Below are 101,003 nucleotides of genomic sequence, written 5' to 3' on the forward strand. Positions count from 1 at the left end.
GTGTCTACGAAGGACAACATTGGGACAATTGGGACAACTAGCAAAATTTGAATATGGATTATAAATTAGATAGTAGTGTAGAAATATTACGTTTCCTGATTTTGATTATCGCACTGTGGTTACGGGATTTTCCTGTTCTTAGGAGCAACGTGGTGAGGAATTCAGGGCTGCAGAGCCAGGGAAACGGGGAGAGGCCAAAGCCCGGGGTGCATCAGTACCCAGCGCACTAAGCTGGGCAGGGTAAGAGGCCTGCCTCGGCAACTGAGGCGGCGCGCCCTTAGGGGCAGGTACAGCAAACCGGGGGTCTGCGGTCACAGAGCCGGCGGAAGGGCATTCTTCTACGAGGGGGCAGAGCGAATGCAGAAAGGACCGGCTGCCGCGGAAGGCAACAGAGACAGAAACCTGGGGACTGCCACCGGGAAAGAGCAAGCAGGGGAGATGGACTGCAGCACAGGCGCACCCGGACCATCACCGCGGAGGGCGAAGAGCCTCCTCCCCGTCCCACACAGGATGCAGACCTCAGCCCCAATTAGACACGCGAGGCCACTCTAAATAACGGATCGCGAAGCAGTTTACGCCGGGCACGTCCACACACCAGTTTCCCAGTGGGAGGATCTCGCGAGAACACGCCTTTCCCTAGCCCCGCCCCAGCTCTTCTTTTGTTTCTCCCGTTCGGAGATCTCGCGACAGCTGGGAGCAAATATCGCGAGCACGGAGGCGGACGGGCGCTGCGGCTCTCGCGGTGTTTGCGCGAGACTGTTCCCTTCCTTCCTCCCGTCCCAGTCGGCCTCCTTCCTCCTCTTCCCCGACCAGTCTCTCCTCCTCCCTCGCGGCGTATCCCCGCGGGCTAATATGGTCTCCGGAGATGGACGAGCCAAGTGCAGGTCAGTGCCGTCTGCAGGATGGGGTCTGGCAGCTGCAGGCGCGCAGTCCGGCGCCGGCTCCCTATGTGTCGCTCCTGGAGTCACCCGGCCGGCGCGCGGGCCTCCGGCTAGGGTCGCTCTTGGGGCCTGGCTGCCTGGCCCGCTCCCCGCCCGGCCCGCCGCCGCCTGGGCCCCGCCGCTTCTGCCCGCTTGAGGGCCCGGGAGGCCCGCTGGTTAGACAGCAGGGCGGGGGCGGGTGTCCCCGCCTCCTCACCCCTAGAGCGGAGTGGGAGGCGAACGGGGCCGGGAACCTGGAGGACAGCCCCTGAGCACGTACCGCAGCGCCCGGCTGCCTCCGCGTCCTCGGCTCTGCCCAGTCCGAATGGAGCGTTAGGCGCTACGGACTCCGCTGTGGGCCTCTCCGCTTCGGGCCCACACAAAGGACGGAAGGTGCCTTCCTTCGAGGCCCCTCCGCCCCTCCCGAGCTGGTCCGGACCCCCGAGGTCCAAGACTAGGTGGTTCAGCCTCAGTTGGTGCGAAACATGGAAGATGCGTCTCATTTAGGGAGAATCTGGCCTTTTAGCCTATCAACATCCATTGAGGTGTTTACCTGTTAGGTGTTTGGCTGGGTTTGGTTGTCCACGTTTTTAAATGCTCTGTCAAATTCTCGTCTTCCGATTTTCTTAAAAATCAGTTCCTCTAACATAATTGTGTTCTCAAATTGTTGTGTCTGTTCTTATGAAATATTTAGGACACGTCTTCCGTGAATATGCCTGTACATTATTTAATTCATTGTCATTTCCAGATATGTTCTTTGTTAACTCGTTTCAGCAGTGATTCTGTTACCAGTTATTACTCGATAAGGGTCATGGTTGAAAACTGGATTGTACAATGCAGTGGACACTACCCACATGTGACTATTTAGATTAAAGATAATTTAAAGGAAGTAAAAATTCAGTTCCTCACGGTAGCACATTTCAAGAGCTCAATAATCCCATGTGGCTAGTTGGTCCGGGCAAATGTTAGAACATTTTTATCCTCACAGAAAATTCTGTTGGACATAGTTGATTTCCAGGTGTTTCTACTTTGGATAAGGTATTTTGTAACTATGTTTAATGACTGTAATTTTTCCCCCCCAGGATACACCTTTGAGTACCTTATTGAAACATTGAATGACAGTTCACGCAAGAAGTTCTTCAATGTACCTAAACTTGGAGGCACCAAGTATGGTAATGTTGCCTAAGTTTTCTTGGGTTTGTTTAGTTTCTGGTAATAGAAACGAAGTTGTCAGGCTGAGCTGAAGAAATTTTGAATCCGTTCGCTCAGTGTTGTAACAGGTACAATTACATTCATCTCTTGCATTTTAAAAACTCCTCTTGGGATGACTTCTGTTTGGGAGGGATGTGAGCCTGTGCCTTCTCATTCAAAAGTCTAAGTTAATTCAGCGGTGATTTTTCACCCAAAGAAACTACTAACACAATTTTAAAAAAATGGACTGATGACATTCTATAGCAATTAATCATACATTTTAATTTTTAAAGTGATAACACCCACAGTTCTTTATCTGCCATCCTTCCATTAGGAATCCTCAGCAGGGCCCGCTGGTTGGAGTTGTGCACCAGGGCTGGGCATGACAGGCCTGGCCTGGATGCCGGCACTTCTGGCAGGCCTTGTAGGCACCCGATCAGGTCCCGCCCTCTCACGGAGGTTTCCGAAGAGTGAACTTGGCTGGACCCAGGGTATTGGATGGGAGACCTGACTTTATTGACAGATGAGTGACTCTTTCAGCCAGGCCAGTAAAGGGAGGCGGGAAGAGTGGTTATTACCGCCGGACACTCTTTCTTTGAGTGTCTGCCATGACAGAGTGACCAACCGCTTGAGCTAAAGCCGACCCAAGTGTCAGACTTTTAAAAACTGCCTGAATAGATAGATGCCAGATATATTGCAGTCAGTTTGGGAGGGAGGTTTTGTGGTTTTTCTTTTCAGTAGATTTTGTTGGACTTGCAACAGTCCAGACTGCTCCACGCAGTATTTTCTCGCACACTGTGAGATGTAGATGTGCTGGAGCATCTTGAGAGAGCCTTGTCTTCGAATTCTGTTGCCATTCAGAAGTGAACAGTTCACCACCATGATCGTCTCCCTAGGGATCTGGAGCTGTCTGTCTGGCACTCCTATGTGCCTACTCCAGCCTTAGAGATTTCGAGTGATTCTTTTAAGAAGGTCTTTGAGTGTGAAAATATATCTCTTTCTAAGGAGGGGCGAAAATCCCTGTCACCTGGGAAGAGGAAGAAACTGGGGCCTTGAGTTGATGTCGCACAGAGGGCCATGAGGCAAGTCAGTAGCCGGGAAATGAAGTTGATGGGCATGACAGGAGCATAAGCGGCGGTGTCGAGTTAGAGGGACACAGTGCCGAGATGGCCTGGCTGTGGTGAAGCTTCGCATCCTAGCAGTTACCCGTGGGGGGCAGGGGTGGGCTCCAGCTGGCTTTATCTCAGCCCTCCGTCCGCTGGGGTCCTCTCTCCCTTGCCCTTCCTGTTTCTGTCCTTGCTGCCTGCTTTTTTAACCACCACCTGCTTCGTCCCCCAGTAGAGCCAGGACTTGGCTTTCCACATCTGAAGGATAACTTGTGCTTAGTTTTTAGGAGAGTTTTTATGGGTTACAAGAAGTCAGATTGGGGTTGAGAGTCACAGAAGGACCAGTGCAGACCCAGCTAGTTGTGCACGCATGTGCAGCCATGTGTGGGGGCTGGTGCGACAGAAGCGCAGTTGGCGTCATTGCAGCCTTTCTGCCTGACACCACGGACACCTCTCCGTGCCCCTGGACACAGGTGCCCCTTGGCTTCTGAGTCAGGGGGCGTGAGTTGTTAGAGATGGGACTGCCTCGCTTCTCGCTGCTGCGCAGGGTTGCCTGCGCGCTGCGTTGAGATAGCTGTTTCTGCAGGCTGGGACTATTACCTTCTTCCTGTTCATAGGCAGAACTGCTGTGCCTGGTGCTTCAGTTCCGATGCAGGCTCAGTGGGCACAGTCGTTGGATTGAGAGTGCGCTGTTCCTTCAGTGAATGCTAATTTTTTTATAGTCCTGCTCTGTGTATGTTGCCTGTTTCAGTCTTTACTCTTGAATATCAGGAACCAAAACTCACTTCACTCAGCACCCTGGTGAAGAAGATGTTGCTGGCAGCTTTCTGACATGCAAAGACAGGAAGAAGGCACAGTCAGGCCTCATGGGAACCAGAATTTCTAAGCCAGAGTCTGTTCCGCTTGTCACTGGAAGGCTGCCTGGTTTCTTTTTGAGTGTCAGCCCTGCACTTACTCTGGATAACCCCTCACAGCTGGTGCCTGCTGTTCCTGTACACTACGAAGGCACACTAGCCAGTGCAGACCGCACCTCTGCGTGACTCGTTCATCTGCTCTGTTGACCTAGGTGGGCTGGTGAGGTGTCCGTTGCCGGTCCTGTTGTCCTGCTGGAATGTGGACACAAGTCTGAGTTTCGCATCTGTCTCTTCCGTGGGCTCTGGCGAGGGCTGGGACCCAGGTGAGCAGTGAAGTGGTCTGTGGTGTTGACACACCATCGGTGACCTGGTCACACGCTGCTGCTCCGTGCAGTGCCATGCATCTGCCAGCCCTCTGTGTGTTGCACAGGGGTCAGCTGGTCAGGTCTCAGCTTTTGCTGACAATTTCTGTTCTAGATTGGGCCTTGTGGTAGGAAAGAAGAGACACCCACTAGGTCGAGTGAAGAGAGATCCATTGCATGGCACAGAGCTCCCAGGCCAGTGAGATGTGGCTCTGTCTTAGAACAGTGGGTCGTGGGCCTATTTTTGCTCTTGGGGCTTCAGACCCGCCCCCACCTCTNGGGCTCCGGCCCCCCCCCCCCCCCCCCCCCGCCTCTCCCCCACCTCTGTCCCTCTGCCTCACTGCACAGGAGCCTCTGCCTCCCAGCTTTATTCATAGCCCTGTGTTGCGGTAGCTCAGCCCCAGCCTGGCTCTAGCACTGTTTGGGTTCTGTCTGTGTGCTGATCGATTGCAGAGCCTGGGTGTCAGAGACTCTGGACACACACACACATGTGTGTGTATATAATTTTTTAAAAACACTTTTTAAAAAGATTTTATTTATTTAAGAGAGGTGAAGGGAGAGAGAAAGAGAGGGAGAGAAACATCAGTGTGTGGTTGCCTCTTCTTTGCCCCCTACTGGGGACCTGGCCTGCAACCCAGGCATGTGCCCTGACTGGGAATGGAACCGGCAGCCTTTTGGTTTGCAGGCCCATGCTCAATCCACTGAGCTGTGCCAGCCAGGACTGTATATATTTTTCTTAAAGGCTGGAGTTCCTAACTGGAACTCAGTGGCACTGGAGGTGGGTGTGCTCTGAGCTCGCCCTGCACCGGCCTTCCAGGACTGTGTGTGTCTGTTCTCCAGGCCCCCAGCCTAGAGTCTGGGTGTTCCCCAGCCCCCTCGGGTACAGTGCTCTATCTCATTCTGTTTATCTGAAGCCTGCCTGCCACCGTTAATGCTGATACTGCCTGTGGGTGATTTCTTCACCTCCTGGAATTTCCACAGATCTCTTGTCTTCACTGCATTGCTTTGTGATAGGCAGGGAAGATAGTCTTATCTTCACTTTGTACAGATGAGGAAAATGAGTCTAAGAATCTTAAGTAATTTCCATAAAGTCACATATCTTTTAAGTAAGGAATTTGGTCTTTTACTCCTCAGTCTTCTGACTGTAGGCCAGTACTGGTACCGTCTCTGTCCCAGATTGTGAAGGGCACTGGTAAGACTGCCTGCGCTTCCTGACCACTCACTGCTTCCATACTGTGGGATATGCTCTGCGGCCCTAGGCACCTTTGCCTCCTCAGTGCTGGGGGAAAGCCGTGAGCGAGACCCTGATTCTGGAGCCTCAGCCCGTAAAACCTGCTCCTGGGGGTTGCAGACCCATGCTGATGAAGACCGAGGGGGCGCACACACCAGGGGACGGCCCTGGTCGGGACTGTGGCCAAATGCAGGGGTGGCTGTTACTCATCGATGCAGAGATGTGAGGTCAGGGTTGTAGAATTCTCTGACACGGGAAAACCATCTTGTTTTTCACTGTTGGCAGTTAAAGGTTAAGGTGTTGTGCAAACGAAGAACATGTCACCAGGCCAGAATCTGTGAGCTCTGCCCTGGCAGCCCTGTCCCTGACCTCAGCAGCAGCCTTTTGTCTTGAAGGACAGGTCTTGGTCCTGAGTCCAGACCTGCCTTCCCGCCACCTCCCCACAAGTGCAGGGCCTCAGCCCTTTGCCGGTCTTGCTCACGGAGCCCTGCACCCAGGGTCCCGGCTGTGCTGTGATCAGCTGGGTTCAGAGTATGATAACACAAATATCAAACTTCTCCAGTTTTAAATTACCAGCTGGTCCTGGTTCCCAGATGCCTTTTTGATTATCTATTGTCAGGGGATTAGCTTTCTGGATTCTTGGAATTCTAGCAATTCCTGGTTGGGAGAGGCAGAATGAATCCAGCCCAGCCTTCTACCTGGTGCAGGGCCCTCCCCACTGTGCTGTGTTCCTCAGTTGCAGTGCCAATGCCTGCGCCCGAGTGGCTCTGGAGGATGGAAGAGGACCGAGGTGGCTCCTCTGTGCTGACAAAAGCACGCAGACTGGCGCAGGCGCAAGGGGAAGCTATATGAGCACGGCGCTGTGGTCGCAGGGCCTCCATTCCATTGCAGCAGGGGAACTTAATGTTAACGGTCACTCACTGACCAGAGTATGGCAGTCCCCCCCCTCTTGTGCGGTTTGTTACCTACATTCAGTTGCGGTTGAAAAACATAAAATGGGAAATTCCAGGCACAACAATTCCTGAGCTTCAGGCTGTGCACTGTTCTGTGCAGTGGGATGAGCATTTGCACTGTCTCGCTCCATGCCTCCTTGCACGTGGACCCTTCTTCTGGTCAGTGTCTCCACACCTGCGCTCCCCCCAGGTCATCACTGAGTAGTCATCATCCTGATCATCAGAGGATTGTCACCTCATTTCGTGTCAGTCTGCAAGCGCAGGTGTAGAGATAGCGGCAGTTCAGACATGACGAAGGGAAGTCCCGAAGTCATCCCTTTGTACGAAAGGTGAAAGTTTTCAACTCACGGAAAGAAACAGTCACATGTCGAGGTTGCTGGGATCTGTGCTAGGAGTGGGTCTTATGTCTGGAATTGCCTGATTTACAAATGAACTTTTGTTACAAGTATGTGTATATTGGGAAAACAGGGTTTGTCCAGGGTTCGGTGCTCTCCACGGTTGCAGGCGTCCACGGGGGTTGGGGACGTGACCCCATAGGTGAGGGGACTGTGGTCGTAGGGTGTGGGGACTTGACCTGGTTCGTGAGGCTGAGGACTGAGAATTCACCGAAGAACGAATCTGGGCAGGGCTCCAGCCTCAGCCGAAGGTGTGGCTCAGCCCACTGGGTGGTGGAGAAGGGGGCTGGTGTGGGTTGCTGGGCAGGCAGGGACAAGCCCTGCAGTGGGCTGGTGGGCACTGGAAGGACAGGTGTCGGGCTGCCCTCACCCAAAGGCCAGACTGAGTGGAAGGCCCTGCCTTGCAGGCGGCCTGGCCAGGTTGGCCAGGTGCTCTATGCTGGGCTGAGGCCTCCCCTCACTTTGTGGTGCTGGAGGGTCTTCCTGACAGGCTGCCAGCTCCTCCCAGTGAGGGTGCCTCTGCAGTCCAGCCTGGGCAGGCAGCCAGCCCCAGGGTCATCCTGGCCACCCTCCACTGGCTCGCAGGCTGCTGGCCTGTGGTGTGGAGTCACGTGTGGGGAGGAAGAAGTCAGTCCTTTTGTGTGCGTGGGGTTCCTACGGAGCTGCACCTTTGCTCGCGGGAGTTGTGAATTGATGAATTTGTTAGTGCTTCCAAAACAGAAAATTTTGGTAATGTGTGTGATTCACTTTTTTCTTAGAATTGCTTTTTAATTTAATAGTTAATTATTTTTCAGATGATAGAGTTAAAAGCCACTGATATTATAACGAAACAATAGTCTTGCCACCCCCTGATTTTTACTCTGCAGAGGACGCTGTTCTTAGTTCTGTTGGCTGTTTCTTTTGAGAATTTCCTGGATGTTACCACGCAGCGTAGTTTGTACAGCTGTTCCTTGAGCTTTCGGTTTTCGACCTGACTCTCTTCTGTGGAAAGCGGGGATGTGGCGCTTTTCTGTTCCTGTGCGCGTGCCCCAGGTGCCTCCTCCTGGTGCGGTTCCCGCAGTTTCAGTGCTCCTGCTGTGATGAGTTCATGGTCTCAGCCAGTCTGTGGGGTGGGTGATTGCATCTCATTTCTCTTACAACTTTGTATTTTTTCCTTGAATTAGTGACTATTTTTTTTATTTGCTTAGTTTTCTGTGTCCTTATCAATAATTCATCTCTGAAAGGAAGAAGCCCTCCCGGTGCAATCAGGCAATCTGTCAGTGCCAGTCTCCCTCCTCCTGGCAGCTCCCCATCTGGCCTGGGTGGCCGCCCCGCCCAGCCTGCCTGGACTCCGCGTCCTGGAGCAGCCCCGGCTCGGGCTGGGCTGGGGTCTGGTGGCCTGGGGTCCAGTCTCCATTCTCCTGCTCGTCTTACACAGCGTGTTCTGTGGTGGCTGCCTGGGATTAATTGACAGTTTGCTCGGTTACCAGTTTCCACGTTGGAAATATTTATACTTAGAATTTTGCAGGCATTGCTCCCTGGCTGTCTAGCTTTGCCCTCTCCTCTTTGGAAACCCCGGGCACCCTGGTTCCTGGTCTGTGTTTCTGGTTGCCTTTCTGTGTTCAGCTCACCCCTTACCAGTCATCCAGGTGCTGTTTCCTGAAGTGGTGTTTGTTCCGCTCGTCCCTGTCTGTCCATGTGGACTGGGCATGTGCACGTGTTCCCCTGCTGCTAGAGTGGGCTTCGGGGGGACAGAGAGAATTGGCCGTGTGCATGGCCCCGTGTTTGACCAGAAATCCCATGAATGCTTTTTATGAAGGTGCTCTTCACAAAACACATTCTTGAGTTGGTTTTCCAGAACAGTAAACCAGGTACAAAGTTAACCTTGTGTATTTGTTTCTCAGATAATTATTTTCCTTCTCATTATTTTCAAATGTCCTGTTAAAAGTTTTTGCCCCTACAATTCCTTTGGGTTTGAGGACTTCATTATGTTTCTGACTGAGGTAAGGGTGGACGTTACTGTTGAGGTGCCTGCTCCTTGTCATGCTGCGCCCGAGGGCTGTGGCGGGGAGACGGTTGGTGAGAGGAGGCGCTTGCACATTTCTGCGGGCGGGCTGCCATCGCCCCTGCACTGGGGAAAATGTGGCGTCTTGAGTCACTTTCCAAAGGCCACACCGTATAGTGAGTAAATAGCAAACACAGGCCTTGAGGCTGGTGTCTCTGATCAAGGTTTTCACTCTCCTTGCGCTCAGCTTCGTTCCCGGTCAGCCATGTGTCTGCATCTTCGAGCACAGAGGCAGAGAGGCAGCGGTGCCTGCCACGTGCCGCTGGTCTCTGGTGTTACCTGTCCGGTTGTACTTGTTATTTTTTCACCTGCAAATACATTGCTATGCACGTTTCCGGTATTTGAAAAACTTGGAAAAAAACCCATAACCTCAGTCCCTTTTTTATAGCTAACAAAATTAATGTTAATTTCTTGGTATGATACAAAACTCAGCTCATGTTCCTATTTCTCTGGCTGTCTCGCAGATGTGTGTCACAGAGGGCCCTGGCTGTTGTCTAGCAGCCTCGGGTTCCTAGACAGTCCGGTGTTGACCAGGCTGACGTCCCACTGTGGTCACTGAACTGACGTGGTCTAGGTTGGGAAAATGGGGCATCTGTGTCTGCAGCTTGTTGCTGTTACAGTCTGGATACCACGTCGTCCTGACCTTCCTTGTTAACGGTGAGACCTTCTCTTCACTCAGATGTCCTGCCTTACTCCATACGGGTCCTGCTGGAAGCTGCTGTGAGAAATTGTGACGGCTTTTTACTGAGGAGGGAGGATGTCATGAACATCCTGGACTGGAAGTGCAAGCAGAGCCACGTCGAAGTGCCCTTCTTCCCCGCCCGCGTCCTCCTCCAGGACTTCACGTGAGTGGGGCCACTTGCTTGCGGGCGCATTTTCAGAGCGTTCCCTTCTTTAAATCCCCTGGTGGTTGGCTCCATTGTGTTTCTTTCGTTTTGAAGATTAGTTTATACATTTAGAAAAAAGTTGCCCTTTCTAATGTGAAGCAGTTCTTTAAAATTAGGCCCTTGTTTCCTGTGCCTTTTATTTTTAACTACTTTTGTTTAACTGCATACTCATGTCCGCCTGGCTAACATGCTTTTTGGACTTGGACTCTAACTCGGCGGCCTGCCACCTCACCCTTTCCTCGCCAGGCCTCCTCTGTCACGGCGAATTGCGTTGTGGTCCCTGCTGATTGGAGGCAGAATCTAGCAGTGACTCCTGATGTCTTGTCATACGCAACCCAGCCCACCAGCATGCTCTGCAGGGCCTCCCTGTGCAGTGTGTCCCTGACACACACACCCCCCGCCTCCTGCCCCGATGGCTCCTCGTGCCCTTGTGCCCGCACGGCAGCCACTGGCCTGTCTTTACTGGCAGCCCTGCTCCCCCTCCCCCCCAATAGACCAGTTGACTTCCTCACCCTTAGAGTAAAATCCAAAGTCTTCTGAAGAGACTTGGCCTGACCTGGCTGTCGGGTGAGTCATGAGGAGAATTAAGCTGTAGCTGAGCTGAGGGGGGGGTGTGGGCGCCGGCCAGGCCGAGAGGAGCGTCTTCTCCACCCCCCCGACGGGGTCTGGTCTCTGTGCCCCTCCCCAAGTCTGCGTGCTGCATTCTGTAATCGCGGCTGCACCTCCCTGCACGGCCCCTGAGGGTGGCCCTGCCCATGCCCCCGGGTGTCCAGCGCAGGGGCGGCCTTTGGTGAACGCCTGTGATGGGGCTGGCTAGAGATGCTCATCCCTACAGTGGGTCACTCTGGAGTAGCCAGAAGGCACCAGATGAAAGGGGCTGGGGGCGGGATCGTGCGCCTGAAGGCAGGGGAAGGGCAGCCGCAGGCTGGTCCCCAGTTCTCTTCTGCCTCCGAGAGCCGCCTCCTGTGCTGCTTCTGGCACATCCGCTCCTGAGCACTCAAGTTCTCGGCTCATGTTCGCGTTTCCTTCTCGTTAAACCAGGTGCCCCTGACTGTGGGCTACAGGCACATTACCGAACATGGATGTAAAGTAAACAGATTCCTTTAAGTACAGGAATGGGTGGATGCCTCCTAGTGATTGTGAGCGTATGTAAAAGAACAGTGGGGCTGTGATTTGATCCTCTTCTCCTCCCCAGTGGGATACCAGCGATGGTGGATTTTGCTGCTATGAGGGAAGCGGTGAAGACTCTTGGAGGTGACCCTAAGACCGTCCACCCTGCCTGTCCGACAGACCTCCTGGTGGACCATTCTTTGCAGATCGACTTCAGTAAATGGTACTTTCACGTGTATTGTGACGCTGGTGATGCCTAGCCCACTGGCCGAGTGCGTGTGGGAAGGACGTGGGGGGAGTTCTGGCCAGGACCTTCCATTTACTGTGCACCGATAATGAAGAGGAAACTAGTAAAAGGTTTTGTATTGGTGTATTGTTTTTACTCAGTCTGAATTTGAAATTACATCACATTTGTGTATTTCTGCTGCCGTTGTTGATAGCCGCGTGCAGTGAGTCTAGAGCCTGCTCTTTGAGAGGGGCGCTCTGAGTGCCGTCCCTGTCCCCACTGCCCCAAAGAGTGTCGTGGCCCCCTCCGCCCCAGCCAGAGGGCCCTGAGCAGGTGGGGGCGACATCTCGTCAGTGGGCGGTGGAGCACTTGGAGCTCGTTGTCAGAGGCCCTGGGACCGTGGCTGGACCAGGGAGGACGCTGTGGGCGTCCTCCAGAGTCTGGGACCGAGGCTTCGTCAGCGTGTCACGAGTCGTCACGAGCCATGAGCTCCTTTGCTCTAGAGACTGGAACTGTGGGTTTCACCTGCTGTTCAGTTGTTCAGTGACATAGTCCGTTGTGGCACTTGCTCATGGTCTCTTGACTTCTTACAGAAGTGTGTGAAAATGACTTTTCTGGGCACTTAGAATTATATTTTCATCTCCGTAAGTTTAAAATCCCTGTTTGTTTTTTCAGGGGTGGGGGACCTGAGATTTGCTTTGAAACTGGAGTCACATGATGTGACAGCGTTCATTTGCCTGTAGAGAGCGCATTGCTGCTGTGCGGTTTTTGAAGAGTCCAGTTTCTGCCACATTTAACTGCTTTTGTCTCCTTTTTTCAAATGACAGTGCAATACAGAACGCTCCGAATCCTGGGGGCGGCGACCCGCAGCGAGCGGGGAAGCTCTCTCCCTTGAAAGCGCAGCCCAGGAAGCCGCCGTGCCGAGGCCAGGCCGCCTGCCGAGGCCCCTGCGACTCCGAGGAGCTGGGCTGCGGCTCGGGGAGGCCCTCTGCGCAGATCGAGAACACGCCCGCCCTGTGCCCTTTCCACCTGCAGCCAGTGCCTGAGTATGAGACCGTCTTTGTACTGCTCTGGTGTGCCTGGTGGCTTTCCAGTCGGGGAAGTGTGCCTGTTCCCTCCCCAACTCCTGTTGCTCCGCAGCCCTGCCGGATGTGCCGGGTGACGCACTGCCCTGTGTCTCCTTACATGTCACTCTGTGCCTCGGGACGAAAGCCGGAAGGTCTTCTGTGAACGATTGCGTTTTCATGGTGAATGTAGGCAGAAAAATGGTTTTGCATCTGGAACTGTGTGGATCTTTAGCTTAGTGAGCCCGTGCCACGCACGTGCTCCCTGCTCACTCGCCTTCTCGCGTGAAGCCCCTGTCGGTAGTTCTCTTGGTTTCCCTGCTCGGGGGCCGCCTCAGCGTCCACCCTGCACCGGAAGTCTGGGTTGGGAATACCCACCCCCCGAGGTTCTTGCCGTGCAGGGCCCTTCCGGGTGAGGGAGCCATGGGGAGCACAGCCTGCCTTGGAAAGCACCGGCCCCCAGGAGTCGGGGGCTGTCCTGACTGGGGGCTTTTCACCGCAGGAGGAAGGGTTCCTTGGGTTGAGCGTTTATGTGCTGTCTTGTCTCGTTCTGGAGGGTTACGTTGCTTATCGCAACGTATAGTTAAACACTAAACTTAGAGTGTTTAGACTGTCAGACTATTTTTTAAAAAGTTACTTAACCTTAGTGAAGTTGGAAGTGATCACACTGCAGATTCAGAAGAGCCGAGAACAACATCCACAGGCGCTCCACCCTGGGGGCTGGATGATAATACGAAATCATTTGGCCCCAACCTGGGTTTTCCCAGGTCTGTGTGGCTGTAGCATTTTTGCATGTTTCCATGGAGCCTGAGGTCGCGGTGACCTCGTGTTCCTCCCTCCTGGGAGTGAGGGTGCAGTGCCGTCTGCGGGCCCTTGGACGTCAAACCAGGGCGGTTTTACATGATCGCCGCTCCTCGCTGCGGCCGCGTCATCCTGACCGCCCCTGCGTGTTGGCGTCCGAGAAGACGATCCTGCCTTTTGATACAGACATCCATTTCCTGAGGAGGAGGATTTATTGATTCAAAACTCATTGGTTTATTTCAGTTGTCTTTTTCTGCCTGGCAGCGCGTGCAGGGCTAAGATGGTGTATCTTTGTTTCTAAAAACCTGAGTTGGTATAACACTGCGGTCAGTTCTGACGGCAGCAGCAGGTCACATGGCGTAGTGGCCCTTGGTGTGCTGTCCCACGTCCGCAAAGCGTTGGTTGCAGACCACCACAGGCCACGGGCAGAGGCGGAGGGTGTGCACGTGGCGCACAAACCCCTGCCTTGTCGGAAGCCAGGAGTGAGTGGGTGCAGGCTTGTCTGGCCGCAGGAACGAGGCCATAGGTGCTGCAGGCGCGTGGTGGGGCAGCCGGTCTTCCAAGAGCTATGTCCCCGAAGTCCTGAGAACCCCCGAGGTGTGCTGTGGCTGCAGGTGGCCGTTCAGCAATGATTTATTGATGTAATCTCAGCTTTAAAAAAACGTCAACAGTGGAAGCACTATAATTATCTGGACCCTGGAGGACATGTATAATTTAAGTTGTATTGACATTCAGTCAACACTTAATTGCCAGCTGAGCTGGCAGGTAAAATAAACAACTTAAAACTGTTAGTAATAATTGTTTAGAAACATTCATTAGATAAAAATAGCTCCCTGAAAGTGGGACTGTGTTTACAGTTGAGAGCTGTGGTGCTCTCTCATCTGCGTTAAGTAGTCCGTGTATTTACTTATAATCCATACAAAGCGCTACTTACAGGTAGAACAGGCCTTCCCTTTGGGGTGAGAGGAACACCAGATTTTGGCCGAAAGCTCTTTTTAAACTGTGAAGGGATGTCGCACATCTGTCGGTGCTCCCTGGTGACCCCAGCGTCCCAGGCACAAGGGCCACATGGGCGGTCGTGTTCGTCTGATGGTGGCGTCAACTTCCCTGCCCCTTTCTTGTAGTGGGAAGTCCAGCAGCGCTGACCATCTTAGTTTCAACACAGGTTAGCCAGGTCTCCGAGGCTCGCACGATGACACTCGGGGGTGACGAGCTCACAGCTGCACCTCCGTGTCCTGAGAAGTCCAGCGGTCACCGTCCCAGGGGTTGGAAGAGAGAGAGAGTGTGTGAGTGAGTGAGAGTGTGTGTGTGTAAGCGAAGACTCAGAAACAAGGCAGCCCTCTTCTGTAACGTATTTAATGAGCTCGTTCGTTCTCCTTTCAGACCCGAAACAGTGTTAAAAAATCAGGAGGTGGAATTTGGCAGAAATCGAGAGAGGCTTCAGTTTTTCAAGGTACAGATGGTTTGGGAGACATTTTCACGTTAACATTTTATAAAACATCGATAAATGTTTCACGGTGAACGTCAGGTATGGGGGGGGTCTGTATCTGAGACCAGTCGTTTCCGAGCACAGCAGGGCAGTGGACCCCTCTTGTTCTTCACAGACCCTTGTGGTGCCCCAGGGCACGAGAAAGCACAAGGACAGGCCCTGGTTCCAGGGAGCTGGGAGAGTTCCCCCTTCCCACCCCTGAATCCTGGGGACCCCATTGGAAACTACCATTTACCTGGATTCGTGGGACGTTCTGCTTTACTGACTTTGTTTTCACATAATGTACTAACACTTTGATTTGTTCGATTTATATAAAACCTAGTGGAGTTCCAGAGTGTTCCGGAACGTGGCCCTGATCCCTCCTGGCACTGGGATGCCTCACCAGGTCAACCTGGAGTCCTTGTCCCGAGTGGTTTCTGAGGAAGGCGGCCTCCTCTTCCCCGACAGCGTGGTGGGCACGGACTCCCACATGACCATGGTGAACGGCTTGGGGGTCCTGGGGTGGGGTAAGTACAGTGTGTGCATGTCCCTCCTGTGGGCAGGGGGTGTGAGGGACATTGTGACAGAAGAGACAGCAGGTCTCAGAGCCTGAGGCCTTTCCATCTGTAAGGCAGCGAAGGAAGTGACCTTAGCTCAGGTGTTTGTGGTCCGTGTGCTGTGGGCCTGAATGTGTGCGATTTACACAGTGCCTGTGCAGGTGACACGGTGACTCTCCATTGAAGTTCCTCCGTGGCCTCCCTAGCCAGCCCTTGTCATTAGTCCAGGCTCCTTTGTGTTTTACAGAGTGTCCTTCACGACCTGGCGCCTCTGGGACCGTCACAGACGGTCGTGTGCTTGTGCGCACGAGTGTTCTCAGTGTCGGCGCGGCCCAGGCTGCTGCGTGGGCAGGACGCGCTTCCTCCCTTCCAGGTGTTGTGGAGGCCGACTCTTTTCCTCTGTCTTCACCAGTGGGCTAAGCTTCCCGAGCTTGACCGGGACTGGGCTCTACTTCATTATCAGTGCCTGATGTAGCACAGCAGTGAACACTGGGTGTTCACTGAGCTTAACGTAAAGGCAAAGATCAGGGTGCTCAGCCATGAGAGTGGAGTCCATCTTCCGAGGAGACTCGGGGTCCTGTCTGCAGGAGTGGCAGTGAGGCAGCTGTGGGAGGAGGTCCTGGACAGCTGGACGTCTGCAGGCCGCCCTGGGCTGCTCTCGGGGGCCCCGTGCCAGTCACGCGCATCTGTCTTCCCGCAGGGGTCGGAGGCATTGAGACAGAAGCGGTCATGCTTGGGCTGCCTGTTTCTCTGACGCTGCCGGAGGTGGTTGGATGTGAGTTAACTGGCTCGTCAAACCCTTTTGTTACGTCCATAGATGTTGTCCTTGGCATTACAAAGGTACGTTCTGGTTGTGCCAGCCACGCAACTCAGTGCACATGTCTTTACGTGAGCAGGGGGCCCCTCCAAGCACCACGTAGTGATGATAGCGCACACCAGACGCTCACCCCCAGCAGACAGTTCTCGGCGTCACTGTCCCCTTGGCGTGCCAGCTCTTTGTTCCTCATCACAAGCCTAGAGGTTGGCACCGTTGTTGACGACCCGTTTCCCCGAGGTCTGAGAAACAGACCCAGGAAGGCTGAGGGAGGGACCAGAGAAAGGCCCAGGGGCTGAGCAGGAAGCAGTGCCCCGGTGCTAACCCAGGCAGCCGGGCGCTGCCCGCCTCCCACCTCTCCCACCTCAGTGGGCAGGTTCTGGGCTCCACGCACTGCAGGGAGAGTCTGGTCTCCTTTGTACCTGAGCGTGCCGCTTGCCCTTGGGGAGCCATTGTTCAGCGGGGGACGGCCGTCAGCAGCGGCCCTGTGGCAGCGGGATGGCGCCACACTGTTCCGCTGGTCGTTCAGCTCTGAGATGCTGGCCAGTGGGGACACATGCTCCAGGGATTCCCAGTTGGTGAGCGGCTGTCTGCAGCCCCCGCCTTCATTGCTGGTGCGCTCTGACTGCGCTTTCCTGACTGGGTCCCCGGCCCCTGGCGGGGTCGAGGGGGGTCCCACGGGGTCTGCATGTCGGGCTTTGTGGCGGACAGTGGTCTGAGGCCCTCAGGGTGCTCCGCGGGGAGAGGGGGTGGTGTTCTCCCTCTCAGCGTGGAATATTGATCCTCCCTCTCTGATCAGAGAAACATCTGACATCTTCCAGATGCGACTGATTGAGTGTGTGGGGCCAGAGATCAAGAAGTTAAATTGAGAATCAGAGTGCTTTTCCTAGAGGAAAAGGAGCGTCTCATTGTGTCTTTAGAGAAATCAATTCTTCCCTTCAGACATCCTGAAAATTAATGCTGCTTTTTAGACCCCTCAGGCTGCATTAAAAAAAAAGCTACATCTACTTTTGACATTTTGACATATTGATACAAAAATTAAATTTATTATACATGCTTATTGGAGATTCTATTTGCTTGAGGTCCTGCTCTATTCATGGTCCTTTGGGTTCATCACGTGTTTTTCCAAACGTGTGTTGTGGCACCTTGTTAATGTGAAAACAGCAGCTTGGCATATGTAATACGTTTCATGTTCATTTTAAAAGAAATAACCATGAACATAAAGAGACGGCCTTCTGGTAAAAAAAAAAGAGTGTGGGTTCAGTGGTCTACAGCTCCGCTTCCACTCGTAGGTGCCGGCTGTTCACTCTGGGCCCTGCCACGGGCCGGCCCTGCACTGCGAGCAAGGGGGGCGGCTGTTTCGGCCGCTTGGTGACTAAGAATGACTTTAGAAGGAGTTCAGTTTGAGGCCACATGTTAAATTGCGTCAACCTGTAATTTACCTGTAATTAGCACTGCTACAAATATTTGGACCAGTAGTTGGATTTGCAGAAGTTTCATAGCCGGTGTGCAGTTATTTATATATGTGGTTTGATCAGTGTGTTCACACTTCATTAAACCGTCCAAGGTGCGCTCCATGCTGGAAGCACCGTTACTGTGTGTTTGGCTGAGGGGAGGGGCTGTGGGTGAGCAGGCGCACCGTGGAGTCTGCTGGGCCCCACCTCAGCAAGCGCATCCTGTCCCGACTCCCAGCCGCTGCGGGCGTCCACGCCCCTCTGGGCGCTGACTGACCGTGGCACTGGGCCTCCCTCCTCACTGGCTGTGGCCCTGAAACACCTGCAGCCCCGAGGGAGCTGGCCGCTGGCCGCCGGCCCTCTGCTGCACTGTCGCAGCCCTGGGCGTGGCCCCCGGAGAGGCCCCTGCAGCGAGGTGCTAACCCTGTGTGTGCCTCTGTGTCCCCGTATGCAGCACCTTCGGCAGGCGGGCGTGGCCGGCAAGTTTGTGGAGTTCTTTGGAAGTGGCGTTTCCCAGCTCTCTGTGGTGGACCGGACAACGATAGCAAACATGTGTCCAGAGTACGGTGCTCTCCTCAGCTTTTTCCCTGTCGACAATGTGACATTGAAGCATTTAGAACATGCAGGTGAGCAGATAAATCGTAGGGATAGGTACGTTCTGTTTCCAGTGTGCTGTCTGGTGTTCATGAAATTCTCTTATTTTGGAGCAGCGGCTTTCAGATGTACTGTCGCAGGTGGCTTTAGATGGTGTCATGCCCTCAAACCCTACTCTGCTTGGACCCACTTACAAGATGTTTAAAGGAATTACTCAAACCACTGGTCTTCACCCCACCCTGCTCAGGGACCGGGGGTGCGGAGTGGGCAGGCGCTTTAATGTCCATGGTGTGACCCCCCACATCCAGGAGCGGTGGGGCCTCCTGGGGGAAGAGGCCGAGAGCCAGCACTCTGTTGGAGGGTTTTGTGGAGGGCGGCGCACGGTCACGTGCTCCAGACCTCCCTGTGGCCCGAGTGACTAGGGGCCATGCCCCCCTTCCATCGACCGTGCGATCTAAGGCAGAAACCGCCTGGAGAACGAGACCGTGTTCGTGTTGCAGAAGGCCCGTGTGGGGAAAGCAGGGCCTCCTTTTGTTTGCTGCGTTTCCCATTCTCAGGAGGTCATTGCTCTCATCAGAGGTGCACTTGGGGGTGGCTGTCCCTGTGGTTTCTCCGTGCCATCTGAGAGCCCTGTGTGCCAGCCAGTGACTTCGGTGCTCAGGTGCCCCCTCCTTTGGGAGGAGTGCTGCCGTCCGCATGAGGAGCTCCCTCGGCTTGAGGGCTGTGTGGCTGGGGCGAGCCTGGAAAGCACGGCCCACCCCATCCTTGACTCCCCACCAGGCCCTGCACAGTCTCCCATGTGTTACAGGGTGGGGGGGCTCCCACGTTGCCACCCGAGGTCATTCAGCTTCCGGAAGATCTTTCTGCTCTGTGAAAAACTGTCCGTGAGTTCCATGCCCTTTACTCCTTCATTCTATCAGTGTTGCTCAGGGAAGTGGTGAGTGTGCCCTTGGTGCTGGGTAGTGATTGGGGTCAGCGTCATCACTGGTTTTCCCTGTGTGGACAGTGTTTCTGTGTGAGCTTCACAGAACTGGCTTAGTGTTAGTGATCTTGTCTGTGATTTGTTAACTTTTAAAGAGGGAGCTGCTGCCCTGGCTGGTGTGGCTCAGTGGATTGGGCGCGGGCCTGTGAAGCAAAGTGTCACGGTTCGATTCCCAGTCAGGGCACATGCCTGGGTTGCAGGCCGGTTCCTAGTGGGGAACGCATGGGAGGCAGCCACACGTTGATGTTTTTCTCCCTCTCTCTTTTCCTCCTCCTCTTTCTGAAAATAAATAAATAAAATATTTTTTTTAAAAAGAGGGAGCTGCTATGTACATAGAGTAGTTTTTCATGAAGGGTGAAATTTTTACTACTCTTAAGAATGGTATCAAGTACTAATTTGGAAAGAAATGGATTCTCACTAGTTACTAATTTGTAATATTTGTTTTTTGCTCATCTTTGGAATTCAATACCCTTATCCCAAAAGATTTCAGAATTCCTCACCGGATTTTTATTGTATATCTTTTTATTTTTAGGTTTTGACAAAGCCAAACTCAAATCAATGGAAACATACCTTAAAGCTGTGAAGTTGTTTCGAAGTGACCAGAATAATTCAGGAGAACCCGAATACTCCCAGGTGTGTACACAGTGACCTACCTACTACTGGGGGTGAATTCTGCAGCCTGACCATGGGCCTCTCAGTCCTAGCTCTGGGATTTGTCAGCTGTCTGACTTTGGGCACATTACTTAGCCTTTCAGCCTCCGTTTCCTCATCTCTGAAATACGAAGATGACAGCCACCACAGAGGATTGTTGGGCGATTGAGTGCAAGTGTATTAGGACAGTTTTGGGCAGGCAGTGAGAGCTCAGTAATGAGAGCTGCAGTTGTTACGGTTTTTAACAGCTGCTGTTCGTGACCCTTTGATTTCATGCATCGTTTTGCGTAGATTTTTGTTACAGCGAAGCAGACAGGCAAGAAAGGTTCATTTACTAAGCCCACTTGCCCTGTCACGTGGCGGCGTGGAGGGCAGGCGTGCGGCCCTGTGGCACTAAGTATGCAGCCGGCACAGGCCTCCTCTGTGTGGTCGGCAGGCGCCGCCGGGATGGTGCTGACGCCCGTGGGGCGGGACAGCAGGGCGGGAGGCTTTGTGTAGCCGGCACAGCAGGGTGTGCGGAGGTCTGCGGGCTTGTCCACTGGTCCCCTGTCTGCAGGGTCTCAAATCTTTGTCTTCGGTGCGTGTGTCTCAGCATTAAAACAGGTTGCATTCGAACACATAGATATACTCGTTCTGCCTCAGGAAGTAGTGCTTGAATTGGAGTCTATCCTTGCAGACCCGACTGTGTTTTCTTCCCCCTTTCTCTCATTTCCTAGGTGATCCAGATCAACCTGAACTCAATCGTTGCATCCGTCAGTGGCCCCAAGAGACCGCAGGACAGAGTCGCTGTGACAGAGATGAAGAGTGATTTCCGGGCTTGTTTAAGTGAGAAGGTGGGTGCCCTCTCACGATCTCGGTGCGCACCCTGGGGGTCACCTGAGCACCAGCCTCTCCTGGCTGAGGTGTGGCCCCCCCGGGGGTGAGCTTGTCCCCAGGTCCATGCTGAGCATCGGAAGTTGATCGTGTTTATTTAAAGTACAGGGTGAGTGAGTGACTCTCGAGTGCTGCGTAGCAGCACGCAGCTGCAGCTCTCACGTTGGCCGTGCTGACACCGTCACAGGAGTTTCTGTGGGGCAGTGGTGCCGGATCGGCAGGTCTCCGCTTCTCCGTCTCCTGGCACATAGAGTGAACACTGAAATTCTGCAGCACACTGGAAATACATTTTTTGCTGATCTGACAAAAAGGGGTCATTTTGATTCATTCACACAGGACAGCTATTGTGTTGGCTATTGTCCTGTGTGTGGGTGCCAGTCTCCGGGAAAGCGGGGGGGGGGGGGAGGCTGACCAGGTAGTTGGACCCCTGCGCACAGCGGGAGAAGGCGCCGCTCTCAGCTTTCCTAACCTCCCGGGCGGGAAGGGAAGCACTGCCGGCGTGGCTTCACACTTGTCACTGCTTCTGTTCTGAGAACTGGCGCTGGCTTTCTCTACAGTGTTTGCTTGTATAGTATCTATCCTTACTATGGGAAATGTGAGGTTTGCACGGTAATAGTGTAGTGAATTCCCATGTGCCTTGCTTCAACAATCGCCAACGCTATCGACTTCTCTCCCGCGTCATCATTTGGACGCATGTCTTCAGGGCCATTGTTAATAACAGGTTTGCTGGACCTCTTGAGAATGATGTGACTGGAAATGAGTAGAGAACCACAGAGCAGGTGAGAGCTGGGCCCAGTGTGCTTGGCTGGCTCTCGGTAGGCAGAGCTGCGGAGGCCGGCAGACCCCTCCCGGGACTGCACGTTCAGGCTTTGGCGGGGCCCTGGCTGCTGACTGGCACGGGCCTGCAGCCTCTCACACGGCAGTGATCTGCAGTGCTTTCTACCAGGCGTCCTTCCTGTTGGTCACTTTTTCTCCACGTGTGCAGAAGGCTCAGTTTATGTTTTTGTGTGCATTTCCGTAGGTTGGGTTCAAAGGCTTCCAGATCTCGGCTGAAAGGCAGAACGATGCCGTCATGCTCCACTATGAAGGCACTGACTACCGGCTGTCACACGGGTCCGTGGTCATCGCAGCCGTCACCAGCTGCACCAATAACTGCAACCCATCTGTCATGCTCGCTGCAGGTGGGTGGTGCATGTTGTCGTGTCTGTGTTTGACACCGAGGACTTTCTGCGATGGTAATCAGGCCTGAAGGAGTGTAAGTTAGGTTCATTATCCATCATTTTATGGCACAGAATATGTGTTATTATAGTATGTCTATTAGTTTCAGGTCACATCTGCTTGTTAACAGAGCAGAATGTTAATTAGCAGGTCTCCTGATAAGGTGCTAGGAGTTTCCCAGGCTGCGCCGGGGCCTGTGTGAGTGGGCGCAGAGGGAGGACCACAGCAGGCCTGCCCCTGCCGCGGCCTCGCTGCTGTGTGCACGGAGCTGCCGTGCAGGTGCGTGCTGGGCTGTGGGCTCTGCCTGAACGTGCCGTGTGGAGGCTGCTGGACCTGCTGCGGGTCTTTCTGTTAATGAAGCAAATCAAAAATGGACAAAATGACAGCAAAACTATGAATTGGGACTTGGACCCTAAGATGGATTGGAGAGCCAGCTGTTCGATGAACCCTTTCTTGCTTCCTCCTGTAACATGAGGGAGAGACACCACCGTGATCATTGTCATTTGTTTCCTGTGCAGGCCTTTTGGCTAAAAAAGCCGTTGAAGCCGGTCTGCGTGTTAAGCCGTATATAAGAACCAGTCTGTCGCCAGGCAGCGGGATGGTTACGCATTACCTCGGTTCCAGCGGGGTGCTGCCGTACCTGAGCAAGCTCGGGTAAGTGACGGTCACTGCCCCTCATGCTGGTCCTGGGGCTCAGTGGGGAGCGAAGCCCCTTGTCAGGACCTGCCCTGTGTGGAGAGACGGTGGAGAAGAGTGTGCCCGGTTCTGCGGTTGCCTTGCTGTTCCGAGGCCATGTCCTCAGCAAACACAGTGCAGGCACGTTCAGTGTGGAGCGCGGTGTGTTGGCCAGAGCAGGAGGTGTGATCTCCAGTTTCGGGGAGGAAGGCCCCGCAGACGGGCACAGCCAGGGAACAGGGGCGGACAGTGCAAGCAGTGGAGCCAAGGGGCCCGTATTTGTCCTGAGTGATTCCGGAAGGTGATGAAATTTCACCACTTGTGTTATTGACTGAGTAACTCGTCTTCACGGGAGTTTTACGAGATTAGTCAGTGTATTAAGCATACATCTGAGTTTTAGAGAAAACTGCATTCACAATTCTTACGTACTCCCGACAGTCATTGATGCCAGCCGTGTTTTTGGTATGTGCCTCCAGGCACACTAGCTCACGTAAACCATCAGTTCCTTTACGAGCCTGGTCAATTGTGTTTGTTTCTTTGGGTTTAGAAGAGTAACAGAAGGTGATTTTGTGGATTATGTGTGTAACTGTAGTTATGTTGCGTTGGAATCTCTGTCAGGGACTGTCCTCAGCTCGCTGGTGGAGAGGCGGGAACTTGCAGACCCCACAGTCACGGGGCCCCTTTCGGGCCTTGTGGGAGCGAAGCAGGTCCTCCGGGCACTTGGCAGTTTCAGCCCCCGTGGAAGGAAGTGCAGCATCAGTTTCTTCGGTGGTCGTGTGCTAGTTGTAGTGAGGCGTCTCTGAGGAGTCTCCTTGTGTAGCATGGTAGGCAGAGTCTGCCTCAGGTGTGGTTCAGTGCCCCTCGGGGGCAGCCGCTGGAACCTGAGCCCTTCAGAGGCTGGCGTGCAGGCGGCGGCATGCCCGAGGGGCGGTCCGACGCTGGGACCTGACGGAGGAGGTCTGCCTGTCCTGGCCCCATCGGGCAGTCTGATTGCACGGGGGTGGGGTCGGGAGATTCGATCTGCCCTTTCCGGACGTGGGCTGTGCTGTGCTGTCCAGTCCAGTGACGTCTGTTTCTGACACGCAGGTTTGAGATCGTTGGCTACGGCTGCTCCACGTGCGTGGGGAACACAGCGCCCTTGTCAGAAGCCGTTCTGAACGCCGTGAAACAGGTGCGTGCGTGGCACAGGGAGGCTCCCTGTGCGCTCTCTGAATGGCACTTCACTGTTCAGTGACAGAGCACATGTGTCGGTGTGTCCCTGCTTCCGTAGTCCCTGCCCCTCTTGGGAAGAGGAACCCCGTCAGTCTCAAGGTGATCAGGAGAGTTGTTTTTAGGCTCTCGAAATAATTCTTAAAAAACATAGGCAGTTATTGTAGCTTACTTTCAGAATTAATAGTGTAGGCCTCAGAATTGGTAGTAGGCTTTTTGGTTCTTTTGCTGTGAGAAATGTAATGTCTCAGCAAATAGTGTCTGATTCAAATAGTGTCTTCTGTTGAATTGAATATATTTGTGTGTATTCTTTTTTTCAGGGTGACTTGGTCACTTGTGGCGTCTTATCTGGAAACAGGAACTTTGAAGGTCGTCTCTGTGATTGTGTCCGTGCCAACTACCTTGCCTCGCCGCCCCTGGTGGTAGCCTACGCCGTAGCCGGCACTGTGGACATCGATTTCCAGACGGAGCCTCTAGGTAGCGTCTCCCTCGCACGTGCGCTTGCCCACCTGCACACAGGCGTGGTGTTTGTGACACGGCTGTCGTGTTTGAAAGGCTTCTTAGACCACTGTTCTCTGAATTGTTTCAGGAAGCTGTACCCTAGAGCAGGTCACTGATTTTTGTGTCATCAGAAGAATATAGAATGCACAAGTAACGAGTTCTTCCGGCTGCTTAAGCCTGGAGCACTCTGTAGTTAAATAGTTTTCTTGGCTTCTTTGAAAATGTGAATATCATGAGGGAGGTACCCTTTATACTAAGTCTTCCTATTTAACCTTTTTAACCAGGCACCGACCCCACCGGCAAGAATATTTACCTGCGTGACGTTTGGCCCAGTCGAGAAGAGGTCCATCAGATAGAGGAAGAGCAGGTCATATTGTCCCTGTTTAAAGCATTAAAAGAGAAAATGGAGGTCAGAGTCTCATTGGTTTCTTAAATACTTCAGTAAAGTGGCGGTGTTTGGTTTCTTAAATAGTTCATTGAAGTGGCGGTGTTTGGTTCCTACGTCTTGCATTCTGAGTGGAGTGCAAATACAAGTTGTATGGTTTTGAACACATGGTTCTGAAGGGGTAACGGTCGTCTAATATCTGAGAGGAGAGCTCAGCGTTCTGGGGTCGGCTTGGTTAGTACTCACTGGAAAGGCGCAGCAAGCACTTGTGTCGGCCATCGCAACCACAGGTGCGCTTCGGAGAAACCGCCCTTGTCACTCTCGTTTGAGTGGTGCCGAAATCGAAGGAGCGAGAACAAACAGGGAGATACCCTTCCCACCCCATCCCTGGCCATCTGCTTCTCTCTCTCAGAGGTGGCCAATGACGTCACTTTATTAAGTGCATTCCAGATAGATGAGGGCGAAGAGCATTTCCTTAACAGATATTTAAGGCCCTGGCTGGTGTGGCTCAGTGGGTTGAGCGCTGGCCCGTGAACCAAATGGTCGCTGGTTGGATTCCCAGTCAGGGCACATGCCTGGGTTTTGGGCCAGGTTCCCATTGGCGGGGGGTGTGAGAGGCAGCCGCACACTGATCATTTTCTCCTTCCCTTCCCTTCACTCTAAAAATAAGTAAAATCTTTAAGACAAAAATTACGGAGCACCTAGTATGTGTTTGTCACATCTGTGGACAAAACACAGAATTCTCTTGGGGAGAGGCAGACAGTGACCAGACAGAATGATAAATATTATTATTATTATATATAATAATACAGTATATTAAGTAGTGGTACATGCCATGGAAGAATAGAGACTAGGGTAAAGAGAACCAGTTGTGTAGAATCGGGGGAGTAATTTTCAGTTTTATATGGTATGGTTACAAACGTGGCCCTTGAGCCGGGCTTGAAGAAGGCGAACAGGTCAGTCCCACCTGGCCCAGGCAGCAGGAGTCGAGGCTGCAGGAGGGACCCCCAGTGAGGGCTGTGCGGCTACTGCCCAGGAGGCAGGAATGGCTGCAGGAAATGATGTCAGCGAAGGGGGGACCAGGGCTGAGAGGGAACCTTGGGCCATTATAAACATGTAGGCCTTGTTGGAGTGAGAAGGGGAGCCGTGAGAAGGCCTTGCACAGAGAAGTGTCCGGAAAGGGTTGCAACACACACCGCCTGTCTGTGTGTGGTGTGTGCTGGGCGGAGACAGTAGGGGGCGGTGGCGGTGCGGGGCTCCACGGTGGCAAAGGCAGGGCCCTCGGGTGCAGAGCAGCGGGGACGTGGGACAGACGCACTGGACGGACGGACTGGAGAAGCAGAGGCTTTCCTCCCTTGTCCTCTTCCTAGAGATGGACACGCCCCCGGCACACCTGCTCGCTCTCTGGCAACATGTCTGAGTCTTTATAAATTCTCTAGTGGTTTTTTTTTTAATGTATTCTGTAAAGTTTTTTTGCTTAGTGCATACTGATACTTAACTTCCAGGGTCCCTGCGTATGCGTCGTGCTGGCATCTGACGAGCAGACCCGCTCCTCCTCAGAGCGCCACAATCCTCAGAGCGCCCTGCCTTTCTCGTCTTAGGAAGCGGACGAGGCCTCCTTCTCCACTCTAACCGAGTGCTGTTTTATTCCTGTGATTGTTTCCATACACCTCCTGACTCATTGTATCTTTCTTGTGGTTCTTTCCCAACCAAAATGACACAGATGGGAGATAAACGGTGGAATTCCTTAGAAGCCCCAGATTCAGTCTTGTTTCCGTGGGACTCAAAGTCGACCTACATCAGATGTCCCTCATTTTTCGATAAGCTAGTAAGTTCGGTTTTACTGCTGTGCTTGGTAGAAGCTGTTCTGAACTAATCTCCCGGGAGTTCACTGCCTTTGCCTTCCTTTAACCTTTCAGACCAAAGAGCCAGTAGCCCCGCCGCCCATCGAAAATGCCCACGTGCTGCTGCACCTGGGAGACGCGGTCACCACCGACCACATCTCACCCGCGGGCAGCATCTCCAGGAGCAGCGCGGCCGCCAAGTACCTGACGAACAGAGGGTGCGTTTGGGCACGGGGTCCTTCCTCCTTCCTCTCGTGTCTGTGTCCCACGAGTGTGCGCTGTCCTGGGTGGCAACACCGATGGCTTGCGCAGGACCTGCAGCCCCCGTTGTCCCTGTCTTTGCTTGTAGCTTTAGAGGCTGAAATCCTGTTGTACAGAGAGCCCTTGCCGTCTAAGTAGGTTACTGATCGAAACGGTTTTCTTTCTGCTGCTACTTTGTTGAAAAGTCAGCTTGGTTTGACCTACCAAATAAAGGCTGATGGTTTGGTTCTAACCACCTTCCTGTTGTTGTGGTGTGAAATTTAAATGTGTTTTGTGGACTATAAAGTGTACATCCATGAGACTAGGCTTGACCGGTATCAAATCAAAAGACATTTTATCAGGTCACCACATCTGATACCTGGTTCCTAAGAATATGGGGGACAAAACAGCATGTGAAACGACAGCACGGAGATGGGTCAGAACAGCGCAGGTGCGATGAAGTGCGAGCCGGGACAGCGAGGTTCACGCAGCCGTTGAAAGAGACTTGAGAACAACCGGATGAGTTTATGGTCCATGTTCGGGTCCTGATTTGAGCACATCAACATCAGAAAGGCATTTGGGTGCTGACTGGCTGCCTGATACTAAGAAATTGTGATTTCTGGTTTGCTTTCTTAAGATAGCATTTTAGGAGGTTACCTCTTTTAGAGAAACACGCTGACGTGCATGCAGTTAAAGTGTGGTGTCCATGCCCTCTCTGTCCTGGGAGCACGGCCCCGCCGGCCCCCCCGTGCTGGTCACCTTCGTGACTCTCTGCTGAGCCCTTCCCTCTGCAGCTCCCTTCTGCCTCTGCGACTCTCTAAGTGGAGTTCCTCTGACTGTGGGGAAAAGCTGCATCTCAGGTTGCTTGAAGTAGTCTGGTGGGTGACGGTACACGCGACGGCGTTGGTGACGTGGCATTCGTGATGTGGCCACGCAGGCTGGCGCAAGGCCCCAGGTGCACACTTGCTCTGTGCTCCCCGTTGTGCTGCACTGGTGAGGGGGTGCAGAAGGTGTTCTGACGAGTTTCCCAAGTCGTCAGCGAGTGGAGGTTTCCTGCCCAAAGTGAAAACTGGCTTTCTCAACTCTCTCACAGCCTTACCCCTCGTGAATTCAACTCTTACGGAGCCCGGAGAGGCAACGATGCTGTGATGACCAGAGGCACATTCGCAAACATCAAGCTTTTTAATAAGTTTATTGGAAAACCAGCTCCCAAAACAATTCATTTTCCGTCGGGACAGACGGTAAGGACGCACGTGAAGTTTTTAAATGAGTGCTAACTGAATCAGAATTTCTGCTGACGGTTTTTGTGTTTGTTCAAATCTACAGCTGGATGTGTTTGAGGCTGCAGAGCTGTACCAGAAAGAACGCATCCCACTGATTATTTTAGCAGGAAAGAAATACGGGTCAGGAAATTCCAGAGACTGGGCTGCCAAAGGACCGTATCTGCTGGTACTGACTCTTAAATCTTATCTTCTTAAAATTCAAAGTTTTAAATATTTGTCAGGAACATCCTACCAAAGTGTATTTTACTCATTTGGGGTTTTATGCTTATTTAGAACTCTAAATACCTGCAGGTTTTAAAAAGTGACCGTACATATTTTGTGCTGACCCAGTTCCATTGATGCTCTGAATTTGATTGCTCTGCACCAGTCTTCCTGACTTCAAGACACCCATGTGGTAGAGGAAAAGGAGATTCTGTCTTAAACTAGTACTTTTTGATAATAATTTGTACCCACTGGTAGTTTTACTTGCCCCTTTTCATTTCATTTTCTTGGGTTTGCTCAGCGAACGGACTCAGAGGTTTGGGCCGAGTTCTACTTGTTTCCTTCCAGACGGGAGACGGTGCCCGGCTCCCTGCCTGGAAGCCAGGCCTCCTGAGAACGCCCCACTGGCGGGACCGTCTGGGGCAGGTCTCCGGTCAGCTGGGACTCTGAGGGCCCCCCCTGGCCTTGGGGGAGCGAGGGGCTGACAGGCACAGCCCCACCGCTGTCACTTTGCACACACTTCGTTCTTGATCTGATCTGCGGCTCCTGAAGGTGCGAACAGTCGGAGGAGCTGTAGGGAGAAGCCAGACTCACTGGTCTCTGCGACACTGAGCACTAGCATTAGGAACGTTGACTACAGCTGTGGGTTTTCTTTTCTCTGAAATTCTTTGTTTTTTACATTCTCGGCTTTGCTCACGTGTCTGGTGACCTTTGTTAATCCAGTCGCATGTTAACCCGTCGGGAGGGCTCAGTGGGGGCTGGGCCTGGCCGGCCTGCTGGCCTGCCTCGCCGGAGACGGCCGCGCAGGGAGCCGCGTTCTTCACGGGCTCATGTGTCCGAGTCTGCACGTGTCCTCTGAGCCCTCCGATCTTCCAGGGACTGAGACTGACTGGTTCAGGACGCAGGCATCAGCACTGCCCTTGTTTCCCAAGGTGTCCTCCCCCCAGCCTTCTCCCCCCAGCCACCTGGCTGCCCAGTGTCCCCGCTCCGGAACGCCCACTCTCACCGGGCAGGTGGCACTCCCTGGGGGCGACAGTCCGTTCTTGGTGTTTAGAAACCCTAACTCTTTCTGTGCATATAGTTCAGGCGTGTGTGTGGTGCATGCACAGGTTTGATTTGGAAATTTTGGGTGAGCCATGAAGAAGATGGGATTGGGAGACATGCCTGGAAAAGGCTGCTGGAGGGGGGGGTTGGGCAGGAATTCGTTTCAGTTGAGAAACGTGGATCCAGCGCCTGTAGCTCATTTTTCCCAGAGAATGAGCATCCACCCTCCGCACTAGGCCCAGCCGGAACAGTTACTGCTGTTTCCAGACTCCGGCCACGGCCCCAGGCCCCCGCCTCGTGTGTCAGTTCCTTGTTTCAGGAGGACGCAGACCTGCTTGGTGTCAGTCTCTGACTTCAGGTCCTTGTTCCGTAGTTGAAGCACTGTCTCCTGCCCCACACGTCACAGGTTCACCCATTCCAGCCCTTTGTTTCTTTGGGGTCCTCCCTTCTCTGTTCCTTTGGTCTAGTGGCATTTCGAGAGGGCATGCTGACGTTACGTCTGCCTCATTAAACAGAAACCCTGAGTCGTCTCTGGGGTCCTGGCAGCCGCCTGTTGGCAGAGCTCTCAGTGTGTGGGGGGGCGCTGGCAGGGCTGAGCCCTGCAGGGCTGGGGGCCGTGAGGGCAGCTGCTTGAAATGCAGAAAAGTGTATGAGAGGCTTCCGTGAGTGCTGTGATGCAGCATCAGCCTTTGGTGGGGAGCGTTAGGTTGAAAGTTTCTATAGAAAGGCCAAAAGTAAATTTTATTCCTTTACAGTGCTCAGTAAATCAACTTTCCGAGATGATTGAAGGAAATAAACTCACATTTGTTACAGGGTGTGAAAGCTGTGTTGGCTGAAAGTTACGAAAAAATTCACAAAGATCACCTGATCGGAATTGGCATAGCTCCACTGCAGTTCCTCCCGGGAGAAAACGCGGATTCCCTGGGCCTGTCTGGCAGAGAGACGTTTTCTTTGGCGTTTCCGGAAGAGCTGTCTCCCAGCGCCATGTTGAATGTGAAGGTATCTGAGTGATTCTTAGATACGCTATTGATTGTATGCTGTGTGTACGAATGGATGAGGTGACTGACCACAGGGACTGACATGCATGCTGACACCAGCCGGGACCTAAACGAGTGTGCGATGACCGTGTTCCCTGTTGATAGTCCTTGGGGCCAAGGTGAGAGGCGGTAGGCACTCGGTCCAGAAGAAGCAGCCCTGGGCCCTTGCGGTCACCTTGCTGCTAGCCCTCTGTTCCGATTGGGCTGGGACCCAGGCGTGGGGGCAGGCAGAGGTGAGCTCCCCGGGTTGGAGCAGCACAAACTTCACAGCTTGGGCACGAGGAAGAGGGCGGCAGGCGCTCTGTGCTTGAGTGTTGAATGTGAAATGGACGTGAGTAGTGCGTCCGCCTCTCCTGGTTGCCGAGGCAGACTCTCTGTGATCTGACTTAATGTGCTGGGCGGTACAGTGCTCACCATTTAGAATCTGGGATGAAAATATCTTTGCCTTCTGAGCAGTGAGGCCCATGGCTGGGTCTCTTGGGGTCTGCAGTCAGGAGAAGGCTTCCCAGACAGAACCTGTGGCAGGGACAGTCTTTGCCTGTGAGGATAAGCGGTCTTAACTACTAAGTGGCCCTTGGAAGGTTTTACCACTCAGGAGATGTTGTTTGTTTGCAGACGAGCACTGGAAAAACATTCAGCGTGATTGCTTCATTCGAAAATGATGTGGAAGTAACATTATACAAACATGGAGGACTGTTAAATTTTGTGGCACGGAAATTCTCATAGTACCTAATCACCATGGAGACCTTTCCAGACTGGCACCTGCAAACCAGGCCATTTGTGCTGGACCCAGGAGTCTTCCCCACGGAGCTGCTGACAGTCCTGGACACTCCCCTTCCCTCATCCCTGGATGTAATTGATTATGAATCACATCGTGACAGAAATGAAATCTTCTTGATTTTAAATAATATACGAATGGTGCTATTAACATTGCTACAACCGACGTGTGAAGTGTGTTGTGGAAGAGACTGGTAAGTGTGAGGGGTGTTTATCAGACTGTTTTGTACATAAAGGCAGAATTTGAGCTTGTGTTGAAGATTCTTATATGAGTTACCTTCCTGAAGCTGTTTTAGTTTCGCATCTAGGAAACTGTGCACAACTGTTTGTTGGTTTAAGACTAGGAAATTAAAACACAAGAGGCCAGATTCGGCTCTGACGCTGCGGAGGTCGGAACCTGACTTGTAAGTGGACTTCCTGAGATGTTAGTTCCTTTTCAGACTCGTGCTGATGTAGTTGGCTTTGTTAGTTTGTGACAGAAGCCGGGGTGCCCTCAGTCCCCGTCTCACTGCAAGGGGTGGAGCCCGCCCCAGACACGGCCCCGGGGCGGTCCAGCCAGGTTGCCGCCCCGCAGGAGCCCGGCCCTGTCAGGGCAGCTCCACACAGGTCGCGTGGCAGCCCTGCTGCGTTGGCGGCCCCGGGTGGCTCGGCTGCTGGCTGCAGAGACCTCTGGCCGGACTCAGCTGGCATCATCTTAATTGAATTAGATTATTTTGTTCACTTTATGTGCTACTGTCACTTCCTGTGGCCTAATATTTTAGGTGTCATTAACCAAAATTTCCCCTGCATTTGGAGCCGGAAAAGAAAAATCAGTGGGTGAAGACCACTGAGATCTTCGCGCATAATCAGTCACACAGTCTATTCACAGTATTCTGCAAACATGTCCTTAGACAATTACATGGGCTAGAGTTGGACAGTTTCCCTTTATTTAAATTTTATATAAATACTTTCTGTGGTACTTTTGAATCACATTGTGCTCTTGATTTTTATTCTGTGTATTTGTCAGTGCATGTGTTCTTAATTTACATGAAGACATGAGTTAGAGGTGGAGAATTTCCAAATTGAATTCCCGGGATGTGCTTTGAAGAAATGATTTTTCCAGGGTGGGGGCATCTGTATTATTTTTAAGCATCTTATACTATACAGCCTGTGGGCAGCGGCACAGGTGTCCTCAAAAGATACTGGTCCAGGAGATGAAGGTGATAAACAAGCTATGAATTAAACACTGAAATTTCCAGCCTGCCCATCCCAGCAATAGGACAAGCAAATCTTGTCCTTCAAGGACAGACCGAGGGTCTCGTAGTCTGTTGCTCACATACAGTGAACCAAAAGGCTGGCAAGCGTGGTTATCAGTGGGGAGGGGAATCGTGGGTGTGTGTCCCCGTGTGCGCCCTATAACCGTGTTTGCAAACACGTGGCATCTTTTGGTTTTTGTTGTTTTACTTATCTCCTGTGTTAACTGTATCTGGGTAATGTTGTGTATAAGGAAAACAACAACAGACATTGTGGGAAGGAAGTCCACTGGCCCCGTGAGGAAGGAAAACAAGGGCTGTCCCATTAAAGCACGTGGCGCTGCACCCGTGCCCTGCCCCCCCCGCCCCCCGCCCCCACCAGGTTTCTTGCTTTCGGGTTCCATGACTCCTACAGAATGAAATAAGTGAGGATGGCATCCAGCCACCAGGTGGCCATTATTTTTACCTATAAAGTTCTCAGGCTGACAGTTGTTGTTGTTCCTTGTTTTATCTCCAGACGTCCAGGGTGGCATCTGAATGAGGGTATCACGGTCCCTTTAGCCAGATCACTCTGTGATTCCCTGGTGCCCACAGGCCAGTGGTACCACAGTGGGGACTTCACTGAGAACCAGTCACAGTCACTTACACACACGGCCAGTGTCGTGTGCGTCGCCCTCTCAGTGGTGAGGAGAAGGGTGGGGAGAAAGGAACTGACATTTTCCTGTGGTTGAATTACACGACACCTCTGTTTTGCTCTGCGGTTTAGGAGAAGGTGGTTAGTTTGATTTGGAGTGAGAAGAAAGGGGGAGGAGATGGACTTGGGCTTTTCAGTGGCCTTCTCTGGAAGCGCGACAGTGCCGACATTTCTGTCAACGCTACACGTGACAGCGTGTCCATGAAACTGTGTATCCCACTTAAGTAACTACAGTCAATTATTTAAAGCCAACAAAACAGTGTAACAGTTTTAAGTTCAATAATGTTAAGTATTGTATAGAAATATATTGGAGGCAAAGTTCAGTTGATGACAATTGTGTATATGTTATTGATGCTGTAAATTATTTTTAATAAAGAAAATTGTATTATCACATTTGACTCCTTGTAAAATACTTTGTGGTAATTAAACAGAACACAACATAACTTACAAAGAAATAGGATGGCATCCAGAAATTTCTCTTCAGACACGTTCGCTACGTGTTCGGACAGGAGTTGCGAGGGCCGCAGTGCGGACCGAGGTCGTTCTCCCCCCACCTGGCAGTTCCTTCCACCCTGGGGCCGGGAGGTGGAGAGCCCGAAATGGGGAACACAACAAGCCTTAGGTTCCTCGAGTCACATCTCAGTTGAAGAGACTGGGTTCTCACCCAAGGCAGGATCCTTTGTGCAAACACCGCCTACCTGGGCCACCTTTCCGTGACCGCTCAACAGGTGGAGACTGCTGTGCTGCACAGCCCACCCTCGTGACTGAAGTTTGAATGGAGGATGGACTGGACTTCACACTCCAGTCTGCTTCCTGGTAGCTTCCACCTGCAGGTTCTGATCCTCCTGATTTTGTCTCTGCCTCTTAAAGCACTTGGGCACAGCTAAGCATTAAACACCTGTTTAATGAGTAAACCCGCATGTTTCACTGCCTATAACCTCCTCAAAGTAGATGGTTGACTGGACATTTAGGACAGAATCGGGGGGTCTCAAGCTGTAAGTTGTGTGTTGCAGGAGGGAACTGCCTTTTCCCGATGATGCCAGTGGCCCTCTGTTTTCAGGAGCCTCGGTGCTTGGGGACCAGTAGGCAGTGCCGCCCACTGCACTGTCTCCCTGCACTGTCCGTTCTTCAGCGTCCCCAAGAAGCGTCCTCCAGATCTGGGGGCTAGGCCCACGGGCCTCTGCTCTGAAGTCATGCCTTGTAAATAAGGTCAGCTCTTTTCTCCTACTCTTCATAGCAGTCTAAAGGGGCGATTAAAGTTCAGGAAAATTTGGCATTCATAAACCAAAATTGATACATTACAAAGTTTTCTCAGGATTCTAGTTCAGTAGCCTGAGAGGTTTCCCAGCATTAGAAAGGCTAATACCACATGCAGAGAGTACAGGGTCTTTGAGGAAAGCTGTTGTGCCCTCAGGGCTGCTCTGGTGATTTATGGTTGTCACTTGATGCCAGCTTTGCTGTTTAACTACAAATTGGCTTAGCTTAAGCTTACTCGTTTTGGTTTAACCAATAAGTTTTTCTCTCAGACCGTAAGGTGTGTGTTTAGTGCACTTTGAAAATGGCACACCTGTTACAACTGTCTATGTATAGTTCCCACAAAATGTGCTTTTATGATACAGTTGTCACTGAATTTTGAGCATTTTAAACAATTTGCAATATATAGCTAAAGGAAGTATTATAAAACTATGGGGCTACTATATTTCATAATATAAAATCATGGCTATAATCTCACTGCAAATTTTTCATTTTGCTTCACTTGTTTTTGATCCCTGGTGTTGTTTTTTTTTTAAAGATTTTATTTATTGTTATACAGAGGGGAAGGAGAGGGAGAGAAACATCCATGTGTGGTTGCCCCTCATGTGCCTCCCACTGGGGACCTGGACCACAACCCGGGGTGTGCCCTGACTGTTAATCAAATTAGCTACCCTTTGGTTTGCAGCCTGCGCTCAGTCCACTGAGGTATACCAGCCAGGGCTGATCCCTGAGTTCTGAGAGCCACTGAGTAGGTGTCTCAGTGGCCAGGTGATAAAAAAATTACTGCGACAACATAGGTGTCAAATTGGTGGGACTCTTCTCATCACAATGTTGCCATCACTGAGAAAGAACATGATTTACAGTAGATTCAGTAATATGATGACACTATCTTAAAAGGCAGCATTAAAATGCACAAAAGGTTTATGTAAAGATATTCTTAAGGACATGGAAACTCTCACGTAAAGTGAAAAGGGCGGGTTACAGAGTAGTGTTTCTGCAGAAGGTGCAGTGAGTGGAAAGAGCCATGCTGAGGGGGCAGTTGTGAGGAGCCCTGTGTCTTCAGTTCCCACCAGTGTCCATATTCAGTCTTCATTCCCATCCTCTCACTCTCAGAATAGGAAAAACCGAATGCAGTGAGTGGGGAGAGAATTCAGGAGCTGCCCGAGAGGATAGCATGCAGAAGAGCCTAAGGGAACCAACAGGAGTAAAATTCCGGTTACAGAAAAATAAAAGCGCACTTGATAGCCTAAGGCATGAAACATGTTGCTCCGGGGCTGTAAAAAGAGCGTGCGTGCTACTTGAAGATTAGAAGTGTCACAGATAAGAACCAAATCTAAATGGGGGAAATGCGGTTTGGGAAATGTCCAACTCAATCAAGGTGACTAGATAACGTGAGAGTGCTATATATATCCTGATAGAGGGGGGAAAGAAAAGCATGGGATGGGGGCAGAGAATGTGCATCTACAAAAAATATGGACTTAGTTGCCGTTGTGAGTGGGCGGGCGGATTCCCTCCTCAATAGAAAGGAATCCTGCGGGCTGTAGACGTGCATCCAGCTGTCCATCAGAGCGTAGAGCACTTTACAATGAAGATAACACGCTTGTGCACGCCTGTAGCACGCTAGACTAAATGGACCTCCGATCGGAACTGCGGTTCCTGGGGCCTGGGTGCGAGGGCGGCCTCCGGGATGCGTGCTGCCTGCGTGCTGCCTGCAAGGAAGGAAAAGGTGCGAGTTGTGCCCAGGCACGTACGATGCCGAGAGAAACGGTCCACGAAGTGTCTTACATGGACTGGACTGACTGCGCGATGCTGCTCAATAGCCAGAAGCCTGCTGGTCAGGGGCTCGCTAAGGGGCGGGGCAGAATCCAGAACAGCCAATCAGGAGCAAGAAGCCCAGTCCTGCAGAAAGATAGCCAGGTTGTGACTTGGGTGAGCTTCGAGAGAAGGCGGGACCGGATTGCAGAGAACCAATTACAAGCCTGCTCTCTGAATTTTTTTCTTTTCGGCCCCTCAGGCAGATGGGGCGGGGCCTCACTTTCCTGTAGCCTGCACTGATTGGTGAGGATGATTTACCGAGGAGCCAATCAGAAGTCAGGGGTCGCGGGCTCGAAGTAGGGGCGGGTCGAGGTGCGGCAGTCAGGCGTGACCATACCACGCGAGATCCGGCCACGGGAGACCTCCTCGCGGGAGCGTCAGACCTCAGCCCGGACTGCGGGACAGTGGAAGCTGCCTCCGGACCGTGGGTCGTGCAGGGTGAGCGGGTGCAGGAGTAGAGGTGTTCTGGGTCCCCGGGGGTCGGTGCCTTGGGCTCCGCTCAGACCGTAGTGTGTGACGGCTGGCACTCCTCCCTGACCTCGGAACTGGAGAGTGTGGAGACCCTTCAGGGGACTGTGCGGCATCTTGGGGGGAGGGGGCAGGTGTCCGAGGCCCACTGGGCCTCGGCCCCAAGTGCTGTGACCCAGGAGTGTGTGACTCCAGCGTGTTGGTCAGCAACCCTTGCACCCAGCTCGTTCGCCACTCCCCCGACCCCGGGGGGGAGACCTGGGGAGCGCCTGGTAGTGCATTGCTGCTGTCCTTGAAAACCATACTGCTTTTCCTGCCTGTTTCCAGACCCCCTTTGGGGTAATGGCCCGCTGGCCCCTGAAGAGAAAGCAGCCCTTCTTTCGTTCGTCCCACCTGGGCCAGGTACAGGGGTAGGACATCTGCTGCATAACCCCTGCCCCAGCTTTGGGGGACCTGGCAGAGGAACTGCAGGAGCGGAAGGGTAAATTTGAGCTCATGCCCGCCTAGATAGAACTTACTGGGCTTTGTGATGCGTGGGGAGTGGGCCAGAGGAAAGAACTTGTCTGGTGTTCCTTGCACGGAGTGCCAAGTTTAAGGCCCACCCTTTCCCTGGTGGTGAAGCAAAGGTTGTGAGATTCTGGCATGAGGCTTGGAGTTGGCAAGCATTGGCCTCCTGTGGCCTTTCTCCGCAGCTAAGGAAAACCCGGTTGGCAGGGAACAGACCAACTACCTGCAAGATTCAGATTCCCTCCCCCGCCTCCTCCATGCACACAGAGCACCTTTCCGTTTTATTTATTTGCTCTGGGGAACTGACTTGGTCTGTGCCACATAACTTGGGGTCCTTGTATACAGAGCAAAAAACGTAAATTTAAACTCAGAAAGAACCTTGGAAGTATAGACTGTTAGACCTACAAGGTCATTTTAGGGATGACTGAGTCCGACTCCCTGTAAGAGGCTAGGTAGCAGAGCTGGCACTGAAATATGTTTAAAAATATGTTTTATTTCTCTCAGTGTAGCAACTTTTCCCCTCCTTGTTGTATTGTGATAAAATACATTTAACAAGTACAACAACTTTTATCGCACCAGCTGTCTTTCGCTGGCGAGAGCTGCCAATACTGCTTTATGCCGATGTAGAAGACGGGGTTGTTCAAGCAGAAACTTCACGAGCCCCGTTCAAGGATTCTAGCAACGTTCTGTAGAGTGGAATGGGATGGAGATTGGCCTTCACCAACTGCTTCTAAGCTTCCTTCCAATTTTAAGGACTTATTATTCATAGCAAATTCCCAATTCTGTCATCCTTAACATTTTGTTTTTAAAATGTTTTCCTTAAGACTTTAGGAATTGAGCCCTGGCTCGTGTAGCTCAGTGGACTGAGCACGGACCTGCGAACCAGAGGATCGCGGTTCGATTCCCAGTCAGGGCACATGCCTGGGTTGCGGGCCGGTTCCTTGCAGGCCAACTACCAGCAGGGGACGCATGAAAGGCAACCATACATTGATGTTTCTCTCCCTCTCTCCTTCCCCTCTAAAGATAAATAAATAAATAAAATTAAAAAAATAATTCTGTTTAAAAAAAAAAAAAAGACTTTAGGAATTGAGAAGTTATGCCAGGATGGCATCTTGGAGTTAAAGCTTTGGTTCACATTACACTGTGAATACTGGCCCTACCCCAGTTTACAAATCTACAGGAGGAAATTAAGTCTCCACCCAAAGTCTTAAGCCCGATTTTGGTGTGACAGGATATACTGGTTCCCAGGAGCTTCAGAAGCAGAGGTTGGTTTGAGACCCTGGGCAGGCTTTGTCACGTGCATCTGTAGTCAACGAAATCAGAGAGGCCTAATTTGATCCGGGAAGCAAATGCTCTGGTTGGAAAGTAAACAGGAGAAGTGAGTACCTCACATCAGTCACCCCTTTTGTGTTTGAAAGTATGACTGATAAGCTAGATGATGATTCTTATAATGTAACGAAACTTGTGGACAGAAAAGTAACGTCACTGTGTTTGAAATTACATTTCAACCCAAACTAATGGTACTGTAGTCAGAAGGACGCCATCATGGATTAGGACTGCAGACAGCCGAGTTCTCACTGTGACTTGGTATGTACTTTGGGGCCAAGGCACTTAACCTCTGAGGACCCAAATTTCCCCTATAAGTCAAGTTGATGGGGGTGGGGCTGAGGAGGAATTGGACTAGATGATACCAAAGTGCTTTCCTGGCCTACGTTCTGTCCCTGGAAACATACCTTCAGTGTGTGAAGTGGGTTTAGAAATAATTTGCGATACAAGGATTTTTATTCACCCGCAAAACATCTACTTCTTTTTTTCTCCTTTACTGATCTCGTGTTTTAACTTTATGAGTGAAGATTAATCTTTACAAGTGCGGAATCAATATTGAGAAGCATTGGTCTGTCTTAAGGAAAATCATTTAAATAATTTGTTCATTATATCCCCTTCTAGATTGTTTCCCCCAGACGTAATGTCAAGTGCAGATGACCAGCAACCACAGGCCTTTGCCAAACCTACTTTCAGCGAGGCCCAAGCCCGGGCAGTCGTGGAGTCGGTGTTTGGGTTCAAAGTTTCCGAGATCCAGCCCCTTCCTAGCTATGATGACCAGAACTTTCATGTGTGCGTTTCGAGAACCACAGACGCCACGGACGGCCCCACTGAATATGTCCTCAAAATAAGCAACGCAGAGTCCAGCCGAACCCCAGACCTAATCGAGGTGCAGAGTCACATCATCATGTTCCTGCAGGCGGCTGGATTTCCGACAGCCTCTGTGTGTCACACCAAAGGGGACAACATAACCTCTCTCATGTCTGTAGGTGAGGGACCACCCACTCACCGGTCATGGCCAGTCCAAGCACATTGCCGAATGTTGGCTGCAAGTAGAAATATCGAGGACAGGTTTGTTGTTCCAAGTGTAGACACGGTTATTTTCTAGCAGTTGGGAGAAGCCACAGAATCACCAAAGGGGCGATTCAGGCTCTGATTCAGATGTGGTTAGGGCCAGGATCTGGTGTAACCTGAGAGAGAAGTGGGGACATGTGGAAATTGGGGACGTTTTTGTTGTTGTTGTTTTAGCAGAAAAATAACTCCTTTTTAGACAGGGGAAGGGTGGGAGAAAGGGAGAGAAACATCAATGTGTGGTTGCCTCTTGTGTGCCCACCCCCTCAGGGACCTGGCCTGCAACCCGGGCATGTGCCCTGACTGGGAATCGAACCAGTGACCCTTTGACTGGCAGGCTGGCACTCAGTCTACTGAGCCACACCAGCCGGGGCTAATTAACCACTTTTATTCATCAGATCAGCTGTGTATTTTGCTGCTGTGGTATCATAGAAAAAATGCAGAACTAGAAATCAGGGATTTTAGATCCCAGCTCTGTTGCTATTGTGTGCGTGACTTGGACAGCACTTACATTCCTAAGGCTACCAGTCCTCATCTGGAGGAATGGGTCCCTTTCACCTTTAAATGCTAAAATGCTAAGATGTTCCTAGTTGAGTTCCCCAGGCAACATACTGAAATCAATTCCTAGGAATTTAAAAACAAAAATGTACTTACTGGCTGATTTTAGAGCGAGCAGAAGGGAGGGAAGGAGAGACAGGGAAAAAGAGAAACATGGATTTGTCGTTACCCTTATTGATGCATCATTGGTTGATTCTCATATGTACCCTGACTGGGGATTGAATCTGCAACCTCGGTGCATTGGGATGACGCTCTAACTAACTGAGCTACCCGGCCAGGGCAATTCCTGGGAATTTTTAAGAGTTGACATTTTGGCTGTTTCTTTCCTAATTGTCCACCCAACCTTTCCTGACGTGCCTTGCTCCGAATAACTGAGGCTTTCCGGTCCCCGAGGCGTAGCTTTGTCCTGTGTTGCAAGCAGGCTGCTCCTCAGTTTGCTTCTGCAGAGCCTGTGGTTCTGAAACAGTCATTTCTTTTCATCGCACTTTCCTCAATTGTGAACTGACGACAAAGTGTTCCTAGGCATTCACTCACCAGAGGAGGTCATTTGTGTTTAGAGCTGAGGCCAGCAGACTTGCCATTCTGATGTGAGTGGCTGGTTCTGATGTGAGTGGCTGGTTTCATGTCCTGAGGTTTGTCTGTTCTACCTCCTTGCTTTGTCCTCAGCCCTGCCTCAGAGAACCCTGCTGAGAGTTTTAGGTTAGCACATTTTTTCCCCTCTTGTTTTATAATTTCTAGTATTCTTGGCCATAATAATTACTGTTCAAAGGCAGAATAATCTCTAATTTTTTTCAAGATGACTTGACGGTATACGTCCTTCTATCCGGCTAGATAGCGGTTCTGAAATCAAAAGCTACTTGGTGAGGCTGCTGACGTACCTCCCGGGAAGGCCCATCGCTGAGATTCCCATCGGCCCCCAGCTACTGTATGAAGTTGGAAAGCTGGCTGCCAAACTGGATAAGACACTGGAGGTAAAACTTGGCGTTTTATTTTGTGTATGCGGATTTTTTATTTGGGCTTGATTTCTTATATTTTTATTTTTATTTTAAAAAATATTTTTGTTTTTAGAGAAAGGGGAAGGGAGGGAGAAAGAGGGGGAGAAACATCAATGTGTGGTTGCCTCTAGCACATCCCCCACCGGGGACATGGCCTGCAACCCAGGCACGTGTCCTGACCGGGAATCAAACTGGCAACACTTTGGTTCGCAGGCCCATACTCAATCCACTGAGCCACACCAGCCAGGTGATTTCTTTTATTTTTAAAATAAACCCGGGGTCAGGCTCTCTTTTTACGTATGGTGCCTCCAGAAGTACCAGAAAGGAAACGGGACCCTAGCTGTGTGCCTTTATGACTGAAAGGCTTCTTGTGGCCCAGGTGCGTACTGACTTTACTGGGCTGTTGGCAAGATTACCTACATTTGTAGAAATTCATATTCTTCGTGCTGCTCACGGAAAGCAGTCTGCGCTCACGAGTGAAAACCTGCAGCTTTCATCCATGAAGGCACCCTCAGCCGGAGCACTGCGTGAAGCAGCTGTGAGATGATGAGTGGATTAAAGGGATGTGTGTTGAGGGTGTCTTTGCCGTATAGAAACAAAAGGGTATCATGTGTGACAAGTGTCCCCTGGTCCTGAAGGAGTGCATTCCCAGGGGTCGGATAAACCCTTTCAGAAGGAATCGCAGTTTGTATGAGTAAAACAGTTTTCATGGGTAAAACACCTCCAGTCGCCCAGGAAACCCTGTCCGTTAGGTCTCTGCAGTGTCCCTGTGACCTGTCACCTCCTCTCCATTCCTGCCTTGACTCTCCTCACTGACCACTGTAGCCTGTCTGCATCCAGGGCTGTTCTCCAGGCATATTTATACCACAGTCCAGAGTTGCTCTTTAAAATGACAGGTCTGGCCATGTCAGTGCACAGCAACCATCTCTCAGTGGCTTCTCGCTGTGTTTGAAGTGAAGGCCGAGGTCTTTCCTACAGGGCCCTGCGTGGCCTAGTCTGTGTCTCTGCCCCTCCGTCTTGTTGTCTGCCTGACCCTCACGCTTTCCTCAGCGCCGGTGCAGAGCTCCCTGTGGTTCCCCGGATGTGCCATCTGTGCTGTCATGCATTGGTGCCTTTGCCATTTTCTCTACTGGTAATCCTTGAATACGAAACTCCTGGTCATCCTTGAATACGTGGCTCCAGCATCACCTCCACCGAGGTCGGGATATTCAAAACCGTGTCATGAGATGAATAATCGAAGGAACTAGAAAGGCCGACTGAAGAAGAGAAGACGCTGATGGGCGAGAGTGCCGACTTCAAGTGTCGGGAAGACAGTCATGTGGGAGGAGGGCCACTCCTGCTGCGGAGGGCCCCAGAGGTCATGCTGGAACCAGCAGCGGACACTGTCAGAAGCAGGTGTTAGCTCAGCACCAGTGGAGTGCGGGCCTGCTCGGGAGGGCTGACAGTGCCTCCTGGGGGAGGAGTGCAAAGGCAGGTCACGTGTCCCCCTGGCAAGGACACAGTGGTGGGGACCAGCGCCCAGAGAAGGTTTCCAAACTCCAGGTCATGAAAGTGAGTGTTAAAATAAACCTGGAGGAACATTTTTAAAGAAATAGAATAACCCTGGCTGGTGTAGCTCAGTGGATTGAGCGCGGGCCTGCGAACCAAAGGATCACGGTTTGATTCCCAGTCAGGGCACATGCCTGGGTTGCAGGCCAGTCCCCAGCAGGGGACGTAGGAGAGGCAACCATACATTGATATTTCTCTCCCTCTCTCCTTTCCTTCCCCTTTGAAGATAAATAAATAAAATCTTTAAAAAAAAGAAAAAAGAAAGAAATAGAATAAAATACAGAACACCAGGCTACATCATCCCATGTAATGGTCTACTTAACTGTTTACAAGAGACTTTTTTCTTTATGTGTGTGTCTTACCTAAACACTGGGCTGTGGTGTACGTAAAAGTACTTCTTACGTGAGAGGTCATGTCCAAAAAGTGTGAAAGCTACTCTGCTGAGTGGCCACCCAGGCACCCTATAGCACCCACTCCGCGGAAGAGGTCTGGGCTGGGCCCCATGCCCTGGTCCTCCCGCAGCTCGAGCAGCAACTCATGATCCGTCTCTGAACCTCAGTTTTCTGTTTTGTGCAACCGTGGCATAGCTGCTTAGAACTTTGGACAGACTGGTCAAAGTAGAATGTGCTGTTGTGAGAACATTCATTTTTTATTCAGCAGATCCTGCACCAACGGTGCCTTCTATGTGCTCTGCACTGTTCTGGGTGTGGGGTTCAGTAGAGAAAAAAATAGACCAGGAGCAGAGCTCCTGCCCCTCGGCAGGTGCACACTCAAGAGAGGGTCCACAGTGAGGGTCACCGCAAAACCAGTGGATTGTGGTGAATCTGGGACAGCAGTACGTGCTAGGTGCTTAAGGAGAAAACACAAGCCTAGAATAGGGATACAAAACTGCGCAGAGGGCCTAAAAAGCAAACGGAGTTCAGGGAGCCTTCCCACAGACAGAGACTTGAGTGAACACCTAGTAGGAATGAGGGTGCTGGCTGTTGGGACACAGATACATTGGGGATTGGGGAGCATCTCAGGAGGAGGAAGCTGCAAACGCAGAGGCCAGAGGTGGGACCAGGTGTGGCTCATTCTCAGGGAGGCCAGTGTGGTGGGAGGGGAGTGAGCAAAAGAAGATGAAGGCAGAGGCAGCAACGGCCCCAGCCGACCCTGAGGGGAGAACAGCTGTCTTCACACTGTGAAGAGGATCGAGTGAGGTGGGAATGTGCTCTCTAGTGCCACAGCCTGTGCAGCACGCAGGGGCAAGTCGGGGCCCAGGAGGGAATGGTGGCTCTCGCTGGGCCGCTTCCCAGGCGTGCCCCTTGCTGGGTGCGGTCTCCTAACGCAGCTCAGCCCTGGCTGCTCTGACTGCCAAGGGTCTCACAGTTTCTTGCTTTTGATTTAGAAGTTCCACCACCCAAAGTTAAAATGTCTTTATCGGGAGAAGTTCATCTGGAATCTGAAAAATGTTCCTCTTCTGGAGAAATACCTGGATGCCTTGGGCCCGGATCAGAACCGTGCGATGGTGGAACAGGTCATTCAGCTGTTCAAGGATGAAGTGAGGACCAAGCTAAGGCATTTTCGAGAATGTGAGTATTCCCCCAGTTAAGTGAGTGTTTTTGTTGGTATTTAAATTGTCAAATTTTAAATCATTGGGAAAAGTGTGAAGTTGCAAGTTAACTTTATCAAATCTTACAAATTTGCTCCTGTTGCTTTTAAAGAATAATGCTTTTGTCCTGGCCAGGTGGTTAAGTGGGTTGGAGTGTTGTCTCCATACACCAAAAGGTTGGGGGGGGGTTCAATCCCCAGTCAGGGCTCATACCTAGGTTGTTGGTTTGATCCCCAGCTGGGCCATGTATGGGAGGCAAGTGATCAAGTTTCTTTCTCCCTTCCTCTCTCTCTCTAAAGTCACTAATAAAAATATCCTTGATGAGGATTAAAAAAAAGGAATAAGACTTTTACATTTTAAAAAAATGGCTACATCTGAAGCCCTCTCTAAGCTTTACAATCCCCCTCTGCCCTCCCTACTAAATTTGCATACATATTTTAATATCATCACTACATATATATTCACTATGTAAAGTAGTATTTTTGAACTACTTGTTTTTCTAATTATTTTTCGCTCTCCAGCACTTTCAAAGCTAAATACTCTTTTTCTCTTCTGTGAACGGTTTCCCTAGAAATTCTGATGTGCAACTGTAACTTAATGAAACTCTAATTTACTCAAAACAATACAAGGACCTTAAAATATACTTTAATTACACTTATCACTTTTCCAGTTTATATGCTGTTGTTTAAGTAAACTTACAATATCACCATCTATTCCAGTAATCAAAAGATGAGAAAATCGGAATTACTTTGTCATCAGAAATATTTTTGGGAATTCCTAGGTTAAAATAAAGACATGACTGGCCCATTCTAAGACCCTTTGCTTCTTGTAAGATGAATATATGTATATTTTTAAAATTTCTGGTTGGGTGATTCTCCTTTGCCCTTTGCCCTTTGCCCTTCTAGTAGTCAAAGTCAGGCATTTGCAGCAACCACATCTTCCATCTCTTGGCCTTGTGTTGAAAAGAAGCAAAAGCAAAACACCACCAAAATGAACGGCTTTTCTTCTTTTCAGAGGAAATTTTTTTTTTAAACTTGTATTTTTTTTTAAAAGATTTTATTTATTTATTTATCTTTAGAGGGGAAGGAGAGAAACATCAATGTATGGTTGCCTTTCGTGCGTCCCCTGCTGGGAGTTGGCCTGCAGGGAACCAGCCTGCAACCCAGGCATGTGCCCTGACTGGGAATCGAACCGCGATTCTCTGGTTCACAGGCCCGCGCTCAATCCACTGAGCTACACCAGCCAGGGCTTCAGAGGAAATTGTTTTATTTCAAGAAAAATAGGATTTGGCTTTTTTAAATTCTGAAACTGCTCATCAAGTTATTTGAATGGCCATGCCTGAGAAAGAGGGATAGAAAGAGAATGAACTGGCGTACTCAATGACTGTTTTTGCACAGCTTTTTTTTTTTTCTCTCCTTTCAGGTATCAATCATGGAGATCTTAACGACCATAACATTTTAGTAGAGTCCAGCAAGTCAGCCTTTGGAGATGCTGCCTATCATGTGTCTGGGATTTTAGACTTTGATGACATGAGCTATGGCTACTATGTGTTTGAAGTGGCAATCACCATCATGTACATGATGATTGAAAGCGAGACTCCTATACAAGTGGGTGGTCATGTGCTTGCCGGGTTTGAAAGTGTCATCCCCCTGACGCCAGTAGAGAGGGGTGCTTTGTTTCTCCTTGTGTGCAGTCGTTTTTGTCAGTCCCTTGTCTTAGCTGCGTACTCTTGCCAGCTGCAGCCAGAGAACAAGGAATATCTCATGATTACTGCCAAAAGCGGGTGGAAGCACCTGCAGCGAATGTGTGACCTGGGCCAGAAAGCTGTAGAAGAAATCTGGTTTGACACTGCCAAGTCCTACGAATCTGGGCTCTCCATGTGACTGTAGAACAGTTCACATGAACTTGGGTAATTACCCCAATAGGACCAAACCTAAGTCTACAAGGAATTTCCTTGCATAGTAAAAAAAAAAAAAAAAAAGAATTGATGGAACAGATCAATGCATGTGAAGCCACTAAAGTCTTCAGACAATCTCATGATTCTTAATTTTTATTTTTTAATGAATGTATTGGAGTGACATTGGTTAATAAAACTGGTCTCAGGTGTACAGGCCTGTAATACATCATGTGTATATTGTATGTTTACCACTCCAAGTCTCCATCATGTGTATATTGTATGTTTACACTCTCTTCTACCTTCTCCCACGATGATATATTTTTTAAATTTTTTATTTGTTTATTTTTAGAGAGAGGGGAAGGGAAGGAGAGAGGGAGGGAAACATCAATATGTGGTTGCCTCTCATGTGTCCCCTACTGGGGACCTGGCCTGCTACCCAGGCATGTGCCCTGATTGGGAATTGAACTGGTGACCCTTTGTTTCACAGGCCCATGATGATATTTTAAACTAAGAAATACTATGTGAGCCGTGTCTTTCTGTGGTTCTCATTTCCCTTATGTATGAAACACACAGAATATTTTGAATCAGATAATTGCTCGTCTATTCCAGACCTAGTCAGCCTTCTAGCTTTCCAAAACACTTAAAAGTAAGGGACTGAAGCTAAAAGGGAGAAATGGGTAATGAACGCATTAGAATAATGTCAGTAAAGAAGAGAAATGCTGTGTGTGTGTGGTGACGGTTCATATTGCTTTAACTAGTTTGGTGGAGACCCTCTGATGAGGTGAAAGGCAGAGGAGGAGGCTAAGGAGCAGCGAGCAATGTTGGGGGCGAGGCATGTGGGTCCTGTCTTAGGCGACGGGTGCAGAGCAGGATTAGCCTTAGGTAACTCCACTTTCTCCTGCACTGGGGTCTTCCTGTGCTCCCTATGCCGCCCCTTCCTCAGGCTGAGGACTTCGCTGGGACCGCCGCAACCCATCTCCCCCCATCCCGAAAAGCAAGCAGCCCAGTCCCCCGAGGACCAATGAGTCCTTGGTCCGAACCCTGAAGAACCCTCGAGCCCTCGGCCCGCCCCCAAGAATTTCCGCACCCTTGGCCCAGCCCCCGAAGGACTTCCGCACCCACAAAGGACTTCCGCGTCCTAGTCCTGCCCGCGAAGGCCGTCTGCCCCCTGGACACGCCCCAGAAGGACTTCCGCAGCCTGGTTTCCGCCTCAGAAGGGCTACTGGATCCTAGGCCCCGCCCCAGAAGGACTTCCACACCCTCAGGCCTGCCCCACGAGATTGTCTACGCTCACAAAAGCCTTCCGCACCCTCGGACCCACCCCAGAGGGACTTCCGTATCCTAATTCCCACCCTGAAGAACTTTCACAGCCTCGTCCCCACCCCACAAGGACTTCCGTACCCTCAGCCACGCCCCCGAAGGACTTTCGAGTCCTCTTCAGCCCCTCCCTTGGAAGATTTTCGGGTCCTCGGTCCCGCCCCCGAAGGATTTCCGCGTCCTCAGCTCCGCCCCTGGAGGTGTACACTCGGTAGTTCTGCGCACGCGTAGTGGCCATATTGGCGGTAGACGCTCGTGGAGCGGTGTTAGGTTTTCTTGTGTGGTGGGAAACCCTTCGTGTAGACCCTATTTACAGTGTCTCTTCTCCGGTGAGTCCATATTTCTGGACGCGGAACTTTGGCCGCAGTCCCTGCGGGCGAGGGAGGGTCCTAGGAGCCGCGGCGGAGCGCGTACGGTCTGGAGCCGCAGAGCGATGACTGTGCTTCTGGGGAACGGACTGGCCCCTGCCGGGAGCCGTAGGCCCCGCGCGGAGCCGGCGGCCGGGAGGGGACCGGGGGTCGGCTGGCGGCCTTGAGCAAGGCTTCACAGAGCGGGACCCGCACAGGAAAGTGAGCGCCGTGGGGGTGCTGGCTTCCCCAGAGTGGGCCTCGTCGCGAGTCACGGCCTCCGTCAGTGCCTGCTGGAGTGGGCGTCCCAAAGTGCCCGGCAGGCCCGGAGGACTTGACCCGCCATCCCCCGGCGCAGCCCCCTTCTCTAAGGGAGGAAACTCAGGGTTCTCATGCGGGTGCGCGAGTCCTGCACGCAAGTCCCTGGCACTTGTGAAATGGGCACAGGAGGCCGAGCCCCAGGTGTCTTCGGCGGGGATAGTGATGATGCTGCGGAGGTTGCTGCCCCGTCCCTTCCTCAGCGCAGGACACCAGCACTCCGGGAGAAAGCCTTTTTAACGTGTCCTTCTAGGATCTCTGTGGTCGGGATACTCGCTTAGCTTGTAGTTTCTTCATATTCTCTTAGCTTCAGCAAGTTGCCTCTGGCCCACGAGCTGTCTTGTCTGTTTTTTGCTCAAGAATTCTCCTCTGTCCGGAGTCCCCCTCCCTTCCCCGTCCTCAGTTCTTCCTCTTGGACCTGAGGGTTCTCATCTCTCTTTCTGCCTCTACCATGTCTAATTTGGGGTCGTTTTCTGTGTTGCTTTTTTTTTCTTCAAAAAAGCACTTTTTAATTTTTCTCCATTGCTCATTCCACTCCACCCTAAGTGCCTCAGTTTTCCCATGGCTTTGTGAGCATCCGCTCGCCATCCTCACGCGAGCGCCAGACAGTAAGCTCCTCAGCACAGGGATGGTCTTATCCCGGTATTCCCGCGTCCAGCCTGTTGCACGCAGTAGCTGCACCATTAACTTAGCTAAATGAAGGGAGTAAACGAGACAGATTCTTTTAAAGCCATGGAAATGCTTTTTTTAAATTGTAAGTTTCATTTTAACGAGGGTCCAATTTTTTTTTTTCCCACAGGAGCTGTAAAGTCCAGGAAACATGGTGAGTTATACACATCAGTAAGCTGTTGCCTGATGAAGGCGTTGTGCTGTGCTTGGAGCCCTGTCTGAGAATGTGGGAGTGGGAGGAAGGGTGGCATGGTGTCTCCGCCTTCCCCACTCCCTCTTGCACACACGGCTTTGGGTGCCGAGGTGTGTTTTCTGGTTACCTGGGGGCTTGCAAGCAGGGGCTGCTTTCAGTGGATGGGAATCACCCGTATGTTTTCCATTGCAGTCTCGAAGATATGACTCCAGGACCACTATATTTTCTCCAGAAGGTAAACTAGAAATTGTATAATCTACCTCAGAATTTTTTTTGTGTTTGACTTCAGGGGAAAAGTATCAAGACACTTGTTTTAACAGTAGTTCATGCTCTGTGTGCTTTGACATAATGACAGTGACCAGGTTAATCACACCCAGCATGGGAGAATGACAGTGGGACTCGAGTGTGTGGCCTGTGAGTGTCCCTGTGCAAGTTCCTGGCCTGGGCGCAGACAGCCCGGGGCGAGCCTTACTTTCTCACCGCTTGTGTTTTGCAGGGCGCTTGTACCAAGTGGAGTATGCTATGGAGGCGATCGGACACGCAGGCACCTGTTTGGGAATCTTAGCAAATGACGGTGTTTTGCTTGCAGCAGAGCGACGCAACATCCACAAGCTTCTTGATGAAGTCTTTTTTTCTGAAAAAATTTATAAACTCAATGAGTAAGTGAGCTCTTGGGGAAGAGAGTTTAAATGTCTCATGTGCTCACATACGTAGGATCTCACATATTTTGGGAGGGCGATTCTGTGTGACATAGTACAGTTGAAGTGAACACTTTATTGGGCCTTTACTGGTGGAAATTTTTTATTTTTATTTGAAATCTCCTTGAGGCTTAGGACCACATGTTACTCTTGAAGTGTGGGGCCAAGCCCTTAGTGAAGAAACGGTATTTTGTGTGGGTGAGATTAGAGGCGTGGTTATCGTACAGATTTGGGTCACTCCGTGTGACCTCTCACCCGTTGTTTCACTGCTCTGAGCCTCAGTGCCTCCTCTAGTGGTTGCAGCAGTGTAAGGAAGTAAAATAAAATGAGTGAGAACCAATAGCACTGTGTCTGACACATAGTGGGTCCTCAAAATTGTCCAGAGTGGCTACTCAGGATTTGTGTTGATGACACTGAATCTTACCCCTGGAGGTCTGGGGACAGCTTAGACCAGCTATGTTAGTTTGGGATGGTTGGGTGTGTAGGACTTGCTAGCAAGCACAGAGCTGGATTTGCCCACTAGAGACTGCCCCTTGAGTGGTGGGCCAGCTGGATGCTGGTTGTAGGGCCTTTGATATACTCGCCCAAGGAAGTGTCATGCCTCCAGAGTCACTGCTGGGCTTACTCGGCCACTCTCGAATTTGCTGAAGTGTAGTGGCAGATGGTGGTGGCTGGAGGGAAGCCAGGGCAGCCCTCAGAACAGGAGCAGAGAGGAACTGCACCCTTCGTCTGAGCTCAGCCCTGAGCTCCTCACCCCGCCCATTGACCAGGCCTTAGAAGGTGAGAACATTGACTACCCAAGAGCACAGGGTAGTTTTTCTTCTGTCTGGCAGACCTTTTTCTTTGTTCCTGAATCTTTTTGGGACCTGCTTTAGCTTCCCAGTGTTCATTCTCACCTTGTCTGGCGCAATGGTGCCAAATCCACCTGTTGACTGAAGGAGCACTGTTCATCTCTCACGTGAGATGACATCAGGTTTCTCCCACAAAGATAAAACTTCTGTAGATAACAACTGCAGGTTTGAGGCAAGCGCAGTAAACTTCTAACAGAACTTGGCACTCTGCAGTGCTGATGCAGGACCCTCCCGGATGCATATCGATACATTTCTCTTCCTCCAGGGACATGGCTTGCAGCGTGGCTGGCATAACTTCTGATGCTAACGTTCTCACTAATGAGCTGAGGCTCATCGCCCAAAGGTACAGTCAGAAGGAGCAGAACTGAGGGTGCACATCATTTTGGTATTTCTAAGAAGTTTTTGCAAAGATTAAAGTCATTACAAATCTGTTAAATTAAAATTATTATTACTTTTTAATCCAAACTTGTAAACTATTATCTGTCATAAGACCATTAGGATGCCAACATCCCCCTGCCCCAACTCCCCTTTCAGATCACAGGTGACTGCTACGCTCGCTGTCCTTGTGGCACAGATTTATGTTCAGAGGGCAGTTTGCTCAGAATACATACGTGTTTTACAAAAAACCCCTTGCTGTGCCAATTTCTCCGTCCTAGGTACTTACTGCAGTATCAGGAGCCGATTCCCTGTGAACAGCTGGTCACAGCTCTGTGTGACATCAAGCAGGCTTACACACAGTTCGGAGGTACGACGTTTGGGACGAATTTTATTCTAAAAAGGGAAAACATTTTCTAAGTAACATGATATTTTTGAGGTGGTAAAAAGAAATTGAAAATTCAGTAAGCAAGTACTGTTGACATATTTTTCCTTCATGAAATAACTGATTCCCATGATGTAGGTTATCATATGTTTTATTAATAGACTATCGAGCGGCCAAACTAGCATTTTCAAATCTGGGAACATGTTGCTTTTTGCATAGTAATGAAACTCAGCACAGAACACGGGTCCTCTGTGTCTGCATTCTGTGTCTTCGCCGTGTCCGTGTCCTAGAAACCACAGCGGGCATTTGGATGGGCCTTATCTCTGGCGGCCAGAACAAACCAATTCATGAATTTGTGGCTTCACAGGGATTTCAGCTACATTCGGGAGCTCAAGTCATTGTAGCGAGAGTAAACTTAGACTGTTGATGTGTTTGTTCTCTTTCTTGGCTAAAGGGAAACGTCCCTTTGGTGTCTCGCTGCTGTACATTGGCTGGGATAAGCATTACGGCTTTCAGCTCTATCAGAGCGACCCTAGCGGAAATTATGGGGGATGGAAAGCCACGTGCATCGGAAATAACAGTGCTGTGAGTATTCTTGTGTTGCTATGAAATCTAGGAAAAAGTGTAACAATCACTGTAATTTTGAAATTGTGATGAACATAAACAGGATTTTCAGGTAGTTGTAACCTTTGGTATCTGTGATTGCTGTTGGTAATGGTGTCGCAGGTTTTGCTAATACTCCTGGGGTTTATTGGCTGGATTTGTTACTAAAGGAGATGCTAATTTTCAATGAGAAATTGTGAAAATAGGATGTCGTTTTTCATAACCCCCTTGAATTCTGTCATGAGTCCTTGGAGGTCGGAGGCCCTGGTTAGAGACCCCGCTCACAGAGCGTCCACACCCCGCTCCACCCCCTCCCGTGTCTACCTCCCTCCGGTGGAAGTTGTTGATGTGATTATATGCCAATAACAGTTCAGACATCAATCTCCTGCCCAGTCTATGGTCCTGAAAATGCAGGCATTTAAAGGACATCTCTCCGTTGCTTCTTCCTGTTTCATAGGCAGCTGTGTCGATGCTGAAACAAGACTACAAAGAAGGGGAGATGACCCTGAAGTCAGCGCTCGCATTAGCTGTCAAAGTCCTCAATAAGACCATGGATGTGAGCAAACTCTCTGCTGAAAAAGGTAATTTACGTCCCATCCTCTAATTTGTCACTTTTGTGACCCGGTTTAGGCCTTCAATGTGTTACCATCCGTCACTGCACCTGCAGCCTTCTGAGTGAGGCGGCCTTACACCTGCCTCCTCCATGAGGACACTGGGGCTTGGAGAGGGTAAGTGACCTGACCAAGGTCAGCGGGGTAGGTCGTGGAGCCGCAAGCCCATGCGACATTTCAAGCTGAAGTACTGGAGCCCGAGTGTCCTCACCGGTCACGGTTGGAGGTGTGAGTGGTGCCGCTTTCAGTTAATAATCATCTCACCGACCTTTGGGCGGTGTTGTTGGTGCCGTGGGTACATGGGATGAGCATGTGTGTACGGTGTGCTTTACCAGGGGAGTGACATGGGCGTGTGTTGTGGTATCTGTTCTTGTGAGTCCACTGATCTCGTAAATTAAGCCCTTGCAATTTTAAGTGCTTTATTTAGCTTAACTTATGTAACCATATAAAATGGGACTTCTAAATAACGTTTTCTAGAAATTGTAAACGAGCGCATTGAAGTAGCTTAGGTGACTTCACCCCAGTAACCCCGAGAACATGGCCATCACCTGCAGATTGCCCCTGTAGTGTGCCCCCGCCCGTGTTCAACCTCTGCTCCATTCACCCTGCTCAGAAAAGCCCATCCACTTTCGATGTCAGTACGCTTTTCTTGTCCATAGTCATGGAAGCTGCTGTTCATACCTTTGTTTTGAAAAGAGATTTGAAAAGTGCATGAGAAATGAGCGTAATGACTGGTCAGAAATTCTGGCCGAGCCTGGAGATCTTCCTGCAGGGAAGTTGCAGGTCCTTCTGTTCAGCGTGGCTTACAGCAGGTCAGCTCAAGCAGTTGGCTGATTTTGCTTTTTCCAAGAAAGTGACAAAACAGCAGCTCTGGAGGTTGGAATGGGTGAGGAGAAGGAAGGTAATTTAAGTACGAATGTTAATAGAAGTACCCGTGAATTGTACTGAGCATAAAACATGGAGGAGTGGTGAGTACAGGTGGAAACAATGAGGGGGTTAGACTGCCTGCCTGCTGGTCTGTGGGTCGAGTCCTGCCTGTGACGCAGACGTGCGCGTGTGTGTGTTTGCTCCTAGTGGAAATCGCCACGCTGACCAGAGAGAATGGAAAGACAGTCATCAGAGTCCTCAAACAGAAGGAAGTGGAACAGCTGATCAAAAAACATGAAGAAGAAGAAGCTAAGGCTGAGCGTGAGAAGAAAGAAAAAGAACAAAAAGAAAAGGACAAATAGAGGACAAAATCGGGGATTTTATAGCTCATTTGGGTCCATTTCAGCGTGGAAGCTGCCCCTCTGAGCCTGGAGAGTGTTGGCTTTTTACCTCGATGGTGGGAAAGTGGGCGGAGCATCTGACTGTGCCTTCCCTCTCTGTCCATTCAGATGGTGATTGCTCTTCTTGGACCTTTTAATACCCCTCCCCCTTTTTGGGAATAAAACTTGGAAAAATGGAAATGGTGAAGGGATTTGTCTGTAGCACTAATTGTTGCACAGCAGGGTTAACAGGTCTCTCTTCCCTGCGGTACTTGCTGCGGCAGCCCTGCAGGTAGTCAGGTAAGGTGCCGACACTGATGGAGATGGGAGCATCACAGGCAGGGGAGGATGGGAATCGTGCCTGGAAGGTTCCTTTGCTGTGTCCCCACCTCTCGGAGAACCCGTGGCCCTAGGCCTCTGAAGCAGGAACCACACTCTTGCAGGTGCTGCCTGCCTTTGGCGTTGATGGGTAGTCCTGCTGGACTTCAGGTTTGTGTCTGCACACGCATGTACATCCATGGCCACGCAAACCACCGCAGTGCCCACTGTGCCCTCAGGGACACGGTAGTCAGTACTTCTGCAGCCCGTGTGCCCTCTTCATATCTCTTGTCTCCCTCCCCCTCCATGCCTGAGAGAGAGCTCCAGTCTTTCCTACAGTTCTCACAGTCTGGTGTTCTCTCCCTCTCCTCCTGGTGGGCACATCACTCAGGCGAGCCAGATGACCCATCTCTGTCCCCACGGGTGGGTTTGAGAATGAGCTTGTGGACTGAGCTGCGCCAGACCGCATGGCTGTGGGGAACACTGCTGAGGAGCCTGAGTACATGGGTGGGGGAGCGCAGGAGAGAGATGAAGGCCACAGGAGAGTAGTACAGTCTTGGCTGAGGGGAGCCCCGCTAAGTTTGCCGACACTTCTGCAGAGCTCTCTGATCAGCACTGTGGGGCGGTGGGCCCACCTGCAGCGTCATCCAGAATCCGCTGGCTGTGCAAATCCCAGCGCCCAATCCCAGACCCACAGAATAGATGCGGATCTTGGAGTAGAGCCCGGCCGTCTGTTTGACGAGCTCTTCACGGACATTTGAGACACCATTTGCTGCGTGTTAGAATCACCTGGAGTGCTTTTAAGTCTGTACACAGGCTGTGCTTCCTGCCCATGAAGTCAGCCTCTGGGGTGGGGCCCTGGCCTTAGTATTCCTTCAAATCCCCACAGGTAGCTGACGCAGGTAGATGAGGAAAGGCTGGGATGGGAACCTGTGGCCTGAGGCACAGCAGGCCCCTCCCACTGAAGGGCAGGAAGGAGCAGCAATTCTTGTAGTTTTCTGTGGTCAGGCCAAGGTGTTTCCAAGCCCCTTTGACACAGTGCTTTTTGGATCAGCTTATCTTTGCATAGTTAACTCTTGTTACTCTTGGTTGCTACGTTGTATGAGGTCACCGTGAGCACACTTAGCAGGGCTGCCTGCTGCCCCCACGGGGAACACTGGGTTAGGTTCCGCTGCGCCTCCAGTCAAGGCACTTTAATCACCTGATCAGTACATAACCTTGTTTTGTGTGTGTTTCTATTTAAAGACATTTAATATACTTTTGTAATTCATTAAAATCGAACTCTTGGCCAAGAGCACTCTGTGTGCCTAAATGAAACTTCTCTAACAAGTATTTTCTCTGTCTTACAGCTTACAATTAATCATGTACATTTTATTTCATTGTTCAGACTAAAAATTGTCCATTCTTGAATGAATTTAGAATTACATGAAATAGGATAGTTATTTACCTTTGTTTGTTTATTTATTTGGTAACAACTGTATTGAGATATAATTCACATACCACACAATTTACCCATTTCAATTCTGCACCCATCATCACATTCAATTTGGAGCATTTTCATCTCCCGAAGAAGAGGCCTTGCCACCCTGTGCCATCCCCCGGAAGTTGTCCCCCAGCCCGAGGACACCGCTGATCCATCTACTTCCTGTCCCTACAAACTTGCCTGCACTGGACATTTTACATAAGTGGGGTCGCACAGCTGGGGTCCTCTGCGGCTGGCATCTCTCCCTCAGGGAGTGTTGTGTTGTCGAGGCTCGTCCACAGTGAGGCGAGGTCAGTAATTCGTGTCTCTGTTTACTGGACGCGGGAAATGACAGCACGAGCACATTTCCTTCTATTACTGAATGATGCTCCTTGGACATCACGTTTGTTTACTCAGCTGATGAGCATTAGGGGCGTTTTCATTCCTCTGAGCTGTACACTGAGCATAGAACTGCTCGGTCATACCTTGCTTCATTTTTACCTATCTCTACTAGCCTACACTCATAGTATTGATACAGATTTTCAAAAGGAGCCACCTTTCCCCCATTATCTCCTACAACACCCCATGAAAGAAGGAACTGGATTTACTATTTGAGTAAATGTGTATGAATTGGTTAGTGGTCTCTGAGTAGATCTTACAGGTGGAGACGGTTTTCACTTCTTGGCAGGAAGCACCTACTCTCTGAGTCCTTGACCCCAAGCACCAGGGCAGACCCAGAGTTCGATTCTGTACCCAACAGCTTTATATAATAATATTCTCTGAGAAATCCTGTTTACAGAGCTCTTCCCTACCAGCAATGGGAGAGTCCAGGAGCAGTTGTCTTCTGAGTCCTGAACAATCTAACAAATTTTTCCAGCCCTAAAAGCGGTACAAACTCTCATTGGAAAATACATAATAAACTGCATAAAAAGTGCCTCCTCTCTGCTTCCCGGAGTCAGCACTGTTGCCTCCCTGGCCCACTTCTGATGCTGAGGCAGCACGCCAGTGGACTTGGGCAAATTACACACAAGCTACTTAAAATAGTCTTAAAGGAGAATTTAAAATGGTTTTTCCTTTTCTTTGCTAAAGTAGTTTGTGACCTTAGAAAACCCTGTTTCTTTATACGACAGAGCAGAAGTGATCATTCGGTGATAGTAGAGTCAGCTGCTTTCCATTTGTTAGTGCCAATTCTCACAATAACCTTGTAGAATATTTATTATAGTCACAGCACGCAGTTATTGAGGGCCCACTGTGTGCTGGGTGGCGCAGAGGCAACTTCCTCTGATGCAGTTTTCAGAAGATGAAGGCTCGTGAAGGCTCCAGGGCTGCTGTCCAGTGTAAGTCCTGCCTGGGGTCCCCTCCCAGGCGGTGGGATGGCCTCCCACGCTCGCTCCTGCAGCCCCCCCCCCGCCCCCGCTTGCTAGGGCGACCCAGATGCGTAACTCCGAGCACATGTCTTAACCGTGTCGTCAGTTTCCCGTTAGAGAAGTTCACAGACTTGCTGCGAAGTGAGTGAAGCTTAAGCTTCAGGAGCCCTCACTTTGGAGGCCTGGGAAGGGACCTTCACAACATGTTCTGGGCTCGGACTTTTGGTAGAGTCTGCACAACTCAGATCTTTTACCTGCAGTTGATGAACTCCACCACGTGCTTCTGCAATGGGACATATTTGTGTGCAGTCACTTGCCTGTGCAGTGAGGCTACTGTTAATACTGAGGTTACTGCACCCCAGTGTGGAAATGGCTCCTTGTCCGTTTTTCTCTGCCCACTGAGTCAGGGTGCCCAGTATGGGACAGGAAGGCATAGGAACAGAGTTGTCACCATCATCAGAAGGTCCTCCTGGACAGCAGAAGAGAAACAAGTCTTGACATATCCCGCACCAGAAGCTCGTCTGCGGCAAATGCTTCACCCTCATGTTGTGTGAAGTTATAGGCTGGGGACTCAGTTTTCACGACAGCAGAAAAGCCAGGGAAATGCTGCACAGGTATGTCAGACTGTTCATGAAACTCGTTTTCTCGGACACACTTCATTGCCTGTCCCTCACTGTCGTCCTCTCTCTCTCTGGAATGTTGTCCCCTCTGCACTCCATGTGACTGACACTGCCTCTGTCTCCTGTTCTAGCTCAGGTCACCTCCTCAGAAAGGCATTTTCTGACCGTGCCATCTAAAGTAGAATCCCCCACTTCATCATTTTCTGTTTATTTCCTCAAGAATTTCTTATCAAATTCTGAAATTACCTCGTGTATTTTCTGCCTTCCTCGCTTGGCAGTAAGTTCCATGAAATCAGAGACATTTTCTTATCCACTGCATTGTCAGAGAACTTGTACAGTTGATTCTGAAATATTTGCTGAGTGAATAGCTATGAAGTGACAGAGTTCATGTTTATCTGACCTCAGAGACCAAAGGCTGAGCAGTTCCCAATGTTCCAAGAACCCTCTGTATTTGCCACGGAGCGTGGGGGAGATCAGGTGCACATGTGAAGCACACAGCCTTTCTCCTTGGCCTCACCAGCGACTGAGAAGACCAACGGCAACCACGAATCCACACACCCTTTGTCATGCCGGGCACTTCCAATATTCTTTTGTTCTGAGAAAATTGAAAACATCAAAAATTCATCAGGCATGTTAGAGAAGATTAAGCAAAGATTGCATCTCAGGTGGGACAGCTGTGGAGCTGGAAATTACCAAATGATTTCCAATATTGAGACACTGGGATCAGGCAGCTTAGAATCCGATGAAAGATAATCAATTCCTTGGAAGAATCAATGCCACCCATTACTTTAACCTTCGGAGGGAGCTTTCAGTATTGCTGAAAGGTTGCCCATCTGGTCTGTCTTCCTATCTATATAGAAAACTTGATGTGAATTAGTTCCCACAGGAACTGATGGAAAAGGGACCCCTGGCTAAACAAATGAACAGAGCAGGTAATTAGAACAGATCCCCAAACTTACTAGGGAGGCAGCTCCATCTCGGTTGCACTGGAACTTCGCTTCCCTAAACGAAGTAGTTTATATTGTAGTTTACAAATTACAGATGGAAGTGGCATGCATTTAATTGTGAATTTTCTTGTGTGCTTCTGAGAATCGGGATTTTATAATATTTCCTGATAAAAGTGGGAATAATCTGGGAACAATTAAACCGATAACCAATTAAACTCTACGATGGCGGTTCTCTTAGCCACAAATTTCTGGAGTGTCTTGATCTATACCTGCAATATAATTTGCTTTTTACACTTATTTTATGGTATAAATTCTACCTTTTTCTTAGAATCAAACATTTGCAATTGTGTCTTGGAGACGACAAAATAAGGACAGAACTTTCTTTTTACAATTTATGATAGTGTGTCACCTATGAAGATCACTTAATGCAATAACTATTTGTATATTTCTACTACGCTGTGTTCGGTGAGTATACAAATGTTGAGCAACTACATATTAAGTAATTGAAGTCTGCTGATGGGGTTTATCTACAGAAATTCATGTTTGCCTTTGTTTTACTTCAGACATCACTTGTTTTTAGCAGCTGTGAGATGTTATTGACATAAAAATTGTGTGTTTAAAATGTGTGGCTGGATATTTGTAAAGTTCTGAAAGGATCCCCACCATGAAGCTGATTGGCAGATCCACGCCACGTACACAGGTGCCATTTTGTGTGTGTGCGTTTTGAGATTTGAGATCCTTTTTGCAAATTAGAAGTGTACAATACAGTTATATTTGTCTGTAAAAATTATTTTATGATTTGTCACTCTCAGATGTAAATATTTTCAACACTGAAGGAGCATGGGATACTGTACTGAACTTTCTTAAGTGGGAAAACAAAATATTCATTTGTAACAGGAGCTGGTATTTGTCCAGGGTATATTATAATATTACTCTGTGGTGAATTGCTGTTTCCCATTTACTTGTATTTTCCCATTAGTAATTAGGTCTCTGACATTGTGGTATGTATGCTGTTGTTAAATTCTACTGAGACAGCTCAGTTTTATAAATGGTGGATATTTTTGTGAGATGACTTTATACACCACTATTTAGTTATTACAATCTAATAAAACACAGCCAATTAATTTTTTCCCTAAAGCTCTCTACTTTAAAATACGTCTGCACTTTTATGTTTCATGGCAGCTATAGGAATAGTCCCTGAAAGAGACCTTATACTTTTTTATCATTCCTTTTGAAGGGTTGCATTTTAATATTTTATCAATACTTGCTTTTTTCCTTCTTTAATCTGTGAAAATGCATTTAGTTTTGGCAGTAAAATCGACAACATGCATTTTTATCTTTAACTGACATTTCAGTTTGATTTCATCTTAAAGGCTCACAGCAGAATTTATCACCAAGCCGTAATGGAAATGCTGAATGGGAGATTTGGAGACTCTGCCCAGCTCCAAATTTAGCTCAGCTGACCCCGTTATAAGAAATAAGAGTGAACAACTCCTCTGATATGAAAGACAACTCATTAGGTCACGCCACTTGCAGAGGACAATGTTTATTTTTGATTTCTGCTATTTATTTAGCCTTTGTAATGGCAAAAGCACATCAGAGAGTAACTGCCACACAAATGGTAACGACCGCCACCTACAGAACATCTGGGTCCTGCGGGTTTGAAGGCAGCACTTTGCAGACTATGGATGGGCCTACAGAGAGAGGTTAAGTTTGGTTTTTAAAGGCAGGACACTTGAGCTTGTATTTCTGCTCACTGCTTTCTAGCTCACTAGCTTGGAGGTCTTGGGCCAGCTATTTAACATTCATTTATTCATCCACCAATCTATCTGAGCATCGACTGCGTGCTCAGTATACGGGGCACACGCCCGGGAAGAACAGGCGCAGCTGCTGGAGCTCATTTCTGTAGGGAGAATTAGACACACTGAAGGGTAGTTAATGACAAATTGTGACAAGCATGGTGAGGGGAGGGGACGGAGCAGTGGCAGAGTAACAGGCAGAGGGTGTGGAGGACCCAACGTAGTGCTGCGATAGGAGTAAAATTGTCCTGTGAGTGTGGAGAAAGCCATGGCTAGTGGGCAAGTGGCATTTGAAATGGGGCTGAAGGAAGGTTTGTATAGTCAGGGGAGGGGAGAAGGAGCAGGATGTGCAAAGACAAGAGCATGTAACCAAAACAATCTTCAGAGGAGAGTGTGGTGCTGATGCACCACAAAGATTGTCTGACAGTCCTTGGTCACATCCGAGAGTTGGTGGGTAGACGCTGCCTTAAGGGACTTCTGTAGCTCGTGGCCCCAGTGACAGCAGCAGTTGTCAGTGTCCTGTGCCCAGCCAGCATCTCCTGGCAGCGAGAAAGCGTCCAGTGAGCTGCAACCACCGCATGCAGTGACGGAGAGTAATCGGTGTATCCTCGGAAGAGCCATGTAAGATGCACCCATTACATTCTATAATTATTAGCTTGGATCTTAATGCGCCCGACAAATTATACACTTTGACTTTCACTTGAAAGCAGTAGCAACTAGTGTTTCTTGCAGGTTATGTAAATACTAATTGTGGTGCTTGGGGTTATTACTTTTTTTACGCTTCACCAATTCGCGTGTCGTCCTTGCACGGCGGCCACGCTCATCTCTGTATTGTTCCCATTTTAGTGCATGGGCTGCGTAAGTGAGCCCTCATGGTTATTAACACAGCACTCTGGGGATGGCGAGGAGTCCAGTTCTGCTTGCTGTGGCGGAACTGAAAACCATTTAATTCTAGTTTTCCCACTGACAGGTACTATGACCTTCAGAGGTTGTTTAGCCACTTGGTTCCAGGCCTCCTAGCTGTAGAAGCGCAATTGCTGTCAGGAGGAGTTGCGTAAGTGTCTGTATGCCCCATAAATTATTTATAGATAAATAGAAACTTGCAATGAAGGGACAGTAAGTACTATTTTTTTTCCTGTGCCGAGGTGTCCTGAGTGGCAAACATAGTCACCACATTGCGTCCTTTTTCTGTGGTTTCTTTCTTTAAATCCAGTTACGCAGACTAATTTCAATGGATTTTGTTTCGATTTTCCTGGTTGTACTTGGACCTAGGAGAAAAAAATCAAGCCGTATTTACTGTTAGGATTCTCTGCAACCGGGTTTAGGTTTCACAAAGTGGAACTTGGAGTGAAATGTCTGTTCACAAGGAGTCTCAGAGGTGTCACCTCCATAAAGCTCTCTGTGAAGAACCAGCGACACGCTCTGCCAGTGAGGCTTAAAGGCAATTTGCCTGAATCTTTACAGCCAAATGAAGCTTCCTAATCAATTATGGACAGAAGGGATGAAATGGAGGGTGTAGCAGGGTATGCGACGGGCCTGGCGCTGTCAGCATCTATCGCCCCGCCCAATCCCCGCCCATCCGCGTTGGCCCCGCCCCACCCCGCTGGCAGTGGGGTCAGAAGTGTCTGGGGCAGATGGAATCACTGGTATTTACAGATATTAATTGGTGGCGGTGTGAAGGGGACTGTTTCTCCAAATGAGGGTCAGTCCTCTCAGTTACCTGCTTCGTATAAAGATGGAGAAACTGGCCCAGACGGAGGGCTGACCTGAGACCAGGCCTCCTGCAGGGTCGCTTGGCCCCCAGAGCCCCAGGAGGCCACAGGATGCTGGGAGAGATCATTGGCAGTGGGTGATCTGGGGGCACATCACCGTTTTCTGTGTGTCTGTCCAGTCTCTGTACAGGTTATTTTTAAAAAGATTTTATTTATTTATTGGTGCAGGTATTTATCCTAGGTGTGCTGGGGCCCGCCCAAGGTTTCTGGAAGGTATGTGGGACCTACCTGTGACACTGGCCTCCGAACCTCCTAACTCCAGGGCTGCTCTTGCCAATTGCAGGGCAGGAGCTGGAAACACAGGGGATAGGTCCAAAGGCAGGGACAGAGCCAGAGTCCAACTGTGTAGGACTGGGACGGACTCCGAGTAAACAGGGTGGGGCCAGAGCAGGGAGGACAGAGCTAGTTGCAAATGGGGCAGAGGTGAGGAAGCATATCTATTTTTAAAAAGTATATTGATTATTGATTATGCTATTACAGGTATTCCCTTACAGCTGTCCCATTTTGGCTTCTGCATTTCCTATACTATTCTTTTAAAAAATATATATCTTATTTATTTTTAGAGAGAGGGGAAGGGAGGGAGAAAGAGGAGAGACCAATGTGTCTTTGCCTCTCCTGTGCCCCCTACTGAGGACTGGGCCTGCAACCCGGGCATGTGCCTTGACTGGGAATCGAGCCTGCAACCCTTTGCTTTGCTGTCTGGTGCTCAACCCACTGAGCCACACCAGCCAGAGTTCCTATACTATTTTTAACTACCCCCTGTCTATTTTTGTATCTACAAATGTGTGTGAAGGAGCGTATCTAGAAGCAGACAGCGCGGAATGGGGCGGGGCCAACGCGGATGGGCGGGGCTTGGGCGGGGCGAACGCGGCAGCTCCTGGCCGCCTGGCTCCGCTTGGCTCCTCACGCTCCAGGTACCAGACGCTGCGGGGCTGCCCGGCTGGATCCTCTGGCGGCTCCATCCTGAGTCCGCTTTCCCGCGCGGGCCCGCCGTGAGGCAGCTCCCGGAGTGATGGCAGCGCGGGGGTCCCGGCCCGCGGTCCTGCGCCTCCTGCTCCTTGTCCCGCTGGTCGCGGGGCGCCGGGGTCCGGGCAGCGCGCCCGAAGGTGAGCCTGGGCGGCGGGGCACGGGGCTGTGGGCACCGGAGAGCCGGGAGGACGGGCGGTGGCGCTTTTTCCCTGGGGGCCTGGCTTGAGGGGGGTCCGTTGAAATGCCCAGATGGCCACGGTAATGAAGGGAAAGGCTGCTTCGTGTGTCCCCTGACAGGCCTCACGGGGCTGTGAGGGGACAACTTTGTCAGTCAGTCAGAGACGTGCTCGGTGGCACTTGGAAACCCGCCCTTTTGCCAAGAAGCGAGTGTGGAAGTCGCGGGGTGCGCGGTCCAGAGTCGTGTCCTTACCCGGGTGGCGTGTTTCCCACAGGGACAGAGGAGGCTGAGGACTCCGTCAGCTGTCAGCTTAGTGGGTGTGGGGCCCCTGAGGTGGGAACTCAACGGGGACACAAGAGGCAAAACTGACAGCAACAGTATTTCTGTTTTTTCGCTGCGTTTAGGGAGAGAGGGAGGGAGGGAGGGAGGATCAGTTGCCTCTCATACACACTCAGATCTGCCCTGACCAGGAGTCGAACCCTCGACCTTCTGGCTACAAGCTGATGCTCCAACCAACTGAGCCACACTGGCCACAGCAGTAACTGTTTTTGTAAGGGAAGTTCTTAAAAAGAGGAAACATTTGGGTATAAGAACTCTTTCCTTGTTTCTCTCTCACATTGATTTTTTTTTAAGAACTCTTTCTTGTCTTTCCTCCCTTAAAGTTTTTAAACCTTAGGAGGTTGGTTTCTGATTCCAGAAAGCAAGAATCTTGAGTAGAATTATGTATTGCGGATTGCATTGCTTTGTGTAGACTGAACAGGAGTAATGTGGAAGGAGTAGAATTATGTATTGCGGATTGCATTGCTTTGTGTAGACTGAACAGGAGTAATGTGGAAGGCATTTTGAGCAAATAAAGAAAGTCCTGTGCAGAGAGAGAGAGTCATAGTTTAACAGAGAAAAAGGGGTGTGATTCCGTAGCTAGACAAAATTAGGCTCACATTATGGCTCCCAATGTGACTTGGACACGTGTCCTTCTTTTTATTTTATTTTATTTTTTTAAGATTTTATTTATTTATACTTAGAGGGGAAAGGAAGGAAAGAAGGAGAGAAACACCAATGCATGGCTGCCTCTTGTGTGTCCCCCGATGGGAACTGGCCTACAACCCAGGCATGTGCCCTGACTGGAAATCGAACCACGATTGTGTGGTTCGCAGGCCCGCGCTCAATCCACTGAGCTACACCAGCCAGGGCGCGTCCTTTTTTTAAAAAAAGTGGGGACAATACAGCCTACCTCTGAGTTGCTTTCAGGATTCAATAATATGTCCAAATTTCCAGGTACTGTGCCGGACATTTCAGCAAAGGGTAGTTCCCTACTCCTTTTGGTGAAAGGGGATCTTTTTCCATCTCTTTTAATATAAAGATGACAGAGTGTTAAAGAGTGAAAATAGCTCTGTTCATGTGTGTGTCCAGTGTTATAGTGAGAAGTGATCACCTCCTCCTTTCTGCCCCCACCCTACTTAGTGACCCCCTCTTGTACTAACCCTCACATCACATTACAGTCGTGTGGCCTTTCCCCTTGCTCCAACGTGAGCTCCTTCAGAACATTTGGTTATCCTGCTTGTCTTTTTACCTGGAAGGTATCACCTACTGTAGGAGCCTCTCAGTGTTTGTGGATGAATGAATGGGTAGTAGTGTCCTCAACTGTGAAATGAGGGATCAGCAAAGGCTCCCTGCTCTTAGTCAGCGACCAGGTAAAGAACAAAGTGATGTCAAATAGATGGTGCATTGCACAGCGCTGCTGAATGCCGTAGGCTTTCATGTGACATTCCCTTTGAATAGCGGGTGGCTGTGGTCCGAGACCTGTCATTATGTTTTCCTGGGCATGTTGCTTGACCTTGCCGCTCCTTTATGTCTCCCCTTTAAAATGAGAGGGTACTGGGAGACGGTTCTTGGGTCTTTCAACCATAATTGCTTTTACATTTACATTTTCTTCATACTCAACTTGGAGTCTTAATAATAGCTCTTTCTTCCGGTCTTTTTTGTGAACCAATCTTCAGGTAAAGGGAACGTCTAATCTGCCAGCAGCTGTTTGGCTGTGAAAGGTGGCTCAGGAGGTACTTTTGCCTGTAATAAAGAATAGATAATTAGCTGTTACATGAAGATAATACAGGTTATTTATTTATTTATTTGTTTATTTTTAAATTTTTAAAAATCTATCTTAGAGGGAAAGGGAAGGAGAGAGAGGGAGAGAGAGAGAAATATCAATGTATGGTTGCCTCTCGTTCATCCCCTGCCGGGAACCGGGAACTGGCCTGCAACCCGGGTATGTGCCCTGACTGGGAATTGAACCGTGATCGTGTGGTTTGCAGGCCCGTGCTCAATCCACTGAGCTACACCAGCCAGGGCTACAGGTTATTTATTTATTCAATTAGCAATAATGGTGCCTCGGATAAACCTATTTGCTACGATACTGCCGCTGCTATAATAATGCAGGTCTTTTAAACAGATCTGGCTGTGACTGGGGGAGTGACTTATGAAAATTAGGGAGTTGAGAGTCAGTTCTACTTAGCTTTGTAGTTCTATGAAACTTTATATGATTAAAACTTTATTTTTATTTATCAAATACTTTCTTATTTATTTTTGAAGATTTTATTATTTTTAGAGAGAGGGGAAGGGAGGAAGAAAGAGAGAGAGAGAAACATCAATGTGTGGTTGCCTCTCACACAGCCCCATTGGGGGACCTGGCCCACAACCCAGGCACATACCCTCCCTCACCGGGACTCTAACAGGTGCCTTTTTGGTTTGTAGGCCTGTGCTCAATCCACTGACCCATACCAGCCAAGGCTAGAAGAAATTTTTTTTAATGATTCTCTTCTGCTTTGTGACTAAATTTTAAAAAAATTTATTGATATTGAGAGAGAGAGAGAAAGAAACATTGATATGCTATTTCACTTGTTCACACATTCATTGGCTGATTCCTGTGTGTGTCCTGACCAGGGACCGAACCCACAATCTTGGCGTATTGGGAAAATGCTGTACCAACTGAGTTCCTCGGGCAGAACTGAACTTTTGATTTATTCTTATTTCTTTTTCTCTACGTCAGGGTTTCTTAACTTCTGGGGCTGGATAGCTCTTTGTAACAGGAGACTTTCCTGGGCTTTGTAGGCTGTGTGGCAGCATCTGGCCTCCATATACAAGGTGCCAGTGGCACCCACCAAAAAATGTGTCCAGCTATTGTCTAGTGTGCCTTAGGGAACAAAATTGTTTCCCTCTTAGTGCCCGCCATCTTTGCTTGAGAATCACTTCTCCAAGTCTTGTGGACCATGGCTTCTCAAACTGTCAGCGCACCAGTGTCCCCTGGGGCTCTGGTGACAGAGCAGGTGCCAGGTAGGCTGGACGTGGGGCCTGAGACTCCGCCTACCAAAGCACCGATTAAAGCGCTTGTTGCGGGTTGGAGCAGCACAATTTGAGAGCGCAGTTGTAGAGAAGTTTCCTACTCACATCAACTGGGTGGATCCTCAAGAGGATCTGATGACAATTGTGGAAACAGAATTTATAATAAAGCTCAAACATCGTAAGACCCATAAAGCTAATAAACAGCATTTCACCATCCTGACAAATAGCACCTATCATCACGTTTCCGAGTTTCCATCCAGTCCTCAGCATTCACTCACTGGATGGTGCTAAGGGGGACTTCGCAAGTCTCGTCAAGGTCACATAGGTCATAGGAACTGAGGAAATTTCATGTACATTCAGGTGTTTCAGTTCATAATACTATAAACCTACAAACTCGTGATACATATTTATTGCCTATGGAGAGGTTTATGGTATCAAATTATGATAGCGAACTCAGCATCTGCTTAATCTGATGACGCTCAACTTTTTAAAAAAAGTCTGTAAATTGTCGCCTCTCCTTGAGAAATATTGACTGGACCTAAATTTAACACTGCCTGGGGTCACTTTCTCACTGCAAGTGTTCTGAGTCAGGGCAAGCTTAAAGTAGATTTCCTAAAGCATATTCACCACAGAGAAACTTTATAATTCTGTGATAAAAATCAATAGAAAAATAATGAAAATTCTGGAATGGAAAAAAAACCCTTGTGCATTTCATCTATAATTCTTAAAATAATGATTGGTAAGCATAGTTATTTGTCACATTGAAAATGTTGGATGTAGTGCACATTTCTGCTCAGTTACAAAACAGTTGATTATGTTCACTGCTGTATCTTGCTGTTGCTTAAAATAGCCCTCCAAGGGCTGCTACAAAAGGACTTTTTAAAAAGGGAATACAAGTCATTTTTTATTAACTTAAAAAAAGGTACAAAGAGACTTGGAAGGGAGAATTAACTGCTCCAGGAATGCCTTATTTATGCGCTGGGGCTATGTAACCTATGCCACCCTTACAAAACTTTTTAGGTATTTCACTTTATTCTTATTACAGATGGTGAAGAAGAAAGGGAGGTTGTTGGCAGTAACTAGCAAGAGGTAAAATAGGTGTATCCTTCACTCAGCAGTTCCATTTCGAAGAGTCAGAGCCATACAGTCTCGTATAGTGGGAAATAGGTGTACAAGGTGTTAACCACCACGTTTTTCCATTGAGGAATTGTTAAAACAACCCCAAACTGAGGGCTATATAAATGCCTATCAGTGGTGAAACCTTAGGTAAATTAGGAAAAACCCATAACCCAGACCGCTTTGCAACTTAGGAAAGACTGGAGATGGATAGACGTACACTGATGTAGAGTACTGAAGGAAAACAGCAAGCCCTAGAAATTGAAAAGAAAACCTTTGTTCTCTCTCTGTGCGTGTATTTGAAAGTGTGTACACATCACACTCAACAGCAGTTGCTCTCGGAGGAAGGGGCCTGGAGGCCAGGAGGGAGAAGTGCTCTTCTTCCCGTGTTTCTGGTCGGGATCCTGACAGTGCCGCATAGTACTTTCGTGATTAGAATGGGAGTCGAGCAGTTCTCAGCCAGGGGCAGATTTGTCCCCTCCCCTGCCCTCGTGACATTTGGCAATGTCTGGAGATGTATTTTGGTTGTCGCATTTCAGGGGGACTGTATGTGGTGGATAGAAGCCAGGGTTGCTGCCGGATACCCTGGGATGCACAGGGCAGCTGCTCCGCAACAGCCGTCCCACTTTTTTCAACACTTCGTGATAAGAAAATACGATTTTTCATAGGGGAATGCTAATAGGGGGACACCGTCTTGTCTTATCTTCCTAGAATTTGTTCTAAAAATCCTGAGCTATCTATATAGTTACATACTGAATTTAGCGGAGAAGAGATTAAAAGAACACTGTAAACTACCTAGATACTACCCTACCTAGTAAGATAATTTATTTCATTTTATCTGCATTATAGGCAGCAAAGCAGAAGTTGTAATTTTTGTTAATGTTCTAGAATGAGAAAATTCAAACATACACAAAATGTTCGAGTATAATGAAGAGTTCTTGCCATACACTTTTCAGAATTATCAACATTTTGCCACCAGATATCCTTATTTATGTAGATTAGAAAATTGTGGCGTGTGCAGGTTAACAGCTAGTTAGCGGTGCTAAGCATTCAAATTAAGGTTTTTACCTGTGCAGTCCTTCGTCCTTTCTTAATCACCATACTGAAATATTTGGGAGGTAAAATCAGTGTTTTCTGTTGGACTGGAGACATAGTTAGTGGGCAAGGTGACTCCTAGGCTTCTAAGCTGTGGAAATGGGCAGAGGGTGGAGCCACTCACTGAGGTGGGGAATAGTGTCAGCGACCATTTTGGGGAAGATCATGAATTTGGGTTTGTCTGTGTCGAAGATATTCACAAGGCAATCATCATTAGGTAGAATGTTGGGACTAATTTATCATTTTATGTATTTATGCCCGTCTACTTTCTCTTTTTAAATAAATATTTTATTTATTTCATTTTAGAGAGAGGGGAAGGGAGAGAGAAAGAGAAACATCGATGTGAGAGAGAAACCTAGGTCAGTTACCTCTCATGTGCCTCCAGCTGCGGACCTCTGGATTTGTGGGACTGCGCCAGACCCACGGAGCCACACTGGCCAGGGCTCTGCTTTCTGTTAAACAAGATTCAAGGTGGCAATTCCAGCTAGCATGTCCCCGCCTAAGGCAAAAGGCCCTTAGTGCTATTAAAAAACATTTTGATATTTTTATCTTTTAAATAACCTTAAACTCTTGGTATTTCAAAGGCCATACAATTTTTAAATAGGATTAGAAGAGGAGAAACTATAAAATGAAAAACTTTTCAACATTACTCAGAATGACTCTCCAGTGTATAATATTCTAAATTCAATTGAAATGTTTCCAATCTGTGCATTTCAGCATAAGGAGACTTTACTGGAAGGCATGGGGCAAACTCCATGGTATTTGTAGATTAAATCTAGTATCTTAAATTACGCAGGGAAGCAAGATTTACACTTGAGGAATAAGGCGCATTATTGATGAAGAAGCCGGCAGTGAGGGAAAGCTCTCTTTCCTTGCAGCCGAAGAGAGCGGGGGCTCTTTAGCTCCCTGCAAACACCACGGTCCATGATAAGGAGATTTGGTGAAAGTGTGACTCTTGCGTGGGACCATTTCTCTTAGGTTGGATGACAGCCATCAGTAGCTACTACAAATCCCTATGTGTGCTTATAAATAAGTCAGCGACTCTCTGTTTTAACCAAATGCTTTTCTTTGTAAAATCACGAGTCTTGAGTAAATGTCATGCTTGAATTTTACACATTTTACATTTCCTTAACAGCGTCCGTATGACACCGAAAACTGTCATTTCCTCAGAGATGCTTATTTAAACTCAGCAGAAGTATAAACATAGCTGTAACCACAGATATAACCAGTCTTTGGCTACGGCATCGAAAACTTTGAGAATTTTGTCTTCAAAAATTGTGGGCTGTAAGGTCATTTTATAAAAATGTACAACAAACAGAGGTAGGGCAAATCTGAAAAATGTAGTCAGTATACATTTATATATTGAAATCATGTAAATTAAAGCATGTTTATTTTACATTTAAAGTTGATGAATGAACTTTACCGTCATATATCTGTTTTCTGGGTTTGAAATTTTATGTCAAGCAACCCCCTAACCCTGGTAATTTAAAGGCTTTTGTTACTTAGATTTTACATAACTCTGTATATATATGTGTGTGTATGTGTATATAGATGGAAACTCTGAGCACCTCTTATGGAACTCTGTGTGTTTCCATGGGAATAATCTGATTTAACTGGGAAATGTATCTGAACCAGAGTGTTCCTTATTGATCACAAACAATTGTATTAGTGGTTCATTTTAAAAGTATTATAATAATAGCCTAAATAATAGTTTGGTTCACTAATGATGATGATTTTTTTAAGTTGAAGCATTTGGAGGAAAGGAGGCAGTACACTAATTTTTAAAAATTTGTTATACAGGATTAGCTGAACCATTCTTTGTTGCGAAACACGAAGATAGGTTGTTTAAGGATTTATTCCAAGACTACGAAAGATGGGTTCGTCCTGTGGAACAGCTGAATGACAAAATAAGAATAAAGTTTGGCCTTGCGATATCTCAGCTGGTGGACGTGGTAGGTGTGCATGTCATTATGTGTTCAATTTCACACTCCCTGTAGGTCGCTCTGGGGAACCTCGGTGTACAAGGATGGCCATGCGGTCTTCCCAGGCCTTCTTCCTTCAGGGTCATTCACTTGCTGTTGGGACAGGACAGGGGATTGGTACCCTGCAGTCTGCTAAGCTATTTATACTTGCATCCTCCCCACCGAGTGGAGCCACCCCAGGTGCTCTAGAAACAGTAGGGTGATCGAGCTTCACGATGCTGCCCCGAGGCTGTGGCCTCCGTACGATTCCTGCATAGCAGCTTCACAGAGATTCAGATCTGCGCCTCCGCAGAGGCAAATAAAGACGTTGCAGTCGCTCAGGAATGCACTGANGGGTCATTCACTTGCTGTTGGGACAGGACAGGGGATTGGTACCCTGCAGTCTGCTAAGCTATTTATACTTGCATCCTCCCCACCGAGTGGAGCCACCCCAGGTGCTCTAGAAACAGTAGGGTGATCGAGCTTCAAGATGCTGCCCCGAGGCTGTGGCCTCCATACGATTCCTGCGTAGCAGCTTCACAGAGATTCAGATCTGCGCCTCCGCAGAGGCAAATAAAGACGTTGCAGTCGCTCAGGAATGCACTGAAAGACTTATGTCGCCGAGATGCACACTTTCCTCCCTTTTAGCTCCTCTGAAATCAAGGCGCGTCTTACAATCAGTGGCAGCTCACGAGTCATTGTCAGCCGGGCTCTCTCTTAGCGCCAGGCCCATGAAGTAACACTGCTGATTTATTAGAGAGCATTGTGTCTTAGATTTGAGGGAATGTAGCGGAGGAGATGATGAAAGTTAGATCTAAAGAAGGCCGTGGTATATTTTAGGGCAGTTTGTCTGAGGTACAGAGTATGCTGAAAGGAATACTGTGAAATTAGCCTAGAAAAAAGGCCCGCTTTTCTGGAGAGCTGGACTGATGAACAGGATACAGAAACTGTACGGGCAGGAGTATTTATATAAAATGAAAAATCCATTTTTAAAGAATGATTGTTTGTGTAATTGGAACACTCAGCCTTATTTAGATTTTTGTTTTCTAGGATGAGAAAAATCAGTTAATGACAACAAATGTCTGGCTGAAACAGGTATGTACACAGTTCAAAGGCCACCCAACTGGGGAGGTGCCACTACGATTTCAGGGTCTGCAGCCCAGAGGGACATGCATGAGGATCTGGTCTTGGTGAACCGGCAGGGTGCAGACAGGCGAGGTGCATGGAAATCTTGTCGTTTGCTCAGTTGATATTATTTTAGTGCCAGACTCTAGGGAAACAACAGCGAATAAAACAGACAAAAGTTCTGTCCTTCACACAACTTCATTCTAGAGGGGGAAAAATAAATAAATTGTATAGTACCTCAGAGGTACTTCCCCAAGCTGATCAGCTTGGGGAAGAATAGTCTGGGGTCTGTATTTTTCAGTAGGATGGCCTGGGAAGGGACCACCGAGGAGGTAAGGTTTGAACAAAGGCTTGCGGGAGGAGAAGTCATGGGACTGTCTCGGGGAGGGGTGTCGGGCAGGGGGCACTCCCAAGTGCAAAGGCCCTAAGGCTGGCGTTTGCCTGTGTGTTTACGGAGCAGCAAGGAGGCTTGTGCGGCTAGCGGTGAGGGAGCCCTGGGGAGGAGAGCAGGAGATGAGGCCGGGGGGACGGACACTGGCAGGCTGGCCACTCAAAGCCTTTGGCCTTTACAACGATGGGAACGGGCAGTGATGGATGATTTCCATGTACCTCCTCCCTTTTGTGTAAAGGATGTCTTCTTTTTTTTTTCCTGGACCATCATGCATATGTTCCCTAACTCCTAAGAGGGCACGTGTGCTTTTCTCGGGGTGCAAGTCTCCCCTTGACGTGATCACATCATAGTTACCACATGGATGTTGGACAAGGTGTTTCAATATGTGAAATGTGTGATAAATGTAGCTGCTCTCTGTGTGGTCGAGTTGGGCTGATCATTAACAATACAGCTGGAAAAAAGAATGTTTCCCTTGACCCTGGACCACAGATGCCCACGCTGTCACTCTGGGGCACGGCTGGTAGTTGGAGGAGGGTGCTGGGTGGAGCCATGAGCCGCTCAGCCTGGGCCTCACTATGTCTCATGGGGACCCTGCGTGGAGCCACTGCACAAGGGGACACGAAGGTGCCAGCGCCCATGAGGATGAGGTGGGCCTTCTCTGCGGAGTAGACATGATTTCACGTCTACAATTTCTGCCCTTGGCAAAAATAGTACAGTTTCCAGTACGTTTGATTATGAATGCCGTTGAAACCGAGGCTGTTCTGTTTGTCCCGAAGGAATGGAGGGATGTGAAGCTCAGGTGGGACCCTGAAGACTATGGAGGAATCAGGGTCATACGTGTCCCTTCAGACTCTCTCTGGACCCCAGACATCGTGTTGTTTGATAAGTAAGTTACATTCAAAATGCCTTTTCATGTTTGAAAAGGAAACACTTGTATGTCTACTAGGCACTAGTAATGGTTTCTTCCTTTTGAAAGTCATTTAGCTATAAAGTCCAATGACTTGATCTTACTTCGATTCTTCAGTTTCAGATAGGTTCTGTGGATCCTCTCCTTTCTCGGTATGTGTGCCTTCTTTTCTGATCATAAAAGTGTTCTCTGATTTCTAAAATTTGTAGAGTATCAGGGGAGTCTGGAAAGGTGTAAGGAGGCAGGGGAGAGTGGCAGTCATTGGTCCCGTCATCCAGCCCCGACAGGGACGGCATGTGCACTGAGCTCAGTGCTGTGTGCGACGCAGGGATGTGTCAGGGTTTGTGCAAGTGTGTCAGGACCCTCCCGAGCTGGGCACCATGACATCCATTTGACAGGTGAGGAAACGGACGCCAGGGATGGTCATACCTTGTCCGAGATCACACAGCCCGAGGGTGGCAGGGTGAGGTTCTCACAAAGGAGGTCTGACAGCCCTGTTTACCCTCTTATGTACCAGGCTCTATGTTTGGCAGACTGCCTCCCAGCACTTTTCATATGTTCTGTTTTGTGGATAAAGTGAAATCTTTTCAACCACGAAAATGGCGGGGTTCTGTGACTTGAAGGTCTGTTGGTCCCAGCGTAGATGTTTAAGATGTTCTTAAAGCAGGGCCCCTGTACAAGCAGGCACGTCTCCAGTGTAACAATTTAAGGAGTATTCCATGCTGTAATACAGGCTGTCTTTTATATTAGGCTTGTAAGGTACGTGCTTGGGTTGTTGAGTTCCCCCATTGTCATTGTGTGTGTGTTTCAGCGCAGACGGACGTTTTGAAGGGGCCAGCACGAAAACCGTCGTCAGGTATGACGGCACCGTTACCTGGACCCCACCGGCAAACTACAAAAGTTCCTGTACCATAGACGTCACATTTTTCCCATTTGATCTCCAGAACTGTTCCATGAAGTTTGGTTCTTGGACTTATGATGGATCACAGGTGGACATAATTCTAGAAGACCAAGAGGTAGACAAGAGGGATTTTTTTGATAATGGAGAATGGGAGATCGTGAGTGCAACGGGAAGCAAAGGGAACAGAACCGACAGCTGTTGCTGGTACCCGTATGTCACTTACTCGTTTGTGATTAAGCGTCTGCCTCTCTTTTATACCTTGTTCCTCATTATCCCCTGTATTGGGCTCTCATTTTTAACTGTACTTGTCTTCTATCTTCCTTCAAATGAAGGTGAGAAGATTTGCCTCTGCACTTCAGTGCTTGTCTCTCTGACCGTCTTCCTTCTGGTTATTGAAGAGATCATACCCTCCTCTTCAAAAGTAATACCTCTGATTGGGGAGTACCTGGTGTTTACCATGATTTTTGTGACGCTGTCAATTATGGTGACGGTCTTTGCCATCAACATTCATCATCGTTCTCCCTCGACACACGCCGCTATGGCTCCGTGGGTCCGAAAGATATTTCTCCACCAGCTTCCAAAACTGCTCTGCATGAGAAGTCACGTAGATAGGTACTTCACCCAGCAGGAGGAAACAGAGAGGAGTGGTGGACCAAAATCTTCCAGAAACACATTGGAAGCTGCACTCGATTCTATTCGGTATATTACGAGACATGTCATGAAGGAGAACGATGTCCGTGAGGTCTGTGACATGTCGTATTACAAATGCAGGTCATGACCCTTCTAGACTAAGCATAGACTGAGGACCAGAAATGCTGACATACATTCTATAAGAGACCCTGACTACAATCTGTGCCAGTTAAAACATCCACAAAATAGGGCACCTGTGCACATCCAACTTCTCAGTTCCCCCGGGCATCTCAGATGAGCTAAAAGAAAATTTAGGCCTGGCTGGTATGGCTCAGTGGATTGAGTGCAAGCCTGTGAACCAAAAGGTTGCCAGTTCGATTCCTAGTCAGGGAACATGCCTGGTTTCCAGGCCAGGTCCCCAGTAGGGAGCACATGAGAGGCAACCACACATTGATGTTTCCCTCTCTTTCTCCCTCCCTGTCCCCTCTCTAAAAATAAATAAAATATTTTTAAAAGAAAACTTAGTGTTGTGCTGACTGTTCTGGTATTCCAAGGAATGATAATCCTGCCACGTGACTGGTCTCAGCTGGTCTCAGCCTGCCCTTCCTTGGCCACTCACACCTGCTGAGCCAGCTGCCTGCTTAGGCTGCAAAAACAGGGAGGGTGTGAGCTCCCAGGCAGCAGACATTGTCCTCCTGACCTTGGACTAAAATGGCCCTAGGAAATTCGAAACCAAACCAAGCAGGTGAGGGGTGGGAGAGATTAAATTGAGGAGGTATTATTCTGAGTCAACTTTTAATTTGGCATGAAGTTAACATCAGGCTGGGTCTCCCTTAAAAATTAAAATAAGTAAACACTGGGCAAGAATAAGGAACAGGAATAACTGCATGTATTAAGAACAGAAGAGATTTTTTGTTTATGACAAAATAATCAAGTAGTATAATATTCTAATTTTGATTAAAAATGATCAAAAAAGCCACTTGCAAAATATGACACACTGACATGTAAATGACACTGCGGCGTGTCTGGGAGAGCTCGTAGGGGCCCTGTTCTTAACGGTGAGGGTGGGATTTGTCCCTGAGCTCCAAGCTCAGGGTCGCTTCCAGTTTTCAGGCAGCAGTGGGCGTCACAAACTGATTTGGCCTTAATTCAGTGTGTTAGATCTTAAAATAATTACACAATGTTAAATTATGTGTTTAATATGGGCTTTTTTTTTTTTTGCAACAGGTTGTTGAAGATTGGAAGTTCATAGCCCAGGTTCTGGATCGGCTATTTCTGTGGACTTTCCTTCTGGTTTCAGTTGTTGGCTCTCTTGGGCTTTTTGTCCCTGTGATTTATAAATGGGCAAATATAACAATTCCTGTTCAAATTGGAAATGCAATTAAGTGATGCTTCCCTAGGGACTGTGGTAGGAATTCAGTTACCAAAAGGCATATACACCTTATGGTACCTGTAGACTTTTGAAAATGTCAATTGTGTTTCAAATTTCATGCAAGCTCTACCAGAATAACAGTTGCTCATATCAGTTTATCTTAATAGATGGCCCATCTGCATAAGTAAAGTAATAACTAGCTGAATACCATTTGGTCTTCCAAAAACAGCACGGAAATATTATCTGACCTGAACTAGGAAAACTCTAATATTTTTATCCTGGCTAATAATACTTTTTAATTTGTAATATTTGTAATCAACAGCGAAGTTCATATTTTAATACACTGGAAAATTCCTGTTGTTTTTGAAGATGGACTTCAAAACTTTTCCTGCATTTGGTAAAGGTATACATTTTAAAATTCCTTCTGTCCTGTATCTACTGGGGAACATTTAGTCTGTAGTACAATGTTATACCCCTACATTAGGTAAGCTGACTACTTAGTATGATAATGATCGAATATGATGCTGATTTTCTATAACCAAAATTAAAAAAAATAAAAAATGGCAATTGGGAAGTCCTTTAAGTCTTACTTTATTCTTTAGATACTTGAACTGAATAATTATTATGTAATTTTCACAGCTCACTTTTCATTGTGAAATCATACAATAGACCACTCCTATGCAGTGGCATATCTTTAACATTAACTTTAATCCCCTGTCCACATTTTCCACAATTAGTAGAACCATCTTCTATACAAATTGTGGTAACATCTCTTTATCCTTCATCTTAGAAGAGTCCATAGAAATTAAGTGAATTCCATTTTAAAAACATGTTGATGGATACTATTAAATTGTTCTATGAGAAAATGATCTTTCAAATTTAAAAGTCCAGCCATCAAGAATGTTTGTGCTACATTGATGTAAGAGGGTAAGCAGAGAGAGAGTGGACTGGAATGTGCATGTGTGAACACTGACAACTTCACTGTACTAGTCAGTGGGGACAGTAGATGCCATTGAACGAACATGTGTACTGTGTGGTCATTGCATTCAAAATGGCTGAACAAGTAGAGCAATGAATCTGCATCAAATTTTGTGTTGAGCTTGAACCGTTCCTCCGTGGAAACTGTTTGGATGATTCAGAAGGCTTCCAGGGAGGGTGCAATGAATGTAGCACAAATAAAACTGGCACAAATGCTTCAAAGGTGGTCATGAATCTGTTGAAAGTGGTTCACGTGCTGGCAGACCTATAACAAGCAGGACACCTGAGAATGTTGAACGTGTTCGGGCTGCAATTGACAGAGATTGGCGACTGAGTATGAGAACTGGAAGCTGACCTGGGGGTTCCAAGAACTAGTGTTTCTGAGATTTAGATGCAGGATCCTGGCAGGAAACGTGTCATGGCCAATCTGTTCTGCAGTTTCTGCTACCAGAGAAGAGGGACCACTGTGCTGCAATTACTAATGACGATTCTAACCGCTACCAATGAGCCAGATTTCCTGAGGATGATCATAACTGAAGATGAGTCATATCAACAGAGTAAGGAGGCAACCCACAGAATGGAAGAAAATACTTGCATGTCACATATCTAATAAGGGATTAATGTGCAGAATATATACGGACCTAAAATGTAACAATAGAAAAAAAACAAACAACCTGATTCAAAAATGAGCAAAGGACTGAAACAGACATTTCTCCAAAGGAGATATACAAATCACCAGTAAGCACATGCAAAGATGCTCAACATTACTAATTAGGGGAATACAAATTAAAAGTACAATGAGATACCACCTCACCACTATCAAGATGGCAACTATCAAAAAACCAGAAACATGTCTGCAAGGATGTGACGAAAATGGAACTCTTGTGCACCATTGGTGGGAGTGTGAAAGGCTACAGCTGTGGTGGAAACAGTATCCTCGAGAAGTTAAAGATAGCATTATCATACACCCAGAAGAACTGAAAGCAGGGTCTTAAAGAGATATCCGTACACGAATGTTCACAGCAAATTATCCACAATAGGAGGGGAACAACTCAAGTATCCATTGGTAGATAAGTGAATGGGGAAAATGTCTCTCTACAGACAATGGAATACAACTAAGCCTCAAAAAGGAAGGGAATTCTGTGTTATGCTACAACGTGGACGCACCCTGAGGATATTATGCTAAGTGAAACAAGCCAATCACAAAAAGACAAATACTATATGACTTTATGTGTATGAAATATCTATTGGTCAAACTCAGAGACAGAAAATAGAGGCTGGGGAGAGGAAATAAGGAGTTATTGTTTAATGGGTGTGTAGTTTCAGTTTTACAAGATGCAAAGAGTTATGGGAATGGATAGCGATGATAACTGCGCAACAGTGAAAATGTATTTAATATCACTGAACTGTGAATGTAGAAATGCCTCAGGTGGTAAATGTCACGTTAAGTGTGTTTTACCACAATTTAAAGAAAAAGAGCTCCCACCCAGTGCGCCCCAGAGTCAGGGCTTAGGCGTCGTCTCTGGCCATCAAGGGCTGCAGGAACAGCCCGGCCGTCCCTAAAATGCAAACCAGGATGAACACCCACAGGAAAATACGGTCGATCACCATGGCTACATATTTCCAGTCATCTTGAATCTGAAAAATGAGAACAAAAATCACGAAAGAGTGAAAAACAAAGCAGGAAGAAGACAGCGTGAATGCATTTTTACTCCTGAACATTTAATAAATACATTGCAGCTGTTCCTGCTAAAATGCAAGGAACCATTTTTCTCACTGATGTGGTCTGAGGAAATGCATCATTCCCATTTCTCTTTAGGCACTAGAGAAATAATATAAAACATTTGTCATATAGCTTTATTTTTTAAAAATTAAATCCTTACTCTATTTTTTCCATTACATTTAGTCCCCTTATACCCTCCTCCCCCTTATGTTGCTTTAAATCAGAAATTTCTTAATGTGTATGTAACCTATTTTTTCTAACTAGAATTTCAATTTTTTTAAATGATTTTATTTATTTATTTTTAGAGAAAAGTGAAGGAAGGGAGAATGAGAGGGAGAGAAACATCAATGTGCAAGAGAAACATAGGTTGGTTGCCTCTGCACGCCCCCAACCATGCCCCCAACCAGGGACCTGGCCTGAAACCTAGGCATGTGCCCTTGCTGGGAATCGAACCAGCGACCTTTGACTTTACAGGCCGGTGCTCAATCCATTGAGCTACACCCACCAGAGCTGAATTCCAATTTATAGTTACTAAAGCCAGTTAGTTGCCTTCGACCTCTGTGGAGGATCCTGGGCCTTTGTTGGAATAGCGAATACTATGCAGCATCACTTACTATTGTTTCAAAGTATGAGTTCTTACCCAGTTTTAGATATAATTTCCTTTCAACAGCCAAAATGAGATCAGTATATCAGGGCAACTCCATCATTACTCTCCCTCAGTCCCCCCTGACCCCCGCCCCTGGCAATGCCCAAATAACCAGGCTACCAGTCCAAATTATGGGGTTCTATATGGTTATAGAACAGGCTGAAAATGAGAAATAGCTGCTGATAACAAAGTAAAAGATGGAAGAAAGAGCAGGACTCATTGTGTACAATAAGGCCTCGACCGATGCTGGAAATGAGAAGGGGACTGTACATTAATTGTGCTCCCAGACAACTCAGACAGCAGTGGAGCTGTAATTAAATTGAAAAAGAGAGAACCCATGAATCAACTGATTTGGAAGAAATAATTGCATGACAAAGAGGCACCATGGATGCAGTGATTTAATTAAGTGACTGAAATGGGGCTGGGAGACCGGATGGGTTTCACCATGTTGAGCTGCAATAAATGTGTCCTCTTGATGACACTAAGGAGTCACAAGTAAAATTGGAATGACACTGTATTTGCCACAAGGTACTCTATTTGAATTCCTCAGATTCTGGTTTGTAAGTGCTTCTAATACACAGTAGGTCCTGCGATGCCCTCCCAGTCTTTGCTGGGTGAACATCCTCAGGCCTGGGAGAGGGGGTGGGGAAGCAGAGGACTGGAGACAGACTGATTACAATCCCAGCTCCACTCCTTGCTGGTCATGAGATTCTGGGTAAGTTATGTGACCTTCCTTAGCCTCAGTTTCCTCATCTGTAAAATGGGCATAAGAATAGTACCTACCACGTAAGGATGTTATGAGGATTAAATGAACAGATGTGCCTGACACAGGATTCTTAAGGAGTAATATCTGTTTATGCTAACGCTGATTTAATAATGTCCATTATGCAAGGATAAATGTCCCTCTGACAGCAAGTCACAGGGTTTAGCCTGGTGAAGACAGATGGCACCTGGGTCTCACACATGCATCCAAGCAATGCTGCAAAAAGCTGGGTCACAATTACTGTTGCACTTAACTGTCAAAGTCTTTAAGGTGCAATGACAGTGGCCATTCTCTGGAAACTTTGGAACTAATGATGAATAACAGGTACATGAGTTTAGGCAAAACGGTGAGCTAGCGCAAGCTCCTGGCTCCCTGTCCTGGCCCAGTGTGCTGGCAGCTCAGTAGCTAATTCAGGGCACCATACACTCATGAGCTTTGTCACCCCATTTTACAGATGAGAAGACAGGCTCAGAGAGGGGAGGTGACATGGAACTGGTCAGGGAGGAGCTGGTCTGGATGCAGGCTGCTGACTCCAGAGTCTAGTTCCCTACGCCAGTCCCACGCCTTGGCCTTGTTGAGTGAACGAATGACCGTTGTAATATCTTACCTCTTTGGCTTCATTTTGTGCTTTCATATTTTCAGCAATGTACTTGACACTTTGGATGGCTTCTTTGATTTCTGGTGACAGAGCAGAAAGCGAGAGCACAGGGTCAACAGATTCGGTGCTGGAGCTTCTCGTGAGGTTGGCGGTGAAGTTGGAGGTCTTTGTCCTGCGGTGGTGGCAGTACCCGCACAGCCCGTCCTGGCAGGGGTGGCCTTCCTTGCAGCTCTTGGACCCCGTGCGGCTGAAGCAGTTCAGGCTGGAGAGCTCAGCGCTGGGGACTGGTCTTGGCCTTGGTGTGTCGCCCTCATTGCCTGCCGGCCTGGTCATGAACATGACCCTGGGAAGCAAGGTCAAGAATACGGTCTTTACCCACGTGGGCATCGTGTGTGTGGTGGGAGTCCTGTAGTGCACATTGAGCACAAAGACGGTGATGACGATGGACAAGGTGACAAAGATCATGGTGAAGAGAAGGTACTCGCCAATCAGGGGGATGACCAGGGAGGTGGAGGGGATGGTCTCGGTGATCACCAGGAGGAAGACGGTCAGGGAGAGGAGGACCGAGATGCAGAGAGTCACCTTCTCGCCGCAGTCGGAGGGCAGGTAGAAGACGAGCACGGTGAGGAAGGAGATGAGCAGGCAGGGGATGATGAGGTTGATGGTGTAGAACAGCGGCAGGCGCCGGATGTACAGCGAGTACGTGATGTCCGGGTAGATCTCCTCGCAGCAGTTGTACTTGATGTCGTGCTTGTAGCCCGGGGCTTGGATGATGGCCCATTCGCCGCTCTCCCAGTACTCCTTGAGGTTCATGGAGGAGCCGATGAGGACCAGGTCGATTTTCGCCTTGTCATAGGTCCAGGACCCGAACTTCATGGTGCAGTTCTGGTAATCAAACGGGAAGTAGGTCACATCGATTTTGCACGAGCTCTTAAAGATGGCCGGAGGTATCCAAGTCACTTCCCCTGTGTACTTGAGCAGAGCTTTGGTCTTGTCGTCCACCTGGAAATCCCCAACAGCACTGCAGAGACAGTGAGGAGGCGCACGGTCATCGCAACGTGGTCTCTGGTCCAGCTGTCACGCACCAGCAGGTAAAGACTAAACAACTTTCGTACACTGGAACGTGAGAGCTCCGAGTGTGGTGAAAGGTCACCTGTTTCATGGCCCCACGTACCAATGCGGACACTGGGGCCCAGGACCACCCCCCACCGCCACACACACATATAATTTGACACACTCGTTACCTGAGCACGTTGCTGGTCTATCCCACCACATACAATACTTTTTACTGAGACACCCAAATGCCAGAAAATTTTCCCTTTAGGTAGAGAAACAGGATGAAGGTTGTCATCCTAAAGGCAGGTGACCTTTGAGGATATTTGCCACCCTCTGCTCCTGTGGTTTGGACCTCATCAGTGCCTCCTCATTCAGTCTCCATCGGGTGCCCCAGGTGTGCACACCTTGTGTGTGTCACCACCGCGGGAGCCCCTTGAACTGAACCTTGTCAGATGGGTTTGTTCCCAGGCCCCACCTCCACCACTCACCGTACTCCCCACTTCTCCCAGCACTGCTTTAAAATAGCCATTTAAGCTGATTCTGTCTTTCAAAGTCAGCATAAGAGGTTCCTTCACACCCTCTGTTTCCCTACCTTGCCCCACTGTCTCCCCATGTTTCTTCTTCCTTCTAGAATAAAAGAAGGCTTCTTAAGTGCATGGTAGAGTAGAACAAAGGGAAGGTATCTCTTGGTTAGATAATCGGAAATTTCCGAACAGCCCACTTACGAGGAAGCTGGCTGTATACCCCAGTTTGCCTAGGGCAGTCCTGGTTTGCATCTGAGGCCCCGGGACACTTACTAACAGTGTCCCCTTTCCCAGAAGTCACCCAATTTTACAAAAACAAAAACATTAGACTGGCATCAGATTTTGACAGCGACACTTTGTACCAGGACGTAAGACAGCATTTTTAAGATTTTCATGGAAGGAAAAAACAAGCCAAGGATGTTCTATCCAGGTAAGTCACCTAAAAGTATTATCTAAAAAGGTTGCAATGAGTTAAGAACTCGTGGGGACTGAAGGTAAATTGTGAGCACTTTCGGAGGATTCTGTTAGAGATTGAATTTTAGAAAATCAAAGCTCATAGGAGAAGCTTTGGCCCAAGAAGGTCAAAGGTGTTTCTAGGGTTGAAATGAAGAGACACCCTCAACAAAGGACCAATCCTGAAATTCTGACTATCAGAGAGGAGTTGGATGAATTTCTCTCAATATAATTTCCAGTTTCAGGAAATTTTCTAAGGGAATTCCTTACCATATCTCCTCCCAAATCCAATTTCAAGCACCTCGCCATGTCTCAGTATTGTTACAACCATATTTCCTAAATAAAGTTCATGGCTCACCCAAGAGTTCCAGGGAGAAAACAGTTGTAATACTGGAATCATGAGATTAAACATGTTGCCTGTGTTGTTAATTGAGGTCAGCAAAACTTTTTCACACCCTGCTTGATTCCCTCATGGCCTTCAGGTGGGTCAGCTCACACTCTGAAAACCAGCCAAGTTCCTCGTGTCCCCACTCTCCAGGGACCAATTGACAAATATAGATCGCACGAAAGAATCATATTCAAAAGCTATTTTTTTGTAAAAAACAGTAAATAAAACATGGACCATCTCTGGGGTGGTTAAAGATCCTCTTTCATTTAGCCCGTGACCAGAAGTGGGATTCAGCTAAAAACACAGTTTCTGCATTCTTAATACTAATTGTAAAATATGTTAATTGTACTACTACCACATAAAAACCTAATCGCAGAATGCTTTTCTTCATTAAAATCAGATTAGACTAAATCTCTATGAAGTGTGGTCCTGAAAAATGCTTAATAGCTAAAACTTTATCACTAGAGATGAAGCACGGGTGACACGATGTTTTCCAATACCCAAGAACTAGCGCACACTGTAAAGTAGCAGTTAAAATTTATGTTGCCTAATAACGGAGCTAAGTGTGGGCAGTGTCAGCTTTGTAAAACAGAGAGGTGTCGCTGTGCGCAGGTTCAGATGGCTGAGGAGGAACCTCGAAGGCTCCTGGAGTGGGCGGGGAGGTACATGGAGAGGGTCAGGCAGGGCAGGGCTGAATCACCAGGTGTGCAGAAGAACGCTGCCTTCTTGAGGTCTCACCCCACAGGGCCCCCCGGGACCTGATGTACAGGGAAGGTCGGTCCTAGGAAGGGCCACCAAGCAGGGTTCCCCTCCCGCCCTGCCATGTGTTTCCCTTCCTTGTGGCTGTTGCTCTAGTCTGCACTTGCCCATGTGAATATTATAACTCAGGCTCCTGGACCCAGGGGTCATGTCTGTTCTGTGTACCGCTGCATCTCCAGCAGCTGGCATGCAGTTGGTGCTCAGTACATGCCTGTAGTATGAACCACTGAGTGAAGCCCTGTGGAAAAAGGTCCGAGGGAGGCCAGGCTGCCCACGAGGGTGAAGCCACCGCCCTTACTTGTTGTACAGCACGATGTCGGGCTTCCAGATCTTCTGTGCGGGGACACGCAGGAACTCCGCCCCGTCATAGTCTGAGGGGTTCCACTTCAGCTTGTAGTCATTCCAGATCTGCGGGGGGAGGAGGCAGCAGAAAGAACACCAGTGTGGCTTTGTTCTTTTGACACCCTCCATCTTGGTGGGTGTCAATTCCCACCCCTGCCGCGTGCCATGGAGCCAGCTCTATGCTGCAGACCACACGGGCCCGTAGCCTTGTGTGGGTGTGAGTTGGGGAGGCACAGGGCTGCGTGCAGGCTGTGTCCTGGCTCTCCCAGGGCCACTGCTGCCTGACGGTGGGCAAGGCAGCCGCCACATCAGTCCCATGAGGACCAGTCTGGTCATCTGTAGTGGCAGGTCCAGGTCTGGGCCTGAAGCTTGTGTTGTTTATATCCCTGAAACAGCTCTCCAGGAGCTTCCCCAGGCACGTTCCCCACCAAACCCCCAAACAGCGTGCTAATCAGAGCCCTCTTCTACCTTCAGATTGAATGGGATGACCTCTGAAGGGTTTTGGGAGGAGCCATGATCTCACTGGGAACCAACTAGGGTTTGGGTGCAGAGGCTGGGAGACCTGTATCCTAAGCCCCTGAGGGGAGAGGTGAGGCTGCAGCCTGGGGGATTGTGTGCCGTGCAGCACCAAACAGGCACTGTGCCCACTGGGCTTTCCGGCCTCCTGGAGGAAGGCTCGTGAGCTGAGCACTCAGTTGGCTGGACTGGTGAAAGGGTCACCATCAGGCCAGTGATTCATTTGTCCAGGCCTCGGAGGGACTCCCTGGGGAGGACAGGTGCGAAACAATTTCTTCGGCCTCAGTCTGAACAGGAAAATCCAGAGCCCCTGCCCTAGCAATGATGACTCCAGCCTCTGATTCTGACTTAAGGATCTGACTTAAGGATGAGTCTTCGGTAAGAGAAAGGGGAGGAGGTGGTCTCATGCCCCACCCTAGAGTTGGGAGCCCCAGCTCCAGGCCCAGGTCTGTCCCATTTTATCATGTGACGGTAGAGACGGCTTCTCCCTCCAAGCTGCAGTCTGTCACCTGTGACTGGAGGGACTGGGCTCTGCAGTCTTTCCTGGGGGAACCTTGGGACCCAAGCCCAAGCGGGTCAGTGGAACCCAGTCTGGATCCACAGAAATGAAGCTCCCAGTTTGGGCTTTGGGTCCTTCTTGGTTCCTGGCAGCAAGTAGAGCAGTCACCACCAGGGGGCAGCAGGGCTCAAGCCCTGGTCACTTACTTGCTTGAGCCACAGGTTGGTCTCCATGATCTGGTTTACTTCATCCTGGAAAGGTAGATTAGATTAAAGTAAATGCATGAAGTACAAAAACTAGGCTCTGGGAAAGCCTCTTCCAGAAGCCTGGTTCCCCAGGGTCACAGCTTGTGGTCCCAGCACTTACCACCTTCACCAGCTGTGACATGGACACTTCAAACTGGATGATGACAGGGTCAGACACGTTGGCCACAGGCCGGATGATCTCATTGTAATCTTCAAACAGCCGCTCAAACAGACGGTGCTCGGCCTCGGAGCTGCTGGCCACTGGGGAGAGTAGCCCCGTCAGACCCTGTCCCCTCCCCAGGGATGCCCCCCCTGCCCTGCCCCACTAACAGCCTCCTCTCCACCCACTGGAAGCTCTGTGGAACTCCAGACTTTCTGATTGGCTTCGCTCCTTCCAGTTACAGGTTGGGAGACTGAGGCCCAGGCAGGATAGGGATTTCATCAGGTCACACACACTCAGTGAGAAGCACAGTGGATACAAGCCTAGCTCTGCACTTGGAGTGATGTTGTGCAAAGCCTGTGTGAGCTTAGCTAGGCAAGTGGCTTAGCCTCTCTGACCCTCAGCTTCTTTATCTGTAAAAGCAGTCACTAGAAATGTGCTCATGTCCCAGGGCTGTCATGAGCGAGGGCTCATCCCAAGGGTAGCACACGGTTGGGCTGAGGAACTCTCCGGCCTTCACTGTTACAGTGGGCAGGCGTGTAGTCTACACAGGCACGGCCATTCGCTGCTTCCATAATGCAGGTGACCAGTCCGCTCCAGGGGCAGGGCTACCCAGGGCCACCCCAGGAACAGGTGTTTTGCCTCTCAGTCTCCAAGTAGGAGACTACAGCCAGGCCTGGGGCTCTCCTTCATCCCACCCAGGACCTTGTCAGGGTGTGGCTGCCCACCCTTTTGGAAGCTGGGTGCCTACCCAGCTCCATCAATCTCCGGGTGTGACCCAGGGTTTCTCCTGATGCTGTCTTAGCATCCTGATCAGACACCCTAATGTCTCTGAAAGCCTTGGAGACCCCTTTCTACCCCAGGCATCTTGAGTCAGCTGTCTGCTGCTTTCCACTCGCAATCTTGGGAGGGGGTGAGGGGAGTCCCTGGTGAAGTCCCAACTTCTCCAGGTTCTAAAATGGGATGTGCTTGTTCCCTTCCCGCTCCCCAAAATAAAAAAGGGGGCTACAGCAGGAGCTTCAGGGAGTGCAAGGCTCTCTCAGTAGTGGGGGCCTTAGCACCCAGGCCTCAGATCAAAGCACACAGCCACGTGGCTTCTCCCAGCAGGTCCCCCTGGCAAACCTGCCAAACCCTCACCCCCTGGCACAACCAACCCTCTCAGGCCAATGACTTCTGACAACTAGTAAGAGCTCCTTCTCCCTAACCTGGCCGAGGCAGGGGGCTGGCGCATTGTGGAGCGCTGAGAGACAACTGGAGGGGAGGCTGGCGCACATGCTTGGCCCCGCGGCCCAAAACGATTGCCCTCTTTTCCCACGGGGCCTTCAAGTCTTTACCTCTCTGGCATCAGTTTCCCCACTTGGGAGGCAGACAATGGAGCTGACGCCCCAGGCGTGCGTCTACGGACTGTACTCGGAGCAGAGGCCTCAGGAGGCAGTGCACGGAGGGGAAACGGGCGCCCCACCCAGCTCGCCGCCTGCCGGAGGGAGGGAGCGCGGGTGCGATCCCCGACTCCGGGGTCGCGCTCCCGTCCCTCGGACCCCGCGTCCTCTCCTGGGACTCAGCCTTTCGGTCTCCCCCCCCCCCCTTGCGCGTACCCGGTATCAGCAGCAGCAGTCCCAGAAGTGGGTGCCCCCGGTGCGAAGGTGCGCCCATGGCCGTTCGGCGGGCTTCTGGGAGACCCCGAGAGATGGGGAGCGGACACGGGGTGATGGAGGCAGACTCGGCCGGTGGACTCCCCGCTCAGCGGCCACTCGAGCCAAACGGGGCGGGTAGCGCTGGGTTGGGGTTCTTCCTGGCCTCCCACGGACCCAGCGCCCGGTGCGCTCGGGAGTGCGCGCGGACTCCGGGGTGGGGGACGCTGTGCAGGGTCTGCTGTCAGGGCGTGCCCGCGCCGGCCAATCAGAGGAGGGCTGCTTGTGAGGGGCGGGGGTCTGAGTGGGAGGTGGGGTCAGGACACGGCTCCGCCCCTCGAGTGCTGAGGGCTTCTGAGGGCGCCCGAGGGTGGCGCCACGTCGAGTTGGTTCTGGCGTCCCGCGTGTGTTTCCGCCTCTGGTCGCTGGTCCACCTGAGGCTCTAACACACTCCAGGACGAGACCTCATGATTTCGACGCGATGAAGTAATTGTTAAATATTTTAGGCGTGATCATGATATTTGCTTTTTGAGAGTGTGGGAGGAGGAAATTGGAGTCAGCTGAGACAATATCCGTCAGGAACTGGTAATTGTTGCGGTTCCGTGAGAAAATAGGTTTTTTAAAAAAATTGATTTTTAGAGAAAGAGAAAGGGAGTGACAAACATCAATTTGATGTTCCGCTTATTTATGCATTCATTGGTCGCTTCTAGCATGTGCCCTGACCACATTGGAATCCACAACCTTGGTCTGTGGGGACCACGCTCTAACCAACTAGCCAATCGGCTGGGGCTTTAAATGGTTGTTGAATAGACTCAACTATAGTGACAGAGAAAGATGAATCGGTGCCAGGGCTGGGTGTGGAGGGAGCCAGGACCGTGGGGAGCAGCACGAGGGAATTATTTGGGTGTGGATTTCGTATGTTCTGACTAAAATGTATTTTATTTTAGTCAGAATACATGCTATTTTGAGCGTGTATTTTGCATCAGGCACTGGGCAAAAGATAGCAGCGTTATTTTGCCATGTATAATGCACATCTTTATTTTTCTCTCAAAGATTTGGGCAAAATATGTCACGTTAGACATGGCAAAATATGGTACATGGCAGGGCCAGTCAGAGCAGCTGTGAGGGAGGCACACCTGACCCAGGGATGAGGCAAAGCAGAATGAGACCTGGGCTGAGAGAGAGGAGCAGGACGGGGCCAACGTTTCCATGTGGAGAACTGGGGATGGCTTGAAGGAGTAACAGCAGCCGTTCACTCATTCAACATATGTTTATTGTGCCAAGTCCTGTCCTGGGCCCTGGGGACACTTCAGCGAACAGGAAGGACTAGGTCCCTGTCCTCACAGACCTCTAGTGGGTAGATGTGGACCATAAACACACCAGCAGATCAGAAACTGAGGAACTGAGGAGCCCTTGAGGAACATGGCAGATTCCGTGCCCTGGAGGGCGGGGAGGTGCTGGGTAGAAGGTGCTGTAAATGCACAGGCTTAGAGCTGAGGAGGATGCTAAAGTATGTGAGACACTGAAGGCCAGTGAGCCTGGGGGACCAGGGGGAGTGGAGGGAGACAAAATGTGAGGTAAGATGACTGGCACGTAGTCAGTCATCTGACTGACTGACACGTAGTCAGTCATCACATGCTGCTGTTAAGCCTGTCCTTATCCTGATAAGGGATAAGGGAAGGAAGGGGGACTGGCCAGAAATAATCTACCCAAAGCCCCTCCAGCTGGGGTTTCCTGGCTTCCTTCGAGGCCTTCGCAGAGGCCAGTCCAGGCCCCAATCCTTGCCCTTCCCAGGCCATGGCTGTGGGATGCGTTGACGGGTGATGGTGTTGTATTCACGTAAGCCCTCAGTAGCTGTGACCCGGAAGGAAACAGCAAACTGCCCATTTGGCTGCTCACCTCATCTTGCCCCACAACTGGAAGCTCTGGAGCCTGCAAGGCAGCCTAGGGCCCCCCGGAGGGTGTGTGAGTCTGGAAGAGGGGAGGTAGGAAAAGGCCCACAGTGCCCAGCACACACACAACCACGAACACCCACAGGAACAGCCGGTCCACCACCATGGCCACGTATTTCCAGTCCTCTACAACCTGTGGGCAGACAGAGGTGGGTCACACAGGCGGGGGCTGGGCTCCCCCCTGCTCTCTCCTGCTCCCTGAGTTGGTCCCTCACTATTTTGCCAGGACCACACTCAGGAGAAGAGCTTGCGTCTTATATTCTATTTGTTAACAGTTCTTTTTTTCCTTTTCACTGTGTGATTCTGGAGCATTTCCTGCCTGCTCTTCCTCTACGTGCTACCTAATGGACTCCAGGGCTTCCCTTGAGGATGGGACCTCGGAGAGAAACCACAGAAAGGTAAGGAGGAGCAGATGCCCTCTTTTCCTCACGCAGCTGTGAGCTGAGGGGGAAGCACCCTCTGGGAGGCCCGGCTCCAATAAGGTGTTGAGATGAGAATGTTCACAAGACTGCAACGCTGTGCTGCCTGGTGTGGACGTGTGTGTGGACACATCTTACTGTGACCATCACATGCAGCATTCAGTGACAGACTTGTCCTGTAAAGTGAGACAGCTACACTCTAGCACCCATCGCTCTGTCCCATGAGAGTGAACATGACTTCTTTTTAAATGTCTGCATTTGGAGTCACCCTACCAGCTGATTGGTTACCATGGTGGCAATACTGTTTTCACTGATGTCTATACTCCTGGAAGCTATAGTGTTTGTATGGCCCCTGGGCGTGCCTGATGAAGGTGGGAGCAGAGGCCATCAGTGCCCTGGCCACCAGTGTCCCTAAAGGCTACAGATGTCATTTCCAGCCCACTGACACTTCCCACGTCAGGCATCTGCATCTCTGTCTTCCCTGCTGGGGCTCCTCTAGCACCCGGGGTGCCCACTGCACAGCCAGCTGTTATAACCACAGGGGTGGGAGCTGGGGGGCCGATGTCCACCTCGCTCCCGGGGATGCCTCTGCGCCTCCTTCCCGTGCACTCTTAGGAGGCCCTGGCAGTATCCTGCCCACCGACACCCAGATTGCTTTCCTGTCCTTGCTCATGTAACTGTCCCTCCTTCCTCGCCGTGCCAAGATCCCTTCTCATGTAAACCCCCTCTGCCTTTGGGGAACCCAGAACAAACGAAGATGAGCACTGGCCCTTCCTTCCTGTCCCCCAATGGGTGCAGTCGTCACAGAACTCATTTCCACGTTGGGGTCCTTATTCCAACAAAGAGCTTGCAAGCCTTTGGAATGAACTGTGGGAACAGGGACCCTGGCACCTGAGCGCCCCCTACTGGACACGGGGTGTGATGGGGGGGTTGTGGCTGGGCTGGCAACTTACAGTCTGGTCCTGATCATCACTCTTCATATGCTGGGCAATGAAGCTGACGCCTTCCAACGCCTCCTGCACATCCTGCTGGAACCTCCCATCAGGCCTCAGCCGGAAATCTCTGGGGGTCCTCACCACATTGGAGCCGGATGGGGACTTGGGAGCTGCAGAGGCAGGACTCACAAAGTACATGGGGCTCTCGTGGAGGCTGGAGGAGCTGGCAGGGCCCGTGGCTAAGGTGGTGGCAGTGGTGGCCTCAGACTGGGGCAGGCAAGACTGGCTGGGCTGGGGGGCCCTTTGGGGTCTGCTGTCAGGGCGCTTCATGAAGAGGAAGGTGGGCAGCTGGTGCAGGAAGCAGCGCCGGACCCAGGGCGCCATGGTGTGGGTGCTGGGCGAGCGGTGGTGCACGTTGAGCACGCACACGCTGGTGACGATGGAGAAGGTGACCAGCACCATGGTGAACATGAGGTACTTGCCAATGAGGGGCACGTCCAGGGAGGTGGGCGGCACGATCTTGGAGATGAGCAGCAGGAAGACGGTGAGGGCCAGCAGCACGGAGATGCACAGCGTCATCTTCTCGCCACAGTCGGACGGCAGGTAGAAGACGAGGATGGCCAGGGAGGTGATGAGCACGCAGGGGATGATGACGTTGATGGTGTAGAAGAGGGGCTTGCGCCTGATGATGAAGTCGTACGTCACGTCCACATAGCTGGGGTCCTGCGGGTTCACTGTCCTCCGCCCCGGGAGGGCCACGATGTCCCACTCGCCACTGGAGGTGAAGTCGTCCATGCTGGCCGTGGGCGACTTCAGGACCATGTCAATCTCTGTGCGGTCGTAGGTCCAGGAGCGGAACTTGAGGCTGCAGTTCTGCTGGTCAAAGGGAAAGTGCTTCACCTCGATCTTGCAGGCGCTCTTGCAGATGGAGGGGGGCAGCCACATGATGCTGCCGTTGGAGCGGACAACCACGTTGGTGTAGAGAGACACCTCGTAGGTCCCGTCAGCACTGGAGCACAGCAGGGCCCAGGGGGGAGCAGTGTGAAATCCCCAGACGAGGCCAGCCTGTCGCTAGGACTCACCAAAGACCCTGCAGGATGACTCTCACAAGGCAACCCCACCCCTGACCTGCCCCGCCCCGTGCCCTCCCTAGGAAGCTTGCTTCATTGGCAACTAAAGGAAGGCTTCGCCCGAACTAGCTCACTAAGGCTGCACAGCAGTCCAGGGAGGTAGGTTTTGTTATTATCCCATTGTACGCCTGGGGAAACTGAGGCTCAGAGACATTAAGTGACTTCTTCCAGGTCAGGAAGCTGGTCATCAGGACAACTGAGATTTGAACTCAGGTTTCTGTCCCCAGACCCCACACTCATACTCATTCATGCTTCTGCTGGTGTAGCTACACCCCGGGAGGGTCCCTTTGGCTCCCTGAACTGCCAAAGATGTTTACACATAACAGAGCCCAGACAGAGCTCCGGTCTTGGGGTCAGGGCGCTGGTCATGTGCCCACCGGTGCCGGAGTGGGTCTCCAGGCCTCTCGTTCCCCATCTGAAGCTGAGCACCCTGGCTCGGCTCATCTCTAATTCCCCTTCGAGCATCACAGCCAGAACATCGGGGTGAGGCACACGGCGGGCCCAGGGCTGGACTCAGGACTGGAGGACCCTGGAGGCTGGACCTGGCCCAGCCTGGCCCGCCCTGCCCCCGCCGCCACTCACTTGTTGTACAGCACGATGTCAGGCAGCCAGATGTGCTTCGCGGGGATCCGCAGGATGTTCACGCCCTCGTAGCGGGAGCTGTTCCAGGCCAGGCGGTTGTCGGTCCATTCCTGAGCGGGCAGGTGGGGCCCTGTCATGTGTAGGCCCAGTGCCACCGACAGGCAGCCCTGCAGGAAAGGCCTCCAGGGCTGGGGCCTCTCTGGAAGCTTACCTGCTTCAGCCAGACGTTGGTGGTCATGATCTGCTCTCTCTCGTTCTGTGGAGGGAGAGAGGGTAGGAGTTCACTGGGTGGGAAGAGCTGTCTCATGCAGAACCGCATTATCATGCCCTGAGCCCTGGGTGGTGTGGCTCAGTGGATTGAGCACTGGCCTATGAACCAAAGGGTCACCGGTTCTATTTCCAGTCAGGGCACGTGCCTGGGTTGTGGGCCGGGTCCCCAGTAGGGTGCATACAAGAGGCAACCGCACACTAATGTTTCTCTCTCTCTCTCTTTCTTTAAAAATAAAAAAATAAAGTCTTTTAAAAAATATTCTACATTTGAGGTATAATTCTCATACAGTGAAATGCAGAGATTTGTCATGTAGTTTTATCAATTTTAACAAGGGTATTACCCACGTAACAAGGCTCCCTTCAAGATGTAGAACATTTCTGTCACCCAGAAAAGTTCTCTTGAGCCTCAGTGCCATCCCTCACTCCCCTTCACCGTCAACGTATGCACAGGGACAAGGTCATGGACAGCGAAGGACCTGGTCCACAAGTCCGGGCAATGTCAGAGGAAAAGCCCAGCAGCCGCGGGGGGGGGGGGGGGGGGGGGGGGGGGGGGGGGGGGGGGGGGGGGNCCAGCCCTGTACTCCGAATGGCCACCAGTGCACCCAGGGCACTGGGAGCCCAGGCACTCCTCCCTGCACTCACCACGCTGATGAGCTGCGCTACTGAGAGCTGCAGCTGGATGGAGATGAGCTGCGAGGAGTTGGTGGCCGGGCGGATCAGGTTGCTGTAGCGGGTTTTGTTCAGAAGGTCATCCATGAGCTTCTCCTCGGCGTTGGCCATGCGGCAGTCCCCTAGGGACACACAGTCAGACCTGCCGGCCCTGCTCCAGGGATGCCTGCTCCGTGGAGGCGCGTGCTCCAAGGGCCAGCTGCACAGGGCCCTCAGGGACTCCCAATTCAACACCCAGGACAGAGCCCAGCTGCCCTCCCTCGTCCCAACGCGCCCTCCTCCCATTCCTCTCTCAGTGAGTGGCTTCCCACACTCTAGGCTTCATTGGCCGCCCCTTTCCGTCTGCACCACCTTCCGAGTTTCTCCGTCTGTCCTGCAGCTCCGGTCCTCCCTCACCACCCTGTCTGGGCTCTTTAGGGAGAGAATGTGTTGCGGGTGGGGTGGCCCTTTGGAAAGAGGGACACTCAGAGGAAGGTCAAGGACACCTGAGCAGGACAGTCCAGGAGTAGGGAAAGAGACGAGAGTGTGCAGAGAAAGTGATGTGGCAGTCAGAGAGCAGGTGGCAGAGCGTAGGGAATAAGGGAGGCTAAGGAGGCGGGGGTGCCGGGAGGGGACAGTGAGCTCCCCCAGTCCCCCAGGCCTGGGACTGAAGGGCCAGCTCAACGGTTGTACCCAACTCCTGCATCTGGGTGGGGCCAGGGGGCCCACAGCAGGAGGACGTGTGAGGCAGGTTCTGGGTGGGTGCGGGGGGGACCTCAGGCCGCCCTGCCTGCTCCATGTACTTTCTAAATTGCTGCCTATGTAGAGCACACACCCCATTTAGCGCCCTGCAGAAGATGCTCCCAGCGCACCTGCTCTTCCGTCCCTCCCCCACACTGCCTCGGGCTGTCCAGACTGTCCGCTGTTGCTTGGCCTAGATTCTGAGGCCTGCCTCTCAATACCCTGAACCCCTCTCAGACGGCAGCTGCTTGAATGCCCTGGAAGCCAGTCTGTGCCCCCAGGCTCTAGCTGGGTCACTCCCAGTGCCCCTCCTCAGTATATATATTTTAGCTGACCGGTCATTTTATAAAGAGGGCTATGACTTGCCCACCCCCAACTGGCACGCCTGGGATAGCTCTGGGGTCTGAATCTTTAGCTCCTGGCCCCAGCCCCGCAGGCCTGGGGAAGGCTGGATCCCACATCTCTGCAGCCCCAGGAGGCTTCTCCACCCCGATTCCTGAGAGGCCAGGCTGCTCTGCAGGCTTCTGGCTCTGAGGCCTCCTGGGGTGCTCACGTTGTCTACCTCTGGGCCTGTTCTGCCTGTCAGGCATTCAGCTGGCCCTGAGGGAGCCTCCCCCATCACAAGGACCAGTTGTGGGCTCCTGAATTGTAGGCTCCAAAAGCCTTAGATCATTTACCCCAACTCTGTTTCTCAGCTGGAGAAACAGTCCATAGAGGGGAGGCATGGGTCCAGGAATTCCAGCAAGGCAGAGGTGGAGCCAGCTCCAGGAGCCTCTGTCAGACCCAGGTCCCCTGTGGCCCCTGGAAGGCCCCTGAAGGCCCCTGTGGGCCTTCTTTCCCACCCTGCTAATTCCCTGGAATGAGGCTGCCCCTGCAGGGGTCTGTGGTGTTCAGAGCAGAGTGTGCACTCAGGCACCTGTGTCTGGACTTACATGTAGGGGGGGCGGTGCTAGGGGCTGGAACGTACTCCCACACCCAGAAGAGAACTCAGGACAATACACGTTTAGACTTTCCAATCTGCGGCTTTGCATGCTGAGAGGACTGCTGGTCCCAAGAGACAGAGGACAGGCCCCTCACCCTAAGATGACAGGGTGGCCCCAGAGCCCGTAGAAGTGGGCAGAAGCTTCCTGGGAGCAGTTTCACAGCTGTCTGGGGCTGAGACTGTGAAACCTAGAGCCGGCCACCAGGGGTCAGTCTCGGCCCGTTGTCTGGTGGGGAGTGGGCCCTCTGCCTCATCCAGGGTAGGCCTTCCCTGGGAATGAGGTTAGGGCTCCAGGACCAGGGCTGGAGTGCAAACCAGTGTGAGCAGGTGTTCAGTTCCAAAGGGCATTGGCGATCTGAAAATCTGTGCTGGGAAAGTGGGAAGATAAGCCCTAACTTGAAATCAAATTACAGGAGGGAGCGGTCACAGACTCTTCTTGGCAAGTGAGCAGAGGAAAGGCAGAGACTGTCGTGGGGAAGCCGGGAGTGTCTTGAACTGAGGCTGATAACAGGAGCCCTGCATCCATTAAAAGGTAGGTACGGATTTATTTATTTATTTATTTATTTTTTGCTTGGAGGGTTTCACCGGTTACAAAAAGCTCACCTTTATGATCAGCAGCCTCTCCCATCATGTGTGAGAATCACCTGGTTGCTAGGTAAATGCAGATCACAGTCTGCTCTGAAAGCCAGGACCCTGCGCTGGGGGATTCTGTTGCCCCGAGTAACCACCCCGCCCACCCCCCTCCCCACCATGCTTTACACACACTGTGACTGACTCACGCCTCAGAGTGGCCATGCCTGTAACCTGGGTTATCTCCCACAGAACGGGGAAACTGAGGCCCAGAGGAAATCAGTGGCATGGGGTCACCAGCAAGTGGTGCAGGACCCAGGACGGGCACGAGTGCCCGCTCTGCTTCTCTGGCCTGCCTGCAACGCCCCTGTCCCGTGTGTCTGTCCCAGGAAGATAGGAGCCTGGAGATCCGGGCTGACCAGGGCTCAAAGGACAATGTTGGGCCACACAGTAGGAGCTGAGAGGGTCCTTGGCGCTCAGGTGCGGAAACTGAGGCCTGGAGACTCGGGACTCTGCCTGCAAAGGCTGAGTGGGTGTCCTTCCCGGGTGTCAGGACCTGCAGGTTCCTGCGTGGCCCTCAGCCAAGCTGGCTGTCCAGGCCCGCCCAGGGAGGGTGACCAGGGGCGGTGATGTTTCCTAGGAGATCCCCCCAAACGGCACACATGCCCGGGCTGGAGGGCTGGGACAGCCCCCTCCCACCATGGCCGAGCTGTGGGCTTGCTCCGGGAGTCCACGCGTGCAGGGACGAACCTGGGAGACCCGGGGCTATTGTCCGCAGGTGTCCGCAGCCCCTCTTCGAGAACCCCAACCTGTTGTCCCAGGACACAGGCCATGAGGCCAGNCTGTCCTGTGTGTCTGTCCCAGGAAGATAGGAGCCTGGAGATCCGGGCTGACCAGGGCTCAAAGGACAATGTTGGGCCACACAGTAGGAGCTGAGAGGGTCCTTGGCACTCAGGTGCGGAAACTGAGGCCTGGAGACTCGGGACTCTGCCTGCAAAGGCTGAGTGGGTGTCCTTCCCGGGTGTCAGGACCTGCAGGTTCCTGCGTGGCCCTCAGCCATGCTGGCTGTCCAGGCCCGCCCAGGGAGGGTGACCAGGGGCGGTGATGTTTCCTAGGAGATCCACCCCAAACGGCACACATGCCAGGGCTGGAGGGCTGGGACAGCCCCCTCCCACCATGGCCGAGCTGTGGGCTTGCCCCGGGAGTCCACGCGTGCAGGGACGAACCTGGGAGACCCGGGGCTATTGTCCGCAGGTGTCCGCAGCCCCTCTTCGAGAACCCCAACCTGTCGTCCCAGGACACAGGCCATGAGGCCAGGACACCCTCTGCCACGCCCCTCCCACCTGTGGCTGGGCTGGGGCTCTGGACCCGGCGCCCTCCCTCCTTCCCTGCAGAACTCACCGCTCCCGCAAAGGGCAGCCAGAGAGAAAAGGATGAGGGGGTGTGCGGCCCTCATGGCGGGTGGGCCCGGGAGGCGGCACACGGGCTGGTGGCGGACCGCTGAGCTCAGGTGGCTGCCAGTCTGTGACAGGGCAGGTGTGGCCTGGGTGGATGACGGCGCGGCGGGCGCTAGGACCCCGCGGGAGTCCACCCATTTGCACAGGCTGGGCTGTGGCTCCGCCCAGTCAGGGTCGGGGGTGGGACCAGCACTTCTCCACCGGCTAGGAGGGTGGTTGCCCAGTGGTGGCCACAGTACCTGTGAACCTCGTTCTCAGGTGGCAGGACAGTGCCTGTGTCTTCCGTGCAGTTGGGGAGACTGAGGCCCGTGTCTGCGGACAGCCGGGTGGGGCGCTTAGGACGAGGGTGGCCCCTGGGAGGGTGCAGTTCAAGGGAAAGAGAGTTGGGGCTGAAAATGCAAATCACTCCCTTTAAGAATGCCATTCTGAAGCTCCTTGGAAATGCAGGAGAGTGGAGATTCAGGGGCAAGAGCGCCGTTGTGCTAAATAAAAAGTGTGGTAAACGTATTTTATGCCACCAGTGTCTTATCTCTACTTTATAATGTTTCATTACTGGGGACTTACTGCCTACGCGGTGTGCGGCTCCTGGGGAGTGAGGAAGTGGTTGGGACTGGAGGGGGCGGCGGCTGCACTAACCACGGCGGGTGTGCACTTTTAAACGCTGAATTTTAGGCCGTGTGAATTTCACCTTCGTATAAACAACAACAACAAAAATTGTTTCTATTATTTTAAGCAAGTGGTTCCTGGCTCTGAGACCCTCTCGGTTGGGTGGAGATCTTGCTGTGATGTGAGGTTGCCTGGGATGAAAGCACAGAAGAGAGGTGGTCCCTGAGCTGAGTCCTGAGAAAAAAGGCTGCAGTTGTTAAGTTTAGCGGAAGGTGGGGCAGGGAGGGGCCTGCAGACAGGGGAGGTGAGGCTGACGAGGGTGGGAGGGTGGCCTGGAGACAAAGACACAGTGAGGGAACCCCGAGGAGTTAGCTGTGGTTCCGTCTGGAGTGTGTGGGCAGTGGTGAGAGGGGGAGGCTGACGTCCACCTTGGGCAGCCGGGATAAGGTGCTTGGCTCCGACACAGTGGGGAGCCACAGGAGGTCTGGGGGCGATTGAATAATTTAGCTCATATTTGCACTTTTGAAATACATCACTGGAGACTGCAGGCTTGGAGGTAGAGTGGGCAGGCCTGGCTGGGGTGGGGGGCTGGGGCAGTGACCCAGGGGAACAGAAGGACGGGGGGCAAGAGAAGGCTGTGAGGGTAGGAGGAGTCCCCTTTGCTAGATGCTTCCCTGAGCTCCTGCCAGGGTGCTCCCTCCCCCTCCAGGAAGCCTTCTCCCTTCTCCCTCAGCAGCTTCCGAGAGACTTGTCTCTTGGCAGAATTGTTTGTTAGAAGGGTCAGTCTGCCCCACAGCAGCCTGAAAGGGCTCTAGCACAGGGCGGGCTCTTGATCCTCATTTCTCTAGCTGGTGGGGAGGAAGCTACAGCGTGCCGGCCCTACTAGGTGCTGCAGTATCTACATCACAACTAATTCTCACTTTGTCCTCACAAGAATTCATGGCCCCCACTTCATAGGAGCGAAAACTGAAGGGGAGGGAGGTCTGTAGAGCTGCCATTTCCATCTTCGTCTGGCTTCTGTTGGGTCCCGGTGGCCCTTGCTCCCTGACCCCGAGGCTCCCTGCTCCTTCTCCTGCACCTGCCCCCTCTGCTGCAGGCGAAGCCAGCTCCCCAAGTGCTCGTCAGTGTCGGGGCACACAGCAGCTGAGGCCCCGGAGCCCGCAGGGCTGGTGGCTCTGCAGCTGGGGCTCGGGAACCTGGGTCGGGGCTGACTCAGACCAGGGACCTTGCGAGTGCAGACCTGAGGGGTTTCAGACAAAGGACAGCAGGGGCCCCCTCCTCTGCGGCAGGCCCACCCAGGCATCTCCGGAGCCTCACTAGCCAGGCGGATGCTGCTTGGTGCCTGCCCCCAGCATGTCACCTTGCTCAAAGAGTTGTCTTCTCTTACACAGCAGGTTGGAAGGGGTTCTCTCCATGGTCTCTCCATCCTTGGGCTCTGTGTCTCTCAAAGTGTAGGCGGCAGCTAAGGTAGCGAGGCTGACAGGCATGGGCTCCCATCCCTGCCCCTTGGGGCGATGTGAGTTTGGAGAAGCTCCTTTCTCCTTTTCTTCACCGTGGGGCTGCCCTGACCGTGAATGAGGTCGTGTGGGCAACTGGCAGCAGGTGCTCAGGAGCGGCTGTGGCATGGGGAGCGGGCAGGGGGGAGTACAAGAGTCTTTGTTATATTGACTTGGGTTCAAATCCTACTTTGGCCGTGTACTGTCTGTGGAGGGTAAGTTGCCCACCTTCCTGGGCTGTGGTTTTTCCATGTGTAAAAAGATGGTAGATAGGACATTGCCCTCCTCTCTTTTTATTACTGTTGCCTCTATAGCAGAGGATCCTTCCACAGGGTAATCCTGATTTTTCCTTATTCAATTATCAGAGTCATGACTGCGGCTATCGGTTTGGGTCTTAGGTTCTGAGGGAGGCAGCAAATGAAGCTTTTCTACCCCCTGGTTTAACTTCAGAGTGTCTGCCCCATTCTGTCCTGAGCAGCCCCTTCGACCTCTGAGCTTGCCACAGCTCGCTGGGCATTCAGGGCTCAGCTCTAGCATCTCCTCCAGGAAGCCCACCCTGACTTCTCTAGTGTTCATCATCTCAGCTCTTGAAAGACTTCCTTAGCTGGTATGTGACTTTTTTTTTATATATATCTGGCTTTGCCTGGCCCTTCTGGTGACCTTTGGCATCTGGGCAAAAGCTGGGGGTGGGGTGGCAGGGCAGGCCTCTGCTGGGTGTCCTTCTGCCCGGTTCTGCCCCTGCTGGGCTTATCTTCCACAGTCATTCCTGCCCACTCTACCCCCCTGGCCCATAACCAGCATTTACCCTCTCTGTTTGCAGGTGCAGCTTCTTTAGGGGCCTCACATCAGCGATCTCACACAGTACCTGCGTCCGCCTTACTTACCTCACTGAGCCCCTTGTGACCGACTCAGGGTTCCTCAGTGCTCTCTGCATCTTCTGTGTTTCAGCTCGGACCCCGGCTGACCCTGAGGTCAGGTGTCCTGGGTCTCACACATAGTCTCAAATCACCGGGGACTCTGAGGAAATCAGATTGTGACATCAGGGCTGAGTGGGTCCCCACTTCTACTTTCTGACGTGGATGCTGCTGGTTCTCTGCCACACTTTGCAGTGCTGTGGGGGTGGGGATGGGTGGGTGGGGGCAGGGAGGATAGAAATGGGGGGGTGTTGGGCCTGGGTGGCTGTGGTGTGTGTGTCTTTTTTGGGGGGAAAGCAGCCCATCCCCCAATTTATTCCAGCCTGTCCGTGTCTTTCTCTTCGACTCTCGTGAATTGTCACTGGAAAAACCTCTCAGAATCTCTCTGTCCCATTGGCAGTGTATCGGAGAGTTGGCAGAGCATCAGGACATCTGCACCCTTATCCTGCCCTGGGAATCAGCACCCCGGGGGGCTGGCAGACAGGCTCCCTCCCACCCCCCACAGCCCTGTGTTCAAGGAGCCATGCTAGTGTGGGGGGCCAGGGATTGGAGGTTCTGCAAGCTGGTGGCCAGCCTGCGGGGGCAGGTGAGGAGCGGCTCCTTCTACCTCCTACACCTTCTGGCCGGGCCTGCAGGGCACAGGGGGAATGAAGTCAGAGGGATGGCCTCCTCCTCACGGGCCTTTCAAGACCAGTGGGCAGGGGAGGGAGAGGCTGGGCCTTTCAGCAAGACCAGGAACCCACGGACTGGTGGCCTTTCTCTGCCTTTGACGCATTGTGAACACACTCCAGGTGGGCATCAGAGTTGTGGAGCAGTGCGCCCCTGAACCAGGGATGAACGTATCATGTCCTCGAGTGAATTCATAAGTTCCAATCAAGATCCCAAAGGAATTGTTTTGGGGGAGGAAAGTGACGCTGAACTTGATAAGCTCATTGTAAGCATCATCAGTGAATGGCAGGGAATAGCCAAGTCCTGAAAGAAAGAAAAGAATAACATAGGGGACCAATGGGGACCAATCCTCATCAAAAGACACAGCAAGTGGCGTGATGGAAAATGCGGAAATCCCCAGTGCACTCGGTGTTTGGAATTTGACAAACATGGCCTTTCGAAGCGGGCAGGAAATGAATAAATGGGGCTGAGAAGAGTAAGGATTTCATCTTTCCCAAACCGCATACGAACATAAATTCCAAATGAGGTCAGAGTTAAAGTGTAATAAATAATGCACAAAGATCATGA

General features: G+C 50.5%; 6 protein-coding genes and 1 non-coding gene across 12 annotated transcripts; 4 read left to right on the forward strand and 3 right to left on the reverse strand.

Moving 5' to 3' along the window:
- Nucleotides 1-744: 744 nt before the first annotated feature.
- IREB2 (iron responsive element binding protein 2) lies at nt 745-33,106 on the forward strand. The gene is made up of 22 exons (XM_037053446.1): nt 745-884; nt 2,003-2,092; nt 9,736-9,901; nt 11,139-11,276; nt 12,107-12,325; nt 14,528-14,597; nt 14,956-15,139; nt 15,870-16,009; nt 17,892-18,063; nt 19,546-19,646; nt 20,381-20,497; nt 21,559-21,718; nt 22,274-22,409; nt 23,517-23,601; nt 23,960-24,116; nt 24,425-24,549; nt 26,249-26,353; nt 26,445-26,587; nt 27,703-27,850; nt 27,936-28,058; nt 29,951-30,136; nt 30,790-33,106. The coding sequence occupies exons 1-22, from the start codon at nt 866-868 to the stop codon at nt 30,898-30,900; spliced, it is 2,895 nt and encodes a 964-aa protein (XP_036909341.1). The 5' UTR covers nt 745-865; the 3' UTR covers nt 30,901-33,106.
- Nucleotides 33,107-36,255: 3,149 nt separating this feature from the next.
- Nucleotides 36,256-46,143, forward strand: HYKK (hydroxylysine kinase). The gene is made up of 5 exons (XM_037053453.1): nt 36,256-36,370; nt 38,869-39,233; nt 40,705-40,844; nt 43,804-43,987; nt 45,430-46,143. Exons 2-5 carry the CDS (start codon nt 38,888-38,890, stop codon nt 45,888-45,890), a joined length of 1,131 nt encoding a protein of 376 aa, XP_036909348.1. The 5' UTR covers nt 36,256-36,370; nt 38,869-38,887; the 3' UTR covers nt 45,891-46,143.
- A 1,297-nt stretch (nt 46,144-47,440) lies between these two features.
- Nucleotides 47,441-53,723, forward strand: PSMA4 (proteasome 20S subunit alpha 4). Its single transcript, XM_037053454.1, has 9 exons — nt 47,441-47,550; nt 48,686-48,709; nt 48,941-48,983; nt 49,245-49,407; nt 50,563-50,640; nt 50,954-51,042; nt 51,512-51,642; nt 52,118-52,241; nt 53,346-53,723. The coding sequence occupies exons 2-9, from the start codon at nt 48,707-48,709 to the stop codon at nt 53,498-53,500; spliced, it is 786 nt and encodes a 261-aa protein (XP_036909349.1). The 5' UTR covers nt 47,441-47,550; nt 48,686-48,706; the 3' UTR covers nt 53,501-53,723.
- A 3,440-nt stretch (nt 53,724-57,163) lies between these two features.
- On the forward strand, nt 57,164-76,771 carry CHRNA5 (cholinergic receptor nicotinic alpha 5 subunit). Of its 5 annotated transcripts, none has more exons than XM_037053448.1 (8): nt 57,164-57,950; nt 58,590-58,932; nt 62,718-62,909; nt 70,298-70,449; nt 71,509-71,553; nt 72,751-72,860; nt 73,693-74,524; nt 75,640-76,771. In XM_037053448.1, exons 3-8 carry the CDS (start codon nt 62,816-62,818, stop codon nt 75,799-75,801), a joined length of 1,395 nt encoding a protein of 464 aa, XP_036909343.1. In that variant the 5' UTR covers nt 57,164-57,950; nt 58,590-58,932; nt 62,718-62,815; the 3' UTR covers nt 75,802-76,771. The 5 variants fall into 5 exon arrangements, with proteins under 5 accessions (XP_036909343.1, XP_036909345.1, XP_036909347.1 ...); XM_037053450.1 differs by having other exon boundaries at nt 57,172-57,950; nt 73,693-73,897; XM_037053452.1 differs by having other exon boundaries at nt 57,172-57,950; nt 73,693-73,986; nt 75,640-75,761.
- On the reverse strand, nt 60,798-60,901 carry LOC118992111 (U6 spliceosomal RNA). Its single transcript, XR_005067556.1, has one exon. It is a non-coding gene; the product is annotated as a U6 spliceosomal RNA (small nuclear RNA).
- A 749-nt stretch (nt 76,772-77,520) lies between the features above and the next one.
- CHRNA3 (cholinergic receptor nicotinic alpha 3 subunit) lies at nt 77,521-87,287 on the reverse strand. The gene is made up of 6 exons (XM_037053447.1): nt 87,030-87,287; nt 85,396-85,535; nt 85,236-85,280; nt 83,971-84,080; nt 80,502-81,513; nt 77,521-78,400 (listed from the first exon to the last, which is right to left on the reverse strand). The coding sequence occupies exons 1-6, from the start codon at nt 87,085-87,087 to the stop codon at nt 78,272-78,274; spliced, it is 1,494 nt and encodes a 497-aa protein (XP_036909342.1). The 5' UTR covers nt 87,088-87,287; the 3' UTR covers nt 77,521-78,271.
- A 1,053-nt stretch (nt 87,288-88,340) lies between these two features.
- CHRNB4 (cholinergic receptor nicotinic beta 4 subunit) lies at nt 88,341-96,868 on the reverse strand. Of its 2 annotated transcripts, XM_037053457.1 has the most exons (6): nt 96,696-96,868; nt 92,996-93,144; nt 92,295-92,339; nt 92,084-92,193; nt 90,390-91,380; nt 88,341-89,150 (listed from the first exon to the last, which is right to left on the reverse strand). In XM_037053457.1, exons 1-6 carry the CDS (start codon nt 96,748-96,750, stop codon nt 89,010-89,012), a joined length of 1,491 nt encoding a protein of 496 aa, XP_036909352.1. In that variant the 5' UTR covers nt 96,751-96,868; the 3' UTR covers nt 88,341-89,009. The 2 variants fall into 2 exon arrangements, with proteins under 2 accessions (XP_036909352.1, XP_036909351.1); XM_037053456.1 differs by lacking the exon at nt 96,696-96,868 and having other exon boundaries at nt 92,996-93,704.
- Nucleotides 96,869-101,003: the final 4,135 nt, after the last annotated feature.

Source organism: Sturnira hondurensis, unplaced genomic scaffold (genome assembly GCF_014824575.4).
Source record: "Sturnira hondurensis isolate 20B ecotype Veracruz unplaced genomic scaffold, ASM1482457v3 Scaffold0007865, whole genome shotgun sequence".
Classification (NCBI taxonomy): domain Eukaryota; kingdom Metazoa; phylum Chordata; class Mammalia; order Chiroptera; family Phyllostomidae; genus Sturnira; species Sturnira hondurensis.

Excerpts from the sequence above, each read along its gene's own strand:
- IREB2 (XM_037053446.1), top strand. Across the intron at positions 20,498-21,558 it reads GGGCTTGTTTAAGTGAGAAG|GTTGGGTTCAAAGGCTTCCA; the intron begins GTGGGTGCCCTC and ends GCATTTCCGTAG. Across the intron at positions 27,851-27,935 it reads ATTTTCCGTCGGGACAGACG|CTGGATGTGTTTGAGGCTGC; the intron begins GTAAGGACGCAC and ends TCAAATCTACAG.
- PSMA4 (XM_037053454.1), top strand. Across the intron at positions 49,408-50,562 it reads AAAATTTATAAACTCAATGA|GGACATGGCTTGCAGCGTGG; the intron begins GTAAGTGAGCTC and ends CTCTTCCTCCAG. Across the intron at positions 52,242-53,345 it reads CAAACTCTCTGCTGAAAAAG|TGGAAATCGCCACGCTGACC; the intron begins GTAATTTACGTC and ends GTTTGCTCCTAG.
- CHRNB4 (XM_037053456.1), bottom strand. The coding sequence starts at position 93,307 with ATGGGAGGAGGGCGCGTTGGGACGAGGGAGGGCAGCTGGGCTCTGTCC. Across the intron at positions 92,194-92,294 it reads CCAACGTCTGGCTGAAGCAG|GAATGGACCGACAACCGCCT; the intron begins GTAAGCTTCCAG and ends CTGCCCGCTCAG. Across the intron at positions 89,151-90,389 it reads GTGATGATCAGGACCAGACT|GTTGTAGAGGACTGGAAATA; the intron begins GTAAGTTGCCAG and ends GTCTGCCCACAG.
- CHRNA3 (XM_037053447.1), bottom strand. The coding sequence starts at position 87,087 with ATGGGCGCACCTTCGCACCGGGGGCACCCACTTCTGGGACTGCTGCTG. Across the intron at positions 85,281-85,395 it reads TGTCACAGCTGGTGAAGGTG|GATGAAGTAAACCAGATCAT; the intron begins GTAAGTGCTGGG and ends CTACCTTTCCAG. Across the intron at positions 84,081-85,235 it reads CCAACCTGTGGCTCAAGCAA|ATCTGGAATGACTACAAGCT; the intron begins GTAAGTGACCAG and ends CTCCCCCCGCAG.
- CHRNA5 (XM_037053448.1), top strand. The coding sequence starts at position 62,816 with ATGGCAGCGCGGGGGTCCCGGCCCGCGGTCCTGCGCCTCCTGCTCCTT. Across the intron at positions 71,554-72,750 it reads CAAATGTCTGGCTGAAACAG|GAATGGAGGGATGTGAAGCT; the intron begins GTATGTACACAG and ends TTTGTCCCGAAG. Across the intron at positions 72,861-73,692 it reads GACATCGTGTTGTTTGATAA|CGCAGACGGACGTTTTGAAG; the intron begins GTAAGTTACATT and ends TGTGTGTTTCAG.
- HYKK (XM_037053453.1), top strand. The coding sequence starts at position 38,888 with ATGTCAAGTGCAGATGACCAGCAACCACAGGCCTTTGCCAAACCTACT. Across the intron at positions 39,234-40,704 it reads AACCTCTCTCATGTCTGTAG|ATAGCGGTTCTGAAATCAAA; the intron begins GTGAGGGACCAC and ends CTATCCGGCTAG. Across the intron at positions 40,845-43,803 it reads AACTGGATAAGACACTGGAG|AAGTTCCACCACCCAAAGTT; the intron begins GTAAAACTTGGC and ends CTTTTGATTTAG.